Source organism: Tubulanus polymorphus, chromosome 4 (genome assembly GCF_964204645.1).
Source record: "Tubulanus polymorphus chromosome 4, tnTubPoly1.2, whole genome shotgun sequence".
NCBI classification, from domain to species: Eukaryota; Metazoa; Nemertea; class Palaeonemertea; order Tubulaniformes; family Tubulanidae; genus Tubulanus; species Tubulanus polymorphus.
Genome location: NC_134028.1, coordinates 24,932,938 through 25,054,162, shown reverse-complemented (window position 1 = coordinate 25,054,162; position 121,225 = coordinate 24,932,938). Strand labels below are relative to the sequence as shown.

At 39.5% G+C, this 121,225-nt stretch overlaps 7 protein-coding genes across 9 annotated transcripts; 3 read left to right on the top strand and 4 right to left on the bottom strand.

The window, feature by feature from the left end:
* The first annotated feature begins 415 nt into the window (after positions 1-415).
* Positions 416-31,511, top strand: LOC141903110 (uncharacterized). The gene is made up of 58 exons (XM_074791077.1): positions 416-957; positions 4,513-4,537; positions 4,721-4,802; positions 5,134-5,234; positions 5,418-5,672; positions 6,084-6,191; positions 6,489-6,601; positions 6,817-7,021; positions 7,465-7,710; positions 8,141-8,304; positions 8,666-8,873; positions 8,999-9,268; positions 9,663-9,863; positions 10,156-10,329; positions 10,703-10,885; positions 11,030-11,206; positions 11,442-11,561; positions 11,672-11,872; positions 12,366-12,551; positions 13,182-13,382; positions 13,760-13,960; positions 14,392-14,583; positions 14,739-14,975; positions 15,315-15,554; positions 15,916-16,116; positions 16,821-17,035; positions 17,229-17,514; positions 17,840-17,995; positions 18,111-18,251; positions 18,860-19,018; positions 19,129-19,221; positions 19,482-19,601; positions 20,085-20,214; positions 20,775-20,911; positions 21,052-21,270; positions 21,787-22,014; positions 22,504-22,637; positions 23,009-23,211; positions 23,381-23,505; positions 23,579-23,677; positions 23,894-24,034; positions 24,150-24,315; positions 24,646-24,867; positions 25,138-25,400; positions 25,705-25,845; positions 26,199-26,294; positions 26,544-26,756; positions 26,833-27,079; positions 27,499-27,586; positions 27,693-27,831; positions 28,086-28,247; positions 28,464-28,628; positions 28,791-29,051; positions 29,207-29,323; positions 29,742-29,847; positions 30,000-30,275; positions 30,943-30,958; positions 31,387-31,511. Exons 1-58 carry the CDS (start codon positions 892-894, stop codon positions 31,474-31,476), a joined length of 9,711 nt encoding a protein of 3,236 aa, XP_074647178.1. The 5' UTR covers positions 416-891; the 3' UTR covers positions 31,477-31,511.
* A 160-nt stretch (positions 31,512-31,671) lies between these two features.
* Positions 31,672-33,616, bottom strand: LOC141904497 (uncharacterized). Its single transcript, XM_074793086.1, has 3 exons — positions 33,283-33,616; positions 32,300-32,485; positions 31,672-32,065 (listed from the first exon to the last, which is right to left on the bottom strand). The coding sequence occupies exons 1-3, from the start codon at positions 33,614-33,616 to the stop codon at positions 31,851-31,853; spliced, it is 735 nt and encodes a 244-aa protein (XP_074649187.1). The 3' UTR covers positions 31,672-31,850.
* A 660-nt stretch (positions 33,617-34,276) lies between these two features.
* Positions 34,277-39,122, top strand: LOC141903231 (alcohol dehydrogenase class-3 chain L-like). Its single transcript, XM_074791312.1, has 10 exons — positions 34,277-34,411; positions 34,556-34,654; positions 35,349-35,490; positions 35,724-35,811; positions 36,267-36,399; positions 37,039-37,255; positions 37,399-37,529; positions 37,977-38,112; positions 38,466-38,607; positions 38,882-39,122. The coding sequence occupies exons 1-10, from the start codon at positions 34,391-34,393 to the stop codon at positions 38,922-38,924; spliced, it is 1,152 nt and encodes a 383-aa protein (XP_074647413.1). The 5' UTR covers positions 34,277-34,390; the 3' UTR covers positions 38,925-39,122.
* A 461-nt stretch (positions 39,123-39,583) lies between these two features.
* LOC141903120 (BAI1-associated protein 3-like) lies at positions 39,584-108,865 on the top strand. Its single transcript, XM_074791094.1, has 32 exons — positions 39,584-39,605; positions 42,719-42,836; positions 79,896-79,983; positions 82,393-82,476; positions 82,576-82,743; positions 83,854-83,920; positions 84,594-84,867; positions 86,783-86,827; positions 88,625-88,790; positions 90,066-90,269; positions 91,475-91,578; positions 92,308-92,425; positions 93,153-93,277; positions 93,382-93,472; positions 93,822-93,878; positions 94,168-94,265; positions 94,841-94,892; positions 95,969-96,004; positions 98,414-98,580; positions 99,002-99,125; positions 100,365-100,379; positions 101,370-101,438; positions 101,538-101,612; positions 102,242-102,559; positions 102,968-103,036; positions 103,374-103,526; positions 103,973-104,086; positions 104,180-104,263; positions 104,448-104,529; positions 104,690-104,852; positions 105,081-105,283; positions 105,716-108,865. The coding sequence occupies exons 1-32, from the start codon at positions 39,584-39,586 to the stop codon at positions 105,817-105,819; spliced, it is 3,657 nt and encodes a 1,218-aa protein (XP_074647195.1). The 3' UTR covers positions 105,820-108,865.
* On the bottom strand, positions 65,124-65,717 carry LOC141904768 (N-acetyllactosaminide beta-1,6-N-acetylglucosaminyl-transferase-like). The gene is made up of 2 exons (XM_074793419.1): positions 65,564-65,717; positions 65,124-65,477 (listed from the first exon to the last, which is right to left on the bottom strand). Exons 1-2 carry the CDS (start codon positions 65,694-65,696, stop codon positions 65,140-65,142), a joined length of 471 nt encoding a protein of 156 aa, XP_074649520.1. The 5' UTR covers positions 65,697-65,717; the 3' UTR covers positions 65,124-65,139.
* A 1,328-nt stretch (positions 108,866-110,193) lies between the features above and the next one.
* LOC141904120 (uncharacterized) lies at positions 110,194-114,563 on the bottom strand. Its single transcript, XM_074792631.1, has 5 exons — positions 114,099-114,563; positions 113,450-113,580; positions 113,172-113,329; positions 112,588-112,670; positions 110,194-112,499 (listed from the first exon to the last, which is right to left on the bottom strand). The coding sequence occupies exons 1-5, from the start codon at positions 114,561-114,563 to the stop codon at positions 112,287-112,289; spliced, it is 1,050 nt and encodes a 349-aa protein (XP_074648732.1). The 3' UTR covers positions 110,194-112,286.
* A 54-nt stretch (positions 114,564-114,617) lies between these two features.
* On the bottom strand, positions 114,618-116,153 carry LOC141904121 (uncharacterized). 3 transcript variants are annotated; one of them, XM_074792633.1, is made up of 3 exons: positions 115,973-116,097; positions 115,435-115,582; positions 114,618-115,282 (listed from the first exon to the last, which is right to left on the bottom strand). In XM_074792633.1, exons 2-3 carry the CDS (start codon positions 115,484-115,486, stop codon positions 114,618-114,620), a joined length of 717 nt encoding a protein of 238 aa, XP_074648734.1. In that variant the 5' UTR covers positions 115,487-115,582; positions 115,973-116,097. The 3 variants fall into 3 exon arrangements, with proteins under 3 accessions (XP_074648734.1, XP_074648735.1, XP_074648733.1); XM_074792634.1 differs by having other exon boundaries at positions 115,435-115,578; positions 115,973-116,095; XM_074792632.1 differs by lacking the exon at positions 115,435-115,582 and having other exon boundaries at positions 115,973-116,153.
* Between the last annotated feature and the right edge of the window lie 5,072 nt (positions 116,154-121,225).

The following is a 121,225-nucleotide window of genomic DNA, read 5'->3' as shown; positions in this document are numbered from 1 at the left end:
GTCAATATGAGGATACCAACATCTGCGTTACTAACATCATCCAAACTAACAAGAAAAGAACTCAAAAAGGAATAATGTTTACATCTATCCTCTATAACTGCGAGCGCCAAGTTAGGAAATGTCGTCTTTGTCGTCTATGGTGATAGGACATTGCTCTCTATGTAGCATCTCTCTTCAGCGACGGTGCCTTTATATTATATACGTCTTTCAATCTCGAGATATAAACACGTATGCAATATATCTACGAATACTGGTTTATTAATAAATGCATTGTCCTCGCAAATGAACCTGATTCGACGTTTTAAGCTCAACGTATTATGCGTGTGCTATTCGGTGTAGCTACAGGTTTTTTCTCTATCGAGAGAATTCTTTATTTATACCAGTGCAATAAAGCGTAGCCAGCCCGTGATCGATGAGTCGTCCAATGGTTTTCACTGGTGACCTGAATTTCTTAACATACGCGCACGCGGCACCCCACCCTACGTACCTACCGCACCCTACACGCCCGTATTGTGGACTTGTGACTGTTCAGGACTAGTTTATTGTGCGGTGTCAATTCGTGTTATTTTCGTGTTTTGATTCTGGATTTCGATTATCATTATCATTTTCTAAAATTCATTATCACGTACACTAGACGATAATTAAGGAGTCGTCGGTTCGAAGACGCGCGACTCGTAGAAAGATAACCAATTACGACGGTATTCTGAGGACTATCAACAACCGCAACCACAACAACAACAACAACAACAACAGTGGAATGAATCTATTTCATAAAACTGTTTTCTCGTAAATAATCTAAAATTGTCTCACATCGGCAGCGACGCTACGTTGAATTATGACGCACAGAATCTGAGAGAAGTACTAAGGCATCTAAACGGATTAATCTAAATAATGGAAACGAAACATTTTCTCTGGCTGTCATGTTTATTTTGTGAAGCCGTACTGTGCAATTTACAGGTAGGGCCTTATAGATACCTAAGTCAATCGGTAAAAAATGCCATCATTTATTATCATTTTCATCATTAACTTTATTAGTATTCTTATCATTATCATTACCATCAATATTGTAAGGATCTGATTTATCAGAACTATTATATGTATATATCATAATCTATTGTCATTTTCATTAGTTTTCAGGGTTCATCCCCTCTCTGAGTACAGCCTTGTTTGGCTTGGGATGAATCCTTGAATATATTTGTATTCTCTTGACCTCTGTACTGGCCTTTTGTGTCTAAATAAACTTCATTCATTCATTCATTCATTATTTCGTAGACAGAACTTCCTATTCACCTACGTGTTTATATTGAATTTCATTATCACCCACTCACCCATCCCACTGCATCAGGGTTATTTTGAGTATAGCAATATGAAAGATAAAGTCGAAATTGGTGATCATTTTCCTTCCATAATCGTTAAGTTGAACTGGCAATTTACGATCGAAAAATAGAAACAAAATGGAAAATGAATCATTCATTCTGGAGTTCTATATAAAACGGCCTTTATACTAATATGTATGTGAAGGCGTAAACTCTTAATTCAGCCGTTCTGAGTAAAACCGGTCATACAAGGTATTGTCACCGGCCATTAAAAAAACAACTCAATAACGATTAACTTGTACATGTATTGAATGACTGTAATATCTAAGGAATATTTTGATATAGCAGAATGTCTTTATGCGCTGATATATAGAATCGGGTACTTACTGCGGCAAGCAATATTCCTCCAGAATCTGCCAGGAGTCACTAGTGTACGATACCATGTCAACGGTGGAAACTTGAAATTTGTCGATAGTTTTTCAAATTATATGAACTTTAATCCCCAGTTTTTTGCAATGGAAGAATGAAAATCGAGATCAAAGTTAAATATAGCTGCAAAGCAGCGATAACGGGTTTTCTGGATGCATGTGATCGAAAGGAAAAATTAATTACCGGGTATTCGATGGAAAAATAAAATGAGATGATTTGGATATTATCGGAGCAATCCTCATTTTGGTTGAATGGTCTAACCCCAGTAGTCCCGTGATTTGGAAATTCTCGGAGCCCTCCTTTATTTACTTACTAAATGACGTCACAAACTGTTATTTCGCCGGTGCTTGTTGTCTAACAATTTAATTCAATTCTTTTTTTACAGTAACCTAATAAGTAATTTTAAGTTTCAAATAGGATGGAAAGTACATTCAGGCAATCTGTTGGTTCAGAGAGACCGTTATTACAGTATCAATTTATACATTTCGTTTCGAAGCTGTCAGTTGCCGAATCTGAATGAAGATGAATTTCATTTGACGAAATCGGCGGAAAATAAATAGTAATAATAATCAACAGAATTTCAAGAGGGTTTTCGATGAAATTCAGAAAACCCTAATTAATCAGTACCGATTCTCATCGAGTATATACGACAGAGCAGTTGCGCTAATTAACTGGATAGTGAGCCAGAACCTTATTGACAAATACATACAATTTTGCTAAGACTGAGCTAGTTTATGTCGTCAGGTTTCGATTATGATACCGGCCTAGGTTAATACAGAAAATGTAAACTTTGTCTTAACCCATAATTCTCAACTGTAGGATCGGCTTCCTAGAACGGGGACCCGCGACACCAGCTATCACACCAGATGGCGCCAGTCTTTGTCAAAATGAGCCTTTTTGCAATTAAGTCTGAACACTGAATTCTCAGGCTCATATCGTGTCAAAAGTAATTACGTACTGTCGAACCGGGTGGACACTCGATTGCCATGTATGGAATCCTCGATTGGCACAATAATCGATATTCTGACCGTACACTAGTGACACCTGGTGGACCTTTGCTAATGTGTGGAATCCTAAATTGTTACAGTTGCGTTGATTCCCCAAATAATGAGATTATACATGTGAATCGCTCCTACGATAGGTAATAACCATCATATTCCAAAAAGTCGCTCATTTGCTTCTCGATTACAGAATGATTGAAAATGTTATATATCAATTCATACATCTGATTTGCCTATACACAAAAACCCATGAAGGATCAACTTCAGAAAGAAAGGTCACTATGGTTACGTACGTTATCAAACGGCCCAGCGGGCGTAATTTCAATGTAACACATAGAAAATAAATAACATCGCTGAACAGGCAGCAATTTGGCGCTTATAGAATCATTTTTCAGGCATACGAAAAATCAATAGCCGTTTGCAACTCAATCGCTTTTTTCACAATAACGACTGAAGCCACGCGTCGACGCTGTGAATGTGCTTCATATAAATGAGTATGTTTTTAATCATGCTCGGAATTTAGTCATGCAATTTTCCAGCACGTGTTCGTGGTGCCTTTGAACATGATGATTTGAACATGGTTGATTCTGCGACGAACAAAACTAGCGACGTGTTGTGTAGTTATAGCGTCCCGAAGTCCAGTTGGTGATAGCAAGTAGTACGCATTTCTGTTTCGAAGATCTTTCGATTACTGACTGGAAATAGCTTTGTGACGTAATCTGGAGATACAATGATAGTAACGTGCAACATCTGACATCAGAGCAGTGTTCAGGCAATAACACAACACAAATACAGTTACCCTTGTCAACCGAAAGAAAAAAATTATCATCATCCATAATAAGTGGTCAGGTAGTAAATGAAGAATAACCATAGTAATTGAGATAACATTACCAGTACAACCTCATCGATCCCCATATATCATCGCAGTTTCAATTAATTCATGTTATTATATTATGGATAAATTCATACTGTACACTCCTCTCAGATATGTCTCGTAGTAGATATAAAATTAGGTTATTTGCGTGTTGGTAATTGTTTTCTACAAACGATTTCATGCGCTCTACTTCAAATAAGGCCAAACCAAAAAAAAATCCTGTTTCTCGGGTGGGGCAATCACCAAAATGATTTTTCTTTTCATGGAAAAAAAAGTTATTCTAGTTATTTTAAAGTTATTTTAGTTATTCTTCTAACAGTGGGTAGGTCGCCGTAACTAATTTTTACTGGACCAAATCTTTAGTCAGGAATACGATTAACAGCTAGTAGACCATAATAATAAAAGGAAATTCAAGTGTTTGCAGAATTACCTATAAAAAAAAATATTTTGAACATATTTCACAGAATTCCTGGAAAGGTCGCCATCAATGTCCGACTAGGAAAGTTGTCTGAGCATGGCTGCACCATTTCCAAAATGTTTTTTTGATAGTGATCTCGGAGCCGACATCATGATTTGCATTGAAAAGAAAAAAATATTTACCAAAAAGAGAGTTTGGTAGTCGGTCGGCAACATAAGAATCATGAGTATGATGTGAGAACTAGGTGTCTGACAACTTGTAGACATCAGGACTCGCAAACTAACACCTAGTGACATGTTTGCGACGTAAAGCATTTCATGTAGTTAAAGATATGAAATATTATGAACCATTCGATATGACATTGTAGATATATATATATGTATGATTATGAAATATGCAACTTTTATCAGGGTGACAGATTTCTCGAATTCAAATGCTATTCATGATAATTGATCGTGCGGTTTGTGTTTTCAGGTCGTGCGTTTAGAATGCCCGACAGGTAAGACAGAATATTCGAATACGGACAAAAAAACCTCAAAATTCAATCCTATTTTTCATGCCGTAATTCTTCGAGCATATATATGTGAAGAATCATTGCTTCGATAATCTAGAGCTCTCCATGAAATGCCTAGTATGTGTGTGCTTTGAAAGTTTCTAAATATCTGAACGCATTTTTTCGAAGGTTGGGAACTGTTTGGTGATGCGTGTCTGCGATACGTTAATCAGGAGCTGTCGTGGTCTAAAGCTTACTCGAATTGTCAACAGTAAGTATTCCAGTCACGAAAATGTCCCACTTAATATTTTCGATAAGTACAACAGTTTAAGCTTAATCATGTTTAAGCACTATTTCAAGCTTAAATTAAACAAAGGCCAGTTGCTCAAATGTTAATTCTTGTTAACCATAAGGACCCAGTTCCACGGTTGTGAGTTAAATAAAATTAGTTCATTTTCAATAAGTTAACTCTGAGTCAAACCTGAAAAAAACAACCGTCGAACTGGATGGTTAGAGCAATAATTCCACGAAGAACAGTGCTTGGTGGCCCTTTGGGCTGAAGTGGATGCTCGCAAATAAAACAGCCCATATTTTGTTTGTAGAAATGGTGCTATTCTTGCTGAAGTAACGGATTTTCACGATATTCAAAATATTGCTCAATTAGGGCGAAAAATAAATTCTGGTGTCCGTGAGATGTTTATCGGTAAGATTGTTTAAATCCCAGCCAAAGGGTAAAGAAATTAAATATCAAATGGTTGCCTTTAATAGCACCCGGTAATATGTTCAAGAAAGTTGCATTTAAAATAGAGTAGAATTCATCAACATAAAGCTTAAAGCGGATTAATTGAAAATTGTTCATCAGAAGTCTAAACGATTATATTTAAAGGAATGAATCGAATCGCACTGGCAGAAAACAGCGAAGTCGTCGTATTCAACAAAAAATCCCAAACCAAACCAGTATATGAATTTCACTGGGATTCAGGTCAGCCCGACCTGTCGAATACGACTCAATGTTCAGTTGTCCAGTTATCATTAACTAGTCATCAATGGGGATTCTTCCCGGCGAATACATTCCTTTTGGCAATGAAAAGGTGCTCGTATCCGCGCTCGTCTGTTTGCCAACTTAAGGCTTGCTCTTCGGGTAAGTGTCTTCTTATTCTAAAATTGTAAATAGATACCTTAGAATCCGTAGAAAATAAAAACGGAATTGTTTCTAAGATTTCGTTTGATAACAACCGCACACGACCCATTTCCACAGGACGGTGTGAATTAGAGTCAACGCTGTACATGGGCGTTTCATCTATATTGTACCTCTATGGCTGAGGAATTATAAATTATTATTATAAATTATAAATTAATTCACTTTCCACTTATCACTGATAGCCTCACGTCTTACCCAACTGGCCTACTGAGACGATTTACTGATTATTTACTTGTTACTAGGTTTGAGATCGTTTATATATTCTATTTAGATTATGATCGATTTTCGTAAAATGAAATATCTCAATAAGCAATAAACGCATTTTCTTTATTTTCTTTTGTTTATTTATAGGTGAATTTCGCTGTAAGAATGGTAAATGCTTGAGTCAATCGTGGGTTTGCGATGGCCTCGATGATTGTGGAGACGCGAGTGACGAGGCGATCAACTGCACAAGCAAAAGTATGTATCAAACCCCGACACCAGATGGCATGACTAGCAGTCAGTCTTGCGTTGTGGAAATTCCGTAATTTCCAATCAATTTTTAAGTATCCTTTTAAACTACCGTATCCAAATGTTATCATACAAACGCTAACTATTAAATGGACTATTCTTGTTCGGTATGATTCCCCTGGAGAGCGTTGAAGACAACTAGCGAACCTGGTGGATCCTCGCTTGCCACGAGTGGAATCCTCCGTTGCCGCAGTAGCGTTGCAGGAGTGAAGAATATTTTGAGATACGGTTCTCTTTTCCTTTCAGTTCCGATCTGTACCCATGACGTATCGACGCCGACATTCTCCAGTCCGAATCCGTATGAAAGTGGTACAAACTGCCGCTGGAAAATCAAATCTCCAGGCTCTATATTTCTTCAGGTATTGTATACAATAAATATCTGATTCTAAAACCATTCTGAAGTGTCTTTTTAATGGGCCTTATCAGAGGCAGGGTTTTGAGTCGTGGCCGAGTCTTGCGACGCCATCAGGTTCGCATCCCTATCGAGGAAGAATATCGGACTATTAGCGAACCTGGTAGATCTTGAATAACCGCAGTAACGGCACCACTTTCAGTTAAACTTCTCTCATTTCAGTTCGAACGTTTCGAAATGGAAACAGGTATCGACTGGCTCGTCGTGTACACGAAACGCAATAACAGCGCTCCTGAACGCGTCACGACCAGTCTGACCTCCGTCGTTCCGAATACCCCATTTCCCGCCGGACTCGGCGAAATAACCGTATCATTTCACAGCGATAACACGATCAACAAAAAAGGTTTCAAAGCAACTTGGTCTGAAAGTACGTATCTTAACATATTCATATATACCCCGAATAAGGCCATTCATTAAGCAACTGGACAATAGTGCGACAATCTAAAATGATACTTTTCGTTAACATCAATTCTATACTCATATATCATACATCAACCACACCTTCCACCATTAGTTGAATTAACACTGACTTCCACCCGTGCTAACTATAGTTACAAATAAGACGACCCGAGCAGTAAATCTACGATGGATAGTGTTCCTGATGACCACGGCGTTTCGGCTATTGACTAATCAAGGCATCTCACTATACCTAGTAATAATGGCCATCAGATCAATCAACAACCGAAACAACGTTGAGGTCTGACTTTCATAGACTGAAAGTTTACATTATACAAATGTATCTCGTTAATTTTCTGCGGGGTGAGACTTTATTCATCTACCACCTTCCACCGAATGCATTCACATTCACAGATCTCCAATGCAAAATGTCAAAGAAAGATAACGTGGGGATAGAAAATTTGAATGCAACGTCAACGCAACTCAATGCCACTTATACCGCTGCCAGCTGCAGTGCAGGGTGTCTTAATAGTTTCGATTGTGTGGCCGTCATCGTCGCCGGTTCATATTGTTACACGATCGCCGAATTCACAGCGGTTGTAAAGAAAGACGGATCTTCTTACTACGGAAAGACGTGTCCTTCAGTGTCTGGATCAAAAGGTAGATAGTGACGTGCGTGTCGCACGTGGACTTAGTGAGATATTGTATGCCGTGAAACTCAAATTCCGTAAAAAGTCTAAAAGCGAAATCAAAGGATTTCAAAGAGACAAAGAGACACCGAATGCCCCTAATATGCCCTGAATATTCTGTTATAGTTTACTTATTTGCACTTGATCTGCAAATCCTTGTAAAATAAAAAATGCTAACAAGAATATAAGCTTCGACGATACCCTTATCGTCATCTTCAGGAATGCTGAATTACTTCGTATCAGTATACCTGGAGATTATTTTTAGGATATTGCTGAAACATCGAATATAGGAAACATTTTTACCTCATTTTATCTTTGATGTGGGACTCTATATTATGTATGAATCGTGAGTTTATTTAGAAATTCAATGTCGTTTTTCTTCATCTTTCTTAATGACACAGAGATTCCGTGGCCTTTTCAAATTTCTACGACAATCGTCGCTGCCGATTCTTGGTCGAGTTTAGCTTCACCGATGTATCCGTTTTTTACGCCTGGAAATATCGTAGCTGACTATTACAGCTACTCAATCGTCGCAAATGCGCCCGAGGCGTATCTCAATCTAGAGGTGGGTGTAAATGATCGGTTTTTATTGGTATCAGATTTAACTTAACCTTCACGGCTGAAGAGAACTTTAATAACTTCTTACTATTGGGATTCTGAGATCCCTCGAAAGGTTACCCCATTTAATTCAACACGAATCTCCAACCTGACGTTGTATGATTGAAGAAGTCATGGTATCATTATGTTTCAGAAAGCTATTCCCAAATGTCATTAAATCAGGATACTCTTTTGAATGGTTACTTCCAGGCACTTTCGCGATCGCATTTTTCGCGCTTCGTGAGGTGTCTCCCATGAAGCCATCGATGTTTCCTCAACTAATTACTTTTACCACGCTATTTTCTTATGTTTTCATATTTTTTTCGCAGGTTGCTGATGCCGATGTCGATGGACCACACGCTTACCTAGAGATTTTCGACGGCAAAACAGACGTGGCAAAAAGAATTGTTAAACTTCAGTCGCGAAATCTCAGAAAGTTGCTGTTCAGGACAACCTGGCGATTCGCTTTTATTCGTTTGAAGGTCGCCTCACAAAATAGTTTCCAGACAAGAGGATTCGTCTTACACTATAAACAATGTAAAGATCGTAGCGTGTTATTGGAACACATTAAGCCGTAAAATGAATTGTGTAATTGCATGATTTCGTTACTTGAGAAAATGATTTAACTCTCTTTCAAAAACAGTTACTCTTTCTTCTTGCAGTTGATTTAGAATGCCCGGCGAACAAGTCGAAAGGATGGATGATAGCACGTGGACAGTTCCTGAAGACGTCTGGAATCCTCGATAATTCTACCGTGGCCAACTTGACCGATTGTCAGAATCGCTGCAGCGCCTTCCAGAAATGTCTGGCGTTAAACTTTAACGATGCTACGCAATTGTGCGAACTTTTATCCGATTGGAGGCGGACGGTTTTAGCCACGCGATACCAGCCGGCTGTCAACCAGACCTACTCCGAGTTTCTGTGCTCAGCAGGTTCGGTTCTATTCTATTAAAAGTTGGTATTATAGTAATACGTCTAATTGTGCTTCTTGTACAATTAGCCTGGAAATTTGTAGTTCTTGTACATGACAAATATCTTCAAGGGAAGTTCAGATGCCCTAAGTTGATTGGTACACCGAACGTATATCCCTAACAGCGTATTAGTAATCTAGTACTCAGCGCTAACGACGTACACCTAGCTTTGGGGGCATTGAGGACCAGTGTCTTGCACCGGGGTACTACAAAACATGGATTGGGTTCGAACCCATGGCACATGGAATACCAAAGATGAATGCTCTTACCACTCACCCACACGACTATCTTTAAGCCAGTTTTTTTTTCTTTTAAAGATTGAAATATATTCATAGAGATAATGGCTTCATTTCAGATTGCCCGAAGCTATCGTTGAACGAAAATACGGTTGTTAAGCCGAACGATGGTCCACACCCGTACAGGTTCGAAGTTTCTGTGACCTGCAAGCCGGGTTACCATTTCGCTACGACTCGTTACAACGAAACGAGCACGATTCAAGGCTCGTGTCTCTACGGTGGAATATGGTCTTTCCAAAATTCGCCGCCATCTTGTCAGCGTAAGTAAATATCGAATACGAGAACGAAAACCAAAGTGGAAAAGGTCAAATCACATCAATCGAAAAGGGGACAATAGTAGAATGTGTTTTCTTAGACGCGAATGATTGATTATAAACCCCAGTATTTACAAAGATTACAATAAAGGAAACGACCTGGAATTTCAGTTTTGTCGGGTGCAAATTAAGTCTACAAACAAGGGCATAAGGCGCGTTAATTGAGCAAATTGGGAAAGGAAGTTGTTAAAGGAGGACAGACGGTTCGATTGATACGACAACATGTTCGTTCTTTTAGCGAAACCTTGCGGCGAAATAGGTGTTATACAAAACGGCTACGTGAAAAGTTCCACGGGAACGGTTTACGGCAAAAACGCTTCGATAGCCTGTAACGCCGGCTACCGCCTCAGTGGTGGTGACGTCATTCGATGTCTAGACAACCAAACGTGGTCGATTTCCCCAACTTGCGAAGGTAAGGCGCAGTTTCTCGACGAAAACTATACTGATTTGTACATGCTATACGATATGCGGAGACAGAAGATATTCAACTTCATTTAAGTTCGGGTCGATGCTTTTTGCCATACGTCACAATAATCGGTCCGGGCGTCAACAAAGACAACATGTGTTCGAATCCCGATTTCCGTGGAATTATTCTATAAACAGCTCATTCACCAAAGTAAAAACGATTATCCTAGCGTATGGCAAAAGTATCAACCAATTGTCAGTAAATGACAGCTCCAGAACATGAGAGTAGATTAGCAATCGGGCACCACGTCTTGAATCTACCGCTTTCTCGTTCTAAATTGAACGCGAGTTCTTATCCAAACCGATTCTAACTTTTTAAGCAAACAAATGTTCAGCACCGACGCATTTGGCACCAAACGTGCGCCAAACATCCCCGAATGCCACGGCAGTTGGTGACGTCGTCGAATATGAATGCGACCCCGGTTACGAAGTGAGTAACGGCGCGGTAAAAATCGTCTGCCGCATGGATGGCAATTGGTCCGCGGCGCCACCTACCTGTCAAAGTATGTACCACGATTCAACCGTTCCACGGATTTGAATTCGAATTACTTGATTCAAAAAATGGCGTAAAGATTTCTTTTCAAAAAAGTACGATCGCTAGTTGTAACATTTCGAGTTCTTACCATTTGCTATATATCTATGTATAGGGAAGTTATGCGGTCCAGTGGACGTACCAGACGCTACCGTTAAACCACTAGCGCAATCATACCAATACGAAGACAGCGTCGAGATCGTTTGCAAAACCGGATACGAACTGAAAACAAACCAAACTAACGCTACCTGTCTGAGTAACCAGACCTGGACGCAAATACCGACTTGCGGAGGTAAATCGAATCGAATGCTTTCACCGATTTACAGCGGTGGTCAGGATTGAGAAAGGCCCCCTTCGCCAGTTTTACAAAAAAAGTTTGAATCAAAAATCAACATTAGTTCATTTCCGATGTTCGATCTGTTAAACTGTTAAGTTAGTTCGGCCGTGTCCCCCCCCCCTCACCTAAATGAATGTACAGGTTGCATTTTCATAGAGGATAATTTCCGACATTTAAAATATTCATTTAGATGTAAACGAATGCAAGCAACAAAGCGCACGATGCGATCAGATATGTGAGAACACTGTCGGTGCGTACACGTGCGCTTGTAAGACCGGTTACAAACTTGTCGGCTCGCGCAACTGCACAGGTAAGCGTATTGTCTCATACAGCAATTCAAACATGCCGATATTCCAGATCTCATCAGATCTTTCGAAATTTCCATCAAAACATATCCTTGATTGAAATCATCTTCGCTAGATATCAACGAATGTCAAGCCGGAATGATTCGTTGTGATAGATCGAACGGAATATGCACTAACTCCCAGGGTGGTTATACCTGCGGCTGTAAGGATGGATACGTTCTGTACGACTCGAACGGTACGAGTGGATTCGTGATCCCCGCTTCGGAAACTGGTCTGAGAGCCGGCGACACGTATCACATTAACCACACCTGCGTCAGTAAGTTTAAATTACGAAACTCAAGGCGGGCGCTGACTGGCCTTGCGAATACTAGTGACGCGACCTACGCAACCTACTTTCACCGTGACTGAGACTAGTCACATGCCGTCGCAGCTGTCGACCAACGAGCTGGTTTGCAACAAATTACGATCACGTCGCTTGGCAAACATTAGCGAGTTGACCTACCCACGCCTTAATGATTAGTTTCCTCAAAGCAAACTGCTCATTTTCAATAACTTCAACGTGATTGTGATTATATTATGATAAGCTATGTAAGAAAGGCCAATGAAACGAATATGAAGAGACGGTATAGTGATGACCTTCTCAAACTGGGCCGAGAAAATTCAGACAATGATTTCTTTTTTCAACGATCAGGAATCCAGTTCAAAATAACTGAGTTTGAATCTAAAGAAATAATTATATCTATTCGAATCAAGAGTCATTTCATCGGCTCTGTATAGATTACATCTTATTTTTATATGATTATTCTTAGAGAGGTTGTGCAATGATAGCGGTGTATTGACGATCACAAATGGTCGAGCACTGACCACGAGAAAAGTCTTCCACTTCGGAGACGCTATCGATTTTATGTGCGACATCGGGTTCAATCTATCAGGAGCATCGACGATCACATGCAACTCGAACGGCACCTGGACTTCATCGCCCCCGACATGCACAGGTAACGCCGAAATTCACTTATTCAATTTTTGCATCAAAAATGCAATGTCACACCACACACATTTTGTAAACAAATATATTTATATAGAAACGCGAAAGGTTCATTTTTCATCATATCTCGTCATCTTGTAATGTAAAAGTCGAAATGTTCATATATTACTAATCATTAATGTCCTTTCGTTACATCTATTGGCACTCTCATGTGTAGTGAGGAACACCATTCCACTTGCTATGCCCCTAGGTGGCGTACATAAAGAAAGGGAAATACGATAGTAATATAAGAATTTTCAATTAGCTAAGATCCAGGACCCAGTTCCACAGTTGTGAGTTAGAGTTAACTCTGAGTTAAAATTAGTTCATTTTCAATGAGTTAACTCAGGGTCAAATCTTAACTCAGAACTGTGGAACTGGACCCAGATGTTCAACTTCCCACATCTTAGATTAGATAACACACAACCTGGTGAATCTTCACCTAACGCAAGTTAGTTGTCTCTATTGCCGCAAGGGTTGTTGTCCTACTGCACACTAGCGCGACACCTGGCAAATCCTCGATTGTCAGAATCCTTCCTCGTCGTTCAACGTTCAATTGACAATAGACTACTGAATTATGATCTATTTTTTTCTAATTTAGCTATCAAGTGTAATCCCGTATTGCTGTCTGGTTTGAAGTATCCACCGACCCCGAGTACTTCCAGCCCGGTCGGTTACACGGAGACAGTTACCTATAACTGTACTGACGGCCGACCCGATGTAGTCGAACTAGAACGCAGATGTCTTTACGATCCGAAAAGAAATACGTACGAGCTGATGGGAAATAATTTGACGTGTCCCGGTAAGGTTTGGCTGAGTAATTAAGAATACCAGATACAGGGTGTTACTCAATTACGGAGGAATATTATCTCAAAAATGGCGTTTTGTGTCCTGGCCTGGACAAGGCTAGCACAGTGGACTAGGGTCATACCCAAGGAAATCCTTACATCTCTGAGATACAATATGTTGCATTGTGAAAGCTTAACGCTTCAAAAGTTTTTAGATTGAGATGAAAATCCTTTTTTGATTTGGAAAGAAGCTCTGCCTTCCTGTAAAGGCACTAAAAATCTAATTGCCCAATATACCAAATACTGGACTCGAATCTGAGTTTTTTTTTCTCGAAATTCCTGGATAAATGTGTTGTTATGAAAATCTGAATACTTCGATTGATTGTTTCAGTAATTGACTGCGGAAAGCCAGAACAAACTGACGTCGAAGGAGCAAAGCTTTTCGATTACAATTCGACTTTATACGGCTCGACGTTTGATGTCGCTTGTGAAAATCTGATGACGTTGCGTGGAAACACAAGTATACTCGGCAACAATACCGTCTCCTGTGGACAGGATGGGAACTGGGACTTCGGCAGTTTACGATGCATAGGTATGGTATTCTTTGTGATAGAACGCATACTATGTTGAAACTCTGCTAACTCAACATTACTCGGTAACGTTGGAACTGTGAACAATTTATTGAGTCATGAAAGTGAACTCACCAAGTTGAGAATCAGAAATCGAACATTTGCCAGTAGTTTTAGTATCAACTTAAGCAGTTTGCCAAGTTGATGACCGACGCTGTTTGTCTTTAGACTAGTCATTAAACCAACTTAGTTTCATTACATACCCAACAACTTAAGACTGATTTGGACTAAATTCGATGCCACTTTTGGATTTGATTGTCATGATTGTTTAACTGGTCCCGTTCTAAATTGTTCAAATCAAACATATGAACTGAATTCACAACGAAAAGAAATAAACTCGATGCTTCAAGCCATTTTTCACCAGTCTTTAATTTCCATACGTTTGTTTTTATAGGCATTAATTGCAAAGATCCGGGAACTGAGGCCGGTACCGTACAGCTAGTTACGAGTTCCGGGTATAAAATCGGTAGCAACGTATCCTACACGTGTAAACGCGATGGATACACGATCGATGGACCGTCCAGCATTAAGTGCGTTGTGATTGGTTCAGACGTCGATTGGTCCGGATCGCCGCCAACGTGCATAGGTAAAACAATGAAACTTACGAGTTTATCCACGCCTGGAAAAATAACATTTTCTTAATGGCGAAATAACAGGAGTAAGATAAATTGAAATATTTTGATACCAATTCTCAACCATGGCGTAATTGATATTGTCATATAAATGATATTGTCATTTCAGATACGCAGTTGCCCAATATAACTTGCCCGGCTTCGGTAACTGTGTTTCAGTACGAAACGGTCGACATAGAAAAACCAATCCCTACCGACAACACCGGAATAAAGTCGCTCGAAATCTACCCGCCCGGTTTCATCTTAAACTCGACGACAGTCAGCTCTGACCTGACCCTAGTGTTCACAGCGACTGACTTCGCCGATAACAAAGCGAATTGCAGCGTTTCTGTTACTGTGAAGCAACGTACGTATATTTCATATTGTCTCAATTTGCCAAAATATTAAAAGAGTTATTCATAGCTTAGCTATAGCCAAGAGCGCCAAGAGCCAAGGAAACTTTAGTTTCCCGTGCCTCTCACAATATAGAATCAAAATGTGCCCATTATTGCCAAAATGCAAAAAGCACCATACACCAATCCCACCCACATAGTTGTTTCAAAACGAATTTGTTTCCAATAATTTTACCGTAGAGTAAAAACTACTGTGAAACTGGATCTATTTTTAATTATAAAAATACGGAATCTTCGAAAATCGCGCTAGAAATTCACTTCTTCATCTCTGATTTAATTATACCGTTTTGCAGGACAAGTATCTACTGTGCCCACGATCAAATGTCCGAAGTCTTATTACAAGTACTCGTCGCTAGCACCGTCTAACGAAAGCTTGTCGAGAGAATTCTCCGCTAACGCATCGTCGGATAGTAACGTGACGTACAGCCCGGAGGACGTGTTGATCGACGGATATTACAACGTGCAGACGATCACGGCTACAGCCGCGAATTCAGTCGGTAGCGCTTCGTGTCGTTACCAGGTTTACACTTACCGTGAGTAAAACCGTGATGACAACAACATAACTTGATATTTATTGACGCCTTGAAGAATACTATGTATAAATCTTGCTTCATAACGTCGACAATGAATTAATGAACGACAATATTAAAATAATGCAGATAAATCTGATTGATCACAGATAATTTTAGACATGATACATATTCTGTTTGTTGAATATACACATTTCCATCATTTCGTGTTTCAAGTTTTCCCCTTTTTCCATGAGAAATTTTATTCAGTAGTAGAGTCAGAAATACTTTTTCTCATTTTTGCCCTGGAAATCTGAAAATGTGGCTGATGAAAATCCGTCATTCAAGTTATTATTAAAAAGCTACTCTGTTATTAACCTTTCAGCGGAGAAGTGCAACGATCGTTATCTGAGGACTCCGATAAATGGCAATAAAACCTGTACGAAACTCGGTACTGGATACACGTGTAATCTGACGTGTAATCCTAATCACGTGTTCATCACTGAAAATAAAACCAGTCTTCAATATACGTGTTCGAATAACCAGTCATCCTGGACTCCATCTGATGTCGTACCCGACTGTTCACGTGAGTACGGATTATTGAAAATCACTAGGACCCGGTACCATAGTTCTAAATCAGACCCAGGGTTAATTATTCGTAACTAATCTAAACTCATCGAAACTTACTCCAGTTCTCAGTCGATCCGAGAACCAGGTTACTCAGTTTCTCTTTAGAAAGATTTGGTTTGATTTTTTTTCTATTTTGAGTGCCTTATACAAACCTTCCATACCTGCCGGGAACGAAGCAGGGTTTGATTTTAAAATCTGAAATCGAATGACACGTATACGTATTTGTGTGACTAGCGTTGGAATTTACAGAACTTTTTGTTTAAATCGAAGTACATAAATTCGGTTCTGGTGCATTCAAACAATCCTCTAACCAGTCTGAACCGGCAAGCGACTGATTGGGGTTAATTTTGTTGGGTGCGTAATTCATTGTTCATTAATCGAAATTCTGAAGATTATTTTAGCCCAACTGTGGCGTTATATCTTCCGATCAGGACCCAGTTCTATGGTAACCGCGGTTGAAATCCGTCCCTAGTAGAGTTAAAACATGTGAAAATAATGAAGTAGCGCAAATTGGTATCAAACATCACAAAATCTTCACGTTAGATATCATCATCAGTTATGCTTGTATTCAAAACGCATCGCCAGTTGTCCAGACTGCGATGATCGAACGTTTTTTTTTTCGTTTACTAATGAAAATAATTCATTCGTTCTCCGTTCCAGTGAAGGATCTGGCTGGAATTGTCTCCGATCACGAGTGGATATACTTGAATACTCCGACACCGTTCAATCAAACGTGCATGCCTAAATTACAAACAGCCATGGACGACTTTTTCAAGAAAAAGTCAGCCGAACATAGCGTGGATTGCAATATTTGGGGAAAAGTAGCCGTTTCGGTCAGCGGCAAGTTAGTGTACCCGGGACCGTCACCCTATACCGTAAGTATAACCACACCCGGACCTTTAAGGTCATTATTTTCCACCACCGAGCAAGTTTATACATTCCGTAATTAGGGATTTTTTACTTACAAGTGAGGCTCCTTTCAATAGAATTTTACTTTATCGCTAAGTTTTTGCGCGCATGTATGGTCAAGTTCAGTATTTCATATTTTGTAAATGCTTTATATTGTAGGACAAGGTATCCGTAATTATTCGGTTATCTATCAAATCCCAAACTGGAAACCAAAAACATGAAGCCAAATGTAAAGAGCTGCTGGAGATAATTTTGGGTCTTCACGTGCCTAGCGATCCGAGTACGAAATTTGACATCAACACGAACCGCCACTTCAAAAACGTATCGACCCTCAAGGTCGACGGATGTCCGGCCTTGAGCAACGTTACGAACGCGATTGTCAACTCTACGATTCCTTGTAATCCGAACCAGATTCATTTCATCGAAAATAGTCAAAATTACTGCGGTAAGACTGATAATCTGTAAAAACTTCGATTCAAAAAGAACTTCAAAATTAGTCTTATCCATAGTCTTAACTATAGCAGATAATAAAAAATAGTTCCACACTCAAGAAAGTGGAAGCGTCCTAGGACATATTTTGGAGAAAGACATTCTACTTGAAAAGGTTCAGTCCAATAGGGTTTGTTGTAGGGAACCAAGATCCTAATGACGTAAAGCAAGATAAAAATAAAAAAAGACTGAATCAATTTTATCTTCTAACAAAATGAGTCCCGCACCCGCTGTATAGCGCATTTTCCATAGTTTAAAGGTCTATATTTGTTTCTATGCAGTGAATTGTCCGGCTGGTACGTACCTATCGAACGGGTCGTGTTTGCCATGCGGTAAAGGAACCTATCAGGATAGTAGCGGAATGATGTTATGTAAACTATGCGATGCGGGTAAATCTACTCACTACACGATGAGTCGGTCGAGGGACGACTGCATAGGTACGATTTCAGTTCAATTTGTGTATTCATCATAATCAACGCAACACGATTATCAATGAAACAAAGATAAATGAGGCGATAGCAAATCGAATGAATGAGATTTTTCTCATTTCAGATACTTGTGACAAATATTCGATGTATTCGCAAACGAATCTACCGCCTTGTTTCCCGTGCCCGGAAAATACGGTGTTTTTGAATGGTAGTTGTACACAATGCAAGGGAAATCAAAGGACTCTCGGAACTGGAAAATGTCTCGGTTAGTATATTCCAAAAGAAATCTCGTCGGGCCGGATCTAGGGAAATTGGAAGGGATGGGTGTTTCTTAAGGTCACGAGCAGGGGAGCACCGAGTTGACCTCCCCATTCTCCTGATCAGGAAATTCTGAACAATGCACAATTTCGTTGATTAGTTTGAGTGTCGCGTTTGCAGATTAACTGTCTGCAAAATGGACAACCTCAGTAGGAGGGTAATGGTCCGGGTCCTGGCACTCATTTCTTGATTCGCCCACGCTAGTCACTTTATCTTTGCGGGGTCTCTCAATCTCGTATCTATTCGGCGTATCCCTTACAAACCCACCACACCTGCCGGGAACGGAATAGGAGTTTGGCATAAGTCTTCAGGACGTAAAATTTATCATGGCCTTTTTACAAAGGTGATTGGAACATTAAGAATTCTTTTCAAAATTCAAGAATAATGAAGTACAGGTAGATATAGCAATACAGAGTTAAATCTTCAAAATAATTCTTTAAAAATAATTCGATAAAATTACGATGAGAATGGCTTTAGTTCGTAGATTCTCGGGATTGTATCTATTAACTGTTAAGTAGAAATTCCGTAACTTATTTTCCAATGACACACTTTTAGATCCGTGTCCAGCTGGAGAATTCTCCTATAACGGCTATCAACTGTGCGCTAAATGCCCGAAGAACTATTTTTCCGCGCAAGTCGGAAGTTTGACGTGTTTGGAGTGCGATAAAGGAAATATGACCGATGGCCCGGGCAGCTCAGGGTGTATCAACGCAGGTAAGCGAACAATCGAGCTTCCACCATTTTAAACTTTGAACCAGTATCCTCGAAATCAACCTTTATTCGTGGATATAAATATTGTGTGATTTCATTCCTTATTAATGCAGAAGCCAGGCTCTGTAACAACAACAGTACAGCTTGTGAAAATGGAGGCCGATGTATCGTCCCGCTTCACGACGCAATATGTACATGCTTACCAGGTAAGTGGCGGATGTATTGAACAGGTTTGATATCAACCGTCAATTGTATGTATAATTAATCAATATAAACGTAGCATACCACGATAAATGAATTTTAATCTTTTAAATTTGTATATAATTGTGATCCTATTTAAACGTAGACAATGAAAATATCTGATTTCCCTCTACAAAAGTTGTCGAACCAAGTTTGACGAATTCGCGGAACATATCGGTATTTTCGGGTAGAAAAATTAATGGCGCGATGTGTGTTTTATTCGAAGGTTTTGCCGGACGATTTTGCCAGAAAAACGTCAGTAAATGCGACTCGAACCCGTGTTATAACGGTGGTAACTGTACGGGAGGTGAAGGATCTGATAATTACACCTGTAACTGTCTACAAGGTAACGGTCTTTTTATACAGTCGAGGTTGCGACAACGTAATGAGGCCATCCACGCACGCGACGTCTCTAATGTAAATCATGGTCAAGTCTCTCTCTGTCGTATTAATAGTGTATATAACTAACGGCAAAATTCCTCGCGAAAAACGCACTCGGCATCAAGGAAATAACGTTTTTAATGAACTAATAATCAAGGCTTAGATTTATAATTATGAAGTAGAATTTTGAGTATCTTACAGTAATTTTTGTAGAACATACGTAGGACTTCAAAAAACATAATCGAACATCTAGTCTAAAGTCAAGCACTTTACCTCGGGGGCTGGTTCATCGATGGTTCAAGAGGTGTTTTCAAATAGCCAAATAGCCGTATTGCACCGGTTCACGGAGGAACCTATCAACTGTTCATGTGATGCTGCAAAAAATCACGAAGATACATGTACGTACATAGACATTAACAAACATTGACTCGATATCGATGTTATACAGGATTCACCGGAAACCAGTGTGAAGAACCGCCGATCTTCTGCGCTGCGGATACTTGTAAAAGCGGAGGGATGTGTCAGAATCTCGACAGTGGCTTCAAATGTTTCTGCCAGCCACCGCTAGGAGGAGACACGTAAGTAAAAACTTGTGGAAATACCCTTATTGATCTTATTACTCGATCCCCTAAAGATCTTGCAGTATTTTGTAAGAAACTAATCAAAGAATTGCATTTGTCCACCGAATATTAATATTTTTACTGTCGTATTTTATTTGAATCTATTTCTCTGTATATGTTAATAGCCCTTAGTTACTCTGTAATTTCTGTTTGTTGATTTTAAAAAGTTAATCGTGCTATCAAAGTCGTCATTTTTCTACCGTGTTATCAAATCGATAGATTTTGTGTTGTCCCTCTAATACCTGTAATGGGTTTGAGTGTAAATAAAGTGGATAGATAAGAAAGTTAATGAAATAAAGAAAGATATGCCCTCCTTTAAAAACTGGCCGCCTCAAAAAGCCCATATGGCATCATTAAATTCACTTCGAATGACTGGATCTATATTGTCTTGTGCACTTTTTAAAGCCTCTATCAAAAATTGAATACCGTTTTGATGTCAGACGTGGTTAAGGGGCAGCATCTTGTTTTGAAGAATCTATACCCGCGGTAGTGTAAAGCCATATTCCTTGTCGTTTCAGTTGCGATCGAGCTGTCGACGTGTGTTCACCAAATCCTTGCAACAACAGCGCAATATGTAACAATTCTACGGAAGGTGGAAGATATGTTTGCCAGTGTCCTGATGGATTCACTGGTCGTCACTGCCAGCATGATATAGGTAACTATGTTTAGATCGTGGCTGATTCGGGCCATACTAAAATGAATTTTCTGTACGGCTAGAGGCAAGATAACCGATTTACATTGAACCATTATTTTATTTTCTCGCGCTACAATTCAAAAAGTTCTATTTTTTCACAGACGAATGTGCTTCGAATCCCTGCTTTAACGGCGGTATGTGTAAAACTCCATCCGTAAATAACTATACATGTGACTGTCAACCAGGGTTTACTGGATATAGGTGTCAGAACCGGTCCGATCCGTGTAAGGGTATGAACTGTTCGGCGGCTGGTTCATGCATTGATATATACCAAAACTCGACCACGGAATGTTTGTGCGACCAGGGATTTAAATCATCAGGTATTTATCAAATTACTGCGTCCTCGTAATTCCCAGCAATTACATACCCGGTAATTACTAACACACTTATTCTGGGGAAGGTCTTCGAACGCGTCGCTGGACTTTGTATAGAAGGAATTCGAGTCCAAATTTGTCCACTTACTCGAGAAAATGCGTTTTCTCGTATTTTGTTCAATGTTTATTATATTTGAATTTGCTGAACTTGAAAAAAACTAAGAATTTTTCTCAAAAAAGTGATTTTTTTTTTCATTTATGCTACGTAAACTCTTAGGTACATTGGTAGAGAGGAACTAAGAAAATCCTTAAAAAAACTTTTATTAGATTTTCGATTAAGTAGTAAGAAAATAACCCACATAAAATCAAATTTTTTATTTCTCTGTATCATTCTGTGCATACGAACTTGGTATAAACATGTAAATCATCTCATCAAATATATCCAGGTTCAATAATTAGTATCGTAGAGAAATTAAACTGCAGTTTTTTTCTTCTAATTTCGTTTCTTTCGAATATCCACAGGCAACAGTTGTATCGAACTGAACCCATGTCGCAACCACACGTGCAAAAACAACGGTTTTTGTATATCGGTGTCCGCAACGGAATATACTTGTCAATGCGCGCCGGATTTCGAGGGAAGATTCTGTCAGCATAGCATCGACGAGTGTAAACTGAATCTGTGTCAGAATAACTCTACTTGTAGCGACGGATATCTCGACGTGAATTGTACGTGCCAACCCGGTTTCATCGGTAAGTTTCGATTTGAATACAGAACTCAACATTTAATGTAACTAAATTAAGGTTCCACAATGAATAGCACGCGATGAGATCTTGGACGTTTTAGACGTTTACTATATATATAAAAAACATTATAAGGAGGAATCGTGGTCATTCGCTTTCCTTGTAGTTGGTTATAGATTTGTTGACGAATTGAGATTCCGAGGTCGGCGGCTTTTCAAACTCATTCTCATTCTTACTTAAAAAAAGAAAATTGTCTAAATGTGGAAGTTCAATGAATCCAGTTTGCTGATAAAAGTGACTATTAGTCCGAAATACAAAATAGTCGAATATAATACAGTTGCTTTCATAAATGTCAGCCATCTTGGAAGTAGTTATGTGCTCAATCACGTGGTAACCAGCATCAGTAGCGACATCGTATTAAAAAGATGGGCCTACATGTTCCGGTCATACTCGTCATATTTTGTGAAACTGATTCTTACATCTGCTGTTCTTTTTAAGGTAAATATTGTAATGAAACGTTTGACGAATGCAAGTTGAAGCCGTGCAATGCAACAGGAACGAATTCGTGCACGGGTCTGATCAATGATTATATGTGTAATTGTAAACCGGGATATACCGGCAAGAAATGTGAGGTAGGTGACGACATTTACAACATACTTAGGTTTTTCGAGTTATTTCGTGTGTATATCGATATATCGATGAATATGAATATTTTTGAATTTTATATTGAAAAAATGTGAAGAGTCGAGGATTTTTACAGTGAAAAAATATAAAAAAAAGAAAAAAATGACAATGTGAAAAGATTTAAAAGTTTAAGCTTTATTCTAATAGTATCCCTGATGATGGCTATTAGAATATAGGCGAAACGTTGTTCTGATTAAGTATTTGCTTTAAGTCTATTTCTATATTGTGCAATTTATATATTGTGCGACTTCTTGTCCACCAATATTTTATCTTCCTAAACACCTTCTACGTCACAAGTAAATTCTGTATTTTTTCATAGATCGACATCGACGAATGCGCTTCTAAACCGTGTTATCACGAAGGAATATGTAAGGACGAAGTGAACGGATTTAGATGTATTTGTAAACCCGGCTGGACGGGTCTGCGCTGTCAAAAACCCGTCGACATGTGCCTCAACTCGAGCGTAATAATATGTCCGAATCAGTCGACGTGTGTATCTGGTTTCAACGATACGGTTTGCATGTAAGTCCCGAGTGGTACAGGATTTTATTTCAATGCCAAACATCGCTATAAAGTTCTATTTAAATTTGCGCCGCCAACACATGCCAACTGTATCCATCCCTCAACGCGTTCAGCGGCAATTTCTCTACGGACTGTCTCAAATTTATTGTATCAATTTTCTTAATTTCAGATGTAACAAAAATACATATGGAGATAGGTGTTTGACCCCGCCGTCTATTTGCGAGGTCGCATCCCCTTGTGTGCACGGTGGTAATTGCACGGGCAAACCTCCACAGTGCACTAACTGCCAAACAGGTAAATATAACGATATAGTAACCTTAACAATTCATAACTAACCGATTAAACAAATAATGTTTGATATATTCAGGTTATGACGGACAGTACTGCGATATCAGGATTGACACGGGTATAAACCCATTGAAGGATAATACAACCGTAAGCTGGGCTAAGAAGCAGTGTCCCCCGGGTGAGTTGTGATAGCGCACATTGATAGCGGGGCAGATAAATGATTTTTGGAACAGGGCGCCAACTTGAGATAAAGTGCGTTTTTAAAAATCAGATTCTCTAAATGCTTCGTGCCTTTTGAATACCAAGTGACCTGTTTCCAGTGCTTTAGTTAATTCATAAAGTTTTGCTAAATCAACAACTGAATACGATTTTTACCGATTGTTATCGTTTTTAGGTTTCACGGGCGTTTCTTGTAATGAGACTAGTGTTAAATGTAGAACGGGATCTTGCCCAGTCGGAGCCGAATGTATCTACGACAAGTGGAACGTCTATTGCCTGTGCCCAGCCAGTAGGACAGGACCTATGTGTACAAAAGGTATGGGAAAAAACGAAAACTGGTATTTAGGTGTTGTTTATTTTTTCCCCATTAATCCTTAAGACAATGCACCAAAATAATCCACGGCTTAACAAAAAATGTTCTCCACACGCAGATATGAAGCCCGATTTTGACATATGTTTCTACGGACCCGATAAGGCGACATCTGCCCGACAGTTCATGCCGTTCAGAATTAACAGCTCTCAAATGACGATACACCTCAAAGTAAGATACCTCTATAAAGGCGGTACCGGGACGTTCTTCACGATTTACAATTCGAGGTAACAAAAAATCATCAAAAAAGATTATAATTTCATAAGATTAGAAACACTGAAGTTTGTAAAAGCATATCAATTTAGAATGTTTTAAGTGGGAACGAACTGATCCAGGATTCAATCCCCGAACCTCAATCCTACAGTCGACTTGCTAACGACGGTGCTAAGTCATGGTTACTGCATGCACGCAGACGCCATCTTTCCGTTGGCAGTGTTACTAGCCTAACAAACACGAGATAACTCGCCCTTTGCAGTGAACGGGTTGTACACAACTAATACGATGCGTCGTATAAACCCGACTTTTCACGCAAACTGTCTTTTAACTGTCAATTGCAGGAAAGACGATTTTCACAAAGGATTATTCGGCGGAAAGAAGATATTGACTGTGAACCACGATTCGGTAGTCGTACAAAATAAAACGATTCCGCTCGGAGTTTTACGAACGAACAGAGGAACCTGGAATTCAGTCATAATCCGCATCAATAACGGCAACCTGCGTTTAGCGATATCCGGGGCTAATTTGAATAAAAATACGATACCAGTGGTTTCGTTTGACTTGTAAGTACTGTCGATCATGAATTACGCGATCGCTACGTTCCGAACATTACTTTTAGTTCAGTAGTTGAGTGTATTGCTCTGCCATGTATATCACAAGAAACCCCTCCAAGAAATTAATGACGCGGGTTTGGGAATTTGCTATGAAAAATGTTAGTTCATTGCAACCATTTTGTGGCTCAGGATGCTACTTTAAATATTGTAAACAATTAACAAAACAATTAACAAATCAAAATGTTGATGTTTAATTTCTTTTAAAATTTTTTCGTCTAGCGGCTACATAGTTCTGGGAGGTGAAATCGATAGGTCGACGTTAGTCACTAAGAAAATGTCCGGATTCCAGGGCTGCTTGAGTCAGGTGATGGTCTGGAATACGGAGCTTACGGTACCGAATACCGATGTACCCTCCTTGACGGCCAATCTCGTTCAAAACTGGGGCGGTTACCGGCTCGACGGAAATGCAGCTTATACTAACACGACGCATTTGAAGAATATCTGCCCGATCGGTTATACCGGTACAGACTGCAACGGACCAGGTAACGACGTACTGTATGAAATGCATGCGTTAATCAGGGTATTATTGAATCTCCCTCAAATTAGTGGATACGGCGATGCGCTGAATCAATTACACGTGAAAAACCACAAATATCCGAAATATCGAAGATTTAACGAAAATACTTTTCATTAGAAACCATGATCAGAACTGACATTTGCGTCTCTAGTAATAGACTGATAATAGACTGATAATAATCGTTTTGATCCCATCATTTTAACGTATTTCGTGTAATTGTGTTCTATAAAAATAGAATCATTCAATCAATCATTCATTGATTTTTACAGATAAAGTCCCGCCGCCTTTGACGTGTCCGACGAACGTCTACAAGACTATAGGAACGCAAAACACCGCGGCAGAATACTCAGTCACGTGGTCAACGCCGTCTGTCCCATCAGATTCTACTTTGAATTCGACATTCCAACCAGGTAGGTTAAAGCAGGGTACCGATATCATTACACTTCCCTGGTATAAGAGCGATGCCAGTGAATATGTTTTGTCTTGCTGTGATTCTCTTCTATCCAAATCCAGATGATGATATCGATGTGACGTGAATATTTATTTCTTGTATAACTTATTTGGAGGATTCGAGACGAAATTGTATGAAATTATCTGTTTTATTACATATTCATTTACATTTCAAACATGTACACATTATGTATGTCATAACAAATGAGATTTCATCATTGTTGGGCTTGGCTCCATAGTTTAGGGTTTTAAAATAAATGAATAAGGTCACTGTCAGTTATTAATGTCATATTTTACGCTTGTTCATTTACAGGAAGTAATTTTCCACCCGGTCGTCATACAGTCGTTTATCGCGCCGGAGACAATGCATCCAATACTGCAATTTGCGCCTTCAACGTATACGTGAGACGTAAGAACATTTTTTGTATTTCTGCTTTAAATGGATTGTGTCCCTTTATTCAGATAAATCTGGAATCTTGTTCGGGTTCAGTCCATTTTGTTTATTTGTGTATGGTATTCAACTTCAAGTAGTAACATGTGATATGAATACCCCACACTGAGAATGAAAAAATAGTCATTGTTTCCTCGGTACATCTGAAAATATGTTTATAGAATGGATATTGTTAATCGTCTTTATAATTTGTACATTTCCTCTCAGCCACGAGTTGCAGTAAGCCTGAAGATCCACCGTTTGCCGGAACGCAGAACTGTACAATCAACCCGACGAATGCGTATTCGAATTGTCAAATCAGCTGCAATTCGGCGAATGAAACCTTGTGCGTAGATGTACCTAGATTCTACACGTGCGGACCGTCTGGCTGTTGGAATTACGAGAATCCAAAACTGTCGATCAGATATCCATCTTGTGCTCGTAAGTTCACCGTGAAGAAAATGGTATTGGTAGAATGTATTTCAATCTTACAATTATTTCTCACGATGTTTTTTAGCGAAGGCGAGCCTGTCGGCTGACCAGAAATACAAACTGTCCGTCACCCTTGTCTATCCTAATCTAAAGGATAATAGTCATATCCGTACAGTTTTAACTAGTAATATCAAAACAACATTTGGCACCGTAAACACGGCTTGGAATTCGAGTTTGTGCGGGAGCGATTGCGGCGCAAGTTTGCAGATTTCGTTCACCCCGGTGAAAGCTACAGCGGGATTGATATCGATAATCGAAATCAGCAGTTTGAAGTAAGTTATATCAGAATTCAGGAAAAAATTACCTTGCGTCCTATAGACACCAATCTGTTATTTTTTCTTATTTTCATTTTACTTATTTACTTAAATGATATATTTGCTACGTGTTTTAGCAAGGCGCAGAAAAATCGGCCATATTCGTCTGCGCCTTTCTAAAACGTGCAGATACAAACTGATGGAGAAAATGAGACACAAATGCACCACCGTATAAAGGCTGGTTTTTTACGAGCTCTTTCCAGTAGGTTTGCCTGCTAAGGTTAAAACGTCTTCTGCGGCACACGTTCACGTTGCAGCAATTTCCTGCTGCGAAATTTTACAAATAACGTTTTCATGTTGCCGACGTTTTTCGGCATGAAGCTAGCCGAAAATCACTCTACAAAAACTACATTCGTACATGCTTTTTTGATTTATAGTTCACCGCTCGACAACGGTCAAACGAAACAGCGACCTGACGTGATATTGAACGATATGATAGCCGCCGGCAGGTTTTCATACCCGAATGTAAGTTTGCGTACAATGAAATCGAAATCCTTCCGATTTCAATTGAGTTTAAAACACATGCACCGTTGATGGCGATTAATCTCGTTTATCGATATTTTTCACGAAGGTTAACATTGGAAGACGACGCCGAAAACGTGCCACCCAACCGATACCCATAGACGGGGGAGGTCTTGAAAAGGCAGCTTCCTACGTGATAATCGCGCCGATATGCCCGACCGGTTACCAAGCTGTCGGCCTTCAATGTGGTAGGCATTTACATAGAATAAATATCAACAAGCAGCAGTAGACTCCACTCAAGAGTCGGGCCTTTTACGTAGGATCGTAATAACTATAAGACTGATTGAAGTTATAATCTAGTTATATGTTATTGTGCCGAGTCGTGTCATCTGAGATATATTTTAAGATTTATCTGAGTTGTTCGTTTCCGACTTGAGCCAAACCTATTCTATGAGTAATCGTGATAATTTTGTATACAACGTATTAATTGCTGTTATTTCAGTTGAATGCGGGGTCGGATACATGCACGATAGTCGGACGCAGACGTGTATCAGATGCCCGGTCGGTCAGTATCAAAACGTTACCGCTAGATCAACCTGTATTCAGTGTCCACTTGGACTGGACACGAAATTACCTGGCGCAGTCAGCTCTGACCAGTGCAAGCGTAAGTAAAGCTTCCAACCACTTTGTTCGCATCTGTAGCCAGTTCTAAAGTCGGAATTTCGAGTTTGAAAGATTACATTTCGGCTATTTTGTCGCTTTTTCATGATTAGGATGTATTTGGTTAGTTATCTACGTCTATCACATTCACAAGTCATTAGTTAATACGTTAACGATACGAAATGCTTCTTTTTTCATTAAAAACCGTTGTTTATTGCAGTGTACTGTCCGAGCGGTAAAGAGCTCAGTTCGAACAAGACGATGTGTGTACTATGTGATATCGGATGGTATCGGGACGAATCTCAGACCCTCAATTGCATTCAATGTGACCCAGGATTAGTGACATCGGACAAGGGCTCGATCTCTGTATATAATTGCACTCAACGTACGTAAAAACTGAATGCGTGCTTGATGATAGATTTTATCGAGACCTGGTTTTTCTTCATCGACGCTTGAAATCTTATTTCAGAACAAAATTGTATTTGTAACTTATAATATTGTATGAAAATTATAAAAAATGAATTATAGTTTTTTTTTTCACAAACAGCGACTACGACTACGACTACCACGACTACAACTACAACAACAACACCCGTGCCAACAACAACTACTTCTACCTTAACATCGACTACACCTGTCCCTACAACAACAGTAACAGCAGTCCCGAGTACATCTACTGGTAAACTGAGTGTCTCCTCAACCGCGTCAGAGTCCTCTTCGAGTGAATCCATCTCCTCACAGGCATCTGCTGCGAGTACCAGCACTCTTCAACCTACAACTTCAACTCTACCGCCATCTACAACACCCAGTGAGTTATTTACAAAGTGAAATCCCACTTTTGAAAGTTCACGATGTGGCATCTATAAACGGTTTTATCATATAACCAATTTATCTTACAGTCTAGCGTGTTCTAGCTAGCGACTCGCGATTGAAATCGTTTGAGTGATTATTATTCGTTTTCAGATGTTTGTCAGAATTTAACGCTTTGTTTGAATGGCGGAAAATGCATCGCGACGACAACCGGATACAAATGCGAATGTTTGACACGTTTCTATGGACCGCGCTGTTCAAAACGAAAAGGTCAGAATTGAAGGTTAAAATTATCCTCTTATTTTCTAGGATAAACCCTTCAAATAAGACTAGGTCAATTGAAAAGCAAAACACCAATTATTCCACAAGGTAGCATGACTATCCATCAGTCCTTTACGCTTTCAAAATAAGTTAATATTCAATGAACTTTGAACTGAACTATTTGAATATATTAACAAACAAACCTCAGAATATTGACTTCCCTACTCGGTGTTCGGTAGAGTCTCCATTGATACAATAATTTACTCAAAGAAAAAGGTGGATTAAATTCAAATGAGTATGTAGAAGAAATAGAAGCGACGGAGACCGGATAACCGCTTGGCACATTAACTCTGAAGACATCCTGTTGAATTCTGATTTTACAACATTATCTTGTTTCATAAAATCTATCTTTCCGTTCATGTTTTAGTCGAAGATGATAATTCTTACGAGTACATTATCGGCGGTACTATCGGCGGAATAACAGTAGTTATATTACTACTACTGCTTGGTGTGTGGATATGCTGGTGCCGACGGTATGTTCGATGATATATGACATATGATAGATACACGATATGATATGAGATTGTAGATATAGAAGCCAATTTGTAATCTATAGGATTTTCAATATATTAATTCTTTATTCAGAGATCGACAGTGTAAAAAATACCAATCTTCTTCTTTACAGAAAACAAGATGCTAAAAACATTGAGAAGGTACCGGATGAACTGGACGGCTTGCCGGCACTAACCGTTCATAACTCGGCGTACGCCAATCCTATGTTCGATGACGACACGGCCTCCTCGGTGCACGGGGGCATGATGCCTGTCGTGTACGGGAAGATGAGTGCATCCCTGGGACACATGAGTCCCCAGTCGTCGCGAATATATTTCGGTAAAGATGGAACTTTGAGATCGTCCGCTGTTTTCACGGCCACGCGTTCACCTGGAAGAGTTGATCCCGAGTAAGTGTATAATTACAGGAGCAAAATCATGTTATCTTAATATACAGTCAACCCCCGATATATCTCCCCACCACCTACCTGCAAATAAATAAATCACCAATCTCAAACAGATTTTCCGAGGATGGAGCATATATTTTTGGCCTTGTAACTAGTCCGCATTATTAACCCATGGCCAAAGGGTTCGAGTCCTGCTGGCTGTTAACACATTGTGGGCAAAGGTCGTCCCGTCGTGAATGGTTTACAAAATCAACAGGAAATCTTGGGGAAAACAAGATCCGAACGACGTAAAGAGAGATTACAAACAAACAAACCTCTTATATACCGACATATTCTCTATACTACCCAAAGCCTAAATCATGATGCGAGTGGTATATCCGGGCGTGACTGTCATAATAGCTATCATAATTCATCGGGTTAATATTTCAAATTCTAGCCTATCATTCATATCCTTCATATCCTATTTCCAAGCTATTTCTACAACTTCAATGCATATTTCTAACGCAGAACAATAGTCATATATCAGATAATTCTTTGATAAGAATTTTTTTCATATTGTATTTACAATTGTATTCATATATTTTATCGTATATACTATAATGAGACGTGTTATTTTCCATCGGCTTATGATAATAATAATTACTGTATTCGTATTTATTTTTCCTTTCAGTGGCGCCGATGAACGGGTAAGCATAGTGTAATTCTAACAATGGAGGTCTTTTGAACACCGCCAAGTTCGTACGACGTTCAATATGGCCCTCGTGACGTCACTTTTCGAAGTGTGCTGATAAAACCTCCAACGTCTAGTATTTGTAGGTCATTTTCAATCAAAAATGTCCCACGTAAAGTCACAAATACGGAGCCTTGACTATCACAGAATAGAAAAAAAAATAGCAATAAGATATCCAATGTCAAAGAGGGTGGGGGGTACTTTCAGCTTATTGATGCCGGCTTAAACATTTTCGGTATCATAGTTACACAAAAATTGACTAATTCGTGCACTTAACATATGCAATCATTTTGACCTATTGCCAATTCTCCAGATTTCCATGAAGAATTGGCTTCCGAACATCTTCCCCCGATCTCTTACAACGTTTTCTTTGAACTATTTCAGCAAAGCGCATTAATATTCGACGACGATTTCGACGACGACGACTACAAACATGTTGCGGAACCCACAGCGGAACCTAATCAATTAACATAATTATGTATACATTATAGGTATACATGAATACAAAATACATAGTAATGTGTAATATATACGGGCTGGCTTAATTTCAATTCGGGAATCATTGATATCAGTTTAGTAAGCCTTACGTGTCTCAAATATACCATATACTTAACCTATTTGAATTTTATATTTTTGTTAAAAAAATTACATTCAAAGATTTATGCAATTATATCGCTTAATGATAATAATATATTATGTAAATATGACTAATAAATATTTTTATAAATGTTTCTACGTTTATTTTTGTGTCGATTTTTCTTTTGGGCGTTAAGGAAAGTGGACCCTTCGAAGACCCGATCATTATAGCGATAAATTGAAGGAATATAAACAAATATACAAAAAAGTGTTCATGGTATTTCGCATAAGAAATGATGCAATAGTCCACCGAATGTGAGCTTCCAAATTCCGTCTTCTATGACAATTGTATCACGACTGACGTCTGTTTCTGGAATGGACGATTTGAAACCGAATTTAGTCACGTTACCCGGAGACGCGAGCCAATTCCACGGTTTAGGAGGCCGTTCCGTCGGTCGCCAATTTCTTGCCCCGATGAAAATTTTTGCTGAAATATAAGAACGGTATGACCAGGGTCAGAATCTTCCTCAAGTATGATAAATGAGATATAGTCGAAAACCTCAGCTTGTCGATTGAACTGTTGATCGTTGCCTTGACCAGCCCAAAATGAGTCTATGCAGTATATACGGTATCGGTGTGTGAATTAATTACCAGGTGCCATCATCGATGTATGAATAAGTGAATCAGATAAAAAGAATTGACTTGAGTAATGAAATCTTACTTGCAGGGAGATTATCGATGATGTATTGATTCAATGCCGCTATCAATGTGTACGATCCGGGTTCGATTAATTTCAGTCCTTTGAATTCGCAGTAACTTCCAGCCGTCTGGAGATTCATAGGGGAAGGACTGTGTTCTATGCATGTCGTAAGCATTTTCTTGAGGCCGAGTTCGGTACAATTCATTTCTGTCGTTGATAAGAAATAAACGAAATCGCGTATATCAGCACGTATCACTAGATTGCGTGGCTTTTTAATCACTTTACAGGGTTAAAAAAACTAGTTCCTTTTCGCAATTCAATTCAATTCATACATTCTTTATTGTTCCGCAACGTAGCTATTCATAATTACATTATGTACAATAAAGACAAAAAGGTAGATAATTTAAGAATAAATTAAGCTTCATCAGATAATTTTGATAAATTAAGCTTTATCATGTTTAGTATAGATTACGAGGCAAGTCGGACTTCTTAAAACTCTCAATCGTCAATACCGTGAAAATGATGCACTTCTCTCACCAGAAACTGTTTATGTTGACAATAAACTTAAGATGGCAATTAATTTAATCGGATTGAACGATTCGATCGAAATTGATCCAAATATATAACTTCCAGCGAACCGGGTGGATCCCCGTGAATTCCTCGCTTGCCACGGTAAGGGTTTGAGTTTGAACTATAAGCCAGCAAACGGGAACACCTACTTTGTGACGTCTTGTCTTACGATCTTAAATTGATCAGCGCCCTCGCCGTTAGCGATAAGCACTAGATTCTCGTTTGACATTTCGGTTATTGAGAATAGCGTTGTTTAAAAGTTCGTAAAGTTTTAAGGCAAATCGTGAAAAACCCTAATTAAGAATGGAGACCGGTAGCCAGTCTAGGCAAGATTACTAGTAGTGCCTTACCCTTGAGCAGTCGGCTTCCCCATTCGCTTATAGTTCTGATGGTTTGAATCAGAATGTTTTCCAAGGACTTATCAATTTACCTACCTTTCAATGCGACATTTTTCAAATTTCCTTCCTTTTCGTACCATGCCACTTTGAACAACTCGCAAACCTTCTCAGTCGGTTTATAGACGTAACCCTTGCATTTGAAGGTGTTTTCTTGCTCGTTGCAGAAAGCGGCGCATTCCAGTTCTCCGATACTTCGCTCGAGTGGCATTATCTTGTAGGGAACCTGATTGGCATCGATAGTTGTACCGTGAATGAACACGTGTGACGATCTGGATGAAGTCGTCGAATCGACGATCACCAAAACAGTCCCGAAAAATAACATAATCGAAACTTGCCATTTTCTTGTGTCCGTTACGCCGGCTGTCCACATGTCTCCAAATTCTAAGCGATACCGAAACGTCCACCCAGCGAAATACACTCAATATCGCTTTGATAGTTTATCGCAACGGCGCAATTTTACTTCAAACTCTTACCGAGTACGAAACATTATGAAACTTATAAAAACTCTTAACGATACACAAAGCAGAGACTAACGGCCATTGTTTTTGACGTTGCAATTCAATTTGAAATCATGAAAAATTAATGTTGTTTCCTATCGTGTTTAATCTTCATTGTTTTATGCACGTAACGTGAACGTGTCAATCTCTTCGGGTTTCGATATACGGAAAATATGATAATATTGCGGGCCGATTATGCATTAACAATTTGAAAATAGATTCGACGTATTCTCTCATTCAGCGTCACTTCCATTTGGGACATGCATCAGGGGGACCATCAGTTTGAGGGACCATGTTTGTCCCTGATGAGTATAACCTGGTCTAATGAATAACGTTACTCATTAGAAATTCAAAACGGGGTTATAATAGTCCGTTACGATCTAAATATATTCCCAGTTATGGAAACAATGAATATTCGTGTTTTAAAAAACCTGACCTTTTTTACCCAAGAGCAGATTTTATTTTCGACATGTTGACCTACATACCAAATGCACATAATCATCATCGCATGTACTCATATCATTGTATATCTCATCTATAAACAAACTGGGTGAGAATCGAATCACTTTGGACTTGGGACTTCGTATGCGACTGCCGGATAGAGAGCAGTACTGAGCAGTGACCGAGCCGGTCGTAACTAACACGCCATGAGTTCAACGCAAAATAAGGTAAGAATTGCAGGCATTTAGAGTTGTTTTTTTTCATGTCTATTTTCGTACTACTATTATCATTATGTTAGGTGTTCCAGATTGTATGTCATTATACGCGTATGTATGTATATATATATATATATATTAGTCGTTTTGTTCTAGTCTATAAGCTGTAAGGCGGCAGTATGCTGGAAAATCGGGGAGCTGAAAATCGAAACCATTCAAGTTGCGCCACCTAAAACCGGAGAAGTTCGAGTGAAGGTTCGTATGAATTCGTCATTTCACCTTGATTTAAGAAAAGTTTATAGTAGATTTTTAGTCTTTATTCCTAAATTGTCGAACGGATCATTTCATACGTACTTGGCCTCCGTGCGACGTTTCGATCTGTCTTTTCGTTTGTAATCATTCAATTCGACTTAATTCCACATCGGTAACACTTTCGCATTCAGGAATAAACAATGATTTTTCATAAACGTGCTTCTATTGTCATTTATCAGCGATTGTTTAATCGGCATACCTTGTGTGATACTGAAAAATAGATGTCCTTGAAAATATCTATGACGTCACCTACTTGTTTGCATCCCGAAATCCAGTAGGTGGCGCCACGCTACGATCCAGGAGGCTTTTTGAATTTGAATACCTTTGATATTCTGAAAAACCCAACGGTCAACTTAGCTAAATTCATTAAGACCGGCTTAGATGTATATAGATCCCTCCAATAGTATATATAGTATTGTAAATAGTTGATGTATATATATTTTGTTACGTTTTCATTCTCTAAATTGTAATCACTTCAGTGTTGTTTTGTAAATATTTGTATATACATGTGTAATAGTTTTCCTCCATATACCATGGAAATGGTTGGAGTGTAAATAAATCGTAACCGTAATCGTAATCGTAATCGGAGGCCGAAAAGTATTCGGATAATTAACTGACGATTACTATCCATCCACAGGTGGTAGCTACCGGTGTCTGTCATTCAGATGCATTCTCCAACAGCCCGAGGGACAGCGCGCCTTTATTGCCACGCATTTTAGGGCATGAAGGAGCCGGGATTGTGGAAAGTGTCGGTGAAGGGGTCACAAATGTAAAGCCAGGTTTGTACGCACGCGTAAACCATTAGAATTGAATCGTAAACCTCGACTAGCACTGGCAAAATTTATCCTAAGGATCAGACCTAGTTAAGGATCGGAAAATACGTTAGGAACTGATTTCACCTTTGTCCCAGTTAGGTGATAGTCCAAGTTGACGATGTCTCAATTATATGATCGAGGTTAACTATAAATGTTAGTAGGTTAGTAAAGCAGTCTTATCAATTCTCGTGTTGTAGGAGATCACGTACTGATGACGCTACTTCCGCAATGTGATGATTGTCGTATATGTAAGAGTAAAGGCAACTACGTGTGTGAAAGAGTCAAGTGAGTCGTTTAAAATCCTTTAAAGTCTTTTCGCACCACATTACCGGGTTGAAGTTTGATTCAAGGTTTCATCCTTCAACCCGTTGAGCGTCGCTGGAGTATAATCATCGGTTTGGGGTATACCCCCTTCAACCCACTGAGCATTCGTGCATGACTAGAACTCGGGATATGCAGAACGTTCAGGGCTCACTTTTTCCGAGATCAAGGCTAGCAGGCCACCGAAGAACCTTCGACCAAGAAACTCTGCCACTTCCAGGATTTGAATTCATCGGTTGACGAGATCCCGTGAGCTTCCATGGTCATCTAAAATAAGTGTAGTTTTCATCATCTTTTTGGCTCGAATGGTTAAACGTATTTCATTAACGACAAAATCCGATTAAGATAAAAAATCGGGTGCAATTTGTTCTTGATGTCTCCGATGTCTCCGATTTTACGATTTTGCCTTATCTTTGTAGCGGTGGATTTGGTTCGGGATTTATGCCCGATGGTACGTCTAGATTTTCCTGTAACGGCAAATCTCTCTACAATTTTCTGGGATTGAGCACATTCACCGAATACACGGTTGTCTCCAAGTTGAAAGTCTTTAAGGTATCTATTTATATAAACACCTCCAAGATAGAAATTATCAAAGTTCTTTTTTTCCAGCGGCCAGCTTGGCAGTATTATATCTAGACTGAACTCTAAAGTAAATTTTAGAAACCATGAGTTCTACGTAGGCATCTATGGTTAAAATAACTAAAACCAAATTTCAAAAAATCATTTGTATTTCATTGATATGAAACCTGGTACGATACAAAATTGTCTAAATTGATCACTGTAATATTCAAGAATCGCCCCTTAGCTTTTAGAAGCTTCTTGTGATAGAAACTGCTCAAGCTATGAAACATTCCCGACAGAGTGATATAAAGGGAACTTCAACTACATTAAGGCGGGTTTCTATTGGTCCCTGCTGATTCCAGAATTCTCTTCTGATGTGTTTGTTTCGACCAATCTATATATCTTCTACCTTTTACCGAATAGCAAAATCTATAAATCTGATTGAAGCGGCCAGTAGAAAGTAGGTAACGCGGAATTTCTTTTCCTAGACCGAAATTTGTTCAATCAAAGCCTTCCTTTTTGTAAAACGGTCACGCAATCTTACACACATCATACAGTAGCTAGTAATGATGAATACAGAAATTATGAAATACTAGCAAAAACCTATAAAAACCTTTTTCCATGCCACAGCTCGCCGACAATGTACCGTTTGATAAAGTGTGTTTACTGGCGTGTGGAGTGGCGACAGGATTCGGCTCGGCGACGAATGCGGCCGGTGTTCAGGTAGGAGACAACTGCGCCGTCTGGGGCCTCGGAGCCGTAGGTCTCGCGGCTGTCATGGGATGTCGATACGCCGGCGCCAAACGAATTATTGGCATTGATATCGTATGCGAAAAAGCAGAGATGGGTGAGTTTATAGTCCGTACGCTCAGATGTGGAGCGAAATCTTCCATTGAATTCCAGTGTAATAAATTGCGACCAATAAGTCTTCATTCAGCCTCGATTAGATTTCGTTTTAATTATAACAACTTTATGTTTTAATCGTTAAAGGGAAGGTTTTTGGATTAACTGATTTCATCAATCCGCTCGAACTCGACAGACCGATAGAAGAAGTAATTAAAGAGATGACGGATGGTGGTTTGGATTACGCGTTCGAATGTTGTGGCAACATTAAAACTCTAGTAAGTTCACAAGAGGAGAACGAGAAACTCGAGGAGTCCGCAATCGATGATTCCATTTGTTTTCCACTTGTTTGTGCGGCAAATTTTTCAATATTTCCTCTTATAAACGAATGGAGGAAGTAAAACCCGACACCTTAATGAATCCTAGATACGTTTATACACGGATATGATTTGCCTTACATATATGTGAGAGGCTAAAAGATCTAGTTGAACTATCCTACCATTTCCATTTTGGTATGGGGAGGGGGGTAAAAATTATTTTGTTTACAAATAATTAGATAAATTAAGAGGAGATAAGAACATCTTAAAAAGCATAACAATTGTCCCACTGTCAGGGGCACCATCCGTTTGGATATTAGGCAAACACAACCAAGCTTTCATAAGAAGCATTTAAAGCGCTAATGAAGGTAAATAAGAAATGGATTATATTTTGTTTTCTGCACACAGGAAGCTTCCTTCAAGTGTATCCACCAAAGTTTCGGTACCGTTATTCAAGTAGGTTTAACTCCGGACGGATCGACCCTCAATATCGATCCATCATTATTTCGAGCGGGTCGCAGATGGCGTGGAGCCTGCTATGGAGGTACATATCGAATACGTTTTAGATATTATTTCATTTTAGTTTCTAAAACCACAGAATTATCGAGCTTTATACCCATACTCCATGTAGTCAGTCTGAAGCGAGCATTTTATTTATCCACCCTCCATCGGCAGGGATTCGAACCTAATTTCAGTGTGAGACTTTGCCACCCTACGAAACCCTGCCCGAATAAACACCCGAAAAATAGTCGCCCCAATCAGCGCATAGGTGCTCATCAGGCAGGGTTTCGTACCGGGGTTAGAGTCTCGCAATAACATCGATCTCCACTGAGGGACGATGGTATTCACCGCATTTTCTTTCGTTTCGTATTCGTGACATGTTATTCATTGTTGTAGGACTGAAAAGTATGGACGATATACCGAAGCTAGTCGACCTTTATATGTCAAAATCTGGCGTACTTCTCGACGAGTTTGTGACGCATACGATGCCACTAGAAAGAATACAGGAAGCTTTTGACTTGATGGAACAAGGGAAAAGGTGACGATACTGATTGTTGTGATACGAGCAGTTCAAAACTAATCAAAACCAATTTTGAATACATTAGAATACTATTACTAAAATCTATCGAAGGAATTCAAATTCAAAATTCGATTTTAAACCTTTTGAATGTACATGGGTAACGTGGGTTAACGATACCGGTTCACCATGTCTGTTTGTAGCTGTTCTACTAACATGTAATGCAGGTTTCTGAATGGTAGCAATGAATCTGTTTGCCTGATTTATATATTTTGATCTTCTTTCTTCGTTTAAGTATCCGTTCGGTGATAATCATGGCCCCGCAACAAGAGAAATAGTTGATACGACCACAGATAATTCGGCGATTGATGGAATTGTTTTCAACTAGACTTTCTCCGAAGCTAGAGGTTCCACTGTCTCCCGCAAACCATGACTAGCTAACAGATTTTAGCTAACAGAGTTTTCGAACGAAATCGTGAAACAAAATCAATGTGATATCAATATATATATAGTATTAAATATATCTTATATATCATGGCCAACAAGATTTTTTATTAGAATTTTAAAGTCGCTAGTCAATGGCCGGTAAGGCTAACAAATCTTCGCTCGACGAGCATTACTTTCACATCAAGAACTTTCACAACGGTGCACTTTATTCTAAACTCTATTCGGAAAATACCGTTTATTCCCCTAATTCTTACTCAATATCCGGACAGCTCGTTCTACATCCCCAAAATCACAACCGGCGGTAACACAGGTACAGCAAACCGCGCACCAAACTCCGACACGGCCAGCTCGGACCTTTGATTTACTCGGACAAGAACTATTTTCTGACTTCTTACCATCCATTGCAATTCCTTAATTCGGGATTCACTCTCCAGTCCTATGGCCAACATTGACGGCCCTACACTGTCCGAGTTACTGGCGAGGTTTACTGTAAAAGATTTACATTTTTTCATTCTTTCTAAATTATTTGGGAACATCCATAGACGGAACGATGTCGAGAGCTGATCGACACAGCAGCAGCAGCTACTGTTTACTTTGCCTCGTCCTACTTTAAATGGAAAGTTAAGAAGTTAAATGTTTTAATAAGTGCTAACATCCGATCACCGCACAATTCTAACTCCGAACAGCGCAGATGACGAATTCCCAGCCTGATAACAGTAAACACCATTACACAGACGGGTAACATACACTACTCCATTAAACGACCGGGCAAACATTCGTAAACCGTAGGAAATGACTGCGAAATCAACTACAGCGACTAAAAACGACATAACCATAAATCTCGTCGATTTGTCGGCTGTTTTTATCGACTGGAAAAAGATAGCGTAACAAGCGGCCAGCAGCAGCAGCAACAGCATCGTCTGGGGACGATGTGTCAAACGCAACGACAATATATTGCGTAGCAACCGCAGCATTCGAAGCCTACGTTTACCACATTGAACGCATCGAGTCCATGCGTTTGTGTGTTACCCTGAGCAGTCCGCTGTTTCTGTTGTGAGTACGACGACGACTTGAAATACCAACGGGATTATTAAAACTCGCTACATTCGTATAAACTACAAAATACAGGTAAATTTTGCAAATCGTTAGGTACGATATTGATTCGTGTTTTTTCAAATACGCCCAGTGAACTCGGCTTAGTAAGTATTTCATGGAGTTGACTGACTGAGTTGAGAATCGAGGTCGGGTCCTGTTGCACTTTCATCACCGAGACTGTGGTCTTAAATTACGAGTTAGTGGTCTTCAGTAGTAAGATCGGTTATATGTAGAGAACCGACATGGTCTAAGATTCGTTCTAAATGTGCAACTAATCCTAGACAAACATAACGTTTTTTAGAGATGATATTTGGTGAAGGTCGACGTTCGACTTTTGATTATTCACTAAACCTTGCCTAACTCAGACAATTCGGGAAAACTGTGTAAGCGAAATTCGAGTTAAAGATCGGATAGATAAGATGACAAAATAAGAAATCACGTTCAAAAATGATATCGTTTTAATCGAGTTCGTCAAAGGTCTGAGTCCAGAAAAACACTGATTACATTACGACTATGGGACAGGACAATCTGTTCATTGAACTGGTAGTTCATTTCGAATGTGTCAATTTCAATTACTAAAATCGGTGTTGGATCTAACGCTATATCTTAAAATCAACTATATATATCTATATATATATATATATATATATATATATATATATATATATATATATATATATATATATATATATATATGCCACGATCGACGATATACATATAAACATAAGCACATGAAACGATGAAGGTTGCTTCATGTGTATCTGTGTATGAGTGTAACATTGAATAATGATAATACTCGTTATTCAACAATTAACTCGTGTTATGTTTCATTAATGAATATTGATTGACACGTAGCGAAATATTCCTTCGGAATTTGTTATCATACAATGAATAGACGAAAGTATGCACAGGACCAGCCTGCCGGTATATGCGAAATCGATGACGTATGAGGGTTTTGAGAAGCCGCATGTACTTTTTCACTTGATGCCGCCATATTGACGGTCAAGCACATTTATAATTGAATTATATGATGGAGCCCCGATATTCGAATGACCATAACATATCTTTGTTAACTACGTATGACAAGATTCCCTAACATCCGAGGAGCATACATGTAACAATGACGTCATGTGCCCGAGCTGAGGGTTCTGTAAAATTGTTGTGCTGTGATTGGCTGGCGAGCGTTTGTCGGTACGCTACGGCATTTTATGCAAATGTCGATGCACTATTTTTGATGGGTTTACAACGTCATGCTGTCGTCCAACGTAAAAGTCGCCGAAAACTAAAAGCTATAAAAAGACGATATATTTCAGAATTTGATTCGTGTATATCAAACAAATTAGAGCTGGGAGGACGAGTTATTTTATTCATATCGAACTCGTGCACTCGTGGATTGACTGAGAATGCATTTGAACTGCGTGTATTTATTGCTCCCGAAACAGCTCGGCATGCTTATATCATGCGATCGACGTTCAGTGGTTAATTAGGGCTTCACGATGGGAAATGCGGCAAATGTTAACGCGAAAAAAACACCGCAATTTCCCTTCGCCTGAAGTCGTTTCGATCACTTCGATCCGGCGAGTGTTCTTCGTCAATCTCTCCACGAGTGACGGGGTCAACGACGCGCCGCTAACCCGACTCGGTATCTTCATATGGATAACAATTTGTCGCATACGGTAAAAAGGTAACCCGCCGAGGGAAGTCTTCAGTGGAAGTATCGTCTGGTAAACAAGCAGAGCGATAGACGTTTGTTTTCTCAAGAGTATCGCTTCCATTATAACCAGCATGCAAATTGTCGTCGTCGACTTCGAAAAGACGAGAGAATATTCATTTATTTATTTGAACGAACATTATTTTCTAGTTATTCCTTAATTTTCTTGGTGCAAGAAACAACCCATTAATGAATATTTAATGTACCAGCAATGCTAACGTAAAATCTGTTGAAAATATTATTGCAAATATGATCTTAATAAACTATATCACGTGATATCTTAATGGTTTCGTAAGATAGACTCTAGAAAAGGAATATTCTATGGGTAAACTGACCACGAATATTTATTCGAAATCGGTAACCTCCGACGCCAGTCTGATTTAACAGTCAAGTATCATGATACTGACCAGCGTAGTTATCAGTGACAATATGGAAGGAAAACTGGCATTCGTGTTCATTGGAAAACAGAGTGTATAGATAATAAACAAAATGAGGGGTGTAGCATATGCCTAATGTATACAAGCCACTGTCATCGAGGCCCCAAGATATGGACACTGACAATTAACCAAAAATTTCAAAACTCTCAGATAACGACCAATTCTAATTCGTTATATAGAGTTCGTCTATTGAAACACAATAATCGGAATTGTATCAGTATGAGTTATGATATAATTACATTACAAGATAATCCACGTAAACTAAACAGTAATTAGTATATCGTTTATATTCATTCGCAATCAAAATAGGATTCATCTCATTATTGTAGGAATATGGCGCACTGTGGCAGCCCGGAACATACGTCGCATCGTCACTGTAGCACAACGACGGACGTCTCCGAATCGGCCGCTGAGGAGGGTCACCATCAACACAGACCGAAAGGACCGGCTCGTACCCTCAGCATAACCAGACAGCCTTCTAACGAGGATAACGACGATGACAACGGCGAAATTAGACCGGCGCTTTATTGTTTCCTGCCCCCGGAATACGGCAATGCTTTGTAAGTTGATGATTTGTATTTTGATTAAAGATATCGCTTTTTCTTTTTATTCTAGTTAGAATTAAGTACAGAGTCTCCTATCGCGCCCTCAAAAAAGAAATTCTAAATCCAATTTTAGTCGTATCTGGTCTGAGCTTGATAATCAAAAGTGTTCCGTTACTATTTACTATGTATATGTTAAAATGATCCGAATTAGAATATTCATATTTTCGAGGCGAGAATGTGCACACTTTAGAATTGTTTTTAATGCTCTTCTTTATAGGCTTTAATCAAAGGTGTTTTTTCAGATTTAAATCTCTGGACCGGTTCTATGGTAAAGACTTTAATCCAGAAATGATATTTCATATTGGTCTTAAGTCCGTGGAACCGGCCACGAAGAAAAAATTGTACGACACCAGAAAAAAATGTTTTTGGTGATAATTGATGGTAGATGAAGTAAAAACCCACAATAGAATGAAAATTGACTAGAAATTCTCTTCTGGATTTTTTTTTTCATTTTATTGTGGGTTTTACTGCATTGATAGCAGACCTGGATACCAATAATTCAGGCTATATACTGTGACAATCGGCATTTCCCTGGCCGAGACAAAGTCGTTTTATCAACTCGCACCTAGCCATCTGCTAGATATGGAAACCATTAATGAAACAATCTGTCCATGTGGTAAATATTATGTAAAACCCCACGTTAAGAATTAGGAAAATCCGAAATGTCTACTTAAGCCAACATTCATTCGACGTTTCGACTGTATCCTAAATAGTCATCTGCTGTAGAATACTGAATTATGAATGCGGACTTCATGAATATAACCGATAAATAATATCTTGGTAAAAATAACCATAAATTTTGCTCAATTATAGTCCCAGTATCATTTTCGCAAAGATGTAATATGCAATATCCATAAAGTTCATTTGATGTGGGTTTTAACCATGGTCTAACCGAGTGTGCTAATCGCGCGTTTCCGGGGTCTGAGTTTCGCAAGCAAATAGATAAAAAATTATTCGTATGAGGAAGTATGGTCGTTTCAGACTATGTATAAAAAATCATGTATATAAAATGTATCGTTATAACGGACGATGGAGGGGTGATATAACCCTAGCGTGGAATTCGAATATCGTTCAAAATTCAGGTCTCACCAGGTAAATATTCGTATTTGCTCGTGTGCATTCTAAATGTGTGTCATTCGCAGTTGACTGATTAGAATATCTCAGCGATAGGGAATTCAAAACGTATTAGAATTCTGTCTTTCACGTAATCTTGCGTCAATGATATATTCACGTTTGATTATCTTTTGGAATATATTTCAACGCCGAGTTCGAAAGCTGAAGAGGATTATTGTAATGTACATTAGAGTCTGATGCAAGTCGGCCTACACTTTCATCGTTCCATCATAATCACGTTAATCCTCCTACAACAACTGTAAAGTTTTTCCAATTTCCGTCATTTCCAAGTAACAGAAAATCTGTTTATTCTTTTCTTTTTCGCTCTAGAATTTTTCTCCTTGATTACATGTAATGCAAGGCATACCTACACATAAAACGCTGTCCAACAAAACAATCGTAAAGAATCGCGAGACAAACTTGGCATGTTTCGTCTAAGACGCTTTTGTAACCCGTCACGACGCATCTCAGACGAATATCATTTTCCATTTACCACTGACGCATTGTGCAGCCGAAACTGGGAAATGATTCGTGCGACGACTTCAATATAGATTGCGTCTCTTTGTTCGCTCGAATTCGGCATCATTTTCCTGCGCTTATCAGTTTTCGTACAGGCTTTTATGAAGTCACGTCGACTTTGGTTTGAAAGGCTGTCTCTCGTAAAGTTTTTGTTCACAAGCCAGTCGATGCACGATTAAACATTTATCATTATTTCGTCTATTTTACCGAGATCTCTGGAAAATCAATCCGCAGCTGCTTCTAAAAACTGACATATCCGATGACGTATCGTACCCTTTATTTGTGATAATAACACCTCTGTTCACTACTTTCATGTAAGTGAATACTAGATGATTCAGTGTAACTGAATCCATAGGAAAAATCTCAAATTCGTATATCTTCTGGGGCTAAATAAAACTATTTTCTCATTATCAATAACTTATAGTCACGCTTTAGAGGTTTGTGAAATTGGGCCCAAGTCTTGACAAATGAAATCTCGATTCTCGATCTTGAATCCGAGCCCTCAATGCACAACCCCGGATCTAACCTAAGCCTCTCGTATCCTATCTCCAGTGCCTGTAGCTACACTGAAGCAATTTCTTACGAATCGTTTAAAAAAAGTGAAATTTCTATTCGAAGCGTATAATTTCGCCTGCTTTCGAATGGATAATTCGTGACTAATCTGCCGTATTTGAAATCGTGGGAAGTAAACTGTGTTGCAGTACTGTTTGTGTCAAGTTCGATTCGTGACGATCTGTCAATTTCTACTGGCACACTCCGTCATCAACCGCCGCCGCCGCTGCTGCCATAGATTCTTTTTCACATTTCATGACAAAGAAACTCTCGCAATATTAAATTTCCGTAAACTATTTCGCTATTAGACAAATAGAAAACAACTGCTGAATATTCGCGCTTACAAGCAATATTAGACTCGGGACAAGCAATGTATCGGTTTTAAGCTAATAGCCATCATCGTCAGGCGCTGTGATACAGAATGAATTCACAAAATATCTATACAAGAACTGAGTGAGTGATTGAAAAGTTGACAGGAAAATTCAAGTTGTCATTTGAAAAGACTAGGGTTACTGATCGAGGAATGGATTGATTTCCTATGTTTTAGCCTCGGGTCAAATTCTAACCGGGAAATACGAAAAACAGGAATTTAGACTTAGAGGCTCCTGTAGAAACTAGAAAACAGTTTATATAAAATAGGCCTCTCGATAAAAAAAAATTCAGAAGAAAAAAAATGTAAAAACTGAAATTGTGAGGGTTAGGAGAATTTTCCCGTATTACTCGTTGATTACAGCTTCCTTCGTTTATCGGTAATTTATTCGTTGAGACGACGCCTTCGCGGTTTCTATCCCGCTGATTTGATTATATTTTATTTTTTGAAGAATCGCAATTCGGACTCGGTTGATCATTATCGGCGACAAGTCACGCGAATGAGTTAATTCTCTCGAAAACATAGTCAAATCGCCGAAGCGCTAAATCGCTATTTGCTGCATTTAACTTCGAGCTATCGCGCCGTAAAGTCTTCAAAGCGCGCATTTTCGTTCGCTGTGTAGTTTTTTTCTGTCCGCGTATACATTTAACAGAGACAGACATGCGCAATCACAGCGAGGTGGTTATTGGACGACCGTACTTCGGATACACGGTGATGAGATGCTTGCTGAATTTACCGTTTCGCCTACGCGTTATGGCGTTGACGGCGTTACCCCCGGTTCTTGCGCTCGGTCTGTTCGGTAACGCGGCCACGGCTTGCATCATGTCGAGCAAACCGTTTCGTTTATTTTCCTACGCGAATTACTTGATTTGTCTGTCGCTAATGGATATGATAGCGTTATTGGCGATCACGTGCCTGCCGCTTGTGAATTTCCTCTTGTACGAGTACTCAAACTTGGTAATCGAGTTCACCAGTTTGAACGCGTGCATCACGTACGAATTCGTCTGTTCGTACGCGGACCACTGCAGTTCTTGGCTCGTCGTGGCCATCGCCTTCGAGCGACTGGTGTTGATTCTGTTCCCGTTTACGGGTCGGATCCTGTGCACACCGCGCTTCGCGAGGATCGTCTCGTTCGGCGTGTGTCTGACCAACATAATGCCGGTCGGGTTCGTTGCGTGGATAATGCGATACAGCGAATCGATCGGTTGTTATCACCCGTTCAACGAATCGCAACAGTATTTCAGTTTCTCGGTCACGTACTTGTTCGTCGTGCCTATTTCTCTGACCGCTTCGTTCAATGCGATCATCATCGCTGTTTTGACGATGCAGAAAGGCTTCGGCACGGGCGCAGGGAAACTTGGCAAGACTAGACACACGACTGTCATGTTAGTCGTCGTTTGTCTTCTGTTTATGGTAACCACCCTGCCCAGTACGATTAGCGTGTTCGTACCGAATTCTCCCGAGGTCACTCAGTTTCTCTACACGATATTCTCTGTACTTCACGGTATAAACCACGCCTTGAATTTTTATGTGTATCTTCTACTCGGCAAAGAAGTGCGCACATTTTTCCTGAAACATGTACGGTGTTTTTGATGAGACCTTTGGGGCCGTGCATAAAGTACGTATGCTTGACTTCCGGGTATTTTTAACCCCACCCCCCCCTCCCCCCTTGTACGCTCATTGTACGTTTTTTTATAACCCCCCTTGCGTACATACTTTTATGGGTAACCCCCCCCCCCCCCCGAGATCCAAATATAATATATTGAATGCAACAAACCCAGGGAGACCGGTTTCGCAATTAAGGCAGAGTTTGCTATACATTAAAGGAAGACAGGTTTACCCACAGACATATGTTTCGTGCACAAAGTACGTACTATTAATATTAACCCTCCCCCCTTGGAAAGTATGTACGTTTTTAGCTGACCCCTCCCCTCCCCCTGTACGCTTTTGTACGGATTTTAAGAACCCCCCACCCCCTACGGACGTACGTACTTTATGCACGGCCCCTTTATGCTTGTCGATGATTAAAAATCAAAATCTATTTGACCTCAGCCACATTTAGTCATCGAGTCCGTCTCAGTCCGTCTCCAATTGCACATTTTTTGCACGTAAAATAATTCATGTTGTTGAAAGAATAGTTCCCCGACTAGAGACAACTTCTAGGAAATTTGGAGGCTGGGGTTCAAAAGGAGAGGCATTTCTCAAATAAAGTCAAGTTAAAGGCCCATTTCTGCGTGGTTTTAAATAATTTTTTTGAAGAAATACATCCGAAAGGTTGCAGTTGGATGAGTGTCAAATTTACAGGATTAATGATCTCTGTCTTAACGAAAAGGGGAACCTCAATGGGAAGGAAAGGTCAAGACCCTGAGACCACGCCCTAAATCGGCCACTGACATGGTTATGATGGTCATAAGAATATGGATCACCCACTGTTTGTTGATAAAAAGGTCCGGTTCTAAACAGCCGACATTATTGTCCTTCCAGCGCCACATCTTCGCGAACAGTTGATAGTGGTGCGATGCGAAACAAAATCTTACGCAATTTGCCAGACATGGCGATCGAGGGACGAATCTAGGATAATTGAAAGAAATCCAGTGAAGGCAATTCTCAGATGAAGCAGTCACGCCGAAAGTCGCAAGTGGATTTCCGTGAGATGCACCTTCCGAGAGGATGAACGTCATATTTGCAAGTTTTGGCGATCTCGGGTCAACCTCAATGAGAAGACATGGGACCGAACTCCCCCAACCCATAGATCCACCTCTGAAAGAGCCAATGTTAATCCAGAACGAACCTGAAACTCTTTTCAATATTTCATGAACAACACACTATCAATACACGTTCCTCGAATATCAATAATTTCAGCTTCCATCTCAATACACCGGCGCGTGATCAAATCGAACTGACTTACTATGAATTATAAATACAAAGCCATTTCAGTTTCCGTTAAACATTTACTTTCCCATCGTTGTTAGGCTCGCCTGTCGTGTTATCTATATAGACTATCACACATTCACAACGACGACGGTAAACACTGTTGACTGTTCAACTACACTCGATGTCACTATCTACGTCATTACGAAGTATCCAAACTGGAAACTGCAGATGAGAACCGCCGTCTATATAGTTATCAACATCTACTTACTTGCGATTCGAGAATGTACTTTTGTGTCATATTCTTTCATATAAGTCACTATTAATGAGCGTTGCTAAACTGAGCCGATAAGATCTATGCATGTTTCTGCAACTCAGAATCGCCCACCATTTGAAGGTGATAGCAATTCGTCTAATTTCTGGCATTTGTTACAGTGTTCATTTGTTCGTTCATTTCAAATTAAGAAATGCCGGAAATGACGTTCTGAACATACAGCTGCGCGACCTGCTTCACACTAGTCAAGGCTTGAATTTAAGACCGATTTAAGACTATATTGCTTCGAAGATAATCTGACGACCTTAAGACTAGTCTTTATACCACAATACGGATTTAAGCATTGATTACGTAACAGTGAAACTGTAATGAGACTCAAATTAATCTATTTTATAACTTCATCAATGCAATGGTATTTATCCAATTGCTGACTTAATTAAAATTTTCAAATTCAATTATATTTTGTGTCGTCTGCAAAGCCCGAACAGTCTGGCAAGTTAGGGTAAGCGCATTTCAACTAGCAGCACGACAGCTATCGATGCTCTATCGTAATGTCAGATGTACAGGGATTATCACTGGTATAAAGGCACACAATAATTCATTGTAGCTGTCACGAATGGGAAGCAATTTAAATTGTCTAGCTTATGACTGATCGAATTGTCGGATTATCCGTCACCAATTCTATTTTCACTTCTTTTGATCATTCGATTCGATTTTTTCGGTATTGATTACAAATGAAGAAATTGACGAATCAATGCCATGGCAAAAGGCTGTGATCAAGATTTCCAGAAAATTGCCTTGATTATCTTCCATTTTTAGTATTTCGTAGGTCCAATCGTAGCCTCCCCAGTACTCAATTAGCAGTTTTACTCCATCGAAAATTCGATCACCATTTTGTTCTAATCTTTATTTTATAGACTTCAGGGCCTTGTTGCACAGTCGGAAATCATACGACTGTTTATCTAGCCCTATATAGGCACCATTTTAGCTATCCACCGGGTCCGCATTGGCGGTCTATATGAAGCATCAGTCCGATCGACCAGTGTTTTTCATATACGCAATCTCGTTTTGTGAAAACCCACCCGCGCCATTACCGCAGCCTTAAGAGACAAATCTACCACATTATCTCTCTCGTTACATTTCGCACAAATTCGACTTGTATTACTCCTCATATTTTCCCGATCCGCGTTCTTGCAAATTATTACTTTGCTTTACTGATCCCTCGGAGACATCGTTATCAAACAACCTACATATTACCCGTGGTTTATTCTGAATTTAATCAACGGGTTGAAAATCACTGGCAGCGTGATACAGTTCTTTCTTTTTTTTAGAACAAATATATAAACATTTCATCAGCCTCAGCGCGCATTGACTGAACGTACGGAAGATAATGCAATCCATTATTGCGTTGTTTTGTAACATTCAATTTGAACACTGCTTAGTCGTTGTTACGCGGGACGGCGGGCATCGAAATTTCGAATTGTTATGATTTTACCAACTCAATCACAGAGGTCATAATATTCATATGTTATGATAAATGAGTTCCGAAAGTTCTCTACAGCATCACGCCGAAGTAATCGCCAAAACTATACTTGAATTCGGTGTCAATTGATTCAGAAAACTCGAGTAGTAGCATGATATTAAATCTTTTTAATATCAGTCCAACTATTTGATATAAGCGTGAAATTTTAATCTTGGGAATCATTGTTTATCGTCATACAAAGTGACTACTTTAGTGCATTAGTTTATAATCAATTGGACTTTTCCAGTATATAATATAATCTGGACATCAACACGTAATATTTCCGGGGATGCTTTTATCGAATTCTACATTTGTATCTAACGAAATGTATAGCCGAGCAAAATGTATAAACGTGGAAAAGCGATTCTTAGGGGACGTAGTTATAGTTGTTATGGTCAGCTAGAATGAGTCTGTTGATGGTTATATTATACGCTTAATAAAGGCAGACAGAGATGCATTAGATTATATCTGTGCTGTAGGAGGAAGGTATGGCCCGATAATCTCATGAACAATGCATAATATGAATGTGCAGTCATTTAGCTGATGAGTCTGTATGTCGTTCATTGCAAAAGTGCAAAAACAGTCACCATGCCAGTATATTTATAAAAATTTTGCGAGAGAAACGTTCGTGTCTCGAATAGTTTTAAAAAATTCGTGCTCGAAGAGACAGGTATGTACCACCATTTGGTAGGGATTCGTCAGATCTATCCACTAGGGTACAAAACCAGAATGTTTGTGTAGCGATGCTGTGGCGCGTTTTACTGAGCGACTAAAGGTCTCAATAGTCACGATAAACGCAATACTAATAGAACTTTAATTGAGATTTCGATGGACAGCCGATTTATTATGACGTTCGGTCCACGTCAAACATACACATGAAACCCACGGTGTTGACTGAACACCATGAGCTGAAGAAAGGCTTGATCGAAATGTGAAAAGCCAGGCTGCTAAGCGGACGCCTGTTTTACTAACACAGAGGCTATATAGGAACGATTCATTTTTGCGAGAGGGTGATGCAAAACTCCTAGAATCCATCGCAGCTACTGAATAAAGCGAGGGAAATAGATTGCTATACAATCATTGTATCGAGTGCATGGGTGACCGTGGTAAAGCATCAGTGATCCCCGCATCATTTTCATTTGACAACTCGGGAGGTAACCCGGTAGTAATCATAAAGCCAGCCATAAGTATCGAACTAATTATACACCAACATAGATGGCTGCCATGCTTGACGGTTGTACGTCCTTACTCGATTAGCTATTAGTAATTAGCGGCTGCGTCCGATGAATATATGATATTAAATGCATGAAGCAATACTATTAGCTGAATATTGCGTGTATATAGTTTGTCAATAGATATTGCTCTGAAGCTTGTTAATCAATACAGACCACCATCTGTATTGTACGATTATGATCATCATACGTTCATTGGGCTCCTTTATAGATGTCTTAACTGAACATATTGGAATTCGATCTGGTTCACAGCTCGATTTGAACCGTCTTCCAAACAAGTTGTCTGTATTCTGTTACTGAAGATACAGTCTCTCAGAAGTTTCATTTATGGCCGCCTAGACAATGTGTCCAATGATTTGCACATCAACGCACAGCTTCGAAGCGCTTTCATCCAGTTGAGTTTCTTGGTATGAATGTGGCAGATAAGACTCTGAAAATGTCTTCTGAGGTCTTACGATCAAGTAAGACGGTTGCATAGCAAGATTCTGTGATCTTAAGCTGCATTCAGACTATCGCTAGTTATGACAGACCTATTTAGAACGGACCAGATCAATGCTGTGCATTCACACACACAATTTCAATCACCCATTATCACTGGTCCAGTGTCGGACTGTGATTGACACTGTGATTGAGCCAATTTTAAGCATGGTCTCCCTTTACACAGAAAAAATAATGATCCGTTCAAAAATTCAAAACGAATCTGGATCGATCTTTTGGTCGGTGCAGATTGATCCGTTCTAAAATGTGGAACGTGCTGCGAACGCTTGATCCGTTCCAAATGTGAATGCAGCTGATCATCGTCAACATGCATGAGAGAAGGTTGCAGTAATTGCTACTTTGAACATCAAAATGCACGAAAATGTCTATCGCTATCGTTTAGTGTTGTGTCGCATACGATATCATCAGCATCGGCCTTGACACCGGTGATGCGGACTGCGCGCAATGCACCACCAATAACAATAATATCTGAACCATGTTTCGCCGTATAATAGCTACCAGCGCCATCAGAACGCGCCATTATTAATCTAATAAAACAGCTAACGTTCCCAATGACCAATAGTCGAGCGTATGCTACTACGTGTGATTATCCGCTGTCATTTGCGATTTCGATACGTTTCGACAATGCGCACTATTCCGGTCGTTTGCGTATCAATTTACCGATACAATCAGAGCCGCCCCTGTGTGCGCACGTACGAGCACTTCGTCTAACTGTACGGGTTTCACGGATAATCTACTCGACCTGACTAATCCATTCACGGGTTATTTATCATAGGCAAACCTAATGATGACGACATGAGAAGCGATACCTCTCGAATCATCATGAATATCGGCACGTTGTAAAGTGACCAATTATGGTTCATTACCCGCCGAGCTTCGGGTTCGGATAATTTCAGCTTACCAGTTACCGCTCAGCTCTATCGACAAGCCGCGCACATAACGGGACAGCGCAGACTCGATATAAGTTGGCGCCGGGATTTTTTCAAATATCTCGCGGAATGCTGATGATACCTTGCGTGACCTTTCTCGAAAAGAACGCACGCGAAGTGAATCCATTCGGCCGATCATTTGTAAGCCAATCATCGAGTTAGTCTTGAAGTTATAGCTAATAACAATAATCAACATGAAAAAGTTTCTAATGATAATAATTTTAATAATAACAATGATGATATTGAATACATCGATGATTGAATTGAATTGACTGGAAACCAGTCTAACCCCGATTGACGACGTAGAGTCATTTAATATATTTAATTACAAAAAATGCCACAATCCTCGATTGTAATTGTTATTTTGAAAAGCCAATACTGATGACGTAATGCATATCAACTCACACAATACCCCTTAGATAACGCATACTAGGTATCAATGTATATAAACGTTATTGAAACGGTTTTTTCGGCACCAAAAAAAAAGATCTTGTTGCACAAAATGTGTCCAAACATGTGATGCACTGCTGCCAATATTCCCACCGGTTGGACTTGTCTCTTGCAGTCAGACGACTGGATGTAACCGACAAGTTGTCTATGACGGGTTGTTGTTTTTTCTTCTCGCTCGATCCGTTGAATCTGTATCAACTGAAGGGATTCGTCGGATATGAAACGAGAAACCGCGTCCGTTAAATATACACGGAATACAAAACGCTCAGTCAATATACAACAGATTTTAGACAGATTTATGATTGATTGTGTATGGCTATGGTAACAATTCTCCGGACTAGATATCGTCCCAATAAACGCTTAGTGTTCTAACACTCTCCGATATAATATCGCAATAGTCGATATGGTATAGTTTAGCCCTTTTCTCTGTTATTGACGTCGTTCTTTGTAATAACATTTATCAGTCGTCTGACAATGGAAACGGTAATTAGCTACTGGTTTTTCTGCCATTGTCATTCTGATCATTCTCGGTGTTATCCGCAGCAAGTTAATCATTAATCCATTCCAATACTAGATATGTCTGTGGTATCTAGATTCCGCTTTTCTAGAAGCCTCCAATGATTTAAGTAATCAAAGGATGTAATCGCTTATCGCTGCTCTGCACCTATAGTTTACCCGTAATATCTTTAGGTTTCATAATTAATTAGAGTTAGTGATAATTTATTATGATATTACTTTTATGATGTCAATGATGTAATTATGATTGATACAATTTTTGTTTTGGTGTCCTAAATCAGTTTAAGGTCTGAGGCATTCGGAGCATCCAAAAGTATATTTTTGTAGATACGTAAAGTATTGGAATGGAAATATACATGTGTTTTGAAGAGAGCAATACCAGACATGAGATATAGGATTCTATAGCTTAACGATGTCTTGACTAGGTGAAGATAATTTCTCTTTAGATCGGTAATAAAATGCAATATTCTATCGGCGAAGCAAAGCATTCCGAAGTTTCGGACGACCTTTTGTGTCGAATGCCTCCCTCCCCCACCCCCGTCTTCAGGGATTACATTATCTGTATTCTACGCCCGATTTTCCGTGGCCATAAAAGACTCCGTAATATCGTAAGCGTCAAAAAAGCCTGAGTGTAGATCTAAGGGATGTGATATAGAACTCGCGGGAAATATATATTGTACGATCCGTCACCGAATAAACATGATAAATATCCTAGAGAAATATTTACACAGTGTTCGTCCATTAGGGAAATGAAAATTACCAGTTTGAAGAGCGCGTTTTGTAAACAGTATCTCGTCGTGATAAATTCACGGTCGATTTCGTCGGAATGGTTCATCAATCTACAAACTGTGCTAATGACGGATTTGTCAAATTTCGAATATTCCGTTTGAAAGGAACACAAAACTCTCAATTCAGTCCAATGCGTCACGTGTGTTGTTGCAGACGTTATATCGGACGCCAAGTGCAAGTCATACTTCAGTTTGCACGTCCAATATAACGCACCGCGACACTATGGCGAAATACCTCACAAATATATAGTTCGTGCACGCTGCTAACATGTTGAGTTCGAGCCCGGAATCTTGTTCCGGATCCACGTCCGAGTCCAGCTTTCAGTCTCCACTAGTTTTTTTTGCACCATGTTGGTTCTTTCTAGCGCATGCGTAATTCCACCTAATTTCCATCTGCTTTTTTAATTGTATAGTTACTGTTTCTAGAGGCGAAGGTAAATGAACAAATGAACACATTTAATGTAGTAATAGTTATATGTGTAAAGTAACGTAATAAATATATTTCAGCTTAATAATTACCATTGGTCGAAACGAGCGGAACTAGATTTTTATGCGGGGAACCCAAACCACCTACCCATCACGCCCCCCCCCCCGCCCCCACGCTACGGGTATATTTGTTCGTTGTAGATTCAATGCGCTCACCTATCACGACGGGCAGCGCGTTTGATTTCTGATGACATATGCATGTTCAGGAAATAACGCGGAGTAGAAGTCTCCCACCACGGTGAAATCCGTTCCGAATTTTTGAACCTCATTTTCTTTGATCATAAAAGCCAAGATGCGCTCCTCTTGATCATCTACTTAGTACTGATCTATTTCGTCTTGTAGTAGTAGAGCTAATACGTGTAGTGCAATCTAGAGCACTCCCCTACTTTTATTATGAATACACAAAAGGTCACGTCTTGAGTAAATAAACACTGGACGTGCAAAAAGGAACGTCGGAAAACCACTGAGCCATTCTCCATTATTACGACCAGTCTTCCTTCGAGATAAATCTAAAGGTTTTTCTAAACGTGCAAATGGCGCTCATTCTCTCGGAAATTGTTTCTTTGCGCGTCGTGTTTGTTGGATTACTGCGGCGCCGAGGGAGAACCGGCTTCGACTGCCTAATCCTTATAGAAATACCCTTTCTTTTATTTTCTACGCCACCTTCCAATTTACCCAGATCCGTTCCTGTACTGCGTTTCTATTACACATGTCATGTGAACTAACGAATAATAATACAAAGTGATAGTTAAATGAAATTAAGCTCATTGTCGACTTCACTTTGCATTTTACTGCAAAAACGACATTGTTCGCCTGTGCTAAATGCATTGTATATATGAAATGACTTCGACGCTGATATGATTCAGTTTGGATTATTATGATGAATGATCATGAATATATTCATTTTCAAGATGTAAAATACATATGTATCATCATTAACGAGAACTATATCTAAATTGTACCGCGTTAGTTTAATGCGTAATGAATGCGAACTGTTTTACAAGTATTAGTTCCACGCACTAGGAAAGAGAACAAAGACTTAATTTATTACGTGCTAACAGTTCCATCCATTTAATAAATACACAGCGTCTAGAATTCTAGAAGATTAGAGTTTTTAAATAGCTTTTTTCTAGTCAAATTCCAATTTGAATACAACACTACAGTTCTGAAATAGCTTGTCTTAACCTGTCAAATTTTCAGGCAGGTTGTCGGTAAAATCTTTAACTCATGGGTTGGTAAAGCACTAGGAATGATCTTATTTGAAGCTAAAAATCTAGATTAAAGTTCACAGAGATGAACTAAATTTCGACTGAGTTGTCGCACCGAAGCGCACGCCACCCAGCGAGATAGCTGCTGATGCAGGGTCCTCGTTGATGGTGAAACTCCCTTTGTTTCAACCCCACGATTTAAAGACCAAGTCTACCCTCGCTCGCGAATCATCATAAATTGATTAAAAATGGAGCGGGAATTATTCATGACTGCCGGTCTTGTGTTCTTGGATAGAGGAGAGTAACGACATATCTCCTCATCCGTACATTCGTTTGGAAGAATTAACATTCAAACCGGTGATGATTCCTAACCTCTGAGGTGTTCAGCACCTACCTCGACGCTGAAAGGCCGTGTGTTTCTATGGAAACCACTTGAGTTGCCGGTGCAGTGAAGTGGTCCTCCGTCAAATTTTGTTAGTTTTGATGTCGAAGTTGATTGTGTCGAATCTCGTTCAGAAGTGTCGTAATTAAATCGCTAAGTCTAAATATCACAGTTTGATCAATAACATACGAATGTGAGGACAGCCTATAGTCGTATCGATTGAGCGATGGAATAATCGTTAATTTGAATTTCTCGTTGCTTATTGTTGGTGGTGCACCACGGGATAGATTCTATTCGAGTTACAGGGTAAATCCCGATGGAAATGGCGTACTTCCGGTATGAACAACAAAACCACGTATGGATCGATTATGAGGTTAATTCGAGCCAATGTGATCCAAGACCAATTCGACGGTGCTATTAAACTCTCCTGTCTACGATAGAGAGTGGATTTAGAGGCTGTAATTCAAGCACTGCATCAACTTCGAGTCTGACTCATCGTAATATGGCTTCGTAACGATTTAACAAGAAAACTAACTTCAAAGTTTATTGACGCCTTGAAAAATAAAATGTATAACTCTGATGGCGTATGCGAATTGTTTGGGTATATATTTAGAGTCTGCTATAAACTACATCTCCACATTAAATCCCATTCCTTTTACTATAAGATAGATTTGTGTATTTCGGTGATATATTCTGTAGATATATGACCGGAATCTACGTTTAACCACGTTAACTTCGTTCCTGAGTTCTCGACAATACAGCAAATTCACTCAGATTCATAGCAGATTCGGTCTCCTATAACTGAATGTCGGTAGAGATCCAGTGAGAACGTTACATCTATCCATTAAAGGAAAACACTCCCCAAGAGTGCACGGGACAAGAGTTCTCTTCGACATGTTGCCTGAAGGATTCTTTGCGCCAATTTCGATCGTGTGAGAATAATTACTGTCGAGTGACACTTCAGATTATTTCGAAAGACGAGATAGACGAGAATAGATTGTCTCAATTTGCGAGAATCGGAAATCGGCAAACTCCTTCGAAACCACCGAAGTGGTGGTCAATTATTCTTTTTTTATCGATAATGCTGCATTGGATGGCATCTTTCCGCCGAACCACAAGCCCGCTTAGAAAATCGTTCATATGAGAATTAGATGTAGATGAAAAGGAAGAATTCACAGTAAAGTTTTCTTTTAGTAAAGGAATCATAACCAAACGAACACCTATTTTCATGTCAGTCAATCGATTTCGAAGTGTCCCTCTTGCGACAGTGCCATGGCGTATATCAAGGAGGTTAAGAGGACTCCTGGTCTTGACCAACATCACCATCTGGCGGATTGACTGGCTGACCAACCGAAACAATACGAATCATTGCCGAAACGATGTCTAGAGTTTCCGAATGATCAAAGCTATTTTCGATCCCTCGATGACAGACAACTTCAAAAATATAAAATTTTAAGAATAGGAATCTAGTATTCGAAAGCAAATCGACTTGTCGCAGGAAATTTCTCTTAGAAATTACCCTCATCATATCGGAATATAAAGTAGAACTGTTTAGGTGTAGCTGTACAAAATTTGACTGGAATTATCCAACAAAACGGACAAACAATCACACAAAAAAATCTCTAAAGTACATTTATATTAAACAATGAAATAAAAGAAAAGCAAATAGATATTTGAAGAATGGATATTTTAATGCTATGTTCGTTTCGTTATGGCTTTTAATGCTATAAATGAATCGACCGTTGACGCAATCCGCTCCAAAAAAAAGGAAACCACAAGATAAGAGGAAACTGTCAAAATATCGCTATCGAAGATAATACTACTGTCGAAATTAAAGCTTCATATATTTGCTGTGGTTCAGTCATTAATGGAAGAATTATCTTTAGAATATGAGAAAAATACGCGTGCTGTCTAATACCATATCTCATTTGGAGATTACATCAACCAGATGCAATTATTGAGTTATAATCGTGATCGCTGGTGATGAGATTTTGATGCGGTGCGATTACCACTACGATTTCCACTACGATTACCGCTGCGATTACCGTTGCGAGCGTCGATATTTTTGCTGATCGGCATCGATGATATCTTTAAAATGATGAACCGCGCACAGGGCTATGTATACGGTCTCTTGTTTCGTTTCAGCGGTTTGTGAAATGCGCGCTCGTAAAAATCGAATTGCCATTTGAAGAGCGCTTGTTAAAAGTGTACGATTTGCGGGATGAAACTTTGCGGTTCAAAGATTTTAGCCATCGTCAGAAATTTCGCAATTTTCGCGATATAATGAAACTGTATTTTATGAATGCGTTTAATGACGCCGGCGTATTTTACCGTCATTATTCGTATCGTCCTAAGTCTCGTCGATAATTTGCTACCGATTGGAAAAGGTTACGAAAAGCAGTCGTTTTAACGATGGTCGATGTTCGACATGAAACGGTCCGATTAGAGCGGTTAATTCCCGGGGGGAGATTTCTAGCGTTTGTGTCGAGAGGTTCTTCAGTTCATTCGCTCGAAACCATTCAAAGCGCCGCGCAACGCGCTGCAACAGCGACAGGAAACTATTCTATTGAAATCGCCTTCGATGGCGTTTGTATGGCTTTGTATGTCTCTAGACTACGATAGATCGATCACGCGCACTAGCTCGTAAACATCACTTGAACTCTTCTGAAATATTCGAACACGAAGGAGTATAATTTGTCAGCATTTGTCGTAAGAGATCGTTCGAAGTCTTAAACATTGCCAGTGAGATATTACACCAAATCATAGGCAACTTTATGGTCGAAGCCTACGCACTTTCAGACTTTACGTCCTGACTCATTATTTAAAAAGAAAAAAACTTAATTTAAGTCTTAGCGCCGTATGTCATTAGGTCCTATAGGAACCAGTTGGCAAGGACTGGTTAGATTGACCGCGTACGTAATGTATTTTCGTGAACTTGCTTCTGTGACGCACATCATTAAATTGAACTCATTCTGATTTCGACTCGTTGATGAAAACTTATGATTTCATAACGCGTCCTCTAAAATGTCGTCGACGAAATTGCGTATCGGTTTTTTCGCCGTCGTTCAAACGCGCTCGAAAAGCCGTTAAAATTCTCCTTCCGTGAAACGATTAATGCATTGCATTAGCGAAGGAAATCGTATTAAAAAACAAGAAACAAACCCGGTAGAAATCGATCCAACTTGAGCCGCCAATGTCATGGACACTACTGTATTCGTCTATGAAATCATTCATTAGCGAGTAACAAGCCGTTTACTGTTCTAACTAGTATATATCTAGGGGATATTATTTCATCTAGTTCTTCTAACAGCAGAATAATGTCACTCACGCACGTACAGCCGTAATATGTCGTAAACAAATGAGTTATTGCTTGTATACACGGTTGATATCACCAGGTATTACCGTCGGATAGTATATGTAAGCGTTGATACCTGTGAAGAAATGCGATGAACGAGTTATGAATAGCAATCGTCCTGTTTCCAGAGCGACAATGGACCGTCGTGTATCTTCTGATTTCATTAGATTGCGAGTCGCGTACTGCATACTTTTGACGAGGTTCAAAGAAACAATTCAATCTTGAAGAAAGAGAATTGCTAGAAAACGTCAACATTCATTTCTTTAAAAGAAGAAATGTGCCAAATCGTAACCGAATTGATTGGTAATTCCGCATTCCTCTACACATACAGGGTTTAATTTGTAAAAACGCCATATTTTCTATTGATTGGTTTTGGTGGTAATGCGACCTTGCACTCGTGTGTATACTAAAGCAAGTGCGTACTTGGTTTTTCAAATGATAAGGCCTTGATGGTCAAACACAAGACTATCTTTTGTAAATGACCATATCTACAACACAGACGCAGAAATAAGCTCGATGATTCGTCTTGAAAAAAATGTCGACCACCTCCTCGATTAAATGTAAGTCACCGAAACAGTTTATATCTTAATGTAGACATCATTCTTCACTTAATTCATTCCAAACTGACCTCAGGTCATATTCTACTTCTTCGTAGACGCAATGCCACAAGTGTTATGGGGAAAATCTGAGAAGCTCCATTAAAATAACATTTGTCTTCTTTGTGACAGCTAACAGGGATGTCTCGAATAATTTGAAGCGCATCGCACTCGATGTCTGAGGTGTTACGACTGTTTATATACATCTCCGAAGCCTCTTCTATATCGCTGCTCTTGTTTCGAAGATGTTCCTGCGTCGTTTTTCGTCATTTTCTCAGTCATTTGCGGTCGTTAACGACAGCTGTTTGATAAATTCGAACTGCGCAGATACGGCAGCCATTGCGAACTGATAGCGCGCGGAGAAGGAACACGAAGCAAGCTGTTGCTAGCGATTAACATGTCAAAGATCTAAAAGCATTGAATGATGTTGTTGCAGACAGGATTTTCCGGGAGAAAGTTACGCAGTTCATATTCCGAATTGATTGAGATTAATGGATTGGTCGACATTCGAGCATTCGAGCTACGGGACGAAAACGAATTCAAATAACACTGCATGAAAAGAACGTTACCTTCCGTAATGCTAATGCGATCAGAATTTTACATTTTAGAAAAAAAAGTTTCATTCAGTTGCAAAATAGCAGCAGCCACAATCTTTCATTTGGAATTTGATGAAATCCATTCATGATGGATCGACAAAAAGCTGCCTCACAACGTGAGTGAAATATCATCCGACTTATCGTGAAACGGCGTTTTTTAATCCCCTCCAGTCTACACCACCACGTGACAAGTCACCTCTTTTTGAGAACATTTTTATAACTAATTCTTTCCAAGCAAACTTGCTCAAAACATGTTTACAGTTAGTCTATTGGAATGCCAGCCATGTAGGGTACCAGCTTTATACGGTTGATAAATTAGCATCATATGACTTTCTTTTTGAGTTGTCACGTTAGTCACGTTTCTTTTGATCTTGAAATAGAAAATTATCCCTCTTCCATGTATTTGGTTGATTAATCTTGATTTGACTTGAATTTCTATGCCCCTAACAAACCCGCCACACCTGCCGGGAGCGAAACAGGGGGTTTGATTTTGAATCGGAAATCGAAGTACAGATATAGTGGGAAGATCGGTCGAATTTACATATTTTTCTTTTCTAAATCGAAATGCATAATTGAAAATTCCCGCTATTCCGCTAGTTCCGGTTCGTGAAAACAATATTTCATCGTAGGGTTCCGGGCGGGCAAATAACTGGTTGGGGTTAAATTTCGACTGCCTAACTTAAAACATCAAGATTTGAAAATAACTATATTTTCAAGTTATCTTACATCGTCCACTTTTATATTTTGGTCGTTATCCACGTGTAAACAGTCCGAAAGTAGATGTAGAAATAAGTTTAAGTTTTAGCGACAGAACCAGATCCTGAAGATAGCAAACGCTTGGCTCGGGTATGAGTGTCAGGAGTTGTCATGGGTTCATCACACTCGCTGGCAGCCAGGTACTCGGCTATCCATTATAATTTCCGGCTGATAAATCACTCGTAGAATCGACCAAGTTAAAAAAAACCTTTCCCTATTGCGAAACCCGTTTTGTAAGACACGTGAATCAGCGATAATTGTCGTCCGAGGATCAATTTTCACGCAAACTTTTCTCTCGATTTTACCGGATTGTCAATAATTCCTAGTATTGCATCATTGAAAAACCTGCCTTATGATTATTAGATATGCTCCGAGACCCGCAGTTTCACGGAGCTAATTGCAATTAAATTGGCTCGCAGTCATGATAAACTGTAAGATTTATTAGCAACTAATCATGATTGAACTTTGTGAACTGGGGCCTCATTCATAAACATAGCTAATCATGGTATACTGAGGGACGACCTCCCCAGTGGTGCCAGGGCATCTCTCCTTTAGTGGGGATGTAATCAGAATTCATTGCCATTCCCATCTTACCCATTGCTTCAAAAGAGAGACGTGTTGGCCGAGTCGTTCAATAGTCATCCATCTTAAGGTTTCACGCACTGGTCTCACCAATTCTGGGTCCATGGGTTCGAGTCCCGGTGGCAGCCAAGTTTCCTGACCTGGTCGAACGTGTCCAGCCTCTCACCCTCAATCGATAATACTTAAATCTTTGGACCTGCCAAGGCCCTAAGTGGCACTCCGAAGGATTGGTTAATACATCTGCTCCTCCAGTAAGTGGACGCTCCATAACCAGTTTTTAAATGAAATTCTAAACTATGATGATAGGTCTCTGTACTAATCGATGCCGTTCTTATCGTAGAACATGACGTGTATTGACAAACGGTTTATCTTTCCATACGGCTGTTATAAGCGCAATCAATGCAGGTCAAATAAGGGCGCAATACTACATAACATTCAACGCAAAAAGCGTATACGGATAATTGGACACGCTCCATCGTCAAAGGAAGGATCGTATCATTAACTCATGACCCAAACGTCCGTCATTACTAATATAACGTTTCAGTATTGCACACATAAACCAGGTTTTTATCACCGCACGGCGACCGCAATTCCAGTTTTGTCGAATTATTACTCAATTTTCCGTCGAACCATCATAACAAGTAGCGCCCAGGGTAGCGGGGTATATGTCGTCATCTGTCGGTAGGTCCGGACATAATCGTTGCCATAACAACCATCTGTTGCACTACAGAGCAATTGGTCGTCTCCTCATATACTTCGGCGTAATCATTAATTATTTCTTAGTTTATTCTTATTGGAGTAATCGTCGCAATGATTACACCGTGGTTTATGGGAATTACCGGCTTCTTAGATAGTATATCGTTATCAATGCCTCGCCACCTGCATGAAGCCACATATTCAGCGACGATAGACGCCGTGATACGAATAGCCTATACGTATAATATTGTTATCTATCTTGAAACGCCATATCAACCCCCATAGTGCACCTTTTTCGTTGTGAATGACGAGACTTTTGCTTGCAATCATTAACTGAACTTCTGAACTTTTCAAGTGCAAGTTAACGTCACGGATATATACACGGAAGACACTAAGATTTCAAAATTTCCTGTTTGAGGACCCAATGTCTCGCTTCCCTTAGACGGTCACTTTGTGAGTAGCCCCTAATGACGCAAAAAGATGCAATACGTAAGATATACAAATGGAAGCCCCACTGAAAAATAACACCATTGCCGCCCCTGTTAGCTGGGGCACATTAGTAAAAAATGCCTGACGGACTTATCTAACCCGTAGTATTAACACATAGTTTGAAAGGGTTATAAAGGGTCGTAGAGTGATTTGTTTTACGTGGAGTCGCAACGAACGCGACATTGCAATATCCGCCTTTCTACAGTCGCTATAGATTTGACGAGAATGAGAGGGAAATGACGCTCGATTTTACAGACTGATAGTCAACAAAAGCGAAACGAACTAACCGTCATTTACTGCGCTCATTATTTATATACGGCGGTCATGAATTATTCTTTACGTCGAAGAAATGTCGACGACAAATTCAGGTCTCATTGAATATGAATGTTTTTACGATTGACCATTAATAAAACCATTTGGTAGCTGTCAAAATATCTATATGTAGAATTAGCGGTTTCTTGATCGTGTATTTTGATCGGTGTGAATGGCCTACGGATGGTTTTATGGTGATCACTTAATTGAAGCCCAAACCAGATTGCCAAAGATTCTCCATAAAACATATTTTGCATCGAGTGTCAACCAGTTGATAAATGAAAAAAAAACATATTTGCATTTTTAATCAACTTTATAAGATCTATCAATTTTCTATTCATTTTTTCTTTCATGGGTTATCTGGACGAAATGAGCTAAACCTAGGTGTCACCTTGGTCCCTCGATCGGACATCCATCAACACTCCCATCTCTATAATCACAAATTATCATCCGCCATTGCCTACCCTGACACATTTATAGATTACGTTGATGTTCAAAACCAAACAGTAGTCATTTTATCACCACGCTTTCGGGAAGTATCGCTCAACAATAGCGAATATCTGAAACAGGAAGCTCCTAGCTCGGACTAATGCCTGCATGAATTCAGCCGATTCGGTAATATTTTCTATACCCAATTGGATTTTTTTTTTCGCTGAATGGAAATTTTGCGTGCAGAGATCTTCAATATTCTGATAGATGTCGTCTAGTTACACGCGATATTCACATTAAATCTCGCCTGATGGTGAAGCAGTTTGTGGCAGCCGCCGCAGTAACAGATCATGTGGTGCAGGTAACAGTCGTTTCTGAATTCAAGCCGTTTCATTCTATCGGATCGCCGGAATCAGTACAACATGGATTATTATATACCGAAGCTAGACTTTAAGTAAACACGAAACAAATCGAGAATCGATCAGGAGAAACTGTATACCATATGATATAAAAGTTCATTTCGCGTTGTCGGTTAGTTCATGGGTAACCCGTAGCACCGGCTATCCCGCCAGATGGCGCGAAGAGCACTCGGCCTTTGTTAAAATCAGTTCAATAATATCATTTCATATATAGCATTCATCACCGGAAACGCATGAATTTTCTATATACACTTCTTCTTAAACTCCATATAATGTAAGATAGCACAACAGAACAGCCATAACACTTAGCGAAATAATTCAATTACAATCGCGTTTATTCTTAACAAACGTTAAATTCCGGTAATGCGAATCATCGAATGTGAAATTTGCAGAAGTCGACCAGATCGTCAGATTGCGTTGATAATCCTCCAAACAATCGTACGTCAAATAATCGAAATCTTGAAAAACTTTATTCAGAAAGAGTTTCGTATTGTTTGGGCGCATGATCTTTGACATATCACTAACTCCCGGTATGCAAATATCGCTCCTCCATAGACCTTGACATTTGATCTTCTTCCCGCCCATGTATTTCGGTTGAGCATGCCCCCAGTTCTTATACCGGGCCTCATATTGATGACTCTTTTCTTCTAGGTTTCCTTGTAAAAAAAAAGAAAATACATTCGTTGTTAATGGATTGTTCAAATAAGGCAATCCCAAAGTCCTGATAAACGGGGACACCTACCTACGTAGCTACCCGGTGCACAGATTGTCCCATTGAAGTTCAAGGTCGTGTAGAACGATTCGTCCGGCATCAGCGTGTCGTGCAACCAATAGTAATAGTCTTTAGCTTTATCGTCAGTTAGCGCGAACTCCATGAATTCCCGACTCGCAGTCACATGCGCCTCGCCTTTCCTCGGCGTGAAGTGATGAGGAGGCGACTCTTTAAATACCATGGTTTGGTTGGATGGCGACAACCATCGGTATCGCCATCGCAATACCCTGAAAACAATCAGGAAAAAAAACGATTAGTATCTGTTGTAGTACTATCGATAGGATAACCACAGATGAATCACGATATCCTTGTTGTAACGAGATCATGTTGGAAAAGAAAATAACGTTATTGACTCTTTGAAATAACACATATAATGCTTAATATCGTTGACAATGAATAATATTATATATAGCTATATAATATCAAGGATCGTGAAGTGATTATGAATTTGAATACCCGTTCACCAGTCCAGCCAGGATATATTGATGACGTAGTGAACATCCTCTCAAAAATGATTATAGAAATTTATCAATATGGAACAAGAGTTATAGAACCTGGTGGATCCGCACATGCCACAAGTGGAATATCCGATTGTATACGCCATTATCCGATATCCTTTAAGATATCTATTCAATTAGTTTAAAAAACGAATTGAAAATGCATTAATGATTACCATTGTTTTTTCGGGTACTGGACATCTATGTCATTCGATCCATTGTATGCTTTGAATACGCGGACGAGCTGGCGGTTACTTACTAACGGAAACTCGTGACCACTAAGATTAATGTAGTATTTCCAATTTTTGTATTTTAAGAGATCTCTGGCGCAAGTAAGTTCCGCTTTCAACAAACTAGACTCTCCCCAACGCACGTCTACGCGTGTTCCGACAACGTAAGCGTTTTTGAAACAATCAGTTAACTTGACAACCGCGTTATAGAATGCGTCGGGACTTTTGCTATCGACGTGGATGCAATAGTAATTCTGAGGCATGTAAACCGCTCTGAAAACTCGTTGAAACTGTTCGAAATCCTTGTAGATTAATATCCCGTAGGCGAGCGGGAAATTCGCCTCTTCTAACGATGTCGGCGACGTAAAATAACCGTTTTTCGCAATGAATTCGGAGCAAGTTAAATTCGATAGTATTCGAAGGTATTCTAAGTCGGTTATAGATTTCATCGGGTAAACTTTCATGTAGTTCCTGGCTTTGTGTATCGCCGTCTTCTCCCCTTTAAAAAGCCCTTTGCAAATATCCCGCCAGGCGGATTCGCCAACACGACGAGGAAGGTTTCTCGCAACAGTGCCGGTATAGTCACCGCGTTCAGACCGACCCTGAAAAGTGTATCGGCTGTAATTGAGAAATACACAACTAATCACAAAAATGACCGTCATCAAAAAGCTCATTTTAAGTAACATCAACGACTGAAAACGGCCGCATAGCTTGCGTCTGATTCGTAAGTATCCGATATTTTGTGACATTCTCAACTTCCAAACACGTTTTTTCTTTTGAAAAGATATGTCGAAGATCTTACGACAAAGACCGATTTTAGGTTATGTGTATATGTTACGTCGTCTGCCGGGTGCCACCTGTCTCGCTTCTTCGTAATCAATGAAGTGCAGAGATTGTGTGATATATGTTGATGAAGTATTGTTAACATTGATGAATACATTCTATACACATGCTAACCTTGAGACAAATCGATGTATAAGAGTGGGTAGCGGGAACGGATCTAAGGGGTTCCATCCCATATTTTCCCCTTTCTCATCGAGGTTGCCGACGTTGTCAAGATGGAGATCGTCGATCGTCGACGTCAAGGGCGAACTTCGTTTATTAGATTTATTCGACATTTGCAAACAACGTGAAACCGAATGTCAGTTAAATCGGAACTATAGCCCGGAGATAGCGAACCACGTTACTGAACGCGGTCGCTGTAGTTCGGACCTAAGATGGCCGAAACTGGTAAATGCAAAAAATACCGAACTATAGTGCGTTCCTTTGTTCGGACCACTAGTGGGAAAAGTACGAAAACTGAAATTCGCCGAGAGAGAACTCCCTGTGACCTTCGGTTGACGTGGCTGGTTTATACGAGATATGTCCTCCTTTCTGACCAATCCTTTCAATTTTCATGGATCCCATTTGCTATGCTTAAGGCAATGCATGATTTCGGACTGCAAAGAGAAACAAGAGAAACTTCGAAACCCAATAGTTAAACCAACAACTTACTGCTGTATTTTGACTTTGCATGATTCATTTGGATCGTTTTGAACGAGGGAAATTTCTAATTTGAAAAGACCGGGCATTCGTTTTATGTTGGCAGGAGGCATTCTGGTCGGAATCCCTGCCGAGGAAGCATGGCAGCAGGAAGCATTGTAACCATTGACATCGTTGTATTTCAACGCAATTGCATTATGTACTTTAATAACTGCCAGTGGCATCTGTCACGGTTGTCATAAAAGAAGGCGAGAAAGGAGACATTATTTAAGTACCATATAAATATAGCGAGACAGGATAGTGCTTCATACGTTAACTTGTTCATTTTGTAGTACGATCTTTCTCTGCTAATGTACAGTAGCTTCATCGGGTAAACAGTTAATAACGTTTTGCCTGTTTTGTATGCAGAATAACGAAAGAGCATTTGAAGCAACTGTTTAATTCGATCGTATCGTATGATGAATGTAGTTCTCTTGCTTTACTGATATAGTTACTTTCAAACACTGTGGAAATGTTTTTGTCCGTGGTAGATCTTAGTCTCTTCATTTTCCAAGAATTGGTAGTTCTTTTTCAAAAAAGTACACATCATCTGTCACGCAGCTCAGAACACAGCAGGAGACCTGTTATGACGATCATGTGATGATCACTCCTCTTACTCGTGCTAGAACCCTGCACATAACGTGGCGGTCCTGCGCTTGACGTGGCGGTCCCGCGCTTGACGTGGCGGTCCTGCGCTTGACGTGGCGGTCCTGCGCTTGACGTGGCGGTCCCACGCTTGACGTGGTGGTCCCGCGCTTGACATGGCGGTCCTGCGCTTGACGTGGCGGTCCCGCGCTTGACGTGGCGGTCCTGCGCTTGACGTGGCGGTCCCGCGCTTGACGTGGTGGTCCTGCGCTTGACGTTGCGGTTCTGCGCTTGACGTTGCGGTACTCCCATACACGCTCATTGAAGCATCGTTAAAAAGATCAGTTATACTGAAGTGACTTATTTCCTTTAAGGGTTCCTCTGAAGAACCCCATACGGTTCTTCAGAAGAACCATCATTGTTCAAGAGCGCACTGGGTCTAGTCATGGACTCTAGTAATAAAAAAAATCGTTTTAGAGTCCATGGTTAAATACAGCCGGTCACTGATGGGCCCCGGACGTGTGAAAATTTATGGAAAAACACGAACGTTAATGGATACAACATCGGTGATAAAACATGTGCACCGCAGGTACAAAACACTTCGCAGAACGATCGTAAAACATTCGCCAAGTGCGTGACCTTGACATCTCGTCTATGACGCCTAAAGTGGTCGTCTGTCACAGTGTGCGCTGTAGCTGGAACATACGCAAGCCCTCGCGTAATGACCATCGGTTTCCCGTTGTGTCCTTTACTTCGCTCAAGAATATAACACAGATATTATACAGGCAGGATTCCCGTCTTGGGCGGGTTATGGGGAGCGACAAACATATCAGCGTTACAGTAATATGAAAAATAGGTAATGAACTTCATCACTGGTAGGCTAAAGGCTAGTTCAATAATTTCTTCACAGAGGGAAATATCTTCCAAAGTGGCTGATGATGATTTGTACTTAAGATGATTTGTTATTAAGGACCAAACAATATCAACATGAAACGCCCCACCCATTACCGGGTGATGTGTCCTCCAAAAAAACCTCCAACCAATTTATACAGTTATCTACATACCGCCGTATCTGAAATGGCTTGCGATTGTATCTTTATCAAACAGCAGCCAGAGTTCGGTCTAGTGGCACTTCAAGACTTGAAGACACTGTTCATCAATTATAGTTGTCATCCTGTGACTGGCCCACGTACGTAAACGTCTTGTCAATTCAGGCACCGGAGGCTTTTAGACCTTACGATCAATTCCGTAGCGAAATATATGCCTTTCAATTTGTGGCTCTCTAATAACTTCTCCCTGGAGTTTATTACACGGACATTGTGATAATAATGACAAAAGCCACGAGAGAAAAAAATCATTGGAACGAATTCAGATCGCATTTCAACGTAGCCAAACGCGGACTTTGGCAAGGTCCGCAGATTTTTTTAAGGATTTTTTAGATTGTTCTCGAATTAAAGTTAATTTTCTGTACACTCTTCAATCGCTCCCGTCCTTATTAAACGTCCGTCCATTCGTTTACATCAAGTCGTGATTGGAGACTGTAATATGCGGTTTGTTTACGCAGCTGTGCGTCGTCCCATCTTATACAGAACACTTCAGGCAATAACTCAAGAGACGTCGTCATTCTCCTAATTGTACGCGCGTGAAACAATAGCTACGTTGTGCATTCACACAGGGAATTATTAGAAACGACGCCGAAACGCCGCGCATATTAAATCTCGAATGAAATAGATGGGGTATCTAATGATGGGTGAACGGATATTCAGCGCTGAATCAGTTTGGAATCGCAACGAGGGAAATCCCACAATAACGAAGCCAAAATTGAAAAGTTCTATGTCAGAATGATTATATTTAGGAGCGACGTTTCGTCTAACAACTATTAGCCATCATCAGGCGTACTGAAGTCATAGTTTCAGCTATTACCGCCAGGTGGCCGATCGTCTCTTTGTTCATGTATAGGCTGATATATCGTAAATATTCCTTATCATGATTTATATTTCTATGATCTCCTTGTAGTATTATTAGTCTGGAGAAAATAAACGACTCATCTGTAATCCCACATCTCTTTATTCACGTATTCTCATTGGATAATACCACCCCCTTTCGTAACAAGCACAGCCTATAAGTTTGCCTCGGAAACTACACCGTTTATCGTTGCATCGACGATTTAGCTTTCTGATATTTACTAATCAATTCTATGAAATTCGATTTTCGTAATCCGCCTCGGAACAATGACACTTTCCGTTTCTTTCAGTTTGCACGATTGCACTATGAGCTATTTACAGATTAGTTCCTTCGCAAATCGGCTTCATCTCCCGAAAAACAAATTTCGTAAAATTGTATGCCCGGAATGTTGCGAATTCATGCAATCAATTTCCACGTTTTTCGACGACAAGATTTCAACGAGATTTATTCCCGTTATCGTCGCTTGTAGAGTGGTTAAGGGCGACGAACGAGTATTGTAGTGTATATCGAGCTCTCGACTGTGTTTGCTACGCCGCACTTATATTTTCAGACTCGGCGGACATAGTGGTACGGAATATTTTTTACAACTCGTAATACATAGCCGTCTGACGCGCATACCGTGTTACAAGAATGATTTCGATAATCACAATCAATATCCTGCGACGATTCTAGTGGATTTGCTTTCGAATATCATTTGTCAAATACAAAAATAACATTAACAAAATTCTAAATTCGTTATCTCGTTTTTGTAATCACGAGATCTAAAATGGTATTTATCATTCGGGAACTCTATTCGTCGTTTCTCCACACATTCCTTGAATTTTCGTGTAAAGTCGTGCACCTCTGTGCGCATGCGCGGTGTAAATGAGCCAATCAGCGACGATGTACGGTAAAATAGCGGAAGTAAACACTCCGTGCCGTTTACGGTAAAATATCCACAACTGCGAATTTTCTTGGTTAATATTTACTACAGGATTCGAGAGGAAAGGATCATTTCAGAAATCAATCTCTATTCAAAATGAATGATATCGACACATAAGAGCCCGTCTTAACGAGATCTTGAAACTTGTATCGTGGATTTTCCATCCATCTGCTAACACTAGGCTCCATGAGACTACAACGGTCTGCATCTATTTTGCATTAGCTTTACAAGCATTACAAAATACTTTCGATTTACTTCATAAATCTATATAATTGTACTCAGTAAAAATTTGTCGATAATTTTCGATCAATGCCAAAATTTTATGATAATATTGGATGAAAACATTCTTCAAATACAATACAATATGTCATAGACAATTCTCGTGATTTTTTCAAATATCGCACTTAAGATGAATCATTTTGTGGCGATGCACGGATATAACGCAGTTCGCCTGGAAAAAAATACATATTGCAGGAAATTTATTTGATTGATTATACGACTTGCGTTGCCAGGATTCTAAGGTGGTCGTAGCACATTTCGTGCGATATCGAATTGCGGCGTGAAAACTTATTCAGCCGCCTGATATTCAAAACGCTTCTGATCATTCAGTTTCATTAGTCGATTCTCGCGCAGTCATCTGATATTCAAAACGCTTTTCAGTTTTATCGTCGAATGCTTCTTTAAAATCGAGTATGATAATAATAAATACAAGCGGTTCGTAGCTGGCGGCGCCGCCTTTGAAATTACACGCGTAATGATGATGATGATAAAACGATGACGCGCGCGCGCGTGTTCTGATCGAGTCTACCTATATATGTATGTACCTACTATACGGGGAATGCTGCAACGAACTGTCGTGTATTTAGCAAGCAACAGCGTCGTGAAGCTGCGACACTCAAACACAGACACTCACAGACACTCGCACACCTGTTAACGAGCGGGGAATCAACACTCCGTCCTTTACGATGATTAGATTTTGAGATACATACATTAGCCTGCGTGCGTAGATATTTTGTTGGCCTACGTATTTATTATGTTTCGTCGCGGATAAGACTATATCTCGTCGGTGTTAATTAGAATTCACGGATTACGATGGCTAAACCGTGGTAAGTGTATGATCGTTAAAATTGAAAATGTTATCATCAAATATTGATGCTCGAATCGAGTGCTGTTGCAACATTATTCCAAATGTCGTGATTTCTAATCGAGTATCGTAGGCCTGAATAGTTTACTTGAGTTTAAGACGAAGTCATCTTTAAGGGTTTGTTTGCGAGCAGTGTCATTTAAAATTCCGCCAACGAAAGATGAAACGTTGATATACGCTTGCCGCAGGAAGTTCCAGTTTTGTAGTCACAAACATTAACAGTTCGGTAGTTTTCGTGTGGAGATAAATCCCATCCGGAAAATTCCATCATTAACCTCATTAGTTTAGACAACGCCATTCCCGAGTGATATCCTATTATGCTAATTAGCCATGTGTTTCGATTGTCACGGTAACAACATTACTTTCGCGGTAATTTGTAAATTGATTTCGAAATCATTATAATCGCACCCGTGCTACTAATGAATATGAAATTGTCACTACGACAGGGAATTGTCCGTCAATCGATCATGTATATTGGCTTTTCAAAATTTAAAATGCAATTTAATTTCATTCAGTCAAATTCATTTTCCTACTCGATTCATTTTTTGTTCAGCAAAGAAAAGCGAAACAAATTTTCTTGATAAGTAGAGCTACGTTATTATCAGCCCGGGACATTCTTTCAACGGAATCACTGAATGATCTTCGGCGATAAATACATATTTTTGACGATTGACAGACGCTATTCGAATAGAATCTTTCAATGATTGATAACGAAAATAGATTCTGATATCGATGAAGTTACATCTTTTCCGAGTGATTTTTGATTATCGTTGTAAGTAGACGCCAACTTACAAGAAATATATATATATATATATATATATATATATATATATATATATATATATATATATATATATATATATATATATATATATATATATATATATATATATATATATATATATATATATATATATATATATATGTATATATCTACCGGCACGTTTCTTAGCTTCGTGAACCAATCTATTTGCATCATTTGCGCGTTTTTAAAATAACCACGAAGACAATTAATTACCGAGGCAATCACTTGCCAGGGGTCGGTCGGGCTTAATTACTTAACGCAGGGAAGGGTAATGTAATACTTCCCTGCTTAACGCAACGAGAGTTTGTACGTATATGACTGCTGTGATTGATAATGGATATAATATATGTTGCATGTGCGAAGTCCATCGAGTGTCGGTGTCCGCCGGTGTCCGCCGATGTCCGCCGATGTCCGACGGTGTCGTGGCGTTTCGATTTTTAATCCATTTCATAGCGTGTAGTAATGTAGTTCACTATGAAGATGGACATTGAAAACAGTCAATCTCTCACCCCTGGTTATGATGCAAGATATCGTGAAGATATTTTCAAAGAAATTTAAATCGCTGAAGGAATGCATTATATCATATTCTAAGATGACCTATCTAACGGGGATCTGCAAAACCGGTTATTCCACCAGATGGCGCGACTAACAGTCAATTCTAGTAGTTCATTAAAAGTCAACTTTCAGCCTCCAAATTAATTTGATTTATCGCTGTTCGTTTGACTATTAATTGGTGATTTATTTGCTTAGATGAAGTACGACCTCGCTACTACTAGTAGATCCTCACTTCCCACAGGTAGAATCCTCGATTGCCATAGAAGAGTTTACGGTTCAAGAGTTTGTACCGCAATGTTTCGCAGATAGTATTTGCTATGCTTAAAGCGACAAACATGAAAAAACCCTTAAAATTCACATTAACAGAATTTCAACTGCATGTTTCATCAAACATACTGTGAAAACAAGATTACCATAAAGACGTGCGGGTTAACAAATTTTCAAACCGTTCTGTAAATTGAAAATTGCGAAAGAAGTCGAAATAAAATCGATTTTAAAGTTGTCGATGCTCAGATCCGATTCTCGGTGGGTGAGAATTAGAATAAATGAAACCGTTAGTGATAATTCGATACGGTAATGACGTCGACACGGAGCATCAAGTCAAAGAGTAGTATCGGCGATGAGTTGATCGTAGCGAAGTCAATTTCGATCTCGGCGAAAACGGCAGAATCTGTTAAACATTATTTAATGAATTGTCAAAGACAAACAACAGACTCAGTAGCCTTGACTGAAGTGGCTACAGGGAGCCTAGTTTTCATGCTAGGTTGGCTCTAGGGCGTTCTGCCCCACGCAACCTTGTAGCATCAGGCCTTCGCCCCTTTTTCATCACGTGACAAGCCGCTTTGGCCTTGAGATATGATGTAATCGCGTAAATGCCTACCTGCTGCGTATACGGTCAAATAATCGAATTCTGTATCTGCGTTTGGGAATTGTTAATCCGGGATGGAAACCCTGCTGACTGTTAGATCGAAAGTAACTGTCTGTCGTTTACGGATCCCACGATCGATCCCGGATCGCGTGCAGGTGTTCTGGTGGACTTAGTCAACATCATTCTCCATCTCAAAAACATCGAATTTTTTCTCGCAATTGGCGACTGCTCCATAAAATGTGAAATACGCCGACTGGTGGCTGATGTTTTTTTTTGCGAGAATGGCTTATAGCATCATATCTTATAAGTATCGAGTTTATCAAAAAGCTTTTTATAATGCAGATTACCATCCAAACTATCAAGAGAACCGCAAGCTACCGTTATTGAAGTAGCATTGTCTCATTGGCTGCTTGCAGTAGCGGCCTTTTGGTTTTTGCTAGGCACTCATAAGAAAGCCTTCTTAATCTTGTATTTTTTTTCTTTTCTTATTCCGTGTTTCATTTGTAAATAATTTTCGCCAACCTTCGATTATATAATCATCCCTTATCGTGAAGTAGATACAATTCGAACCAAACCAAAAAAAAAGTCTTTTTACAATCTTTTTGAAACAGTGCAGTTTAACGGGGATGTCTGATTCGAAGGGCGAACATCGAATTTATGAAATCCAATTCTTCTCTAGTCGCGTGAACAGTTCCGATTTCGCAGTAGCTGATATCGCAAGCAGTGTTTACGTTGTTCCCATCGGTATATGAATCCAGCGCGTATCACATTTCAAACGCGCTCGCAAATTGATAAACGCTCGGTTATCAATTAAAACGGCTTAAATTTAGTCGAGTTGACGCTCCTTCGTTATAGGCGCGTGACTAATTATTTTTGCCAAACGAAATCGGAGATTCCCCAGTGCCGCTAGCTTCAGCTGTTATATACAGGAGTTGACTTAAAGAGTACGGATGTGAAAATGACGTACATTATTATGCCTTATATCTTATAGGACACTCCCTTCTGATCAGTCCTGAAATCCCTTCTGATCAGTCCTGAAACCTTTGGCCGTGAGGAATAGTAAAACTTCGCGGCTTTTATTCCGCTACTCGGTACAGTTGGTGCCGTAGATATATTCAAAGTGGTACTTTTAATAACAACATCACAAAGGTCGCTTGATATCAAAACGAAGAGGCTGTCTGTGTAGCCTTCTTTGGTGGTACGTTACGGTTATCAAGGACGACCGCATCCTCCCCCGGCAGGGATTCGAACCTGATGGCATCGAGATTGCCACGGCACGAAACCTTGCCATAATCGACCGTGTGCGCAGATACATGCGCAGTTCAGATGATGTGATTTTTAGCCAATCAGAAATCCCGTTTTATTTTAGCCCGGGTTTTCCCATTTATAGTTCTTCCTTGAAATTTGCCTCAACGATTATACAACGAGCAATCTGATTGGTGCCGCCAGTTTTCGTTCGGAAAGCTGCGCATGTACCTGCGCACCCGGTCTACTGATGCAGGGGTTCGTGCCGTGGCTGAGTGTAGAGATGCCATCAGGTTCGAGTCCCTGCAGAGGGAGGATGGGACGACCGAGTCTAATGACGATATGGGCAAAATCCACTGCAAATTCGCATTACTGCAAAAACTGAAATTACTTTTTGACCTTGATTGCACGCACGCACGCACACGCACACACACACACGTGTGTGGTTATATAGATTATACTATTTTTTTGAAGTTCACCACACACCATTATATAGTTGATCATTATTTCGGGTTCGATATCAATCACGGTACTAAAATTATCAAAAAGCCCGCGGGAACAAAATTATACCAAAAATATCTGAAAATCAATTCGTGAATTAGGGAGTAGTCTCGTACATCAATATCTTATTTATTTAATAAATACAACGTTTTTATTTCATCTGCGCATTTCATAGATAAATACGCAAAATTCTCAAGCCACAACTGAAACTAGTTTTCAAAATGGAAAATCGATCGCTTTACGATGTCAGAGTAGCCATACAATGGCCAATCAGTGACAACGAGAGGATCACGTGGCTGATCAAAAACAATTATCACTTTTCACGCCGATAGGTGGAGCCGTTGTTTTGTTTCTGTTTGTTGATTGTTTCGCTACGCGGGTAAACAAAACATCGGAACGCTAATAGACAGACAAAACTTATCTCTTGTAGAGGACTTGATCGACTTTTCAAATAAAGTCGTCGACGCACGAACGCACTTCGAGGCATGCAGACGTCACTGCGTCACGTGGCAAAGACAACAACGAAACCGACTTAAATTTAATTAGGAATTCAAAAGAGAACCGCGGCCTGCATGTATCGAGCGACGCTAATTTTGTGGAGACGCTCCTTAGGAGTCTTAATCGTCAAAGGCCCGATTTCGTTTGCATACGATTGTTTATTGAGCTGATTAAGACGATTCTATTGAGGCGCGGGGACTGTACAGTTCTCTCGTGGGGCACGCGCGCGCATCATTCAAATTAACTCAGATTGCGCTAATCTATTCGGTTTCATTTTAACCTTGGAGGTCGAACGAGAATATTGCAATAACCGGTTGAATTCAAACGAGTACGGAAAGTCTTTTTCGGTCGAACTTTCGGGTTGAATCTAGATCTAGGTACGATGGTGGCCAGGCCAGACCGTACGAAATATCGACGGTTTATTGGGAATATTTCGATAACACATGTTGATAGGTGGAAACCTACAAAATGTTTTTTTTTTCGTCAATATAAGCGCATTTACAGGGATCCCTACTGGGAAATATGAAGCTGCATTGCAGTCCGTGTTAAGAAGTGTCGGTCCACTTGGCCAGTGGTTCTAAGCTTGATGCTGTATCTGCTTAACTCTGCTCTACCCTCTAATTTCGGTTAGGGTCACGCAAATACACCATGAAGTTTTATAATCACTGGTCGAATGGACTATTCAATTCAATTCAACTAAAAATTTATTAGTTCCACTTGGTCTAGACTGGCTAACTCGCTGTCCTCGTATGTACCAGATGCGGGTTTGATCCTAGGCGTAATCTCACCGTCACAATCCTTCAATCGTTATATACGAGACGAACACGCGCTTGTTGACAACCTATACCCCGGCGTCTGTCTGTGTGTCTGTCATTGCCGATCAATGGCAAAACAAGACGTTCTGATGTATTGAGTATGTGACATGTCGATACGAACCGAACGTGTCTCCGGCGACACGTAATAAATACTATTGACGTGTTGCAAATTAATACAGAAATCATCGGTTACTTTCATCTACACTGAGTTGATGGATGAAGTTGTTATGTGTATTGTATCGTGTACCTGGTGTACCAGAAGCCGGAGGAACTGGACCACCGCCAGCGGCATCCTTATATCATGTGCCTAGTTTAACAGACTAGATCTTGACCCAATTATAACTTGAAATTGAATTTAGATTACCCTTGGCTTGTAGTCTTCACTGGGTCTATACAACCGGTCTTTGAATTTACAACTGTGCATCTGGACTCGGGGTTAAAGTTGGTACTGGTCTATGAAACCGGCCTAGTCGAATCGGTATTAGCGATTTGAATTCCATTCCGATATCTGTGATCGTTTAACCGCGAGGTACGAATGTTGCTCCGTGTTTAGAATGGGCCTTTACTCTCGTGGCCAGTATTTTACTGAAGAAAATATATGTGCCTATGGATTTTTGGTTGAAACTTTCCTGTGATCGCAATCGTCTCGTGATGTTTCTGCTGAATTTACGCAGTTTATTTATATTGAAAACCCACACACAAAATGTTGTTGTGTGTCTCGCTCGTATCGCTCGTCGGGGTTCTTCATTAAACAGGAATTATCGCGAAGGCAACAGTTGATAATAATAAGGCCGTGCTTCAATTAACAGTTTTAATCATTTCAGCCGAAATCCATTTCTAAACTTGTTATTCGACAAGGATTCAATTATCACTTATACAATTTCATTTGGCGATCCCTCTTCAGCTCAAACCCTCGGTTACGAAAAGCATGGTATTTCGGAATACCCCGATTATCCGACAAGATTGCAAACTTTTTTTTGTCGCCATTATTTGCATTATTTGTGTGTACCTATAGTAAACGAACGGACGGATGGACGAACTAACGAACGAACCAACGACAGGAACCGCTTCCTTACCTCTTCTCGTCCTAAAATGCACCAGGATCCCGTTCGATAGTTTCGATAAAATTTGTGGGCCACTTACATCGAAATCAGATCAGAAAACCTTTTTTAACCCAAGTTTGGGTTAAGTAGATATATTCTTGTATATATATATATATATATATATATATATATATATATATATATATATATATATATATATATATATATATATATATATATATATATATATATATATATATATATATATATATATATATATATATATATATATATATATGTATATATATATATATATGTAGAAATACAATAGAATAAAGTAAACATGTATATTAGAATAAGATATGTAATAGAAATTTGATGCCAAATCAAATGACATCGTTTACGAAAATAGAAACAATTTTAATGGTCTCCGGATCGTGACTCGCTGTATGTTTTCATCACACTTAAGGCTGTTTCGTCGTAAGTAACAAACGATGTCGATCATAGGCATGAAAATCATAATCTGCGTACATCGAAATTCGTTTAACTCGACATCGCTGTCTCACGTCTCGAATCGTTAGCTGTCTATAACTGCAGTTGGTGAAACCCTGTATAAAAACTACTAACCATCTATTTCTACTGTTTCTGAAATCAAGGCACAAACAACGCGCGTTCTGTTCATGGTTTTTTTCGCGTGATAAACACTTATTGGCGGTCAAACACGATAAACGATTTGCGAGATAGTTTCAGTTTCTAAATCCCCTTCACTACTCTAATTTCTAGGGTTTCTGCTGCGTTCGCAGAAACCCTCATGATTGTTATTATACTTGGGAAGTTATCGGTCAGATAAACGATGACAAAATACTCGAGAGTCTGGCGTCTATTGGCGTATTGCACCGAAGTCACAAGACCAGCCGGATCACAGGGTGTTTCTAGGCTGGGCCGGGTCACAAGATGGGCTGGTCACAGGGGCAGCTCCGGGATCGAGGCGTTTACTTTCGGCAATTTCAAATTCCAATGACACCTTGATTAAATAAATGATCACTTATTGGTTTTGTAAATCGATCATTCCATCATTCATGTATCAATATATCATCACTTTTTGCAGGGTTCAAGAGTCCGATGGCAGTTTCTTCGAAAGCTTCACGGCCTTATCATGGAAACAGGAAAATCGCCGACTTCGAACGGCAACCGAGGTAAGAACAATGATAACAGTTTAATTTCTATATGGGTCGATACAGAAATATAGTTTATCTCCACAAGAAATTGTAACAAATTTCATAATTATAAAGGATAGCACCCTTCTCTAACTCTAACTCTAACCATGTATCAGGCATCTCTCCCAATAGAAGAGCAGCTTCCGAGCAACTACTATAGTCGCTCAGGAGTGAATATGTTTCCCTCTCTCGACCATCGGCACCGATAGAACTATTCTCTATTAATCACTGTACACACACTGAATCGGCTTCGTTGTTAAATATGCAGCCACTCATAAGGATTTGCCAATGGACACAAATCAAATCAGGACTAAGGTTTCCGCGAGAATGATTGCTTATTCGGGCAGTATCTCATTCCTTGTTCTACGTGTTCGCGTTGTCATTTGATATCCTATCACCACAAAACGCTCGAAAATTTGTTATAATTTACTGTGACAAAACATTTTATTATCATAGATCTTGCCGTATTTTCTCTTACGGTATTGTACTATTTTAAGAAATATATAAAACCCGGAAGGAATTGCTGATTGCGTTCTTGCATCCATGATGGGCGGCACTTTCACCGCGTGTTGCATTTGCCGGAAACACTGACACAGAACGAACGTCATTTCTCTCGTAGTTAATGGTTGAAATACAAATGAACGAAAAACGTGAAATAAAACTGTTTATTTTGCGGCGACGAGCGTTTCGGTCAGTCGTCCACTAGGTGAACTTCGGTCGTAGATGTTACTCGACTATATGCGACTAAACTCAAGTGCAACCGAATATGTCAATTAAAACATGGAAACTAACTTGAAAGTTTATCGATACCTTAGAGAATAACATATATTGTCGGCAATAAATAATATAATGTATATAACAATAAATAATAATAATAATATACATTTTATGATATTCGGGATCAATAAAGTTTGGATTTGAATATATCAATAATTGAATTCAATTGACCGGCAACCAGTCTAGCCCCGATATATTGATTACGTAGTGCACAACCTCTTAAAAGGGATAATCAAAATAAATGAAATATATTAAATTAAAATAAACGCCAAAATTAACATGGCCCTACGTTATAACATAATAACAATTCGAAATTTTGGTTCCGGTTCATTCAAACAATCTTCCAAGCAGCCTGATCGGGGTTGATTTTGTTAGCTGTCCAATTCAATACATCTAGATTTTGGAAATAACTATAACCATAATGTTGAAGATCATTTTATCCATCTTTATATTGACGTTTGTGAACGTTTAACGTCAGCGCAGAATCTCTTATCAGAGATTACAAAAAAACATCTTTACAAAACCCGTCTTGTTCCGTGTCTTTATGAAAAGTTTGCGAACGTGAACACGTCTGGTATTGTATAATACTTGCCGTGGAGTGCCCCGGAGTGCCCTGCATTGCTGCTTTCAAGTACAACTCGATAACTTTGACACGCATGACATACGTGTTGTTCAGTCAGGTTTCCACTCGTCTGCAGGCGCCATTTATTCAAGACATTGTTCGGTACTCACGATTCAAGACGTGGCTCGATTCACCTATAAGACGATGGTCGCCGTGCCGTCTTACGATGCCGCGGGATCTGCAGTCTATAACGTGTACACAGAGACGGTCGTTATGAATGAATAAATTCTGGCTTAGTATTAGCTTTAAGCGAGCAAGTCCATACGATCGTGCGTCCATTAATGAAGCCATCGGATATACGTTAAGGCATCAATCTTCTCCATTACGGCCATATTTAAAAAAAAACAAAAAAAAATCAATCAACACATCGTTACATTCGTGATAAGCTATATACACATCAGTTACACTTGCGTAAGAATAGATTGGTAGCGCATTAACATCTATTAATGTTCCTACAGATTATTGAGATTTAACCTCAGCGTATGACTGAAAGGGTTCGCGCGAGAGAGTCGTTAGTTAGATCGCGTCTACGAACTTCGGATATCGCGATTTATCGACTATTTAGGCGAACGTCGGCGAACCGATAGGCGAACGTCGGTTTGGTTGTCAGTCGACATTTTTTGAACTAAGTGAAACCGAATGTTAGTCGGAACTCTTTAAGTCGGGAAATAGCGAAGCGCGCAATTGAGTTCGGTCGCTATAGCTCGGACTTAGTTCCAAGATGGCCCGCACTGTGAAATGCGTTTCGAACTATAGTGCGCTTGGTTATTAGTTCCCGCCGCTAAATCCAAAATTCGCCATAGGTGAAACCGAATATCAGTCTGTCTGGACTTAGCGAAAGAGTACGGTCGCTGTACTTCAAAACGAGTTGAAAGATGGTGCAATGAACTATTTTGTTCATCAACTCGACTATTAAATCATTCCGACTAATAGCCACTGAGCAAACTGGACATCATTGTATTTTCATTTTAACATTTTTTGTACCTTAGAACGAGAAAGAGTCTGAAAAGCCACCGCCCTCGGAATCTCAATTCGTCAACAAATCGAAAATACACCAACTACAGAGGAAAGAGGTACAGCAATTACTCCAGTCAAACTAAACGATCGACGAATTCTAAATCGACTGAAAAAATACTGTTTGAATACATGATTCCTTTTCTGATTGGTTGTAGTTTGAGTTGCTTTATATCGAAGTGTTGTATACGATTAAACATAAGATCGGAACGACAAGCGGAAGTCATTTGCCGTTTATACAGGATTTGTATTTGTACGCGCAGGAGGCGTTCGGCGTGTCACCGGAAGACCACGCCAGGCTGCTAGCCAAAGCTAGCGAGGAAAAGGTAAAAGGTCGGGGGATTGATTTTGCATTTTTCCAGCTAACGTTGAGCCCATAACCGGATCAAATTATATGGCATAAATGTGGTTATATAGAATCAGTCTTACTCGAGTTAGCGGTTCTTTGAAAGCGTTTGCGAAATTTATCTCATAACACGTATTAGTCTAACTTGTGAGGTTTACCAAGTTGACCGGTAGGCTACTCGAATTTCAATGATTCTAGGTAATTCCTTAACTTCTTTCCGCCCTACCTTCTTCTCTGATACGAAGTGCCGTCTCGAGTTTAGATAAACTGAATTAGATAGCAAACCAAAAAATCAAAATTGTAATAACATTTCCAATGCTAAAGCGTCCGCCAATGAATTTGACATATTCTGAAACGGAACGCGTATGTCGGAATCATGTAGGCCCTACAACCTAATCCAGGGCCTGTTTCAGAGCGTCGTCTGTCGTGATGGAACTTGAACGAAATCTGAAGCAAAACGGGCCCTGGTTGCGACCTGTTGAATGTGTTCTTATAGATCGATATCTATCACGTGAACTGATCATATTCTCTTGTTCGCATCTCATTGTTCGTCGCAAATATACCGCGATCCCATACACTATGCGGAACAATGTACATCGTCGAATTATATTCGACGTATCGATCGATGTAGTCGACGAATTTTCATCGGAATTATGGATAGAATCGCTAATTCTATCCACAGAAACATCGACTTTAGAATTATCCTCACCGGCCAACCTTCTGACGGCTTAATTTATATGAAACCTAAGCCCGACGTCTTATGAGCTATACGTATATCTCGACTTATATATATATATATATATATAACACTCAGCTTGGTGCAAATACGTTTTGATCCACTCTTTAATTTCGTTTGAAAAGCGTATTCTTCTCATTCCTTTTAAATGATTTTATGTCTTAAGTATAACGCACGTTCATAAACAACGAACCGCCCCTCCCCCCCCCCCATCCCCGGGACGTGAACTCAACTCTATAAAAATCGATACGGAATGTGCACCTAATAGACTCTAAAAAATATTCCTTTGAAACAATTTCACGGCCGTCGGCCATGTTTTTTTCATACGCTTAGTAGTTTCATTTCTCCTTGCAGGCGCCTCTTGTAGTTTTGAATGCAACTGTCATCGAAGCTCGTGATTTAGAAGCTAAAGATGCCAACGGTTAGTTTTACCATAATTTTTAACCTAGAAATTAGAAAAGAAAAATCCTGAAAATCATTGTTTCCGCGCGGGAAACGCCATGGGTTATTTGTCTATCAGAATAAAGCGTTGACAAACGGGAGCTTTTTCTGCCCGATTGAATCGAGTTCATGCGCCTGATCGCGAGCCCACGTAGCGCATACGCAGCGATCGTCATCGATCATGAAATAATTTGCCGCCATTTTAAGATCATGTGATTTCAATGATGTGAACGATCGGTTCATGAAATGCGAGCAGATAATGCGACATTTTTCGGCCGAAAATATCGAACGCGTTCGATGTGATGAATTGGACGCAAACACGCGAACTTTACAAGGGTGAAACAATACCGTTGTGTGCCCCTAGCTTAACAGATCAGTCGATGAAACACTCTCTCCATGTTGTGGAGATAATATACAAACGGAAATCCTGCGATATAATTGAAAACATGTCTGAAAAGTTTCCTTAAGCTATGAATATTTTAATCGAAGTTCCGACTTTATCCTAATATGGAGTAATCCTGAAGATGACTATCAAGATATCGAATGAAATTCAGCTCAACGAAACTTTTTGGACTTATTTTTCTTTTTGTGGGATTTCTTTACTAATGCCGAGGTTTCGAATACATTTTCAAACGTCTTTTAAAATCGTGTAGGTTTCAGCGACCCTTATTGTATGTTGGGTATCATGCCCGGAAACCGGCGCGATATGGACCGCACTCACAGCGAGAGCGGCTTCTCATCCGACGAGGAACCCCTGCACAAACTGAAAGAGAAACGAAGCAGCGCCCTGAAAAAGTTTTCCCAAAGTATCAAACGCAAAAAGGAGAAACACACGGCCGTACGCGACATTCTGCCAGCCCGATACATCCGTTCAACATCTGTAGTCACAGAAACTCTGAATCCAAACTGGAATGAGAAATTCAGATTGTAAGTATTTCAGAGCGCATTTTTGTATATTGTTTTTTGGGTAATGAATGGATATCGTAATTTTTGAAACGCAAGTGATTACATTGTTCAAAGGGGCTCCACGACTGCTGTTGATAATTCCGTACGTTGGGGAACTTCGTTGGGGTTCCATTCCACCATCTCCCAGTTGTGACTTTAAACACCCAATTCACCTTCATGCAACGAGATTATGATTGACGTTCGGGTTTCAAAATGATGTTATATTGTCTCTCTCTGGGTCAAGAGTTTAATTTCATATTGAGCTCATTACCTCAAACTGCGCTGGTTAATTTGATTTCAGACAAATTCCAACTCAATTATGTAACACACGTGGAGAAGTGGCCAAATTATTGACCCCTCCTTCTCCATGGATGCGATCTACTTCATAAATGACCCCACGAACATTGAAATATAGTGAAATCCATTTGTCAGCGTGAATACGTACAAAATTTGTTTTCGTACGTCAATGACAAAATTCATTAATTACAAATATGTTAATTAGATAATCATACAACTGACAGGAGCCGGGACAGAGCCATTATAAGACACATGCAGGCTGTATCGAAAACGGCTGGTCAGACACCTGAAAATTACACGACATGACAAAATGGAAAGGCATGAATTGATGAAGAAAATAATAATGAATGCATAGTATGCATAGAGTTTTAGAGCGAACAGTTCGCTTTACTCCAATCTCACGCGCGTCAATTTTTTGTGAAATGTGAACAATTTAGGAAGCCACGTATATCCGCCCCCGCCCCCACCCCCACCCAAACCTCACGAACCGCTATCAAATTTCCTCCGTTCTTCTAATAATCCCTTTATTCGGTATCTTAGCTCGCGACGTCGACGGCAAAAAAACGATATGATGCCGTGAATGGAAATACGAAGGATATCTGAGATGAGTGATTATTCATTAATACAACAACGAAATCGAAGTCTTCAATAGTATTTACATTCGTAGAGTAATTTTCCCCTTTTGGTTTCAAACGTCTCGAGATTCGTTCAAAGGGAATCGAGGATGGTTCGCAGAGGCGGTTTTTACCGAACGACTATCATTTCCCCTGGTATTTAAAATGGAATCATCCGTTTCGTTTCAAACGAATGAATCAATTATTCACAGCAATCGGCTCTTTGAAATCCGGGTTTTCGATGGTAACATGATATAAACTAATGACTCGTGAAATGGAACGGCGCGCGAAGATAACAGAGCACAGATTGAGGGGTCTTTAGCGGTTACTAATAGGCTTATTCATTTCGCCGCTGTCTAACCTTCCCTAACCTGAGATGATAGACTAAGGTAATCTTACCTTAAACGATAATAGGGCATCGAATCAGTAAATTTCTTGACAAGGTTTTATGTAGACTGATGTTACCTTCAACTTGGGGGTTCACTAAATTGGCAATGAATTATTATTAAGTTTACCCATGGAGCCGGTATCATAATTTGTAGTTTCTTAGTATCATGGAGGGTCAACTCAATTCAATTTCAGCAGAGTTAGCCTACGGGACCAGTCTCCAACACTGGCCCCTTGATATCAAAATAACGATACTTTATGCATACGGCCGGAATGGATATCGCCATGCCCGTAGCTGAGACGGGTCGAGGACTTTGCACAAATCCTGTACATTTTCTCCACTTGGGCTGTGTAAAAGAACGCCAAGTATCGATGACGTCATTATTTAATGACGTATGACACTTCGATGACGTCACGCGTATATACGCGTCATCATTTGAACTTCACGCAAGTAACCGCGAGGCTTGAAATAAAGATAATTAAAATTTAGTCTAGTTTTCCTCTCCCCGCGAATGAACGAAATACCATAGCCTTTCGTGTTTCACATCTGCGTTCACCTTATGTAGATTACGTCTTTATGATTGTCTTCTTTCTTTCAGCGATTTGGACGATCACATGACCGATAGGTTGCATTTAGATATTTGGTGAGTCTACGCGTATTTTTTCTTAGTTCAAAACGATCAGTGAAGCGAAATTCGAGAGCGTTTATAACACATAAATGAATTGTATATAAATAGAGCAACATTCATGTAGTACGTGTTGGTTATAGATAAAAAGTTGGGTGTGGTTAGCCGAACACTTTCATCATAAGATTTCACTTATGGATCACTCAGACTTTCTCGAAAACGATTCTAGAACACGTGCAGTAGTTTGATTTATTTTAGCTCACATCTGACGTAGGCTTGCATAGATTAAACTACTGAACAATAATATTTTACTAAATTTCAATTTCAACCGTCGATTCTGACATTTATCTTCGGTGTGATGTCACACAGAAAGCGCCCATATGCCTGAGTTTTAGGGGTGCTACGCAACTGGTGGATCAGCAATTGCCGCAGTAGAGTTGTATTGATGGTCCTCCGTAGAAATATGACGTATAAATCAAGACAGTTGTCATCATTTCCATCTAACTTTAAGTTTGGAATTCGCATATTTTTGCTGCATCTACTTTTTGATAACTTTCTCAGCAAAACTGAGACCGAACGGTTTAACATTTCGTCAAATGTCATCAGGTTCGCCCCTCTGCGGAGGGGAAGGTACCAGCAATGTGGGATGGCCATTTCATTTCACTCGAAGATGAAAGAGTAATCCGATGTGTGAATGGTATAATATATTCCTGCGGGTCGTGGCGGCTTTCTAGTACGGAAAAGTAACGCGGTAATTCAGTACAAACACTGCTGTGAAAACTAAGCATCTAATTAACCGACTAGTTTACGAACAGGCGCTGATGAATTTTATTCTCGTGTCATTAGCACAGGTCGATGAATGATTCGTTAGTTCCAGTTCAGGGTCACAAACTACATTATGCCGCACTGCCTTACAGCCGTGCGCCTTACTGCCTCTAATTAGACATAAAAACAGCATCTTTTATTACTACAACTTCATCGGCACCTGGTCCCAATTTCTAATGAAATAAAAGCTTGAGGGTTATGTCACACGAGTCACAGACGTATTTTAGATATCTACGAGTATTGTAAAGCTCGGCCGTTCGGTTATTAGCTCGGGGATTTGAGGAACGAAGAAACAGGAATGTATAAGCGTTAGGTTTATGTTCGGGGGAGCAGAAGCATAGACTAGAAGTTATGGTTTTGTTGAAGAAAATAGGAGGCTAAATTTTCTAGAGCAGAAAGAACTGTACTATGAACACACGGAAGTGTGGCCACCCAAAAACCTGAGGTGTTAATATTATTAGTAATATTCGAGAGAACCTGCAACATTTAGAAGAAAAAGGAAAAAAGGAGTCGGGAAAGGAATGTAAGCAGCTACCTCTGAGCGGTGACAAATCCGTAGAGCTAGCATGCTGGTAACAATCAGTACAATCCTGAATGTAATTAATATATAAGGAGGCTTTTAACATAAGAGATGATTTCAGAATATGACACCGCAATGGCCTGTATTTACTTAAGATTTGATGTAACGTTTTAACCCCAAATATTATGGGAGCGCTATGTGAAGCGAACAAACAATTCCAATGATATTCTAATCCCCGGGAAGTTCGGTTTTTGTTTTAGCGATTTACCTTAGTTAGAATTTTGCCAAAATTGTCAAAATCTATCACAGGGAAACTTAGTTAAACACGCATCACAAATTGTTTTTAAAAAAGAGAAAAGCAACCCAACGATAAAGGGACAAAAGTACCCTAGAAGCACCCTAACAGCGACTGACAATTTATAATGGATTATCCCCAGTTTCCCAACTCGATTATTGTCTCGTTTTTCTAGGGATCACGACGACGAGACGTCCGTTTTCGACGCGGCGAGCAAACTGAACGAAATCCAAGGGTTCAAAGGTCTGGGCCGAGTTTTCAAGCAAATCGCCCAGTCCGCCAGAACGAGTAGCTCCGGAAATGTTGACGACTTTCTCGGTTGCGTAAATCTTAGATTAGACGTAAGTAGGTCCTCTTTATCCACCAGGCATCGTTTTGGCCATCCGGTCATAGAATATATAAAAAATCTTAAGAAATATAACCGCAAAGCAAGGATTACAGCACTTTCTGCCTTGTTGGTTTGTGGTTCATGAACCCACTGTTGATGGTTTAGCAAGATTCGAAGTTTTGATATCAGTGAAAATGAATTGTTAAATCATCAACTATGGCCGTTGCTCATCAACTCTGAATACTGGCATTGACCAGTCGAGTATATTGTTACATATACATGTATTCATACATGTATAAATAGCCTTTCAATAAACGTCTCAAAATCAGTTTATCTCTGTATTTTCCTCGTGAGACGAACCTATCATACAAACAATGACGTATGCAAGCGCAGAAAATATAATTCCAATCGTAATTACAGGTAATTTCAGAAAGATTACATATTAAGTTCATATTACCCGGTGTTGACTTATCGACTTATATATCATTCAAATGATTATTAGATTTCTTAAACGTCGACGCGCGACTGAGATTTCGGTCCTTTCAAACTGCGGAATATGATTAGATATGGCCTTGATTAACGATCAAAGATTGGACGCAAGTCATCCACCAGAGACCATGTTTCATGCGATGTGGAAAATTGCAAATGTCACAATAAACGCATACCAGTCGACGGCGACGGTGAAATATAAATCAATTTTGTTTAAATCATTCGACACATTTCAAGTATCGTTGAACTGTGAAGAAAGTAGAATTCGACTGACACATCTCGCGAATATATATTCTCGATCTTAATCTAATGAAATTCTGGTGCCTTTAGCCTTGTGCGAAACTCGCGTGCAAGTTAGGAGGCCCTATCGCTTCTTAAACTGGTCGCTCACAAGTTGGATGTATGGGGATATTGGTCGGGGTTTCGTCAATCACCACATAATATCATGGCGAGTAGTCGAAATGAGTTAATTTCCAATTAACTTGCAACTGAATTCTCTGAACTCCCAAATTCAAATATCACCTTGCGACCCACCAAATACGTATAAAGGTTGGATTTTTCTATCTTCTTGGTCTATGTAGAATTCATCGCTTCCATTAAAAGTAGGGTCGGTTTCGATCAAAACGTAGGGGAAATTGAAGTGCGGTAAACAAGCAAGCAGTAGTGACACCTGGCGTATCATCGCTTACCCCTTGCAAAATCCTAACTTTTCATCGTACCCCATCTATGTTCAAGGTTCCTTCTTGTTGATCCATATCAAGCCTATTGTAAAATAAAGTTATTTCACCTATTTCTAAAGGACATTCCATCGACTGGAATCGATAAATGGTACGACCTTGAAGGAAGGTCATCGCTGTCATCAGTTGAAGGACAGATACGACTGAGACTCGCTTTAGGGACGCGGGAGGACAGGGGTATCCCGGAGGAGGACAACTGGACCGATTTCCGTCAACACCAGGATCTGATGGGCATTTTCCTCGAACACGAGCTCCGACAGTTCAGCGTACGTATGATTATGATTATATATTTTCATTGAATATTTTTACAGAAACCACACAAGACAAAACAATACTTTTGACTTAAGTTGCCTTATGATTGTATGACACCGAATCGAATCGTTCTCGTATTGTGCGTCTATCTGTAGGCGCTGAGTGATTCAATTACATACTGCACGTAAAGTCGGCTTCAGACAAACGGCTTTTATCATCAAACTTTCACGTACGAGACAAATTTATTTGTATTTCGTCCGCGAATATCGATCGGTTTCAGTTTGATCTGCGTTCGAAAATTGATTATCGAATTGTGCGCGCGCGTTTCGTGCCCTTCGCTCGCGGCGCTATTCAACCCTAAACCCTGGATGTAGTAATGAAACGAGATCAAACGACGTGACTACTTTCACGTGAAACCACGCTGAAAACAATAAACTACCTACAATGGCATCAACAAATATCATCTATTTTGAGGTCGGTTCATTGGAGGATATAGATTATTTTCTTATGTTCAAACATCACACACAAACACACAAAGGGGAATGAAATTCTTTTTCAAAAATAGCGCACGCAACTTACGTCAATGTAAAGAAAGGGAAAGGTAATAAAAAAAACTGCAAAAACTACGACCCTGTTCAAGAGACAATGCTAAGAATTGAGAAGCCCGTTTTTATGTCTATGTCAATCTTGGCACAATAACCTTATGACGTAAGAACTGTCTTAAGATTTAAAACGCCTTTTAGTATTGGAGATGAAGCTTGTAGAAATTCCTTTCGGACAATCGGTGAGCCATACGGACTAATTGTAAATTACTCATAATTGATTTATCAATTTTGAAACTTGACCCTGCGGCTCGATTTACGGGACCACTTACATTGGTCAGTAAAACTCATGCAAATTGGTCCGCCAAACGGTTACCAGTTGTGATTAATTTGTAGTCTGTTCAAGAAACGATCTTAGCGTCGTCGATGTTTAGTATCTTTGACTTTTCATCTAGTTAGATTATCAAATACCAGCATCAACTACGTACGTCAAAAATACTATGTTAATGTATTGAATTTCAAGAAGTGAACTGTAAAATTCGAATAGAAAAGAAACTAGTCGAAAAAAATAATGACCTACATTACGAAAATCTTACGGAAAAATATGTTGACTGTAGGGCAAGAGACCAATATGGCCTACAAAACCTCTTCGATAAGTTGATTATCATTTTTGACAGGAACCGTCATACAAATGGACCGGTGGCCTGCCCCAGGCGCCATTGACGATATTGCATCAACATGCTATACAGGGAGATATAACTGAGATACAGCAGGCAGTATGGTAAGTTTAGTAGAAACACTCAAGCTATGGTTGAAATGTTAATCAGTCATAGATGTCGCGCATGTCATTCGACGATCACGTAATTTCCCGTTATCCGCGGCCAAACAAGTGTCATTAGTGCTAACTATATTCAAGACAAATAACATCGCCTAATGGTTGGAATCAAAATTTTGAATCAAATTTTCAAGTAAATCCCTAATAATTACACGAATAATTGAGTGTGTTTGACCGCCAAGTGGGTTGTTATACGCTGCAATATGAAATTTACCAGTAAGTTGACCGATAAGTTGCAGTAGTTGATGTCTTACTGCACACTAGCGACACCTGACGGTTCATCGTATGCCGCAATTAGAATGCACGATCGCCGGGTACGCTGATATTAGCGAAGAATGCTCTTGAGAAGTTAGCCCGGTACGAATAAGTAAACATGGCATGTGAACTATCATCTCGTCTCATGAGACCTCTATCGATGAAATTCAATTAATAATTACTAAAACAGAGAAAAAGCGCGTTTCATCGTCGAAGACAAGATCGATGTATCCAGAACCGACCAAACATTGTAGGGGAAAGATCGTCTTACACGCGAGATTTGCATATTATCATTTTACGGTGGAATTACGTTCTAATCCCTCAGAATATACTATCGCGATGATCACTGCAGAAACCGCTTCTTTCGCCTGCTCTGACGGGAGATTTCTTTTTTTAATGTTTTTCTTCCATGACGTATAGTCGGTGGATGGCGTACAGTAGAAAGCACATGGAGCACCCGTTCGACTACGAAGTGTTGCTGCGATTACTGGAAGAACTGGACGTAGTCTGGGCACCAGGTGGTCTTTCGCGAGACGAGGTAACAATTGATCAATCCACTGATTGAAGACAATTTCCGCGGCGAATTTCTCGCGTGGCAGTCGCTTTATGAACTGTATGCGTGATCGTCGTGTCGAGCCAGTTTGACAACCCCGTCGTCTTCAACCTTTTCATACGAAGTTCAACTCGATACATCGTTAAAAAAATCTATCGAGTTCGAATCCCACTGAGTAGATAATTGTTTCATTTTTATCAAATATCGGTATAAATTTTAATGCCATGTGTCTCCACGGATAAGCAGATTGGAGTAATGTTACCACGGAGTAATGTTACCACGGAGTAATGTTACCACCAAACCATGCATTTCACCTTATCTCATCCATAATTTCCCAAAAACCTAAATCCATAATCCAGCACTATTCTCCCACATGATATAGAATTTCTAAATTAATTTTTCTATTTGCGAATTAAGGCATTATCTTTATTGAGATTGCTATACGTGCAACGGTTTGATATTTGACTCGACAAAAAACTTGTTTCTTCTGGAGTTTCTTGATATCTGATAAGACAAAGTAAGCCGCTTCAAGCCTTGTCGAGTTTCTTCTATTCTATTGATATATATGAGTTGAGTTAGGATTTGCTAGAAGTTGGCCTGAAAACGCGAGCGTGCTTGGATTAACTTTTTCATGACGTTCTGGGTCCTGTTGAAGTATTTTGTAGTTTTCTACGTCGATGCTATGAGGTTCAACGAAGTGATTATTTTTCAGTCTGAATCTCTGGCCGATTCGTTCAATATGTTCATCGAATACTGTCTGGGATTATTGGCGAAAATTCGAGACGTTTTTCCAGCTGCCAATATGACGGCTCAAATTCGTCTGCAAAACATGCTCAAGTACGTTCCACCGTTATTCGTCCTCATTTTACTGATGTTTTAAGATTGATCCTATAAACTATGCCACGGTATGAAATGAAGCCATCGTTATTCGTGCTTTTTAGATGTGTTTCCCTGCTGCACAGAATGGAAGTATTCTACAAATGTTGCCCGTTCGCCAAAGATATCTGCCACGAAATAACCACAGTTTTAAAGGTAGGCGGTAGCCTTCGTTAGGAAATTCAGAAAAGGGATGGGTGCAATTAGTAAGCAGTTGTTTTCATCCAGTAATGCAAACGATCCCGCTTTACTGATTGATCGAACAATTTAATTTCGTATATCTAATGAGCATTCGTCGAAGGCAAGTCTGTTTATGATTTTATCTTCAGAGGCATTTGTTTTGATTCAGCCACATTTCATGGCAAATTATAAGAGTTTCAAAGCCCTGTGCTTTTTCACCTACAGCTGGGCTACTGAGTCTACTGGGCTACTTTCTCTATCGGAATTTTGGGCTCCAACGATTTGAATTTTCGAGACATTAACGCGACATTCTTTTTTGAAATAGCGTGGCAATCATGAATGGTACAAGAGAATAGCCGCAGTTTCTAAACCGAATACGAAGGTAGGCACAATTTTCTAAACGAAATATACTTATTTTCGGCTTTTTTAAACCTTTTTGAGTACGGATCTATTGAGGAAAACATTTTCAAAACGAGAAGATAGTTTGTTTCTGATCAAGGACGTTTTGAAATCGAAGGGAGTAAATTGAAATATTTCATTCCTTATTTATTGGAATGATGTGAGAAACGAAGAAATTTCCCGGATCTGTACTCAGAATAGTTCAGAGTTAAGATTTAGTCGTCGTGTCCGGCAATAACAATCATTCATAAACGTCAATCATCGCATTTTAGAATGAAGACGATGTGCTGCAGTGTTTGACCGAACTTGTGAATATGTTGAACACAGATATACAGAAAGGCTTGCAGTACCACGATAAAATCATCGAATCGTAAGTGGCAATAGACCCTCTACCTCTACGTGGAAAATCCCACAATAAATTCAGACAAATATTGAAATGTTCCGTGTAAGTTGTGAACATATTTCCTCAGCGTTTCGGCTATAATCTAATTGCATTCACCGGCTGCTCAAAATCTGGTTAAAGATAAACCGCAAATAAAAATACCGTAGTAACGATTAACTTTTAATCGTCACTACACACTCGGGTTAACTCTAACCTACTCTTGAGCAACTGGTTCCAGAGTCATTTTCATTCTGGATTCATCGTGGAATTATCCACTTATTCACATCTTACAAGGGAATTGTGTATTAACGGGGACCTACCCACTGTCATTTTCTGATCTGGGACCAGTAAGTTCGAAAACCGACGGATGAATACGTGTACCACAGTTACAATGATCAGCTATCACTGGCCAATATTATCCTGAGGGTCCAGTTCCACAGTTGTGAGTTAGAGTTAACTCTGAGTTAAAATTAGTTCGTTTTCAATGAGTTAACTCAGGGTAAAAATTTTTACTTAGAACTGTGGAACTGGACCCCGTTTTATTTCGATTCCTTTGTTTTCAGGGTGATTTCAGTGAAATATTTTACGCTGACGTATAGACAACTGGAGAACATGGTAAATATCTTAATCCAATCCCAGTCAGACCCACAAAACAAATAAAGTTCCTCACCAAGCCTATTCATATCTTTTAAACAAAGGAAGGGACCTATTTTTCAAAAGCGATGATTTGCCTACCCTATTGCACCAGACAACACTCCTAAAATCCTCGGGAATCCGACGAAAACTCATTCTAAAAAGCGTCCTGTCGCTATGATGATAGCTTTATCTACTTATACTCGCATAGAGAAAAAATCGCATCCGAACTTCTTTTCTTGTATTTTCAGTATCAATTATATATGAAATCCCAGCCTGGGTTCTGTCATGCGTACCTCCCCCCTCCGTTTTATTATTATTTCAAGGATTCGTCTCTTCGAATTTCCCCTCTCGAAAATTCTACACACGCTACTGCTATGTATCTACACCTTCTATCGTGCTCGCTTGCCAGAGCTAGCAACAGCACCGTTGAGCGATAAAACGATCAGAATGTCGCGCGCGGTATTCGTACCGGAAATTAATTTGCGCCGGAATTTTCCAAAACGAAGATGAATCGGAAGCTGTCTCTGACGCGCGAGGTCTTATTTCTTAACTATCGCCTTGTTTTTTATCGATCACAATTCGTACACAGCGTCTTCAAAATCGATATGTATTTTTTTCAATTCAATATCATCTATCGATCTATCGAGTATGGATTATTCGCATACAATCCCCTCGCTGTTATTCATGGTCGGGAACTCGACCTATTTTATGATTATTGAAACTTTTTACATATTTTATGATATTCGTAATAATCATTTAACATCTGGTGTTGTATATCTGTCGGACGTGAAATGTACTACGTAATTGAAGAATTAGCTTCCTCTTATGAATAACCGGCACACCAGATGGCGTGGCCCTGCGGTAGATTTTTGGGTAGCCGCTAGCGAGCCTATCGGTTCCTCACTTGCCGCAGTAGCGATGTCGGTACCCTATCGACGATAGAAATGAGATTCGACTATCCACAGATATTTGACACCAAAAGAATGAGCAATGTATTCATATTTACGTGTTTTTGAGTGTTTTATGTTAAGTTTTTTGGTTCGTTGTTTTGCCAGCTCACAACAGATGTGAAAAAGGCCGTCGCTGACGAGGTATTCTTGTTTTTGTTTTTTCATAGTCTTTCCCTCTGTCAGATATTATCATTATTATTAACCAAGCATCTCTACTAATATTCATTTATTTCATAGAATCTCCCCGAGTATAAATTATCGTCCTAACAAGAACAACAGACGACACCGTTCGTGGCTTTGTTCGAATTTTAGACTCCTTATGTGAGCATCGATCTGCTGTCTGTCTTTGTCCTGCGCCCATCTAAAATCATAACTATTTAATTCCGGAAGATCTGATTGTCCTTATTATCGGCTTCAATTAAAAATCGGTAAACCATCTACAAATAGAAATGGTAGACATGGTGATTGAGGATGACAATACTGATTTGGTTGGTAGATGGCTACAGACAGTAGATTGCCTGAGGGACACAGGGTTCGGATAGTTGAGTGTTCGAGGGGTGCTGGGTAAAGACATCAGATCATCTGAGGGGCGGCCAAAGGCAGACAGTTAATTTTTTTATGGGCCCAGGGCGTAAACAGAAGTTTGATAAGTAGTTACTGACTATGCCGCGGTATGTACAGTGACGTCTGTTGCATGTTATGATGATGTACTCGACCGCATTTGCATACGTCATGCATGTTATCTATTTTCATTTTCCATGGACCTCCTTGCATTGACGGTTGACCTCTCAAATTTTCATCATTTGCTTCGCATTTTGTCAAAAAAATAAACATCAAATTCATTAACCTCTGTTAAACAGCAGAATTGACATATTGATATACTGTATTCAAATATACTTTAAATCCCTTGTGTCCCAACAACAGAACAATAAAAAGGTAGTAATTTATTTGGAGTTATTTCTAGAATATTGTTAGCTCGTCAGGGGGCGCTGTATATACCTCATGATTTGAAATAGAATTGCATGCGATGCATGGTAGCTGATTCGTGGTAGCGCCTTCAAAATGTATTTCTGACAAAAATATTTCTCCTTCGCTGCACTCTTCATAGCGCTTCATAGCGGTGGGTAATATATTCACATACATATATATGATGATTTATTCTATATAGAGGAGAAATAGTTTGTCCGGAATATGACATTTTATCGGCCCATTTTTACTACTGTATCCATAGAATCAAACCTACGTCAGTGTGCCAGAATTTATACTTAAAGGTCACCCTTTCGATGCGCCCTCCAGCGATCATCCCATCTCTGATGGCCATTTGCGACCACTAGTCGCTATCCTATCGATTGCGTCGCGTCGTTAGCAGTCGCAAGTCGACCTTAGCCATCGCAAGATGCATCCATTATACAGCGCTCCCTCCACCAACCACCACGCGCAATCAGTAGACATTCTCAGGACATAGCCGATGTGTTAGTCTTATCTTGGAGTAATCATTCGAAAATGATTACTCCAAGGTATTATTTAGGTGACGCACATTTCACACACGTTTATATAGACATGTGCATATGTATACTTCAACCATTAGCAACTATAATATTTTTAGAATCTAGAAAAAATAGGAACCAATGCAATTAGCACTTATTGGATGTGTATTGTCCATTTATCGTCCAGTTTTTTAATGCGTTACCTTGTTATATTAATGACGTAACATGGAATCTAAAAAAATTACTAACTTATATATGAAATTCTTCGTTATTCCTCAACCGCAGGTGACAAAATGGCGGCTATATTGATGTTTTACTTCCGTGTTAACTGCCTCTCGCGTGCTTCTCCTTTTTGCTCTGACTCCAATTTGATGTGTTCTTTGTTTCTGTTTTTCATTTTTGTTTTAATTTGCTGATGCCGGAAATTTGATATCAAACCCGGAAGCTAATCTAACTGATAAGAAAAAAATGTCGTTTGTTTAAGATACGTGGGCGCGATTTGAAATGAATTATCCTGAAATGCGGTTTACAAGAAATTGAATATTGAATTTTCATATTGAAAAGCCCACTTTGACAAATTGATGGTGAAACTGATTCAACTACAAATAAGTGATTTAAAATGAATTGATAAATGACCGGAATTATTTCCGGGTCCCTGATGAACTGATGTACAACGAATAGCCTTAAGATCATAATTTCGCTATGAAACGTCATTTCATAGATTGCTTATTTATTTTCAATTAGACCAGGCTCTAGACTAGAATTAAAGCCTATGAAACTGGATACCAATTTCATAGAACGATTTGAAATACCAAGTCATTCTGTGAACACGGGCCCCAGGGCCATAGACTGGTGTTTACTTTATGTCATTGGAACATCTATATCTATGATTATAGAATAATCTTTGACAGTGCCAAAACTAAAATTATTGTTTAGTTAGTTTAAACCGTATCAAAGAAATCTGGATTCTCTGATTTATAAACAGTGGAGTTTTTAAATGGTTGTTATATCGATGAAATGCTATTGATATCCTACATCGAATTTCGGGGTTTCTGTTCTATAGCTGGGGCTCGATATGAACAAGGAACTGGATAAAGTGCACGTTTCTACGGCTGCTATCGAAGATTCCGAACTCGATTGTCCGCACCTGCAACAATCACAATCGCAACTGTTCGAGTTATATCTGGCCTTGCAAGAATTCATGAAATTCAGAGAACGCCTGCCGTCAAAGTGAGTCGTTTTAGTTTATTTCTACTTAATAAGTCGAACAACGATTTGATTTCGACGACCTAGTCCTCCGAACTACTTGATTCTAATTCGAATACCAGACGATCTTACCTGAAAACAACGGCTAGATGTTTGGACTAATTAGAGTCTGGAAGTTCGGTGGCAAATAGCGTTTAACTCTCCGGAGACAAATCTTTACCCACGCCGCCCTCGGCATTTTTAATTGATTTAATTCATTGATTGGGACAGCATGTAGAGGCATAAATGCTAAAGCAATTATTATCTTGAAGAGTATATTCTGACAATAGTTCAGAAACACGAATGACCCACCATTGATACAGGCTACGATGTAGTGATTTTCAAGTGGAACTCGTCCCGATGAAATGAGCACCTGTAAACATTTCGGAATCTGTTTTCGTTTCAGCGATCGCAAAGGGTTAACAATCAGCCACTATTACGACTGGTTTAAACCGGTAATTACAAGGTGGCTTCCGATGGCTCGACATAAACTGATGAAACGAATACGTAAAGCGGTCGATCTCGATAAGGTAAACGCATCTCATACACGCACTGAAACCGACTCAATCGATGGAAAAAGACGTTCTTTAAAATGAAATGCATCATATATCGGGGTCACAGAAAACTACAACGGTCTTGCGCTCTCTCCCTAAAATCTATTGCTAACGCACGATATTAACAGTTAACCAGTATCATTTCTGCTTCGCGAACTATTGCGTGCTATGTTTGCACCTTGCTTGCGGCAAAGGTCCTTCAGAAGCCACCACTGTTCCATCCTCCCTTGATCGGGATTCGAGCCTGCTTGTATCTGGATTCTCGTCACGGCACAGACCCCCTGCCTTCGAATAGAACAGGTGCGTGCTAGGTGACTTTACCGCTCAGAATTTGACAAAGCCAATCAGATTGGCCGTTGTATAATCGCTAAGGCAAATTCATGCAAATAACTCGGGATAAAATAAAACGTGATTTTTGATTGGCTGATGATGACAACGCGGCAATGCTGCGTAACTACAGGCGCATTGGGCTGTCTGGGTTCGAATCCCCGCCGAGGGAGGATGCGCCATTTTCTCAATGAAGATCCCTGTTAACGATGTACACACTTCTATGCTGAATCATAAAGAATTGCAACTTTGCGCACGCAAATTTCTATTATCATCAATGAATTCAATATCTTGCACTTCACGCACCCAGGACGTACAAGAGGTAGTTATGTAAACTTATATATATATATAATTATCTTTTCAAATCAATCTTCACTTTCTTCTCAGATGTACTGCAACTGCTGCAAAGCTATATGAAAAATAAATCATAATGTTTTAGTAATTCGTCATATTTGTTCCCGTATTCATTAGAACGAAACGGGAATCCATTGTCGAAGATGATGATAGTTGACCAAGAATTTCGAGTTTCGGCGTTTTTCTGTATAATGAAATAAGTCTTTAATAGAAGGAAGGTTCTAAGGTTCTCCACGCATTGTAGAATATACCCATAGTTTAGCATGATATATGATACATTATCAAATCTAGAAATGGTCAACTAACATCCAACCGACAAGTTGAATTATTTTCTTTTTTTAAATCCGTACTAACAGTGCATGCGAAATATACTAATGTTGCTGAAAAAAAGCGTCTATAATGCATGAGATCCGATCGAGCGCTTGCCACGTACACAAAAATCAGGGTTCGAACGTCGCGTGTTGACTATCGCTTTAAGGACGCTCATTATAAGTCTGCCTGCTTCTGACAACATTCTCATATATTGTTTTACAGAAAAGTTCAGAATGGGTAATAACACAATTCACAACTATACAGGCATATGTATATCTAAATGTACATGTATATATATACATATGTTATCTATAAATTGATTTCCAAGCTATCGTATCTTAAATCATATCAAAACATTTAACCGAAAATTGAATTCGCAGCCATGTCTTTGCGTCCAATTAAAATGAATTATTTCAAATTCGAATTACAGAAAATATGGCTGTGAGTTTATCTCTTTAAGTCACTTATAGCTCGTAGATATTCTCGATTTGTTATTAGAAATACATTTACCTCAAGACTTACGATTCGTTGCCACTTTTACAATTTGTATTTGTAGAAGGACCTAGCTGTCCCAGTTGTACGAAACCTTGACCATTCCTATTGATGAAAGATGTTTCATCGTTTAAAGCATTTATTTTAAAGAAAGACCACTGGAATCGGTGAACCAGTACCGGAACCAGCACCGCAATAACTCACAAATATAAACATAAATCCTTTACTATAGTGAAGATATTCTGCGTGGCTGAAATATCCATTTTTACGATGGATAAAAATGTGAAACATGGTTGAGCCAGATATCTCATTTATTCGTTCGTGTGGTAGTTATGATCTCTTGTTTGTGGGATTGGGAAGTACAATCTTCTAACAAACCGAACAGCCATTCAATGTAGTTAGTTATGGATCATTTTTATCATCGAGGAAGGCCAGGGTTTTCGTAAAACTGGGCATACACCACTATATTACTAGCCGTTCGCAGTGGGTGTTTATTTACTATAGGTTATTATAGGTTTTCGACGTAATTGATTGTTCTTCCGTGTAATTCTTCAACTTTCTCATCGAGGTGGTAAAATACTGGTTATGGCAAAATGTATATATATATAGTATTAGTGTATCATTACTTTCGCTATCTACTATCTCACTATTTAGTTTAGTTATAATCGTAAACTAGCTGGCTGCCAATTCCGATCGAGCTCCTCGTTGAAGATCGTAGTATATTGAATTTTTCAGATGGCCGAAGTCGAATCGGGTGTTAAACACAGCACGTCTGCGGTAGACGTGTGCTGCTGTTTTGGACAGGTAGCTGTAATTTGTGAAGAAAATATTGCCGAGAACTTTACTCTCTGAAATCGTAATTTTAGAAATTCATTTTATCGAAAAAAACCTTCGTATTCGTAGATAATCGAATTTTGGAGGCAGTTAGACTGGCCCGACCTCAGTGGATCGTACGCATACGTTACCAGACTCACTGACGTAAGTACTCCATCGAAAAGGAGAAAAAAAACATTCGAAACAATTCTCCGCGCGTCAAGATTTACGCGCCGATTTTACTTTTGAGAAGTGTTGGTGAAATAACGTGCATTCACCGGGGGTCGAACCCGGGTCCGCAGTGGTTATACAGCTCACGACGTATTTGCGTAACACCTAAACAGCTTTTAGGATGCAAAACGACCCCTAAACCAATTACCTTAGAATGCTCTCAAAACCATATATTGACCTATATTGCTGGTTGTATCTTACTCAACCCGGGGCCCATTCACAGAATGTGTTAAAGTTTCATCAGTCGCGAATACTCAACGCTAAAGAAACCTTGATGAAATGTTAAGTCGGTCTGTAAAATGGCTGCCAGATACTTAAGGCAAACTTCGTTTATCGGAGTTAGTCGACTAAGTGCGAACTAAATGAAACCGATTGTAAGTAATTCGTAACTATAGTCCGGGAATAGTCGATCATGGGATTGAGCACGGTCGCTGTAGCTCGGAACTAGTTCCAAGATGAAATGATGACCGAATTATAGTGCGGTCTTTAGTTCCGACCACTAGTCGACTAACTACGAAATTCGAGGTTCACCCAGTCTGAATGAGATTCAAAATATGTTATAGGACATGTGTCAAGGAGCGATATTCTACGCTGATCTGATTCATGAGAAGTTAAGAGCTGCCGGTTATTACGACGAGATCGGACAATTCGACGTCACCGAACAACTGTGCATCACAATCAACAACATCGAACAGGTGCGACGCGCTCTGAAACCGCTTCCGGACGCGTTGAAATTCACGCAAATTCAACACTCGATCGACCGCACGCACGGCGAGAAGATGGGTCGACAGGCGAAACAAGCGCTGACCGGACTGATGAAAAATGCCGACGAAAGCATGGTGAAGAAAATCAAACAAGTCGTCGACAGAGTGGCTGACAAGGTTCGTTGAAACGCTGGATCCAGTTCCACAGTTCTGAGTTAAGATTTGACTCTAGAGTTAAAACATTGAAAATCAACTTATTTTAACTCAGAGTCAACTCTAACTCACAACTGTGGAACCGGACCCTGACGTCTTTTCCTTCGGTGTATTGAGTAGAAACCTTATTGCTCGGTAGCGTTTGGGCTGTTTATATTCTACCGTATTATAACCGAGTTTGGAATCAGGGAACTCGGAAGCGTAAGGACTGCTGTAAATATTTCACCGAGCTGAGAATAAACTCAGAAGCGTTAGGACTGCTCTAAATATTTTCATTCGGCTCTTTTCGAATAAATCGCATGTACATTTCACCGCACTGACCTCTAAACGCGAGTAAAGAGAAATCAACCATTTTTATTCGTTTCATTTCAGATGAGACCTGATCTGAAAAAGGACGTATTTCATTTGTGTTGGTCACCGGAATCCGTTCCTGCTGAGGAAGTAAGAACTGATTATCACCACCACGACCCAGTTCCACAGTCGTGAGTTAGAGTTAACTCTGAGTTAAAGTTAGTTCATTTTCAATGAGTTAACCCAGAGTCAAATCTTAACTCACAACTGTGGAACTGGACCGCACGCAGAATGTCAAAGTAAAATCTTCCTTAAAGGAGCTTCAAAATATTGCCATTTTAATTAATCGATCATTTGATTTTGAGAATATTAGAATTCAAAAACACGTAAATAAGAACACAGGAAAAGAATGTTTCATCAACGGTTATAATGAATATTGTAATTTACAAAGCGACCTTTAATTTCGTGGGTTTTAATTTTCGCGCAGGCTATCAGCGAATTGATGACGTATTTAGACAGTAATCTGCTGACGTTAAACAGCAATCTGTTGCGGACGAACTTCGACCGAATTCTCGACTCGATCTGGGTCGAAGCGCTGGAAGAATTTAAAGACGTCATTATTTCCGAATGTGACGAAACGGTAAAACTAAACAGAAAACCTCGTGCGCTTTCTTTGATTCACTGTAGGATAAAAGCGCATTTTGAGTGCCTCCTAGGGCTATGTTTTTGATGAGATTTTACGGTTTCTTGCGCGTTCGAAAACCAAAAAATATTTTCGAGATCAGATTTAAAACGTATTCTACGGGTTTCTTGAAGATGAAGGCAACACAAAAAAGGCGAAAGAAATGCGCTTTAAAGCGAAAAATAGAAAAAAAAATCACTTAGTTTGCCTCCGATTGTACCCGATTGGACTATTCTCTGATGATGGTTGATACATAACTGTTTAGTTGAAAAGTTGAAGTATTTCAAAATGAGGACAATTTTGATTTAGAATCAATACTTAACAAATAGATCAAGGTCATCCTGACTAATAACGTAAGCTTCGATCATGATAAATGAGTATGTATTCATCTCCTCTATTTATAGAAAAATCCTTCCTTTTATGAACGATTATTCGAGGCCTTAAATATCTTAGTGGAGTTTTTTCACGCCAACGGCAAAGGATTAAGTTTAGAGACAATCCAATCTGACCAGTACAGGGTAAGCGAGTTGAAACATGTTTTGTGTTCATTTCAAAATTCTGAATATCGACGACTTCATTCTTTATTTCCCATTTATAATTCATTTTATTAGGAAGTACAGAACATGCTTCGGTTATACAAGTCCGATACGGAAGAACTGATCGAAATTTATTACCAAGAAAAGTTAGAGGAGCAGGTATGAAACAGTTACAGTTTGTCGGAACAGACAAAATAAGACCGTTTTATAAGATTTTAAGAGGTTTTTGAAATTGAGAAAAACAAGACAAAAACTAGAATCTTACTTCCGCAACTTCCAGAATAGATACGCGGGTTCATAATTCAAAGGAATTGTAATTTTTGGCATATTTCTTGCGTTGTAGAAGCGGGCACAGGGAACGAAGTTTGGCACTCTGACAGTCCGCGTGTATTATAACTATGACGCGGAAATACTATGCGTGGAAGGTATGCCCTAAACCAACCGACAACAGTTTCAAAAAATGCGTACATCAGCTTCGTAGTACTTGAATCGGAAACGTAGACAAAACTACTTATCAACTTGGTTGCATCATTTAGGATACGTATAACAAGAACGTTAAATGATCTAAAAGTTTTCTGATTTCAGTTTTAAGCGCCAGAGACATCATACCGCTTGATACGAATGGACTGAGTGACCCGTTCGTGCTGATCGAACTATGTCCACCGCATTACTTCCCCAATCAAACTGAGCAAAAAACGAAAATCATCAAGAAAACGCTTCATCCTCTGTTTGATGAATCTTTTGAATTGTAAGTTCGCAAACATTTCGCGTATCATCAATGTCTATAATGTAATGTCAACGTCGCCTTACTCGCAATATCGGAATCCAGTTATTTTGGAAAGTTTATGTCGCGTAGTTTTACTATTGATACGTTGATTTATCCACTGTTGACAATATTCAGCAATATCTCGTTTTCAAGGCGTCGTCAATAATAAACTGCAAAGTTAGTTTTCTTGTTTTATATTTACATTGACAGTAATGTAACTGCTGATGAATGTAAAAGACCGGGTGCTGTGATTATGTTTACTGTAATGGACCATGACATCATGTTCACGAATGATTTCGCCGGTGAAGTGTTCATGTCGCTGGTGGATATTCCCGGCGTCAACGGAGAAGAGGTTTCCGGGTTTACTGCGCTGAAATCAGTCACAATTCCTCTCATACAGTCCAAGGGGAAAGGTTGGCAATCTCTTACAATCTCCTCCCTTTCTTTCGATCTAACTCTGAACTTAACTGGATTTTCCTTAAACTCCGAATGGAAATGTTCTTTCTGTTTTTCCATTCGTTTTTCGGTTACGATATCACTGAAAATTGATTACTACCAGAAAAATTTGTTCGATCTTCATTGAAACGTAAACTAAATCTGATTTTCGACAACTGCGCAACGACTGGCGAACCTCGTGGATCCTCACGTAATCCTTGCACAGTCGCTGTTCTGGTGCCCAAATGTTTTATATACTTATACGAAATGATTTAAAAAGAAAGAGCATATTACGTCTCTACTCTCCCTTCCTCGCTCTCTTTCTGTCGGTCTTGCTCTTCCAGATAATGTTCAGGAAAAAGGAGAAACGAATATCCTAGTTAGATAAGTTTTGAACTTTGTTTTTGCAGATCACGGTGCTTTGTCCGTCTTACTGAAACGAACCTGGGACAAAGACGCGCAGGAGTTTGCCCGTAAACGTTTGGTCGTTGAGGAACAGGCGATGACGGAATGAATCTTCTGCTGTGGAAACTTGGAATGGAATCCCTTGAATTCGGAGCCGTCGGCATAAAACAATCGGCGACGATTTTTGACAAGTTCCGCATAACTTATTGTTGAGATCTTATCTCTGACCATCTTAATGCAGATATCAATCTGCAGAATGGACCCACAACCTTCAGACATTCGATACGTCACGTCACCATTAGCATTATTTGATCGTCAAGGCTTCCATGTAATCAGGACTTCACCTGGAACAAATCAACCACAAACAGCAGGTATTAGACATTCTATCAGCACACTTCCAAATAGCGATCGTCAAGACATCATACCAAAAATATCTGACAGGATCAGTCCAAACTCTATAGATTGATAACTGCATTGATGCTTCAGGGAAGTGAGACCTACGATTTTCAACGGATTCCAAATCTCTCGAGGTTCGCTATCCGTTCTAAACCACCCAGGAATGATTCCGTTTGAAAATGAATGATATACTCCGCAAATAATCCCCAGCTCTCGGCGACCGAGTAAAAAACACTGCCAAAAATATCTATGTCTACAACTATAAACTCTACTTAAACACGTTGTATTGTGATCGTTTCGATTTTATTAACAGATTTTCAATGTTATTGCACAATACCAACTGCTGTCAACTGGCAAAGTACATTATCATCGTTATCATTATTACCATTCTTATTTTTGAAATCATTACTATTATTATTATCATGATTATCGTTATTATATACTTTAATCGCGTTTAGGACAATTGAATTGATTGAGTATGAAATTGTTGTTACTGGCGCTCAACGGGCGACGTTTTACAGCAATTCACGAGCAACAGCCCGATTTGCTCGGTGTCGAACGAAATAAATCGCTCGTCTGCGGCACCAGGAGACAGAAATTGCTCGTTGTAGATTTGTTCCGCGTCGCGCAATATCAGACATGTTTAATTTTGGGCGACGGGAAATTTCTCGTCGCCCAGAAATCGATCATCAATTGCTCGGAGTTGCCCGTGTGTGTGGCAGCTGAAGGCGCCAAAAGCAACTTATCAACTAGCCTATGTGTGAGCGAATAATTATCATGTGATTCGAAGGCAGTAGCGTGGCCATCTTGACAAGTCGGCACATGATACAGGTGTTTGCCAGGAGAGACGCATGCCTTTCCGTCTCCAGTCATAGAACACGGAAGACACCAAGCTATCGACTGCTTAAGAATCGCCCGTACTAAAAGTCGCCTCGTGTGCGCCAGGCACACTTACAGGATTATTTACGTGTTGTACGCGTTTGTCTAATGAATGTTTGCCTATAGATATATCCATACATATATAATTATGACGAAAATCTGCAACGATTATAATTTCTATGTACGTGTATGTGGGCGTATGTGTATGTTTTGGTGATGTCTTTTGATAGAAATTATCTCTCTCTCCGCACAGACGAATCGATTCGCACACGTGAATGGCAATTCTCAAGAATTTACTGCATGTAGCCCATATCTATATTTCATATAACATTTCTGGTGGCATATGAACTTCAATTGGTTCCCGAATCCTCAACATTATCGTAGGACCCACCAAATATATACATTTACACGTTTATTACGATGGTTTCCAGCATTTCCCAGCTAAGATATTTACATCAATCAAGATTTGGATAATACGAAATCCGTTTAATACAACAATTACAATTTTGCACACAAGATTCGTATGATTGCTCTGTACTATATCGAACCTGATCCTTGCTTACCGGAATTGGAATCCTCGGAAGTATTCGAGGTTGTCCATTTGATTCAAAGGTAAAATTGCACGTTATCTACGTCGTCGTCGTGTGAATGATTTCGATTGATTTCTGAGAATATTTCGCGTGGTAAGAAATTCTAGAGCGAAGAGTGAATGAACATAATCGACTTAAATGAACTTTCATAATAAATGCCTTTCATTGTTAAGTTTTGTAAATTATATAAATAAAGTATTTCATATTAGTTATCTATCCATATGTGTTGTGAGCACGCGCGCACTTTTTAATCAAATATTGCAATTGTATCCGCTGTATTCGGCTTGCGAAGACGAACATTTTGTGCGGGATTTGTTAGGTCTATTTCATCTGTCTGATCAGGGCTCAGTTGCAAAGTCGTGACTTACTTATGTTCAAAAGTGATCTTAAATCATGAAACTTGTCTTGAGTCGTTAGATTGCAATAGAACTAAGATGATCGTTGATTTAAAGCCCTGTGTGTACAGCTGGCTCCTGGTCTTTGGACCCATAAATCAAAGTTACGTACGGCCGTTCAAACGAAAGCTAAAGTGAACAGTTGACGGCGGCCGATTGACGTGTCACTTCAGTCGAAAGCAAGACCCGGTTTTATGGTTGCCATATATGTTTAAGATCGTGTTCAGTAATGATTTATAATTTTCCAATGATTTGTTGAGAATATTTGTCTTCTGAATGCAATGTTTTGAGAATTCGTAGATGAGGTTTTTATGATTTGTCTCTGATATGTGAGAAACGTTGCGTGATTCGTGTCGTTCTGGTCTCAGATCCGATCGAACGGGAAAATCGTAGTTAAATCGTCAGGCGCTGGATAAATAATATTCCGGATCAGAGAAACCATTAGAGATATGATAAGGATAAGATATAGGATAAGGAGATACGGTTAGGTTCAGAGTTACCAATATGAACTCTGTTGAAGCAATTCCATTGGTTTTGGGTCGAGCGCACTAAAAATTTTGTGAATCCGCTGAGAACCGTTCGTCTTTCCTCGGCATCGATTCGAACCTGATGGCATTCGACTGTTACCGAACCCATCGGTCTGATGCACATTTAGTCGCTTGAGAATTGCCACGATGTCATTTACAGCCGATCTATTCTGGTTCGTGCCGTTGCATGATCAAATCAGGTTCGAGTCCCTGTCGAGGGCGGGTTCAAACGGCTGGGTAGCACTGAGGAATTTTTCATCTCATACGTAGATAGTCTGAAATCACTAGCACGCTTTTTACACAATAACACAGAATAAGCAAACCTATTTTTCTGGCTTTTTATATCCATCGATCAATCGGTCAATATCTTCGACACCTGTTTTATGTTTTCTACAATGGATATTTGTTATATTTAACGTAAATACGAATTGAATATGAACGAATAAGACAATACTCTACTGTATATTGATATCGAATAAAAAAAACGTATATACATTAAAAAAACTACTGCTTCCTGGTTTTGAATTAATACTGGGGAAGGTCACGTCCAATCGCTTGTGAGAGATTGGATAATTTGCATAATTTATGCGCAAGTGACGTTCAAACGACGAGAGAAAATTTTGACGATTGATCCTCCTGGAAAATGAACGTGTAGCAAAGTGAAACCGTCCATAAACCATAAACATATTATTGTGCGTGTAATATTTAACAACGACAAAAAACAACTCGATTTTAAGATTGTGTAGTGACACGTGTGCAGAGAAACATCGGTTTTTGTGAAAGTTGAGTGACGTGACGTCGAACAGACGGGGACTGAGTGGAACCGTATGAATATCCATTAGCAAAAGAATAGTTTATTTCACATTTCGAATGGTTTTATTTCATCAGATCGCAGCAAGTGATAGTTAGAGAGACCAAAGATCCAGTTCCGCGCAGTTGTGGGTTGAAATTCGCCACATACAGAGTTTACTATTGATTGAAGATAAAAGCTCATTTGAGTTGAATTCAACCGACAACTGTGGAACTGGATCCATAGGTTTGGTTTTCGTTATTGTTTTTCTTTTCATTTTTTGCCTAACGCTGGATCAGGAGGACAGTTATTACATTGATTTTCGTGACACTCCTCTAAGCAGGATTCAACACCAAAGAACACGTCCAAACATTTGGTCTTGCAGGACAAATAACAAGATGGACACGAATAGCATCTATAACCCGATCTGACTTCCAGTTTCAATTAAAGACTCAAAGATATGGATATTAAAGAGAATTATTATTGCATCATCTTTTTCCACTGCAATTTTGTATGGAACGTATCATATAACATGAGTAGACAGCTAGATAATTAGATGATGGCATAACTAATGCATTTCTGAGCGTTGAGTGTTAGATAGATTACTGACTGCTCCATCGTTATATTTTAACAGTCGGTTAAATAAGAGCCTCCTGTTAATCCAGTAAAATAGAATTCTATCAACGATCAGGAACAATGTCGAAGGTAATGCACCTTTTAATAGCTGTCTCTCTAGATTTGTTTTCTGTTGACTTTATTCAGATTGTCGAAATAATTCTTCATTCAGCTGTTTGTAGACCAGAAACTTCGATTCAAACTTGCGCGATCGTTCACATCGATCAGCATCGAAAAAATAAGCAATTATACATAGATTATAACACTATGAACAATGTTAAGGCAGTAAAATTGGGTAAACGGTAAGAGTGGTTGATCGGATCGCAGAATACTTATCACTGACATTTTCTGTCAATCAACTTGTTTCTATAGATAAAATGCGTGAAATAATGTTTCCGTTAGTTCCTTTGTTACGGAGCCTCGGTGGTGACATGGTGAGAATTTTTTTTTTTTTCGTGGACACAAAATGTTTTTTGTTCGAACGAAAAAGATTTCGTGGCCAAGAAAATCATTACACGAACCACAGGTTACGGGGAGTGGGTGGAACCGCATCAAAATCCTTCACCAACAAATCATTTATTGAGTGAAAAGAAAGGAGACATACTGACAAATGAATTTCACATTTTTGAAGGATTTTATTCCATCAGATCGCAATAAGTGACAATTCGAGAAACCAAAGATCCAGCTCCGAAACTTCATACGTAACTAAGCAAGATCCAGGTCCACAGAGAAATGAAACATTGAAAATGAACTGATTTTAACTCTGAGTTAACTTTAACTCACAAGAAACCGGCCCCAGTACAGTTCGAACATTCTCTGTCGTAACAGTCCTTGACGTTGCAGAAATCACCCTCATCAGAGAAGCGGTTTACACATTTGACCCAGCAGATTAATTCACAATATTCACACGTCTTTCCGTAAGCTGCCCAGTCAAGAGCGACCGCAGCGCCCGTAGCAACCATTATCAGAACTAAAACCACGATACACAAAAAATACGTTCGAAAGATTGAATGATCTTCTTCTCATTTTGCGACAAAGGAACGAACAACAAACATTACATTCATACATTTTGTACAGATTAATAAGAACACAATTTGAATAACAGAAAATTTCAGCATTCTGTCATCCAATCAATCATCTCTTTCTCGTTACTAAATCCTATTTTGTTGTCTTGTTGTTTATAGTGTAATGATTTATGTATAATTGCTTATTTTCGATGCTTATCGATGTGAGCGATCGCGCAAGTTTGAATCGAAGTTTCAGCTGAATGAAGAATTATTTCGACAAAATCAACCTTCTGAGTACAGTCGACAGAAAACATATCTAGAGAGACAGCTATTAAAAGATTCATTACCTTTGATGACATTTCCACCGATTGATTGTTAGAATTCTGTTTTACTGGTTGTTGATTACTGTCGATTATGTAGACCTCAGATCAATTCTTTCGAATGACGATGAAATTTGCTCCGTTGTTATATAGTCGAAATAGACCGTTGACAAAATTTGACAGGAGGCTCTTATCTTACCATCTGTTGAAATATGACGATGGAGTAGTCCAGTAATCTATCTAACACTCAACGCTTAGAAATGCATTTATTTTGGTATAGTCTATTTATCTAGCTGTCTAGTCATGTTAAATGATACGTATTGGGCAAAGATAATGCAACAAAGTTTTTATGGCTTTTATGGCGAACTGAAATATCCATATATCTTGGCCTTTAATAAATTGTGAGTGTTAGATTGAAAAATAATCGTATTAATCATCAACGCCACGAATTAGGAACACGTCTTTGATAGTGACTAATCATAATTTTATTGGATCGTTGAAGTCATTCTGAATAATAAGATCTTCAATCGCGATACGTTGCTTGGTCGGGTGAACAACACATGGTTATGGTTGGTCTGCGAAAAAGCCTTTTTTAAAGTTTCCAGGCGCCATGCATCAACTATTTTCAATCAAGCATCGTGGCTTCTGTGCACAGTTAAGACTTACATTTTTGAGAGAATCTACGCTCATTTTGGTTCTATAGCTAATTCAACAACTAACGAAGGGTCCAGGGACACCATGCCTACTTGGCGAAATCATTAGCCATATGGCAATTTCAATATTCAACACCCTCTGGTGAACAATGGGCATAAAATTCATCGCAATCACAAAACTTGTCATAAGCTAGAATTGAGTAATCGAGTTTGGTTACCAAATTATGCACAGTGTTGTCAATACATATGGAAATACCATGTTTATCTGATATTCAACGCCCCCTGGCGAATATATACAGAAACAAAGCAAACATATATACAGAAACAAATGAATTTCACAGCAAAATACCGGGAGGATCTGTAATTGGGTTGTGTGGATACAAATGTATTGTTCAACGATAAATTCAAGCGATATTATCAAGTAATATCCGTAGCGGTTCTTCGCGCCGTTGAACTCTTGGTATCTTATACTGCGGGTTGAATCTCTGACTGCTGATCAGATCACGTAGTTTGTCGAACGTTCCCGATTTCACCGGAATGATCTCCATTGCGGTTATTGAACCCGCGTGCCGCAGCTGCTCGTACCTCTCGAAGAGACTGCACAAATTCTCATCGAACTGAAGGAGAAAAAGCATCAAAACATTCGATGAAAACAAACGATTGATTAATTCCTCTAATAATTAGAAGCCGAATTGTTTTGTTTACCAGAGCCTTTTGTATTTCGGTTAAATTTTTCCCTTCAATTTCGAGAAATAAAACGTAGTGTCGACCGTCGTCAAGCTTATTCTCTGAAGAAGCAATATTCATAATAGGAAGTGGATATTTTGCCAATATGGCGTCATTCTTGTAAACGCTATTTTGCCTACGAAGTTCATTCTGATTTTTACTCAGGGACTGAGAAAATTAAAGGATACATCAAAAATATATTAGCGAAGGTTTTAAGGTTTGAACCAACTGTATGCTAGCGCAGCATCTAACCCCTAAAGACCATCAGTTTTAGCTGCTTGAACATTGTACATATACCCATCCCCAACACTAAGCAAATTCTAATTATACGGAATCTAATTCTAATTCTTAGAATTTCTAATTCCCATAACCCTAATCCTGAGCCTGAAATCGTACTCGGGCCTTTTTTCTAGCCCTTATTAAGAAAAATGAATCTTTTAAATTAGCGTTTACTAGTGCCAAAATATCCACTTCGTGGTGATTTTGTGAATCATCAACGACAATTTCCGAAATTTTGTAACGCTGTACCGAATCACCGAAACTATATTAGGGTAGTTGCCTACTTCTTAATTTTTGGATATAGAAATTTTCGCAAGCCGTGTAATTGATAAACTTCATATCGCCAAGTTCGTATTGCAGTTGTTTTTCGGTTTTAACGATCGCCTCTAAGAACGTATTCTCAGGCGTTTTTTCGGCGGCTACCTGTAACATTTGACCTGACCTATAAAAAGAATGAACTCGTTAAGCCACGTGTATTCACCCAACCGTAGTAGAGTCTGTTTCGAATCCCCGCACCGTAAGTTTTGATTTACTAATTTCATTTCACTTTTTATATTTTTACCTATACATAAATTCGTATATGGGCGTCTTTTCGTTGAAGAAACCGACCACTTTGATGACATCACCCATTCGATACCTGTACAGACCCGAATGAGTTGTGACCACTATTTCATAGCATTTATTGACTTCTAACTGAAAATAAAAAATGTGCCACACAAACTGAATTTTTTGTGAATTAGTGAAGAATACAATGAGACCAAAAACGAGAAAAAGTGAGAAAAAAAACTATTAAGTTGTATATGTTTCTACTCGTATATATGAGTCAGTTTTTACTATGAGGATAGATTGGACAGCCTCAGTTGAACGTTGATACAACGAACTTCAAGAGAGCAGAAAATATATTTGTTATATCCATAGTAAGTAATGTCAAAATTGTCCAATTTGAAATGAAATGCTCAATCTGTAATAACCGATAAATCGTTATATCCGAAGACAAGTCGTCATAGATAGGTTTGACTGTTGAAAGAAAGGCAGTAACATATTTTGAAAAGAAGGATCAATATAAGATAAACCCTTCATTTTAATTCATCATGGCCAGGGGCGGACCCAGGGCGTGTGCCTTAGGAAGGTTTCCTTCGCATTATTTACTTTCTATTTAACCCAACTTTGAAAATCCTGGATCCACGCCTGAGCCGTTTGAAAAGTCTTACCTGATCGGCAAAGAGAACGGTTTTGGGTGTTTCCGAGTGCATATCGGTGTCAGGGATAAATTCGAAGAATGTATGATCGATACAAAGTACGTATCGGTCTCCTTGATAAGCCACGGCTGAACCCATTATAGTTTCCGTAGAGATATGAGTGACGTTACACACATCTACTCCGGTCAATTCTTCTTGTTTTAGAATATTCGCAAATGCGCTCAGAGGTCCGGAGCCAACCATGAAAAATACCTTCAAACGTGGCCATATTCGTTTGGCTATTCCGGTCAAACCCATATTGAAATGTTTGCGCAAAAACGCCGCGCGTTGCGGGTTGGCGGTCAGATGCGCTGCGATAGTGCTATGCGCGGGATCGGGCGCCCGAATACTTAATTTTCCGGTTTCGATATCCGCACATATTTGCGGCCATTTTAGCTTAATCGTATGCCAAAATCCGTAAGCAAGTGGAGCCATCATAGCATCAATACTAGTTAATTCGGGTTCGAGAAGGCAAAATAACGCGAATACGTACTAGGAGACATGTTCATCGTCGATATAGTAGACCTCATTAGGGACTGGACTTAGTTCGATGGGCACTAAATATTCAAATACCGACGCCGGTCCAATCGGGAGTCCAAATTTAGAACGGACGGATTTCGATGCATATTTGATGTAAAAGTGTCGACCAAGATTCATCAAACAGTGTCGCTTCACAGTGTGGAACCATAATAGATCCGTTCTAAAGAGGCGCCCTCTATCGGTCAGCGAGTAGATCTTATTTTTACCGCTAGAACCGGACGTGATGCCGAAATACAATATGGGGTCGGGTACGGTGAGGTTTTCCTCGCCTTCGTCGATCGAACGCCGCGCGTAATCGCGATAGAAGTCGTAACTGGTGAGCGGGTGTTCACGTGTGAACTTATCGCGCGTGGAAATCTCGCCGAATCGATATCGTAGGCCGTGTTCGGTGTTCTTCGCGTGGTCCAGTATCCCTCGCAGAACTTTCTCTTGAGACACGGCGCACTGTTTGGACGCTTCTACGAATCGGTTGTATCGTCGTTCGGCTTGGTTAACTCTGGTCAGTAGATACTTGTATTGTCCGAGGAGTGATTTCCACGAGTGGCTTTTCGCAGGTCGCATGTAAAGAATATGGCAAGAAACGATGCCCAGTACAAAGCAGCAACAGAACGCACAGCCTACAACAAGAAAAATATCTAAGAAAACGTCCTGGGGATAATTTATTCACGCACTACGTCTGAATTTGTTTTTGTATATTTGTCCCCAAGACGCAAAAAATCCGAATTATGCAAAAAGTTTTTTTTGGAAAAAAACCTGAAATATCACTTACTAGAACTACGAGTTGAAAAACACAGAATTAACCTCGAAATTCTTTCACACATGTTTTTCTAGAACGTTTAGTACAAATTCGGCATTTTTTTTTTTTTAGCTTTTGGGTTATTTAAACGAAACTGATCTAGTTTGGTGTATTCTCCTTTCTCAACATGAAATAAAACATATGTACTATGTACTAATACAAAGTTAAAAATTAATCTTGTTTATCACCTAGGTCAGGTTAAGTGTTTATATATGTATATACATATATAAGTATATAAACTCATATAAATACAAAACGAAAATTACGTCTACTAACAATATATGTATTCATAGACGACCCATTCCCGAAGAATTATCGACACAAATACGCAATCAAAACTACTAAAAATAATGCAGGTTTGATTAAGGGGTTTTGGAGATGGTAAGACCCATATTGTAAAACCTTTCGCCACAAATCCGTCGTAACTTGGATACGACTTCGAACACTAGTTTAGGCTACGTCGTCATTGATTATACAAATATTATTAACGGATTACCCATCGCGCACTTACCATAAACGAAATTCAAAGTACCAAACCCTATCAAAAACATCCACGTCAAATGAGTGCAAATGCACAGTAGAAGAACCTGTATTCTTACGTCTGGTACCTTCATGTTCGTGCCGCCGTATTACATAAGAGCTCTATCGTTTGCAGACTATGATTATAGTCGCAGTTGTTCGTTACGTGCAAAGTTCACAGTTGTGCCGTTTGAAAACTAGAAATGTAGTTCAGAATATGTCGGATACTAAGATATGCAGTGGGACTCTATGAAGTCATAGTCAGAGTTCAAATTATTCACGTACGATTACTTGATTAACTGTACATTTATGAATGAGAATGAATTTACTTGCATTTCACAAAAATTAGATTATACGAAAGAAAGATTAACAGGTGTGAATTTTTTACAATATAGACATCTTTTTCTACCTTATGTTTGGTGGCTGATAGGGCCAAATACAATAATTTTTACACGACCTCGATTATAGAAAAACACAAAACGAAACTTATAGAGCAAAAACGAACATTTCGTTTTTGCTAGGGCGCAAAAACGAATTTAACCGCGCAAAAACGAAATATTATAGAGCAAAAACGAAAACATTCGTTTTTGCTCTATGTTTTTTCATTTTTGCTCCATAAAATTCGTTTTAGCGCCCTAGCAAAACCTAATAAACTAATAAACTTTAGAGTCTGTACTTTTGAAATTCTGAAACTGGATCTATGTGCCCTTTCAGAGTTCTGAGCGATACGATGATATCGTTTCATTCTAGCTAGTTAGTTGAAAGGCCGGGGGAGAAATGAAACAGCAATCTAATGTTTTCTTCATGGCTCAAACGCGTGAAATGCAAAGTATGAATGAATAAAAAATGAATACGTTCACGTTATAAACGTCAATGAATATAAGTAAAATCTATATGGTAATTAATGCACGTATCAATGTGTAATGTCTGGTCTTTTAAATATGTATTGGTCGTTCACCCTTTTTTGTCTATCAATTAGGTAATTTACGACTATCTAAATTCTGAATTGAACATTCTGCGACAACGTAGAATGTTTGCAAGCAATATGGCGCAGATTCTACTCACTTCAAATCGTCGTAGATTGGGACGATCAATATGTTACTGACTAACGATGTCTTAATTACGACTTTCACTCATCGGATTGCGAATACGAATTGAGACTCGAAAAAATGACGACTTAAAGATAGCAACAGAGACGAAGTAGTGTAACGACTTCTTGAGTGTATTTGATTGTGTGAAACAAATAAGAAACCGCTATGCTATAGGCCTATAATTTGCAGTTCAATTATATTGAATGCAACTGACTTAACACCGAGTTCAATGTTAAGACCGATCTTTGAAACCAGTTTTTGGGATTCCAGGTGCTGATCTGTAGGTGTATGACTTATGTCTTATCTCACATCTCCCCTACCTATAGCTCACTAATTCTATATTCACTCTTGTCCTACCCTCTTCTATCCTATATCTCTATTTTCACCCTCAATCTACATCTTTTGCGTCGTAATTAAATCGATCCATCGACGGTAAACTCCAGAACGAAAAGCGAGTCAAAATCTGACACATCCGAGAAAAACCATTAATCAAATTGTGAATAATATTATATATAACGATGTTTGTAAGGAAACAATCTGGCGCTAGGCGTACTTGAAAACCATGTATATGAAAAACAAATATGAGTAACATGTAAATGATTTCGTAATGATTTTAAAAGTTACGAGAATTTATCGTTTCTACTGCTTATAATGCGATGCAGATGAACGCGGCAGCATATTTAAAGTAGAAAACCTCCTGTATAATAGGTGAGCGCGTGCTGTAACATTGCGAACAAGCATTTCAGCAAATATTTACAAAAAGGAAAAGTGAAGACAGTGTCATGAAAGCAGTTGAAATTACTATTTCTAAGTCGGGGATACTAGCGTCAGACTAATTGGAGCTACGTCCGCCACTGAAGAAAAAGGTAAGGTCCTCTCATTGGAGACGGTGCACTAGTTGAACGGACTAATGTCTATTGCAACTCTGTTTGAACGAACATCAGATGCCATGGCTCGGTCAGTTTTGGTAGTATATATGCTTGATATAAGTCTTAAAATGGCCAGTACAGATGGGCAGCTGACGTCTCTTCACTCAGTCCTGAAGTTGTATTCACCGTACTCTCCGTAACTTAACGATCCTAGTGTATCCAACCTTCCCAGTTCAATATCCAAAAGCGTCCGTGCCTTATTGTCTGTGGTACACTGACTATTTTGATCTGGAGGTTCTGAGGTCGTTAAAAAAGTTTGAATTGATCTAAGTTTCTGTTAACGGGACATTAACAAAACTTTATAGCCGAAAATATACCTCTGCCATCTATTTTTGATATTTTAGTGTATCGCCAAAGCGTCATGCTACATTTGATGTCAAAGAGTCATTTCATGTTACATTATAAACGTCTTTTGATGTCATCTTTTACAGGACTATGTTGTTCCCGGATACTGTGGCATTCCCATCAATGCTGTTCGTATTGATTTGTTATTCATCTTTGACTTTTTCAAATGGTTTATACACATTTTCCAGTCATGTTGTGGAACAATGTAAACTCGATTATCAATCGCATCCGTGCAACTTAACCATAATAGATGGCGCCAACACGAGCAGTAAATTCGAACACCTAATCCACGTCAACGCCCACTTAGTCTATTTCCACTTGAAGGGACCGGAATTGGAAGTTCACGGAGCGGATTTAACTTTCAACCCGAACTGGTGGATGTGGATGTCGGAAAAGGGTAAATTCATCTTAGACATGCCCATCGATTACGACATACTATCGCTCGGACTACTATCGCTTAAAGTCAAAGAAATGAATTTAGAAATTGCGGAAACGCCGCAGAAATGTCTGATGGGGCTTCATTATAAATGTCGATATGCGTTGATATACGAATTACTGGTGAAACTATCGCGAGATCGACAGAATTCGTTCATTTGCAGAAGCGCTTTCACTCACGAATCGTTTGTAGGCGGCGGTATGGTCGGAATAGGGATGGACTGTTGTATGGACGACGTGTTAAACGTTACTAACGACATGTGCGCGCCGACCTCACACGAAAAACACGTAACCATACGAAAAATAATGTTTTCAGTCGGTATCATCCTACCCGTGATTGCTCTGTATTTGATTTTCCTTTGGCCCGATTTTCATCCGAATCGCTACTCGCACGGTATCGCTAGTTACCTGACTAACAGACACGTGAAAATAAATCACTATCGGATAAAGGGAGATCAAGGTCCGATGTCTGGTCAGACGATACTGGTAGAGCCTAGAAACCTGTTGGCTTACGACGCAGCCGTGTCGGTGTGGACATTTTGTAACGTGCGAATGAATGTCTGTTCAAATAAGTTATCTTTTACGGCTGTGTTTTTGGTGCAGTACGGACTGATAGGAATGTGGCTTTATCAATACTCGCACATACCCTACATCCTAGACTATCTAAACACTACAGACAAAATATCTTTCAATTTAAGAAGCATGCCGATTGCCTGGTCGTTAACAACAAAACTGCACTGGCCGTATAAGATTGGCGTCTGCCTTTTGGCTATCGCTTTCTTCAACCTGCTCTTGGTCGCGTGGTGGTGGTTGACGGAAGTGGCCTGCATCCGACGTTTACTGGTTCGAATTATGGTCGTGCTTTGCATAGAAAAACAAAGCGTGTCGTTGATCGCGAATCTGGAGAAGATAATCGAGCGTTTAGTCAAATGTTTGTCGGTGACCATATTCATCGGTAGTTTCACCGTTACTTACAGTATATTTCACATTATAATTTACGTTTTGAGCGGCCTAGTAATCAATATCGATATAATGACGCCTTGGTTGACGGGATTGGGTATGGTTGCGTACTACGTCTTCAAGATGTTCGCTAACATGAAAAGCACGTACACCGAAATACAGAGGACGATTTTCAAGGAAAGTTTATCCGAGGAAATCAACGCGAACAAAGGCAAATTCATTACTACGTCGAGACTGGAATACCACGACCACGAGAAACAAGTGATGCACGATCAAGATCGAGTAACGTGTTATTACGATTGGATCCGCGGTGATAAAGTGATCGTTTTTAACGATGAAAATCACGTGCCGATGGTGCAGCGCAAGCTGTTCTTTTACATCTGCAACGAATTGAGCCCGTTTCGGGAGAATCTGAAGAAAGCCGTCTTGGGTTTGTTCGGTTCGTTGTTGTTCATTTGTCTGGTTATGTTCACGATGACCGTTTTCAATCAGGAGGAAGACGAACGCAGCGAAATCACGTTAGTGTTGACATCGGTGATCACGCTTTGCGCCACGCTTGTTCCGCAGCTCAGCGAGATGTTCGCCAACGAACAAGCCAACCAGCTGAAACTCGACTATCAGAACTACCGAATTCATCAACTAGTAAAAGCCTACCGGCCGTCGGTGATGAAAGCTTTGAATAAGGAAGTGTATCGCACGAAAAGCATATCGAAAGAATGCCATCCGAGATACTTCCGAGCGCTATCTACCGTCGTTATCAAAGCGGATAACAATATTCGCGAGGCGAGCAGCGAATTCGATTTGGAATCGCGCGGTTCGTTTTGTAGTTTGGACAGCGCGAGATGTCGGCCTGCAGACGGCGGTAGTCTACTGGATCGCCACCGACAAGTAAGACCGGTCGTTACGATAACTGAATACCCGGACTCCGACGGAACGACAAACGATGGCGAAGCGGAACATGTGCGGATTCTCCCGGATGAAATTGACCGACTTCTAACCATCGACAGCGGAACTGTGCTATAAGGAGATACCAGTGGAGCTGTATTCACCTTTGATGAAACACAACGCCATTGAAAATCCCACATTTCTAAAGATGGATTTAGGATATAATCGAAACGTTGAAATTTAAACCTTTTGGGACTTTCTATCAGAAAATGAGTTCGTTTTGAGGAAGCCTCCTCCTAAAACCAAATACATACTATTAAACGAGTCATTGAACCCGGTTGGATCCTCACAGAGTCCTCGCTTGCCACAGTGGTATCGGCGCCCCAAAGAAAACGCGTTATAAACGAATGAGTTCCGGCATACACTTTCCCTAGATGTCATTCTCTTCAATGGTTCCCCAACCAAAGGGAACATTCTATTCATACAAAATATAAAATATCTAGCGACCGATTGGTATATTTTTCTTTTCTTTTTTCACGGCTTGTTCCTGGCTATCGCCTTTCCAGACCGGGACAGGTCATAATGTGTCGGCGAAAAGCG

Bases quoted from the DNA above. Each gene is read 5' to 3' on its own strand.
- LOC141904120 (XM_074792631.1), bottom strand. From the start codon at position 114,563: ATGATGGCTCCACTTGCTTACGGATTTTGGCATACGATTAAGCTAAAA. The intron at 113,330-113,449 runs GTAAAAATATAA...TTCTTTTTATAG, and splicing joins ATATACGAATTTATGTATAG to GTCAGGTCAAATGTTACAGG. The intron at 112,671-113,171 runs GTAGGCAACTAC...TTGCTTCTTCAG, and splicing joins CTATATCCAAAAATTAAGAA to AGAATAAGCTTGACGACGGT.
- LOC141903231 (XM_074791312.1), top strand. From the start codon at position 34,391: ATGAGTTCAACGCAAAATAAG. The intron at 34,655-35,348 runs GTTCGTATGAAT...ATCCATCCACAG, and splicing joins CCGGAGAAGTTCGAGTGAAG to GTGGTAGCTACCGGTGTCTG. The intron at 37,256-37,398 runs GTGAGTTTATAG...TAATCGTTAAAG, and splicing joins ATGCGAAAAAGCAGAGATGG to GGAAGGTTTTTGGATTAACT.
- LOC141903110 (XM_074791077.1), top strand. From the start codon at position 892: ATGGAAACGAAACATTTTCTCTGGCTGTCATGTTTATTTTGTGAAGCC. The intron at 21,271-21,786 runs GTATTTATCAAA...GAATATCCACAG, and splicing joins CCAGGGATTTAAATCATCAG to GCAACAGTTGTATCGAACTG. The intron at 22,015-22,503 runs GTAAGTTTCGAT...GTTCTTTTTAAG, and splicing joins GTGCCAACCCGGTTTCATCG to GTAAATATTGTAATGAAACG.
- LOC141903120 (XM_074791094.1), top strand. From the start codon at position 39,584: ATGTCGAGAGCTGATCGACACA. The intron at 92,426-93,152 runs GTAACAATTGAT...ATTATTTTTCAG, and splicing joins GTGGTCTTTCGCGAGACGAG to TCTGAATCTCTGGCCGATTC. The intron at 101,439-101,537 runs GTAGCTGTAATT...TCGTATTCGTAG, and splicing joins TGTGCTGCTGTTTTGGACAG to ATAATCGAATTTTGGAGGCA.
- LOC141904121 (XM_074792632.1), bottom strand. From the start codon at position 116,075: ATGAAGGTACCAGACGTAAGAATACAGGTTCTTCTACTGTGCATTTGC. The intron at 115,283-115,972 runs GTAAGTGCGCGA...TTCTTGTTGTAG, and splicing joins TACTTTGAATTTCGTTTATG to GCTGTGCGTTCTGTTGCTGC.
- LOC141904768 (XM_074793419.1), bottom strand. From the start codon at position 65,696: ATGGAGTTCGCGCTAACTGACGATAAAGCTAAAGACTATTACTATTGG. The intron at 65,478-65,563 runs GTAGGTGTCCCC...TTTTTTTACAAG, and splicing joins TGCACCGGGTAGCTACGTAG to GAAACCTAGAAGAAAAGAGT.
- LOC141904497 (XM_074793086.1), bottom strand. From the start codon at position 33,616: ATGTGGACAGCCGGCGTAACGGACACAAGAAAATGGCAAGTTTCGATT. The intron at 32,486-33,282 runs GTAGGTAAATTG...TATCAACGACAG, and splicing joins GAAAAATGTCGCATTGAAAG to AAATGAATTGTACCGAACTC. The intron at 32,066-32,299 runs GTAAGATTTCAT...CTTATATTTCAG, and splicing joins CATCGATAATCTCCCTGCAA to CAAAAATTTTCATCGGGGCA.